This window comes from Tasmannia lanceolata, unplaced genomic scaffold (genome assembly GCF_043159265.1).
Source record: "Tasmannia lanceolata isolate RefF3 unplaced genomic scaffold, GAP_Taslan_0.1 ptg000007l, whole genome shotgun sequence".
Taxonomy (NCBI): domain Eukaryota; kingdom Viridiplantae; phylum Streptophyta; class Magnoliopsida; order Canellales; family Winteraceae; genus Tasmannia; species Tasmannia lanceolata.
The window spans coordinates 22,498,527-22,620,422 of NW_027518684.1; the positions used below are offsets into that span (position 1 = coordinate 22,498,527).

Consider the following 121,896-nt stretch of genomic DNA (forward strand, 5'->3'; position numbering starts at 1 on the left):
AGTGGGGATTCAGAGTATCCTTGTTCAAATGCAGTTGGGTGATGCCAAGGTCATGGGTGTACTCATCGAATTAGGGCTGCACACGGTTCGGTCCGGTTTGGTTTAGGGAGGTTTTTTGAACCGAACTGATACCATTGGTTTGGAGAAAATCCAAACCGTAACCGAACCGATGGGGGTATAACCGAACCGATTTTGACCGGGTCAGTTTGGTTCGGTTCACGGTTTATCCGGTTTTTGGTTCAGCTTTAATACAGATCCAAATCAAGTTGTTAAATAAGTTTACCTATCAAAAAACAAAAGGTTTAGCTCTATCTTTTGCTCGTTCTCTCTCACACTTCAACCCTCTCCTCTCTCTGCAATTTGTAGCTTTCCACCTCTAACCCTAGCTCCCCAAAAAAAAAAAACCCTACCTCAAATGAGGCTTTTATGTTGCATTTATATCTAGGATTGATACCCTTAGGGTGACTACAATGACAGAATTACCCCTAGACTACACAAAATGGCAAAAATGGCCTCTAATAAGAAGACAAAAGAAAGGAGGCGCAATTTTGAGTTGGGGGGGGGGGGGGGGTGGGTAAAAAATCGGTGTCATCTACAGGGGGTGGCCAAAATGGGGTGTCTACTTCCCATCGGTTCGGTTCAGTTCGGTTCATTTTCGGATTAAAACTTAAAAACCGTTAACCAAACCGATGGGATCGGTTTGGTAGAAGTCTTAACCATGACTGAACCAATGCCCAGAAAAACCGAACCAAACCGAAAGGCCCGGTTTGGTTCGGTTTATGGGTTTGGCCGGTTTTTTTTGGTGCAGCCCTGCATCGAATCTTGTGCTACTTGCCTGTGGCCTATTAGAGGTAAGACTTTTTGGAATTTTGCTTATTAGGATTAGAATATTGTGGACCATATGGAAAGAATGTTGTAGCAACAGAAGTTTCAAAGGAGGAAGTGCTATTATAGCTGCAATGATGGCCATTTTCAATAGAGTAGTGGATGGGCTTTATTACTGATGTGATCCTATTATTTGAGGGCTGTTGATAAGCAAACTAGTTGTCTAAAGAGGACCCGCTATAGGTCTCATATAATTGAATTTCGATGGGTTGATTTCGGACAATCTGTGACCAGCAGGTATTGAGGCAGCATTATAGATCACCAATAACTGTTAGGGGTCGTTTTTCTGGACTGATCAAGGAAAAGGACTCTGATGAAGTGAAAGCAATGGCACTTACACAATGGATAAATCTACTCATCACGATTTTTGAGGGTAGACCAACAAAGAAACTCTCGGAGCACCACTAGGCTTCACACAAACCCATTGTTTCTCGGCCTGATATCACTCGAGGCGATCGACAGTGAGCACTCGCCTCTTCTCTCCTTTATTAAGAAAAAACCATGTAGGGTTGGTATTGGGATGGTTGAGGGTGAATGAAAGATGCTGAGGGAAATATGGAGGAGGTTTAAGGGCATTTTTGTAAATTTAATTAATATTTAAAAAATACAATAAAGTAGAGTGTTATTAAAAAATTGGGAGGATATCAACTCTGTATTTATCCCAGGTGGTTGTTTTCTTTTGGTTGATAATTTATAAAGCACATGGAGTTACTGAATTTTGCATTCTCTTTATTTTGATACTTGTGTTTAGGATTACTTGATATTGGCATTTCTCGAGTCTGCAGTATTCTTATAAATCTGCTGGCACATTTATTTGCCACATTCAACACAACTGCAGGGGCATCTAGTGGTATTGGCACCGAGACAGCACGTGTTCTTGCACTGCGTGGTGTTCATGTAGTTATGGGAGTCAGGAATTTGGGTGCTGGTAGGGATGTCAAGGAAGCAATCGTCAAGGAAATTCCATCTGCTAAAGTTGATGTCATGGAGTTAGATCTCAGTTCAATGGCATCAGTAAGGAAGTTTACATCGGAATTCAATGACATGGATCTTCCACTGAACATCCTCATGTAAGAAAATTGAAGGATATGAGTATGATCGCTATTTTAATTGTCTTCTTCGTGTATCCATAAATACGGATTCACACATTTTTTATTTTCTTATCTTCTCCCTATAGACTTCTTGAACCTGCCTAGTTTTAGTAGATTATTAAACAGAGAGGTGATTTCTATTGGCAGTAACAATGCAGGGGTTATGGCATGCCCGTTCATGCTCTCCCATGATGGCATAGAGCTACAGTTTGCAACAAACCACTTAGGTATGAATTACTTGTATTTATATGTTAACTAAGATTTAAATGCTTATGAGCCAAGAAATATATTTGCAGAAGTAAGTTTTTAAATGGATTTAATCAGCGTAAGTTCTTTTAAACTTTAACATTAAGCAATTCACAATCTTGTGATTACTCAACTTATTTCTTCTCTCCGTGTTTGATTCTGCAAAGAGCCTAGAAATGCTCAAGTTTTTAGATGGTTCGTCCACAATATTATTTAAGATGATTTGAGGAATCCTAAACAGAATTTTCTCCCTGTATTGCAAATGGAACATGCATTTTTGTTGTAAGAGTTGTTTTTTTAATGAATTTGGAAGAATTGATTGAATGAATTCATTCTCATTTTGTGTTTTTTTATGTGATGAATTAGAAGTTAAGAACAAATACTACTCTATGCTTTAGGCTTATCACATTCTTTATGGTTACGGCCAATGTGCTGGTCATGCACTGGTGATGATATTGTAATTAATTTCTATCGACATCACTTATTGTCTCAAAATCGATTTAAATTTATCCTCATGTGTATACGGGGAAATGATTTTCATACCCCCTTGTTTTGATAGTGGACTCCTCTATTCTACACTTTCTAAATTGGCTGTTGATAGTTTTTAACAGCCCTTAACAGGTAATTAGGGAAGTGTAAAACAATGACAGTAGTGCCATTATTAAAACAAAGGAGTGAACAAATGTATATATGTATGTCTAAAACTCAACTCCACTACTTTTTACTTCAAATGTTTTTATTGCAAAGTCATAAGCTAGATGACCATTTTTTTATCATGTTTCGCAGGTCATTTTCTTTTGACAGATATTTTGTTGGAGACCATGAAAAATACAGCACTTAAAAGTAACATAGAAGGACGGATTGTTAATGTTTCTTCTGAGGGTCACAAACTAGCATATCGTGAAGGAATTCGCTTTGATAAAATCAATGATGAGTATGGGTAATATTATGCGAATGCCATTCATAGTTGCCTCAATCTGTGATTTGAATATAGCATTTTTGTGATTATGTTCACAGCATAGTAGCCTTGCTCTTTTGTAGTTATTTTCCTTTTCGTTTTATGATAAAAGGTATATTTTTCTGGATGCCCTTCAAGATGACAAAGTCAAATTTCTGTTTCTATTTTCTTTTTTCAAATTTCTCAACTTACAGGTACAATAGTATCTTTGCATATGGCCAATCAAAGCTTGCTAACATATTGCATGCTAACGAGCTTGCCAAATGCCTCAAGGTATTCAATTTATTTCTACATTATAATCAATCAGATGATGCATATGAAGTACCAGGTGAAGCACACTACATATTTTTTTGAAGCACACTTCATATTCATTGCAACCTTTTTCTGATGTAAATTTTTCCAATGATTTTTTGAAGTTTTAAATGTTGGCTTGTGCTCAGAAGCATCTATCTGGCTCCTTTTGGATTCCAAAATATTCATAGCTTTTGTGTAATATGCACCTTTTTGTTCTTGTAAATGAAGTTATATGACTATGCAAGGAACAGATTAGAAAGTCATTGCCCGTGTATAAAATTCTTTCCGCACGACATTTTGTTTTCCAAATGATCCATCGCGAGTATTTATTTATATATTTCCATCAAAACCAACACGAAACGACCGTCTTGTTTCCATTTCCATCCCCACAGAAACGATATCGAAACCGAACGCATACCAAAACCAAAATCGCACGTGCATTTACATAATTATATTTATATGAATTGCTCGTGAAATGTGGCATATGTATTATGTATACATATTTATATGAATTACACGTGAAATGTGGTATGTATTGAATTATCAGACATGCGCGACAATGCATGTCACTAGGTATTAGATGTTATTAAACCATTATGGATAGTTGTCTTACTTATTTGATAATTTCTAAGTGTGTATTTGTCTTTATTGTAGATTTTCCTGAAATTTTATCTTAAAATTCTATCATTTGCATATGTTTCCATATGATTCTGTGATTTTACAGGATTTCCACTGCAATTGCCATATGTTTCTGTGATTTTACAGGATTTCCACTGAAATTTCCAACCAAAACCAAAATTTAAAATCTTGGATACTAGAGGGTCTTACCTTAATCACCATTTTACCTTATACCTGGGATAATAGGTAAATCTTTATTTACATTATTATCTTCCCAACCGACTTGCTTCTTTCTTGGTAAATTTGCTTGTTGCATTCATTCCAAATATGCCACAGCAAAGCATATGGGACTAGTCTCCATAATGTCTTTCCATTCGAATCGAAAGGGCTGTATTCCCATTCTAAAATTATTGACTTGATAGAAATTTGAGAAATCCACATTATGTCAAATTGGAATACAATTGTCCCCAATTTTGAAAAATTAAAGGACAATGAAGTATTAGATGATTTAAGGATTCCTCCACATTCTTGAAAGGGATGCATCAACCTGCAATCTGTATTTCCTTTCTTGAGCCCATCGCAAGTATTTATCATTTTGATCACCACCATCCACACAATGAATCAAGTTCTCTTTCTAGTCTACTTTTTATTACTGGGGGATTGAGAATTCATGTAGTGAGATTTAAGTTTTCAACCTTGAATCCTCTCCGTTATATCTTTTCAAAGATCAAGTAGATCCTTCTTCTACCTTTGATTTGCTAAACTAAATCTCTCCGCTGATCAAGAGTCATAAAAGGAATTAGTCTCGATCTCAATTCATTGCTCTGAAGCGAACTATGCTGATACTGATCTAATTACTTTATCGTATAGATCTAATGACTGATTTTGAACTGGTTAAATCAAAAGCGATTCAATTTCAGATTATAGTTCAACAGTTTTAACATTTTGGGGTTGATCAAACTCAGAACTGATTTTGGAATGTGAAGATTAATTAATTATGACATCGCCACCATAACATCAACACTGCTATTTTACATATACTCTAAATACATATACTCTATCCCTGTCCAATTGCATATTTCTAAACCGGTAAAGATAATTTTATTAAAGCATAATTACACATGGGGCAGAGATTGCCCTGTATACATAGATTCCCCCACTTCGAGGAGTACGAGAAAATGTGATGGATGAATTATTCCAGATGTCAGCTATCTCATTGTTAATTTCAGGAAGTCTGCAATGACTAGAGTATATATTCTTTGCTGAAGCAACCGTATATGAAGAACCCCCCTTCCACTGGTGAGTTCCCATCAAATAGGTGTAAACCGATAGTAGAGCTCTTGCCTCTGCCTTGTTTGAATCCATCCTTCCAAGAGGGCCGGAGAAATCAGGCAAGATATCCACAACCCCCTCTCTCCAAAGCTAAAAACATCTCCAATCCCCACCGAGCTCAGTTACCAACAGCAGCACCATCGACTACATTATTACTTAACATCCACTATGTGCAAAGTATTATTATATATAAACTCCACTATGTGCAAAGTATTATTATATATAAACTCCACGGTGTGCAAAGTATTATTATATACACTTATTGGGACCTCCCAATTCAAATTTATAGTCTGAAATTTATGATGACAAAGCTTGCTTCTCTTTATGTAGCAATTTTATTCATAGGATGTAGAGGTTGGGTATGGAACACAAACAATATCTAAAATTTCATTTCCAATAGAAGGAAAAGGAAAATAAAGGATTCTTTAAGTTCTTACCAAACAGTTTGGTTAGCAATATAATGCTCTATATTAGGTTTTTGAACATGACGTAATCATGCTTTCCAAATTTCCTAAATGAAAAACAAAATTTTGTGGTTGTCTTATTTGGGATGCTTATGTTTTGTACTTTGTTTCATGGAATATGAATACTTTTGGCTGTCTAACACATCTATGAGATATCCAATTTGGCTGCTATAAGTAGCTAATATGAGAACATGTAAGGAATATACAACCATTTAATATTTAAGAAATTGAAGATTTATGGAAAGAACATGAGTAGTAGATATTCTAGAAAATATGATTATTAATGATATATTATCTGTTTGGATAGGATTCCTCTCTTGCAAACATTTTCGTACGATCTGTAGTTCGGATAGTATCGCCTTATCATAAATTTAAGTCTTTTTCATATCCTTCAATTTATAACTTAGTCCACCTATCATCATATATCCAATTTCCTTGATGTTACACTCTAAATATGACTACGATTGTTTCATCTCAAGATATATCATATTGATGATATGTTTATATCATGAGATGCTTGCATTAGCGTGATGGTGTTTGCTTATATTCTTTGTTATAACAGGAAGAAGGGGTGGAGATAACTGCTAATTCACTTCATCCAGGAGCTATTGTCACCAATCTGCTGCGTCATCACAGTTTCTTAAATGGTAAATCATTGACATTCCATTTTGACCTCTCGTGTCTTAAGATACTTATATTAGACATACACAAAGTAGGGAAAACCGGTCATCGACAAAACAAATTTGGAAGGCTCCACTGGAAGGCATGATCAAATTAAATTTCATTGCCTCTAGTTTTGGCAACCCCGTTCCTCCAGGTATTGGTGGAATCTTGAGGGATTCTAATGGTGGAGTCATTTGAGTTTTCTCAGGTGCAATAAGAGACGCCGACGCTAGTGAAGCAGAAGTTAGAGAGGCATATCAAGGAATAAAATACCCAAATCGAGCATTATTGAGTAGTACGAGGGTAGAGGGAGACTCTTTGAATGTGATTCACTGGCTTATAGGGACGGTTGTGCCACCTTAGAGGTTGGCACGCCTCTTTGATGAGATCCAGGATCGGATAGGAGGATCCTCAATCACTTTTAACCATGCCAAAAGATCGGCGAATAGTGAAGCAGACCGATTGGCGCGGGATGGGGTTGGTAGAGTGGAACTAGAGTTGTTTGATTTCTTGCCCCCCTTACTGTTTTTTTCTCGTTGTATTTTTTCTTTTCCTTCTGTTGTTTTGTTTTCTCTCTTTTTTCTCTTTTTGGGTGGACCACCTCAGTCTTCCCGGCATTTAATGAAAATTTTACCATTAAAAAAATTAGACATACACAAAGTATGTCCTTTGATGGCTTCATTTTTAGTTGGAGCGCATAGGATCAGTCTTCAAAAGGTCACCAAGTTGACTTGGTATCATGGCCTTGATTTTGGAAAATGTCTATTTCTTATTTTACATCAAAACTCAATTCCTCAATAAAGAACAGTGGTCATTTTGAAAGCATGAGAGAGAAACCATTAGGAGATATTAGTTGATCCCATGCGGAAAAATGACAAGGGCATTATAGGGGGAAACCAAGAAATAAAAATTTCCATACCTGCTCTTACTTCACATATTGATGCAGTGCCAACATGGTAGCCATGTCATGCCTAGGTGGTTTTGGTGGAGTTCCAAGTTGCAGTCCCTCATTAATGTTGCTGGCCCGTTTTGAACCTGATTTTTGAGCTTCTAAATGGAAGAATTATGGAAAGTGGTAAACTACAAAGTTGTAGGTCTCTTTGAGATCTTTCCAACAAGCATTTGTGCTTGAAAATTGGATAAGAGGGTAGAAAGTTATGGCAGTTTTAGTGGACTGTGTCTGTGGGTTCCCAAAACAGTCAAAAGTTAGTGAGTTCCAATGCAATTAATGTTATGTTAGTCCCTAAGCTAGCTAGTGGAGGATCTTGAACGAATTTGCTTTGGTTTTCTTTTATTTAAAGAGTTAGAAATCATCTTTAGAGGGGATTTTGGATGTTGATAAACTTATGTAATTGATGGAATATCAATTGGGTTGAGCTTTGCTCCCATTTTCTTCTTCTCTAAGTTGTGTTCTTGTGTTCTAATTTTCTTCTTCTTCCCTCTTAAGCACCCGCATTATCTGGTATCAGAGCCAACGTTACTCTCTTGGGCTAGCTTCGATTTGATTTTCATGGCGGCATGAAGAGGTAGAGGAAGGCGTGGTAACCAAATGATGGAAGATTTGAGAGATGAAAGAGATGATGAACTTCAAGCACTTCGAAGACAAGTTAAACAACTTACCATGCGACTTGAACGCCAAGAGGCTCGTAGTGAGCGTGGTAGATCAAGCCATGGAGGTTCTAGTAATGAATCCGATGTAAATCCCTTCGCCAATACTCGTGAAGAAGGTAGGTTGGGAAGGTTCTATCGTGATTTCGACACCGTCAAGATTGACTTGCCGGAGTTCCATGGTCGTCTACAACCCGAAGATTTTCTTGAATGGCTTAGTGCCATTGAGAAGTTCTTTGATTACAAGGAGACACCCAAAAGCCAACGTGTGAAGCTTGTGGCTACAAGGCTTCGTGGCTACGCTTCAACATAGTGGGATAAGGTTCAAGAGATGAGAATCCGCAAAGGAAAGCGTAAGATCTCTTCTTGGGAGAAAATGAAGTCAAGGCTTAAGGAGAAATTTCTTCCGTTGGATTTTTCCCAAATTATCTTTTCTCAATTCAACAACCTACGCCAAGAATCCAAGAGTGTGTTGGACCATACCGAAGAATTCTACAAACTCATGGCTCGTAATGATATTCAAGAGGGTGAAGATCAACTTGTGGCAAGGTATGTTGATGGTTTGAAGTTTTCCATTCGTGATGAGGTGGAAATGCACCGATCATTGAGCGTCAATGATGCTTGTCAACTAGCCTTGAAGGTGGAGGCTAAGCTTTCTCGTCATGGTGCTAAAAAGTATGTGGATGTTCGTAGTCTCTATCCTTATTCTAAAGGTGAATCTTCACATGGTGGAGGAACAAAGTCAAGGTCCGAATATTTCAACAAAAATTCTACAAAATCAGTCCTTACACATCAAGTTGGAAATCAGCCCAATCGTTCCAACGATTCAAATGCTTGTTTCAAGTGTGGTCAAGTTGGCCATCGTTTCAAAGATTGTCCAAAGCGGCAAGTAGTGGCCTTCGGTGATGAAGAAAATGATGATAATTTTGTTGATGATTCAAATCAGCCCATATATGATGAGGAAGATGACATACAACATGAAGAAATCGAACCCGAAGAAGGAGAAAGCTTGGTGATCCAAAGAGCACTTGCTACACCAAAGGTTGAATCCGATGATGATTGGCTCCGTTCCAATATTTTCAAGACTCGATGCAAATCTCATGACAAGGTTTGCACCATTGTGATCGATGGTGGGAGTTGTGAGAACATCGTATCTCATGACATGGTGAACAAGCACAAACTCAAAACCAAACAACATCCAAAGCAGTATCAGATTGCATGGTTCAAGAAAGGATATGAGAGTAACTTTTTTATTTCCAAGAACGAATTTGATCAAGAGACCTTAATAATGGTAAATTCAATGCTCTACTTGTTGAAACTAACGAGGAGTACGAGGAACTTCAACGGCAATTCAATGAATTCATCACCAAAGAAATTGGATCCGATTGCATATTAGGTGAACCGATGGATATTGAAGTGATGGGTGAATGGAAAAATATTACATCGATTTTTTCATCCAATTACATCGATCAATTTTTATTTGATCCTACATTGAAGCTCACAGTTGATGTTTATATATTCAAACATGTTCAAAATCTATACAAGTTATCACTTCTTCATGGAGATTATGAAGCGGAGTTTGATCTTGGGAAGTTTCAATTGATGATCATTCTTCGATACTTCAAGGTTCGAGGGCGAGTTTTCTTGAACCAAGGAAGTTTAGCAAATTTCAAGATCGTGTGGATGCCCCTTTTCAAGTGCTTAAGAAAATTGGGGATAGTGCATTCAAGGTTGAGCTCCCTCCAAATATTAATACTCACCCAACTTCAATGTTAAGACTTGACAACTTATCATGGAGAGCTTGATGAGAACTCGCCCACCCGGAAATAATGATGCAGTGCCAACATGGTAGCCATGTCATGCCTAGGTGGTTTTGGTGGAGTTCCAAGTTGCAGTCCCTCATTAATGTTGCTGGCCCGTTTTGAACCTGATTTTTGAGCTTCTAAATGGAAGAATTATGGAAAGTGGTAAACTACAAAGTTGTAGGTCTCTTTGAGGTCTTTCCAACAAGCATTTGTGCTTGAAAATTGGATAAGTGGGTAGAAAGTTATGGCAGTTTTAGTGGACTGTGTCTGTGGGTTTCCAAAACAGTCAAAGTTAGTGAGTTTCAATGCAATTAATGTTATGTTAGTCCCTAAGCTAGCTAGTGGAGGATCTTGAACGAATTTGCTTTGGTTTTCTTTTATTTAAAGAGTTAGAAACCATCTTTAGAGGGGATTTTGGATGTTGATAAACTTATGTAATTGTTGGAATATCAATTGGGTTGAGCTTTGCTCCCATTTTCTTCTTCTTCTCTAAGTTGTGTTCTTGTGTTCTAATTTTCTTCTTCTTCCCTCTTAAGCACCCGCATTACATATGATGTCAATCTTTGTATAGAATGATAGACAATTTGTCCATTTGAAATGATTGACAATTAGCACATTCAAATGCACATACACACATACTGCTTATTTTCTTTATTTCATGAATCAGATGCAAATTAACCTCTTTTACAATTTGCTTTCGTTGGTGTGATGCAGGCATTGCTACTATGTTGGGAAAATACGTACTTAAAAGCATACCACAGGTGAATTTCATTTCTGAATGAGCCTAATTTAGCAGTTTCTTGCCAAACCAAAAATGTGCGCTTATTGAAACTTAGTATGGGACTGATATCCACGCTACCATGTTTTGATAATGGGACGAATCATCTTGTTACACTTATTTAACCAGCTGTCAAAAGCTATTACATGGTGGTGCAAATATCAGCACAGTTTTAAGAAACTGACATGAAATGACCGAAATATTTCTATTTCCATCCCTATCGAAATGCATATCAAAACGCAAACACATTCCAAAACCAAAACCGTAAGTGTATTATTAGTAGCATACTATATCGGTATGTGTTACATAATAATATTTATATAAATTACATGTGAAATGTGGTGTATATGAATTACATTCAAAATGTACTATGCATTGAATTATTAGACATGCACGACAGTGCTTGTCACTAGGAGTTCAATGTTGTTAAATCATTATACATAATTTTTTTTCTTATTAAGTGATGATTTCTAAGTGTCTATTTGTGCTTATTCTAGTATTTCCTAGTTTCATCCTAAAATTCTATCACTTGCATATGTTTCCGTGATTTTACAGGATTTTCTACGAAATTTCGAAGCGAAACAGAAGCGTTTCCGTTTCTATTTCCGTAGTGATCAAAACCGAAGCTGAAACCAATTACGTGAACAATGACTACTGATTGAAACTCACTAGATAAACATCAACCATGCATCTATCTAACTATCTATCTATCGGGATCCTTTGGCCAAGATCTTTAAAAACCCAAAGATGTACTTCATCTTAGCAATAATTTTAATTATATCAGTGTTTTTGTCTTCAGTTGCTTAGTCTATCTGTTGGGGCATGTAACTACTTGTTGCACTTCACTCAACTGAACTCTGTTGTAGGGCGCTGCAACTACGTGCTACGTGGCATTGCGTCCACAAGTAAAGGGTGTAAGTGGCAAATATTTTAGGGATAGCAATGCGGCCACTCCGAACTCCCAAGCCACAGATTCAGAGCTTGCAAAGAAACTATGGGATTTCAGTGTGAGTTTGATCCATTGATATGGTTGTGCAGATCCTGCTAAAAAAAGAAGACCATCTGGTCAATTTGAATGATTACTGCGGCTTCAGAACCCATTATTTTCTTAATGGGCTACAGAAAAATCATATTTCACTTAAAAAATAAATAAAGAATCGTGGTGGGTTTTTTGTAATCTATACTGCAGATATACAAAGTGGAGATGTCATATGCATAGCAACAAGAAGTCTTCTCAAGAATTTATCAACATTGTTATAAAAACATGTATATGTAATTATTTGTAGTTAATACTAATCAATAATAAGCATGTTAATATAATGAGCAATGATAATTCCACCCCTTTTGCTGACAAGAGGGGTAGAGATATCATTTTCCTAATATAATATATTATAAATTTAGGAATGCTAAATTGAAGGCGCCCTTGCAAAAACCAAGCAGCAGGTCCCATTGGATCCACATCATCTTAGGGGTGTCAATGGATCCAGACGGTCCGATGAACAGTCTGAATCCGAACCTTAATGAACGGGATCTAGGCACACAAGAAGGATCCATGGACATATTATGGATCCTCTTCGTAAGATCCGGAAAATTTCGGATCGTGATCAAGACATGGCAAAAAAATCCGATGGATAGTCACGATCCGAAATCCTTTTACTAAAATACCCTCAAAATATCTCTTATATTAATACTTAAAGGAGGGTTATTTACATAAAAATGAACTAAATGTTACTTAGGTTACAACTTTTCGCTTCTCCTCTTTACCCGGCATCTTTTTCTCTTCCTATCTTCAATCGGTTTTTCTTCTTGTAAACTTGCCACTCACCTTAAACAAGGATTAGTTATTCAAAAGTTTTATCATCGCACACCCCTGAATATTGGAGTTCTTTTCAACAATAAATCATATTCTTCATCAAAATCATGGGTTATTATTAGATATAGTGACTAATTCTTTTCTGAATTGATGAAGTTTTGGGGTTCATTTCAAATGAAGAAGGCTGAGATTTTTTGTTGTTTTGTAAGTAGGACCTACTAGGACACTACGATGGACGGTCCAATTTGAAATGGATCGTGACAGGGGCGCAAGAAGTAGGATCCGAAGAACACTCCGAATCCGATTTGACCGATAAGGGATTTGAATGGATCGTGACTAAGACATAGGTGGATCCGTTGAGACCCCTACAAAAGCATTTGTATCTCCTTTAACAACGAATATGTAAGGCATTCACACTGGAACCATGCAATTAACAGAGCTACTAGAATTAACCAATTAATTAACTATCAGAGTAATCAATGCGGAAACTAAATATCTTTGTCTAACAGACTACATTAATTTAAACCAAATTAAATAACTAGAGGCTCATTCCAAGTAAAGCTACTGTATGAATAACTGAAAATAATAATCCTAAATTGTCGCCCTTGCTCACTCCCAAGCCCGCAAAATCATGCATCCTACTGTCCATCACATGTAAAATAGAATGCGTGGAATGAGCTAATGCCCAGTGAAATAAACATGTCTACACTTAATAAAATAATACCAATTAAATAAACAAAATAATTGGCAAAATATGTAAAATTGTAACTGGCATTGCAATCTAGCTAGCAAGCTGTATAACTGGCATAACCATGCATAGCTGTATCTGTAACTGTAACTGTAACTTTAACTTTAACTTCGCCTGATGTAGTGAGACTAGTACTGCTAGACTACGTAGCCAACGGAACCTGCCTACTAACTCGTAGGAAGCCGAATCCCAATGATCTCGTACGGAATTTCACCCTCCTAATACCTCGAAAAGTGATACTGCGGCTTGATCTGTGACCATTGCTTCGATGGCCCAGAAAAAGTCACATACACTAGTAATCATGCAAAACACTTTGTCTCAACGGACATTAACTGTTGCATCCTTACTTGGACAACACCATGTCCTAATGCAAGAACTGTGACTATAAAATTCTAACTGGCACATACGTGCATATGGTAGATCCGAACTAGGAGTCAATACCACACTATGAATAGTGACCCTCGTGTACACTAACACAACCAATATAAATCAAAACATGCATACTTCCATAAGAAATCATATTCAATATTAGAATAACTGTGGTAGAACAAGTCTACTCACATGTGGTACTTGTCTGATTTGTTTCCCACGAACAAGATCTCTAAACCACGAACAAGATCACCTACACTCCATATGAATCACTAATTAATACCTCGGATTAATATTTATATCCTATGGGGCAGATTTGTGCCCACATAGTTTATTGGAAAATCTACAAAAATCAACCCTTCCTGGTGTGTTCGGGCATCCGAACCGGGCGTCCGTGGACCCCCTTCGGGTTTCCAAGCCACCCCCTCCGGTGCCCCTACAATCTTTCCTCTCTCGGGAACTTTTTGTTATGGGTGTTCGGGCGCTCGGCCCTTTCCCTCAGGCATCCGAAGACCCTTCGGGCGCCTCTTTTGGGCGTTCGAATCTCGCGATTTGGGTTTTTCTCAAAACCCGTGAGAACACTGTTTTTCTTCGGTTTTCTTCCCGAAAACCCTTCCTTAATCTTCTTTTAAACATGTTACATACCTTATCAAGTTATTTATTATTCTCTTCACTTGATTAGAGCATCTAACGAGAAAGAACGCGAAGATCTTCGAGGAAAAACCAATTCTCATCTACTCTAATCGATGGTTCTTCACCCGAAGAACCCAAAACTTGATTTAATCACCATGATTACACTATATTTATTATTCTTAAGAGATCTAAATCTTTGTAGAGAATCGAATAACTAAAATTATATTTACAAACCTCTTGGAAGATAGATTCCCCAACTTTTCTTCGTTCTTCTCTCCCAAAAGCTCCACACAATTCCTCTTTTAGGGTTTAAAGTTCCAAAATCTGTAGCTTTATTGTGTTTTTATAGACTACTGCTTTTAAGAGTCCTAATTTAGCAGGCTTTTGGAAACCCTAACTCTCTCTAACTAGGAAAGCAGTTTATTTCTAATTTTAATTTAATACTTTATATTTTATTATTTTGGGACTTAAATACCCTCTCCCCCAAACCTTTCCACGTTTGGGACGATTGGGTATTTCATTCTCCCATCCTTATAAAAATTTCGTCCCAAAATTTAGCAACTAGATGCATACCTGAGAATAAATGCAGATGCTTCTCTCGCATTTCTTCCTCTAACTCCCATGTTGCCTCTCTTTCTGAATGTTTGCTCCATTTGACCTTGACGTAGTGAATTGTTCGACGCCTCAAAACTTGATCCTTCCAATTCACAATCCTTTCTGGTCTTTCGTCATAGGTCAAATCTTCCCTAAGCTGAAGCGGGACTTGCTGAATAATATGACTCGGGTCTGAGACGTACTTCCGAAGCATCGAAACATGGAATACATTGTGAATACCTGCCAATGCCGGTGGTAAGGAAAGTCGATAGGCAACTGTCCCGATCTTCTCAAGGATATCATATGGTCCCACAAATATCAGACTCAACTTCCCTCAGATCCCAAACCTCATCACTCCTTTGGTAGGAGAGACTTTAAAAAACACATGGTCACCAGGCTGAAACTTTAAATCCCACCTCCTGGTATCAGCATAGCTTTTCTGTCTACTTTGAGCTGTCTTAAGTCGCTCTCTGATTAGACGTATTTTCTTTTCTACTTGCTGTACCAGTTCTGGACCCAAGATTGCTCTTTCTCCAACATCATCCCAGCATATGGGAGACCTGCATTTCCTTCCGTACAACGCTTCATATGGTGCCATCTGAATACTGGCCTCGTAACTGTTGTTGTACGAAAACTCAATCAAAGGTAACTGTTTATCCCAATTACCCTTGAAATCAATTGCACATGCCCTCAACATATCCTCAAGGGTCTGAATATTTCTTTCTGACTGTCCGTCTGTCTGCAGATGGTATGATGTACTAAAATCCAACCTGGTACCCAAAGCTCTATGTAAGCTTTGCCAAAACTGTGATACAAACTTAGGGTCTCTGTCTGACACAATTAACACCGGAACTCCGTGTAACCTCACGATTTCGTCGACATACCATTCTGCCATCTGCTCTAGAGTAATAACTCTCACTCCATAAGGCAAGAAATGGGCCGACTTTGTCAACATGCCAACAATTACCCAAATTGCGTCATTCTTCTATAGCGTCCGAGGTAGCCCTATCACGAAGTCCATCGTGATACACTCCCATTTCCACTCGGGAATAGGGAGTGGTTCTAACTCTCCTGCCGGCCTCTGGTGTTCAGCTTTCACCTGCTAGCATACTAGGCACGGTGCCACATACTGTGCCCCCTCACGCTTCACATTGTTCCACCAGAAATTCTCTTTCAAATCTTTGTACATCTTACTACTCCCAGGATGAATCGAGTATCCTGAATTGTGTGTTTCTTCCAGGATCTCTTTCTTTAAATCTGCATTGTTTGGCACACACACCCTGTTACTAAACCTCAATGATCCGTCCTCATGGACTCTGAAATCTGTCTGTGCTCCATACTCTAGTACTGCTCGGGTCTTCTGAAGCTACTCATCACTTGCCTGGCTAGATTTTATCCTCTCTAGCAAAGTTGGTCGAACTCAAAGGTTTGCCAACTGAGCCCTTGGCTCAAACTGCATCACCATAATTTCTAGCTTTCTCAGATCATTTAAGATTTGTCTCTTATCTGTCATCAAAGCTGACAATTTTCCTTGTGATTTTCTGCTTAAAGCATCGGCAACCACATTTGCCTTTTCTAGGTGATAATTGATCGTCAAGTCATAGTCTTTTAGCAACTCTAGCCATCTTCTCTGGCGCATGTTCAACTCTTTCTGAGTAAAAATGTACTTCAAACTTTTATAATCAGTAAACACCTCACATTGCTCTCCATAGAGATAATGTCTCCAAATCTTGAGTGCAAACACGACTGCAGTCAACTCCAAGTCATGAGTGGGATAGTTTTGCTCGTATGGTCTCAACTGTTTGGATGCATAGGCCACAACTCGGCCATGCTACATCAACACGCATCCCAGGCCACTCCTGGATGCATCACTGTATACGACAAAACCTCCACTCCCTGATGGTATAGTAAGCACTAGAGCTGACACAAGTCGATCCTTCAGTTCCTGAAAACTCTTCTCACACTTCTCTGTCCAGGTAAACTTGGCGCCCTTGCGAGTCAACTGCGTCAACGGAACTGCAATACTTGAAAACCCTTCCACGAATTTCTTGTAGTAACCAGCCAATCCTAGAAAACTTCTTACTTCTGATACATTGGTTGGCCGGTTCCATTCCATTACCGCATGGATTTTCTGAGGGTCTACGGATACTCTGTCTTTGAAAATTACATGCCCAAGGAACGATACTTCTTCGAGCCAAAACTCGCATTTATTTAACTTGGCATACAATTCCCGCTCTCTAATGGTCTGTAGGACAATCCTTCAATGCTCTTCATTTTCTTCCTTCCCCTTGGAGTATATCAATATGTCGTCAATAAACACGACCACAAACTCATCTAAATGAGGTTTAAAGATTCTATTCATTAAATCCATAAAAGCTGCTAGAGCGTTCGTCAACCCGAATGACAATACCAAAAACTCATAGTCGCCATAACGAGTTCTAAACGCACTCTTTTGCACATCCTCTGCCTTAATCTTCAATTGGTGATAACCAGATCGAAGATCAATCTTTGAAAACACTTGTGCCCCCTGGAGCTGATCAAACAGATCATCTATTCTTGGCAACGGATATTTATTTCTAACCGTCACCTTGTTCAATTCCCTGTAGTCTACGCAAAGTCGCATGCTATCATCTTTCTTTTTCACAAATAGAACAGGTGCTCCCCAAGGCGACACACTTGGTCTGATGAACCCTTTGTCTAGCAACTCTAGCAATTGAACACTAAGTTCTTTCAACTCAGCCGGAGCCATTTGATTGGGAGCTTTCGAAATAGGTCCCGTGCCAGGCACTAGGTCAATAGTAAACTCTATCTCCCTATCTAGTGGCAATCCAGGCAAGTCCTCCGGAAAAACATCTGGATACTCCCTCACAACTAGAATGTCCTGTAACTTAGGATCTCCTTGACTGGCATCTTTCACCGAAGCTAAGAACCCTTGACACCCATTCCTCAACAACTTTTTAGCATGTATGGCAGAAATGACTCGAGGAGATACTACTAACATACTTCTTCTAAAAATAAACTCTGGTTGGTTTGGAATGCAAAACCTTACTATCTTCTTGTGACAATCAAGATAAGCATGATTTGCTGCTAACCAATCCATCCCTAGGATGACGTCAAAGTCCTTCATCTCTAGGATCACCAACTCTACAGGTATCTTCCTACCTTCTATTTCAACTATATAAGATCTGCAGACCAGGTCTGCCACTTTAAAAGCTCACATAGGGGTGTCTACCACTAGTTCCACTTCCATAGGCTCAACTTTAAACTTGTTCTTTCTAACGAAACTAGCAGATACAAATGAATGGGACGCGCCCGAATCAAACAGAACATGTGCATATGCATAAGAAATTAATAAGGTACCTGTCACCACAGCATTTGAGGCCAGAGCATCCTGCTCGTTGATGTTATACACCCTTGCCTGCCCTCAAGGCCCTTGATTTACTTGTCGGTTCTGGTTTGTAGGTATTAGCTATGCAGGTGCCGCTCGATTAGGTCCTTGACACTGTCCTTCTTTCTTCTCGGGGCAATCAGCTTTCCTGTGCCCGAGCCGCCCGCAGACAAAACAACCACCCGTCACAAAGGGGCATCCCTTCTCATCAGGATTTCTCTTACGCCTTTGGCACCATGTACCTTTGTTTCCACCCTTCTGACCTCCTTGATTCTGGGATGGACCATCTCTATTTTGATTTGGCTTTTGCTTCTTGTATTGATTTCCCGAACTTTGGCCGCTTTGAGATTCAGAGTTCTTAAACATTTTCTTCTTTTGAAGTTCTCTAGCTTGCTGGGCTCTTACTACGCCCTCTTCAACAGCTAAGGCCTTTCCTACAAATTCAGCATATGTGCGGATTTGGAAATCCTTAACTCTTTGCTTAATAGGTTCTCTAAGACCTTCTTGGAATCGATGGGCTAGGGCTCCGTCATCCCCCATAAGTCCTGAAGGTGCAAATTTCCCCAACTTGCTAAATTTGGCCTCATATTCAGTCACTGTCATGCTCCCTTGCTTCAGACTAAAGAATTCATTCTCTTTCAAAATTTTAATGCCTTCAGGAAAGAACTTATCATTGAAGGCTGTTTGAAACTCCTTCCAAGTACACTGTTTGTCCTTCCACGTGGTACGCCTTTCCATCTTTCACTAAGCATTTGAGTCACCACAGAGCATAAAGGTAGCTGTATCTAGTCTCTCCTGATCTATGAACTCCAAATAATCAAAAATCTTTATTGTGTCATCCAACCACTCCTCAGCCTCAAGTGGATCTGAACTCCCTTTGAAAGGAGTTGCCAGTTTCTAAAATTCTGACTGGCGGCTGGTTTGCTTTGGTTGAGGCTGTGGCTGGGGTTGATTCTGCTTCGCTTGCATAGTCACCACCCCCACTAAGGTCCTCATCATATCCCTCAAGCTCAGAGATCCAAGTTGTTCTCCGTCCTTCCCATTTTGAGTCCCAAACGGAGGATTCGTGGAACTTGCTTGTTGATCATCAATTGGAGCTTCCTTATACTAGTTTTCCTGTGGGTTCACATCTGCTCCAGTTATCGCATCTGTGGCCATGGAACATTTGTCTGATTCCTAGGATTCCTCTTGTACTGTCCCCTGTGGAACAGACAACAGTCTCTTGTTCCTTTTGTACTGTTTAGGAGGCATCCTGACCTATGTCAATAAATAAATGTCCATAACTATATGTTTGGGTTCCTTATATATAAAATTTACACATGAACAAAATTAGATATTAGATACACATATACGTATATACATCTATCTTTTCGATGTGATCCCCACTCTCACGTTGAGTATGTGTTCTAGGTGTTTAAGATCTCTAGGTTTTCAAACCTATGCTCTGATACCACAAAACTGTCACGCCCCAACCCGAGTTTCCAGTCTAGGTACACAACATCGCCACATATTCATAAACCACGAATATGTAAGGCATTCACACTGGAACCATGCAATAAACAGAGCTACTAAAATTAACCAATTAATTAACTATCAGAGTAATCAATGCGGAAACTAAATATCTTTGTCTAACAGACTACATCAATTTAAACTAAATTAAATAACTAGATGTTTATTCCAAGTAAAGCTACCGTATGAATAACTGAAAATAATAAATCATAAACTGTCGTCCTTGCTTACTCCTAAGCCCGCAAAATCATGCATCCTACTGTCCATCACCTATAAAATAGAATGCGTGGAATGAGCTAATGCCCAGTGAAATAAACATGTCTACACTTAATAACATAATACCAATTAAATAAACAGAATAATTGGCAAAATATGTAAAATTGTAACTGGCATAGCAATCTAGCTAGCAAGCTGTATAACTGGCATAACTATGCATAGCTGTATCTGTAACTGTAACTGTAACTTTAACTTTAACTTCGCCTGATGCCTAGTGTAGTGAGACTAGTACTGTTAGACTACGTAGCCAACGGAACCTGCCTACTAACTCGTAGGAAGCCGAATTCCAACGAAATCGTACGGGATTTCACCCTCGTAATACCTAGAAAAGTGATACTGCGGATCTGTGACCATTACTTCAATGGCCCAGAAAAAGTCTCATACACTAGTAATCATGCAAAACACTTTGTCTCAACGGGCATTAACTGTTGCATCCTTACTTGGACAACACCATGTCCTGATGAAAGAACTGTAACTATAAAAGTCTAACTGGCACATACGTGCGTATGGTAGATTCGAACTAGGAGTCAATTCAACACTATGAATATTGACCCTCGTGTACACTAACACAGTCAATATAAATCAAAACATGCATACTTCCATAAGAAATCATATTCAATATTAGAATAACTGTGGTAGAACAAGTCCATATTAATTACTAGGAGTCACCTGTGGTACTTGTCTGATTTGTTTCCCACGAACAAGATCTTTAAATCACTGTGTAGGATCACCTAGAGTCCATATTAATTACTAATTAATACCTTGGATTAATATTTATATCCTATGGGGTAGATTTGTGCCCATATAGTTTATTGGAAAATCTCCAAAAATCAGCCCTTCCTAGTGTGTTCGGGCGTCTGAACCGGGCGTTCAAGCCACCCCCTCGGGCGCCCATACAATTTTTCCTCTCTCGGGAACTTTTTGTTATGGGTGTTCGGGCGCCCGACCCTTTCCCTCGAGCGCCCAAAGACTCTTCGGGCGCCTCCTTCAGGCGTCCGAATCTCTCGCCCAAAACCCGTGAGAACACTGTTTTTCTTCGGTTTTCTTCCCGGAAACCCTTCCTTAATCTTCTTTAAACATGTTACATACCTTAACAAGTTATTTATTATTATCTTCACTTGATCCACGTTTGGGACGATTGGGGTATTTCAATGTGTATCCATTGGGGCACCCTTGCAGGGTTTTTGCAAGGGCACCCTTCAGTTGAGCATTTCTCTTAAAAAAAACTAATAAAAGGGAGTTATCTCCATGCTCCGTCATTTCAATAATTGAACTATCTCCACAATGCCAATAATTGAACTTCTCTCCTTTGTTTACATCTTTAATTGAAGAATGTCATTAGCATAAACAGGACTGCACCTAAACATGCTAGTAAAATAAAACTTTAGTTGAAATTGACAATGTATTGTGATAGAAATGAATGATTGTACGGGGTTATCAATTTCAATAGTGTCTTCCTTTGCATCATATAAGTTTCCTTCTTATATCTCTGTCAAATTGGTTAATGTGGTAAGAAAGTTCACCAGGTACAAAATCTCTTTAAAGTGACCTGTTTTGGATAAAACTCTTTATCTCTCTTCGATTTTGTAACTTTTGGGTTTTAGAATTCTCTTTCATATCCTGCTTTAGGGGGTTAGGATTCTTCCCAACGTTCCAATTCTCTCTACCACAGTTGCTGATTTTTTTTCTCTTATTCTATCCTCCTCTAGCTCTGTAAGGTTGAGCCTTGGTGCAGAAGTAAGGTTGCTCCATTGTGACCTGGTGGTCACGGATTTGAGTCACAGGAACAGCCTCTCTACAAAGTAAGGGTAAGGCTGCGTACATCTAACCCTTTCCAGACCCCGCAATGCCAGGAGCCTCGTGCACTGGCCGCCCCTTTTTTATGTCCTCCTCTTGCTCTCACCATATTCTAATTTTGTCGATCACAGTTTTGCGGAGAGCCTCGCGTTCAAAATGTTTAAAGGTCATGGGTTCAAGTCTCAAAACCAATAACCCTTTTATTGGTAAAAGGCTTTGTTCATTGGTACAAGGCTTTGTTCCTGAACCATAGGGGAGGTTCAATCCTAGCTTACCCACCAAAGCAAAAACACATAGTACATTCCACCTCCACACTTCACTCCACCTCCTCTTCACTTGGATGTCACTTTACTTCACTTGGATGTCACTTGACTTCACTTATATTCCTAACCATTTTCATTCTTAGAAAACATCATGCCCAAAAAGAAAGTCAATTTTACATTTTTACTGTCTTCCTAAACTTCATTTGGCTTACTTTCCAACCAGAATCGTATCATTTCTTTCTAATCATGTTAAGGAAAAACAGCTATCGAGAAAAAAAATTTATGGGTCTTATCTTATTGCATAGGATGCTCTCATTCAAGAAGAGATCCATACCACGTGGGTCCCATCATCATGATATTTTGTTTCTTTGGCCCTGTTTGTTTCAGGTTGCGACAACTGATTGTGGGCCACAGACTCAATTATGTTTAATTCTAACTACAATAATCGGTCTGGACCCACAATGGGTTGTCATCATCTAAAATGAATCGGGCCTTAAGATTATGACAACCGATTGTGAGTGCCAGACCAACTTATTGAACTCATGTTTGGGGCTCTCAATCGGTTATCACAGTGTAAGGACCTAAGATTATGACAACCGATTGTTAGTGCTAAACCAATTGTTGGACTCAAATTTAAACATAATTTTGAGTCCAATAAGCGGCTTGGCGTTCACAATCGGTTGTCAAAACCTTAACTGGGCCTAAATCTAAAACAAACAAGGTCTTCTTAGACATTCTCTATACTATGATACATATGTGGCAGACTTGGGGTTGGTGGGACAAATAGGTGCAATCGAGACCGTTGATCTTGTAGAACATCATGATGAGACCCATGTGGTTTGGCTTCCATTTTGAACGGACATCCCACGGCTGAGATTAAGAACTAAAAAGAATCAACGGTTTAGCTTTTAATAAGGTATTTGCTAGGCAATTTCGCGGAAATCGATTTCACAGTTGACTTTTGCAAGACAGATCAGTCACGAAATGGCTTTCCGTAAAAACAATCAGGATCGTCCATTTGGCAACAACCAGTTTGGTCTAGTGGCAGCCTCTTAGATCAGTGGTCTTGATCATGACACACGTTGGGGTGCTTAGGATCGTCAGATTGTCAGGGCTATTAGATCAATGGTCCTGATCATCAGACAGGAGCAGCAGATTTGTGGGTCCTATAGAACGGCCAGGCCGAAATGCTGAATAAAAATGGGACCCACAAGGTGGAGGAGGCATGATGCCTTCTAGAAGCTTTTGGAGGTGGATCACTTCAAACTAAAATACTAAATTAATATAGTCAATAGATCTCGACCGTCAGATTAGCCGCCACTTTTGACTACGCAAAATAAATGTTCCAGCTGTCTCGTGATTTGATCTAATTTTATATTGACATTCTAGAAGCTTTTTTATGTGGACCCCACACACCTAGAAATTAAATATCTGATTCTTTAGCTTTACACCCAAGCTTCGGTGTATTATTCTGTATTTAATTATTTAATAAATGTGTCACGTTCTTTACATGACTTGCGCTGACATTGGAGAGATAAGGAGATGGGTCCCACCAAGCATTAGCCAGTGTAAACACAATACCAACTATTCTCCGCGACTGGTGCTAGCATTCCTTCTTTTCTCACTCTTAGATTTCTTTGGATGCACGGCTTTTGGAAGGGGTTTTACTTGGGTTCAAGGTTTTAAATTTCGGTTTCAGAATGCGCGTTTCGTTCCTCGCTAAAACTGAAATTTGGGAGGAAATCAAATAAAATAATATTTTATCTAGTATAAATTTCAAAATTTCAGCTGAAATTTCGGGAAAAATTAAATAAAAAATAACATCCAGATTTTTCGGAGATTTTCCTTAAATTAGAGAATGAAATTTCCACCGGGTGAAATTTTGTAAAGTTTCGAGTTTACCCAATTTCGATTTCTGGGTTGATCGAAACCCGAAAATTCAGATTTCGGTCGAAATTTAAAACCTTGATTGGGTTTTGGGTGTCACATCATTAACAACCTCGACATTAGACCAATGACATCCCTGGAGACTATTGGGGATGTCTGGTGATGTGTCATTCATGTCTCCTTCCAATAAAATTCATGCCTCCTTCTAATAAAATTCAAGCGTAAACCTCTTTCTCTCTCCTATCAATGAAACCTATCATTACTCTAGGCGGTTGACAACTTACGGCTATTTTACGAGGTAAGTTCTAGGTAAATTCAAGGCTTCTCTCCTCTCTGTTTACTACTTACACCAGTGCTCTACGAAATAAATACCTGCAACCAAGCAGATCGATGGTTCTGATCAATTTAAATAAGTTGCGATTAGGATCAAGATTAAACGCAGTGTACTCAGTACTCACAATCAATGCCCAAAATCCTTAGTGGGGCCTGGAGAAGGACAAGAAAGGAAAGAATGGAGAGTGTTACTAGCATTCCTCAAGAGGAATTCTCAAATTAAAGAGGGAGTGGATTTCCATTTTATCACGTGACCACGGTCATCTAGAAGACTTCTGGATCAATGGGAAAACAATTTCCGTGAAAGAAAAATTCTTGGAAAATTGAGTTTCCTATTTTTGGCTAACTTGATTTCTTTCTTCAATTCCAAGTATAACAAGAGAACACTTAGAAATGATCACATCCGTTGATTTAGTGGGCCACCACTAGTCCAGCTCACTACCCTCAGCTTTTTATCAACCGTTTAAGATTAAGCTACCTATCAACAGACAGGATCAAAATTCAGGAGGTGGGCCATGCATGCCAGCCTCATTGCTTTATGACAAAATAATGAAAACATTTTGCCTTTAACAAAGGCTACTGATATTGGCACTACCATGTTTTAATATTCGCACGAACTCACCTTGTCTTATCTCATTTAACCAGCTATCAAAAGTTATTACAGTTCTCAAGAAACTGCTAGAAGGAATTGAAAGAATAAAAGACAAGGTAACTCTGTGCAATTATCAAAACATGGTAGTGCTAATATCACTTGATAACAATAAGGAAAAGTCCGAAGAGAAGGAAACTTTTTGACTAAAAAATAACAAAAAAACCAAAGGGCACGACATAATTGACTTGAAGATAACGGGAAAAAAACGCGTACGTGTGAAAACGTGGTAGAGAGGGAGCTAACTATGTGTATATAAAGAGGAGAATTTAAGGGTTGTTCACAAAGTCATAGACTGTTTGAATCTTTGAGAGAGAGAAAAAATACCATTTTGGTAAGTTAGTTTCTGAGTCTTTTAGAATTTTGAGAAAGAAACAAAATGCCTTTCTTTGCATGCAAAGGGCCATCTGGGTTTTCTGCTAATTCAACAGCAGAGGAAGTTACTGTAGGGATTGATGGAAGTGGCCTTACTGCCATTGTTACAGGTGGGTTTGGTTTATAATTTGTGTTTGTTGGTTTTTTTTTTTTGTAGGATTTTTGGTTGTTCATACGTGATTTCTGTTATTTGGGTTGATGAATAAATGGGTTTTTGGGTAATTACTTGGATAGTAAGAGATGGGTTCAGTTTGGAAATTTGAATTTTTTTCATTTTTTGTAGGATTTTTATTTTATTTTTTGTTTTTTATTTGGGTTTTTTCTGTAATTACATAGGCAGTTAGTTATGGGTTCAGTTTGGAATTTTGATTTTCTAGCATTTTTTGTAGGATTTTTTATTTTATTTGTTTTGGAAATCTGATTTTCTTGTATTTTTATGGGACTTTTATTTGTTTTGTTTGGATTTGGGTATTTAGAGATGGGTTCAGTTTTGGGAATTTGATTTTCTATCATTTTTTGTTGGATGTTTATTTATTTATTTGGATTTGGGTTGTTTTTCTGTAATAACTTGGGTTGTTTTTCTAGCATCTTTTGTTGGATTTTTATTTGTTTTGTTTTGGATTTGGGATGTTTTTCTGTAATTACTTGGGTAGTTAGATCTGGGTTAAGTTTGGTATTTTGATTTTCTAGCACTTTTTGTAGGATTTTTATTTGGGTTGTTATTCTGTAAGTATTTGGGTATTTAGAGATGGTTTTGGGTTCAGTTTGGAATTTTGATTTTCTATCAAATTTTTATTTGTTTTTTTTTTTTTGGATTTGGGTTGATGTAGACTTATTGGTTGAAACGGGTTATGAATCTGATAGATAGATGTAGAAAATTATGCTCCTTCTCTACTTATTGTAGTTGGGCCTGGTGCAGAATTATGGAGGAATTTTGATTTTATAGCATATTTTGTAGGATTTTCATTTGCTTAGTTTTGGATTTGGATTGATGTAGACTAATGATAATAAAAGATAAAACGGGTTATGGATCTGATGTCGGGGAACCGGGTAGAACTCACCCTTAAAAGCTAGCCGTTAAGGGCAGGGTGCCAAGTCCAGAGTTACCACACCCTGACTCTCTGATACTGGGGAGTCAAGTAGAACTCACTCTCAAAAGCTAGCCGTTAAGGGGAGAGTGCCCAAATCCTTATAAGCCCTTCCACATCCATTCACTCTTCTTAAATTTGATTCCAATAACCAGTTTTAGACTCCCAATCGATTGTCAAAATCCAAAACAAACAGGGTCTTAGTCATATAATCGTGCTCAATCTTTTCCACTTTTTGTTTTGTTTTCTTATTCTTTTTTTTATAATGGGACCATGAAAACAAAACATTGTGATTTCTTAGTAAGGGTGTCAATTTTGACTCGGGCTCGAAAGCTCGCTCGAGCTCGGCTCGAATCCTTAACGAGCCGAGCCGGCTTGCTAGGCTCGTTAAGCTTAACGAGCCGAGCCCGAATTAGGCCAGGCTCGGCTCGGCTCGTTAAGGCCCGTTAAGAAAAACAGTCATATATAAATATAATATATAAATATAATACGGTAGCAACTGAGGCATAATCATGACTTTTTTCAGTAATCGTCATAACTTACCATTTGGTTTATTTTTTTAGTAATTGTCATAATTTCCTACCCGTATTTGGTAATATTTCATTTAAAACTATATACATTCAGATATTTTACTTTTTCGTAATGATGACTTTTTTTTTATTATTTGGCTTTTGCTACCGACATTTGCTACCCACCTTGGCATTGCGAATCTCGCACCCTTGATAATCCAAACCGTGATAATCCACTGTGATAATCCAAACCGTGATAATCCAAACCGTCCATTTGATACGTATATTCCATAATATAACCCAAGCTCCGATCGGCTCGCGAGCCTAGCCTAGCCGAGCCTGGTTCGAGCCCGAGCCGAGCCTTTGAGCTTAACGAGCCGAGCCAAGCCTGGCCAAGCTCGGCTCGGCTCGGCTCGGCTCGGCTCGGCTCGCTTACACCCTTATTTCTTAGTCATATAATCATGCTCAATCTTTATCTCCTTTTGTTTTGTGGTTCTTTTTTATAATGTGAAATTCCACTGTTACATGCACTTCTAAAACAATACCACCTCTGCTAATTTGACCTAAAACTCTATGGCATTTAGATTGGGATGTGGTCTCTTGTTTGCTCTTGTTGGGTTTATTTTATAACGAAGATTTATGAAACCATGGAAATTACACTATTTTTTATATAATGAAGAGCAGCAATTGGGCCTTTATAATCTTCCACTGATGTAAGAATATTGTTATGATTTCTTTTCCTTTCTTGTGCAAATTTTTTTGTTGATTTAGTTACATGGCAAATTGTTCAGTGCTCTGCTAAGTGTGTTTTGCGTTTGAATTATCCTAACCCCACATTTTCTATATTCTGGTAATTTATGTTTTGGGTTACTTCATTCTACCATGCCATCGATGTCTTCAGTATCCTTGTAACCTTTCTGTCATAAATCTTAATCTATATTAATTGTAATTGCAGGAGCCTCCAATGGCATTGGCACTGAGACAGCACGTGTTCTTGCATTGCGTGGGGTTCATGTAATTATGGCCGTTAGGAATGTTAAATCTGGTGGGGAAGTCAGAGAAAAAATCATCGCCGAAATCCCCAGCGCCAAAGTTGATGTCATGGAGTTAGATCTCAGCTCAAAGGCATCAGTAAGAAAATTCGCATCGGAATTCAAGTCCAGGGGTCTTCCACTGAACATCCTCATGTAAGAAAATAAAAAAAATTGGAGTTACTGTTATCAAACCTCTGCTAAGTGACCTCTAAAGTTTGCTTAATTTCTTTTTATCACTAAACATGATATTGATTTCTTTGTCTTTTTTATTTAAAGTAACAATGCAGGAATTATGGCTACTCCCTACAAGCTTTCAGAGGATGGCATAGAGATGCAGTTTGCAACTAACCACATAGGTAGGTGTTACATACTTACATTGTGTCCTTCATTAATATGTATATATGTATATTTTAGTCAAAAGAACTTGTCCATTGAGAGTTCTTTTGATTGTCTGGTTTAACGATTTTTTTTTTTTTTTTTTTTTTTGTGCAGGTCATTTTCTTTTGACCCATCTTCTTCTAGATACCATGAAAGAAACAGCCAAGAATAGTAAAATAGAAGGGAAGATTATCAATGTTTCATCTGATGGTCACGGGTTTGCAAGTCGTTCGGGAATTCCTTTTGATTTAGAGAAGCTCAATGATAAGCCAGGGTAATGTTACTGGAAAACCACTCGCAATTCATTACTCTCAGCTTTGTAGATTATATTTTTGTCATTAATGATCTCAGCAATAGAAACATAGCTCCTCTCTTTAGTAGTTCTTTTTTCTGTTTTCGCTTGGAAACGTTCTGCAAAAAGCAAAACTCATGACTCTTTTTTTTCTTCTTCCAACTTGTTCTACTTGCAGGTACAATGGTCTCACTGCATATGGCCGATCAAAGCTTGCTAACATATTGCATGCCAATGAACTTGCCAGGCGTCTAAAGGTACTTTATTATTAATGAGTTACATTAAATGAGGTTATGCTTAAGAAGTAAAATAGTAGATGAATCATATTAAACGAAAGTAGAAACCATTTCTGGGTGGATTTGTTACAATGATTATTAAAATTAGAAACTTTTTTTCTGTATTTAAATGGTATGTTACTTCTATGCTAGTGGATTCTTTATGTTGTATAGGTTTTCATACAATTTAGACTTTGGGGTGGTCATTCTTTTCTATACATATAGCATTATTCTTTTTCTTTCCCCTCGTTCTCTTTTTAATAAATTTTTTCACCATTCAAAAAAAGAAACAAACCGCGTTCTTTGATGAACTGTGGGTTTCATCTCATAATGTGTAATAATGGCCACATTTTTTTTTTTGAAATGCTTGGATTGGGCATGAAAACTGTTGCTTACACTCTCTTTTTACAGGAAGAAGGGGTTGATATAACTGCTAATTCACTTCATCCTGGAAGTATCCAAACCACTCTTCTTGCGCACCGCACCATTGTACACGGTAAATCACTTTCTTAAGTTGTTTCTTTGTTGGGTACTTACTGTAAAAACTTAGAAAGAATAGCTGACTGTTCAAAACCCGCCTAGTTAACTTGAATCGGTACTTTGATTTAGAGATTTGATGCATCAACTCAGAAACTAGCCAAAATCTGTAATGGTTACCATAAGATCTTCAGTTTCTTTGCTTAAAAAAGTTATAGCAGAGCAAATACAAGTATTAGTAGCATAGCAAAGCAAAAATGCGTTCCTCGTCATTAATATGTTTTTTCGCAGTAATTGTGGCCTCTCGGGAAAATCGACAACTGCATCTTTGATGCACTGCTAGTACATCATCTGAGAATTTGAAATTGGCTAGTGGTAAATAATTTTAACAAGCCAGTTGACCGTTGATTCGACAAGATTTTGAGGAAAATCAAGTAATCACAAACTTCTAGAATCTGATTTTGGCTTACCATTGAAGCAAAATTGATGAGTGGGTCTGATGGGAAAAGGGTTTTGTAAGAGGCGACCGAATTTTTAATCATAATTTGAAAATTCAATGAAAACTTCATGGAGTAACCTTTTCCCATTAAAAGCATGAAAATTATGAAATATCCCATATTTACATACAATTTATGCATGCAGACCGGTACAAACACATCTCTCTCTCTCTCTCTCTCTATATATATATATATATATATATATATATATATATCTCTCTCTCTCTCTCTCTCTCTCTCTCTCTATATATATATATATATATATATATATATATATATATATATGAGGAAACTGTTGGTGAGCTTAAGCGCACCAAACTTATGGTGCGCTTAAGCTCCCCAATCACATGGGTCCCACTTGTTCTGTGGTGATCCAAACCATTCATTCGCAAGGCCTTATGATAGATAGGGGGTGTACCAAAAATCAGCTCCACAGGATCATCCTAACCCCTCCATTTGTGGATGACATGTAAGGGACTTTCAAATGAATGCTTTGGATCATCCTAACAAAGTGGGCCCCCATGTGATTGGGGAGCTTAAGTGCACCATAAGTTTGGTGCGCTTAAGCTCACCAACAGTTTCCTCATATATATATATATATATAGTTTACTATGAAACAACCAATTACTCCAAAAGCTTAAGCTGTTAGAGTTGGTTTTATTTAGTCACTTTGGAATGCAATGGTCATTTTCTTCTTCTTATCTTGACAATTTTCTTCGTTTGTTTTGATATAGGTATTATCACTTTTCTCGGCAAAGTATTTAAAAGTGTTCCACAGGGGGCGTCAACACAGTGCTACCTTGCATTGAACCCCCAAGTCCAGGGGGTTACTGGCACCTATTTTAGTAACAATAACGTAGCCAAGCCTCAAAAACAAGCTACAGATATGGAATTGGCATCGAAACTGTGGGATTTCAGCCTGACTCTGATTGAGTAATTTGTTTCAACCACAACCCAAGTTACATATATGGAATGTGCAAAGAACGAGGGGGATTTCATGTTGACTTGTGACTATGATTATTATTTTTTTCCTGTTTTTCCTTCTATTCGGATTGTAGCTTGAGTTTTATCCAGTGTTGTGCTTGTATTGTAGCAAAACCTATTTTCTAGATGGGCTATTGGGGACATGAATAATCTTTGTATCCTATATAAAAATGAATTGAGATCCTTTTTTGCAACCAGTGTTTCCAAGTATCAGGGAGGTTCTAATGTTTTAGTTTTCTATTTATTACGTGTTTACTTACCAACTTCTCCAAAAGCTTAATCTGTTGGAGAAGGCATTATTTAATCTTTTATACTTTAACAACCCTTCACGTGTGACCCCTCTTTCTTTGCGTTGGCCTACACATGGCACATGTGGCCCCACTTTTGGGTTTGGCCATTGCATGTAGATTTTGCTATCAAGGAGTTTTGAAACCAGGCATTTGCTCTGATACCATGTATCATGCTAACTTATCAACTTCTCCAAATGCTGACTTATCAACTTCTCCAAAAGCTTAAGTTGTTGGAGAAGGCGTTAGCTAATCTTTTATACTTTAACATTATGCTAAGATAGGAGTCCAAAATTTTGTGGAAAAAATATGGAAAAGAACATTGGATTTCCCCAAGGGTCAGTTTGGTTGCCACTGAGATCGGGAATCCCCTCGGAATGAGGTGAAAAGTGTCAGTTGGTTTTCCTAGGTCTCCCCTCAGGTCTGATGATATAAAAGTAGACGGGAAAGAAGGTTGTTGGATTGATGAAATGTGATAAAATGGTTAGAGGGTAGTTCATCTCTCCCTTGGTGATTTGCTCGTTGGATTGATGAAATATCCAACTGGGTGGTGGGTTCCTCTATCTTATATCAACATGTAAGAAGTTCTGCGAATTAGGGAGGAAAGGTTGTTGTAGGTTGGATTTGGAAGTCTTTGATTTCCTTCCCCCTTGAGGTGTTATTTTTGTTCTTGGTCTTCGTATTGTTTGATCATCTCAATCGCACGGGAAATGAATCCCGACCCATACTCTTATAGTAGAATCAAAAGCACTATAAAAAGGAACAGACCGATGAGGATGAATGGATTGTGACCAAGACATAGGTGGGTTCGATTCAAATTGGATCCCTTGACACCATTGATGCCTACTTAAAATGGATTATATAATGTTTGCGGTGATCGGGTGGATCGCGTGACCCCCTCACTCCTAATAAAAACCTAAAATCGTAAATCAATCTCTCTCTCTCTCTCTCTCTCTCTCTCTCTCTCTCTCTTACAATCTTATATGCAAATGGGTTTGAAGTTAAATATGATTATTTGCAAATAATGATTATAATAATTTTAGAAATCGATGACCCATGTGCGAATAAGATGAAATTAAAATAATCTTATTTGCAAATAAGAACCAAGTTTGGTGGCATCCAAGGATACCCTAAGTCCCTCTTCGATTGCAAGAAAAATATTTCTGATGGAAATTTTTTTTTCTTTCTATGATGTAATGAGAAATAATATGAGTGGCAAAATTAGATGGATATTATCATAAATTGAAGTTTCTGCTCCGTAAAAATTAAATAAGGTTGATTCAAGTAATCTTTTTACGTGTGTACAAAAGTAGGAAATTTAAAGATAATTTTCCTTTCCAAACTTCTCTAGAAACTTCCTGGAATCTAAATAGGGGTTAACAGTTCAGAGAATTTATATGATGGGTGGCCGTGAAAACACGTGAAGTCTTGGAAAACAGGTATGGCCCACTTTTTTTTATGATCCAAACCGTTCATCTGTTTGGGCACAACGTAGATAGGTTGTGCCCCAAAAATCATTTCCATTGGATGATCCTAACCCTCCAATCTGAACTGATCTGAATATGGAGATTTCCAAAAACCATTTATGGAATCTTCTACAGATCGGAGGGTTAAGATCATCCTATGGAAATGATTTTTTGGGCACAACCTATCTATGTTGTGCCCAAACAGATGAACGGTTTGGATCATCAAAAAAAAGTGGGCCATACCTGTTTTCCAAAACTTCACGTGTTTTCACGGCCACCCATCATATAAATTCTCAACAGTTCATTAGGACATTTAATGATGTGGCATTTAAGCCTTAAATAAGGGTATTTTTATCATTATCAACATTATGTTATTTACCTATACTTGGGTGACAATGAAATAATCAAGCGAAAAGATCACAAAACAATTTTCAATTATGAACATACGATTCCATTCCTAGAATCCTTCACCATCCTTGCTTAGACTTAAACCAAGCATAAAAAAAATGAATCAAAATATTTTATGAGTTTTTATAAGACGTAAAGCCTTACAACAACAAGGTAGAGGCACCACCCTTGATATTTGATCCAACAACAGCTCACTTATTGAGAAGCTGCTCTTGGATCAAATATCAAGGCGTACGTAGGGGTGGTAAAATTGGCCGAACCGAACCGGAACCGAGCCGACACCGAACCAAAAATTCAGTTTTGGTTTGGTTAAACCAAACCGATTCAAATTTCGGTTTGGTTTGGTTTGGGGATCAAACCGAACCGAAACCGAATATCTCCAATAATTATGAGTAAGGGGTGGTAAAATTGGCAGAACCGAATCGAAAATTCGATTTTGGTTCGGTTTCGGTTTGGTAAAACCAAACCGATTCAAATTTTGGTTCGGTTCGGTTTGAGGGTCAAACCGAACCGAAACCAAACCATTGCCACCCCTAGGCGTACCTCTACCTTATAAGGCCCTTATTATTGTAAGGCCTAGCACCATATAATTTCTCATATCTTATTAGGCGCCATATAATTTCTCATGTTTTATTAGGCATTTAAAGTTTTAATTTTCTATTTTTTTTTGCTAGGAAAATTCCCTTAATAATAATAGTATTATCATTTTAATTATGTTTTATTTATTTAGGAAAATGATATCAGCACAACCATGTTTTAATAATTTCACAAACTTAGCTTGTCTTCTCTTCTTTAATTGAGACTTGTCAAAGCTTTTTGGGGACTGTAATAAACTAATAACCCTTGACAGCTCTTTCAATAATAAAAGACAAGATGGTTTAGTGCAACTATCAAAACATGGTTGTGCTGATATCATTAACCTTTATTTATCCATTTTATTTAAAAATAATGCATCATGGTCAACAGAAATGATATTCCCACCCCATTTTCAGCATTCACCCTATTTAGTTTGTTTTTCTAAAAACCAACTTCATTTCCACCACTTTTTTGTTGTCTTTTCTTTAAAATAAAGTCATTTTCAGGGCTGGCAATATCATTTTAAATTTTTAGAATTTTATGTTTATATTTAAAATAGTGTTTTTTTGGCACAAAATGATAGAGACTCATTATCACGTCTCAAATTTATCAAATTGACCCATTTATGGCCGACCGATTGTACTGTACTTACAATTACATTAGCCACGTGTACGATCCAGATCAAGTTTGGCTACAAATTGTATTGGTGTGGGGCCCACAAGGTGGACTTTCCACCATCCTCATTATAATGCGTGAGTCACGCTGACATATCCAAGATATAAAAAAAAGCCAAAAAGATGTCTAGGAAATGCTAACATCAATCGCCAATTATCCTTCTCATCCTTCTCTAGAGCTCATTGGTCCACTGTAGCCGGATTTTTTAATCGGGACTGTTCATCTAGTTGGCCACAACGATTCTGTATGTGGGCCCACTAGATCAACGGTCTGAAATTTTTTCAACTCCATTGCAATTGAGTCAATAATTTAGATGATGACGATGACTGTTTTGTCAATTTGGAGCAAACAGCGGCGCCCCAATTGTTTGACTGTAATTGCAATTTTCTCATTGGGAGATGACAATATGCAAAAGGAGTCCTCTACTTTGTTTTATTTGCAATTGGGTCTTCTAGTTTGACAATTTCCAACTATAGTCTAAGAGTTATCCCGTTCGAATGAATTTTGCAAATTAGGTCATGTCATTAATTTGTGACTAAAATATCCATAGTAGATTTTTTTTTTTTTTTACTGAGTCTTTATCTGTGAAAATAGGGTTGGGCCGGGCTTTTCAAAACCCTAGCCCAACCCTGAATCCCATTATCTTAGCCCCGGCTTGCTTTGATCATAAGTGAGTAAGGGCCTAAGAAACCTCAACCCAAGCCCGCCTTGATTGGCCCTAATTGAGCCGGGCCGAGCCGGCCTTGATTAACACGAGTGAATATATATCTATTCACTCAAAGGAAATGTTATCAGCATAACCGAGTTTTTATAACGGCACAAACCGAACTGTCTTTTCTTCTTTAATTGGCTTGTAAGAGCATTTTGGAAAATGTAATAAATTTTTCAAGTACTAAAAGAGAAGATGGGTTGGTGTAAATATCAAAATATGACATATACTGTAAATGGGTTAGGTTGGGCTGGGCTGAGGTATCATCCTTGAGCCTGACCCGGCCCTTGCTTGAGCCTACAAAAGTGAACCCTGATAAATTCTGATATTTCACTAATTCTTGGATGAATTTCTATTGATCATAGCAATTGCTTATATAGAGTACATAAAGATAAACATAGAATGAAATTTAGATAACAATGGAAAGAGATAACTCTAATCTAATTCACTTGCCTAATCTAACCCAACCACTCTATCTAACCCATTCAAATCAAATCTTCCGATCTGATTTTATTCTCTAATATATCTACTTGCCCTATCAACAAACTTGCTTAATCTACGACACAGATAATCCAACAGTGAGATCAACATATTCTAACATGCCCCCTCTAACGGATATGGATTGGAAATCAATATACGTTTGATTACAATAGATAACCCAAAACAATAGAATTCCCAAAATTACAAATGTAATCAAAATCCACCAAATTCAATGCACATTGTCAAAATTCGATGACGAAGATCCCTTGATGATGATGACTGATGTTGCCGATGATGATGACTCATGTTGATTGCCGCTTCATTGGTGTGTCGTAAAGAGGGCTTAAAAGCCAATGGATCATAACAAATCATAGCCTCAATGGGCTAGACAATAATAGTAGGATAGCTCTTGAAAATTTGACGGGCAAGTGAATTAGATTAGAGATAACTCTAATCTAATTCACTTGCCTAATCTAACCCAACTACTCTATCTAACCTATTCAAATCAAATCTTCCGATCTAATTTTATTCTCTAATATATCTACTTGCCCTATCAACAAACTTCCTTAAACTACCACACAGATAATCCAACGGTGAGATCAAAATATTCTAACAAACTCAAGCCCGCCCTCCAGGTTGGAAAATCCAGTCCTTGTTTGGGCTCAAGGCGGACCTCGTAAAAGACCAAAATACCCATGATGCTACAGTTATATGTTCTGATAAGGTGGGTCCCACCCAACTCAATTCAAACCTATGCATGAGTGGGACTCACCGTTTGCCTCATTTTTATGCGTAGCTCTCGCAATCTCCACTCGAGTCAATGTCTATGGTGTGGCCCACAATTTTACACGTCATTTTTTTATGGGACACATTTTTTTTTTTACACCCATGTCGACTCGGCAAAACAGTACCCGTACCTGCAGGTACACCCGGCCCGTAACCAAATCCACGGGTACGGGTACCAATCTCGCAACCCGTGGAATTTGCACCCGTACCCGTGTCCAGCGGGCCGGGCCTGGGTGCCCGATGGTTTACCCGGGCTAACCAAATAATAGAGTATAAATGGACAGTTCCTATTCCTTTTAACAATATTCACCCCCTATTTTTCAAAATAGACTATTCAGCCCACACCATATGATGATCTAAACCGTCCATTTGATGGGTCACAAGGTAAATAGGTTGTGCCCCAAAAATCATTTATGTTGGATGATCCTAGCCCTTCGGTGAACAGTCCAGTTTGAAAATTAGGGGGATGAATATTGAAATAGAAGGGCGTGAATTTATTGTTGGTTTACCCGCTACCCGGCCCAGCCGGGTTGGGTCCTAGTTGATGAAAGCCTACCCGTGGAAATCACGGGTATTTTTTACCCATACCCACCGGACCCGTACCCGTACCCGCATGGGTCTTACCCGTAACCGTGCCGGCTGACTTTTGCATGTGACAGCCAATGGGGGACAAAATTTAGGTGGAATTATCAACAGGACCCATGCTTTTCAGAAATTATTAACGAGGGACAAAAGAGGTCTTGTCATTAAAAGCTGGATGAAAATGCCCTTTTCTTAAGCAACACTTTTTGCTTTTCCACTTTTCCCTCTTCTCTCTTCTTTCCTCTTTTTTTTTTTTTACTTTTTCATTTTCAACTTTGTTTTTTTACCTTACCAGTCATCTTCTTCATCATTTAGCCACCATTGGAGGCGAGAAAACTCGAAAATTTGAAATGTGAGTTCATTCCCATCTATCTCTCAATATCTAGGTTTTGTTTTTCATTTGTTTTAGCGTTTTGCATTTCTCCTTCTCCCTTTCAATGGAGGATGAGGAAGATGAATCGTAGGGTAGAAAGAAAAAAACGTGATATTGAACGAGTGAAAAAAAAAAAGGAAGTAGAAATGTGTTCATAAGGGACTTGATAAGCCCATTCGGAATTTGGTAACCCCATTTTGATACTGGATAACCCCAACCCCAGAGACTTGAAAACCCCCTTCCAAAACTCTACTACCCTTTGGCAATTTTAAGGGACTTGATAAGCCCATTCGTAAATTGGTAACCCCATTTTGATACTAGATAACCCCAATCCCAAATACTTGAAAACCCCTTCCAAAACTCTAGTACCCTCCGCCAATTTTCAAGGACTTGATAAGCCCATTCGAAAATTGGTAACCCCATTTTGATACTTGATAACCCCAATCCTAGAGACTTGAAAACCCCCTTCCAAAACTCCAGTACCCTCGGCCAATTTTCAAGGACTTGATAAGCCCATTCAGAAATTGGTAACCCCATTTTTGATACTAGATAACCCCAATCCCAGAGACTTGAAAACCCCCTTCCAAAACTCTAGTACCCTTGGCCAATTTTCAGGGACTTGATCACCCTATTCGGAAATCAGTAACCCCATTTTTTATACTAGATAACCCCAATCCTAGAGACTTAAAAAACCCCTTCCAAAACTCCAGTACCCTCGGCCAATTTTCAAGCACTTGATAAGCCCATTTGAAAATTAGTAACCCTACTTTTGAGAGTTACTAACCCCCTTTCAGAGAGTTGATAAACCCCTTCTGCTACAAAACTCCTTGCCTATAGCAACTCTTCTAATGGCATTACAATTCTGCTCATGATAGAAATAACAAAAGAAATGGATGTTGTTTTCATTAAATGTGCTTCATGTATTACATCACGATTTGTGTATTACAAAAAAAAAAATTAAGCAAATCAAAAAATGTGTAGCCATCCATTCATGTATTACATCAACTTTTTCTTATACAACCACTTGTCTTCCAAAAAAGTGAGTGAAGCCATCCATGCATTCTCTCCAGAACTCATCCTAAAATACAAATCGCTTAAACCCTAAACAAGATAAATCAGAAATAGAGGAATGAAAAATAGTGCAAAAACCTAAAAAAAAGAAAAAAAAACTTAAATACAAAGAGTAGATGGTAAGAACTCAACATTCAAGTTTTCAAGATTTGCCATCAACAATGGTGGCTGAACAAGGAGGAAGATGACTAGTAGGGTAAAAAATAAAAGGTGATAATGGAAAAGTAAAAGAAGAGGGAAGAAGGAAAAAATAAGGTCAAAACGTGTTGTAAATGCCAAAGGCCATTTTCATCCAGCTTTTACTGACAAGACCCCTTTTGTCCTTCGTTGATAATTTTTGAAAAGCTTGGGTCCTGTTGATAATTTTGCCAAATGTTTGTCCCCCGTGGGTAATTGTTCCTAGATGAATTGAACGAATAAGACAAAATCTGTCAAAATGTCAACTACCTTTGGTCTTATTGAAAACTTATCAGGCAACCACTATCAGGTTATTTTGGTCATTTTGAGTCTTTTCTGTCTTTTCCCGTACATTTTGGTCCTTTTTTCAGTCAAACACAAAAATCTACTATGCGTATTTTGGTCGTAAATCGATGACAAAACGTCAAAACCTGATTTGCAAAATTCCCTCAAAAAAACTGTTTCAGCAAATAAAGCAAAGTAGAATACTTCTTTTGTAAGAACCCGTTTTATTTTTCATATCTACTAGATTCTATTCTTCTGTTTCTTCTTTTATTGCCTTAAAAAAATGACTAAAAAGTATTATTCTTGTGTATAAAACAGGGGTGAAGATCCAACCACTCTTAATTCAGCATCTTTGGGTTGTGAGGAATTGAGCTCTTATTGAAATTCTGGTAAATTCTTATCTGGGTTTTGGAATTTGGAGAAGAAAGGATGCCTTTCTGTAGCAAAAAAGGACCTTCTGGATTTTCAGCTAACTCAACTGCAGAGCAAGTAACAGAAGGGATTGATGGAACTGGCCTCACTGCCATTGTTACTGGTGGGTTTGCTCTTGAATTTCTATTTGATGGTCCTTTTGCTAGGGTGTTGCATACTTACATAGACATAAATTTTGTTTGGGTGAATATGGATGAGTTTTATTTCATTTGAAAGAGGACATTAATATCATCACATATCTTGTTTTAAATTTAAAATGACAAAGTCAAGCATATCTAAAGTTGGACTTTAAAATCTGTCCAAAAATTCTTAATTTACAGTCTTAAGAAAACAAACTTGAACTCACTCATCACAGAGAATATCTCTCTTAGTGAGGTTTGTTTCATTTGAAAGAGGTGTGGAATTCTGTTTAGATTTGTGTAGGATTTTTATTGGTTTGCTTTGGTGTTTAAGTTGATGTAAACTCTGATTATATGAGTTATGGATCTGATAAGTCTAGAAAAGTTTGCTGATTTTTTAGTTATAATGGTTGGGTTTGGTTTGGAATTCCGTTTTACGACCTTTTTGGAGGAATTCTGTCTATGTTTTTCTTTTTTGGTGGATTTGAGTTGATGACAACTATATAAAAGATAATATTTTATCAATATTTTCAAAACTATTTTTTATGTATATTTCTTGGTGTGTTTGCAATATTTTCATGATATTTCTTCTTTTAAAACTATATAAACATGGGACAACAGATGTGTGTGCCTCTTGCAATTCAACTGCGCGCCACAATATGTGGTTTCTCTTTTATTTTCATTTATTTGTATGTTTGCAATATTTTCATGATATTTCTTCCTATAAAGTATATAAACTTGGGATTTTTGTTTCGGTGAAGGTGCAATAGATGTCTGTGCCTCATGCAATTTCAACTGCCAAAATATCTGGTTTCTCTTTTTAACCCTTTCTTTCTGTATAAGAAGATGGAGAACAATAAGGCCCCGTTTCGATTGCAAGCAAACCATTTTTGAGGGGAAAATTTTCTTGGGCAATTTTTTCTTTCCATTATTTAGAGTAAAATGGATATGATTATGGTTAATTTAGAGGAATATCATCATAAATTGAAGGCCCCTCTATACAAAAATGAAAAGTGTTGGTTCAAGTTTATCTTTTTTCCTGTCTAAATAAAAAGTAGAAAATTTTTCTTTTAAACTTTTCTAGAAAATCCCTGCAATCCAAACAGGGCCTAAAGGAGAACTTTGTTATTTCTTATCTAAGCAGGTCCAATCTGTAATTTGAACAATAGTATTAGTGTTCTAGACAATTCGATATCTTTTTGCTTGGATTATTTGAACTCTGCGTTCTCTATATTTTGGTAACTTTTGTTCTGGGTTATCTGATAACTTTGCAGGCATATCTCTTAATCCATTTCCATTATAATTCTTTTTTGATACAAAACGCATATTGATTGTAATTGCAGGAGCATCTAATGGCATTGGCACTGAGACAGCACGTGTTCTTGCATTGCGTGGAGTTCATGTAATCATGGCCGTGAGGAATGTTACCGCTGGGAATAATGTCAAAGAAACAATCGTCAAAGAAATATCCACTGCCAAACTTGATGTCATGCAGTTAGATCTCAGCTCAAAGGCATCAGTTAGGAAATTCGCATCGGAATACAAGTCCAAAGATCTTCCACTCAACATCCTCATGTAAGAAATCAAATAAAATGAGTAGCAATGACCAAAGTTCTTTTACTGTGTTCCCTGTGCATAGTTGTCAAACTCTTAAGACTCGAACAAGTCAACTCCCGAGTCAAGTTGAGTCATTGGGCTTTCGAGGCGAGTCGCATGGGTGAATCACCTCTGTTGAAGACTCGTCCGAGTCGTTTGGTGACTCGAACGAGTCACTGGGTGTCGACTCGAAAAAAAGACTCTTACGAATCGAGTCGAGTTGCTAGGCCTGGGCTTTCTTGTTTTGATGGTTGAAAACTTGGGAGTTGGGACCTAGAACTTAATTTTTTTTGTGCATGCAAGTTACAAGCATATTGTTATTTATATTTTTGGCTTAGTGCTTTATGTATGTGCTATTGGGTCATATTTTTTACATGCTTCATCTTTTGATATATATATTTTTTTCCATCCAAAATTCTGTTCTTGCCAAAAACTCTTACGAGTCACGACTCATAAAATTAAGAAATCGAGTCATGAGTCGAGTCACAGGTTGACAACTATGGGAATCACGGGTTGACAACTATGGCCCTGCGCGCATTCATGCACATATTTTCCGTGATGTGGCTTTCCTGTCTTTGACCAAAAATGACATCATAAACTCGCTTAGTTTCGTGACTTTCTTGTCTTTGACCAAAAATGACATCGTAAACTTGCTTAGTTTCAGTATCCTATTTAATGGGAAGCTGATTTCTCTGCCTTCTTTGTTTGAAGCAACAATGCTGGAATTATGGCGACTCCCTACAAGCTTTCTGAAGATGGTATAGAGATGCAGTTCGCAACAAACCATATCGGTATTTACCACACTCTAGCCACTATTAAATTGTTTGTGTACACCTTAGTTAAAGAAACATGTCCATTGAAGTGGTTGCTTTTTAATGGCCTGAATGAGCATCAACTTCTTTTTTTTATTTTAATCAACAACAAATAGGCAACTATTTTTAATGGTCAATTTTACTGCTTCCCCTGTGTTTGTTTTCCTACCTAGCAGCTTATAATTGCTTTGGATTTTGAGATAGTTCCTCCTTGCTATCAACAAAACAGTGAGGAATCCTAACTAGAATTCCCTTATATGTGTTTCTAACGGAACATTATTTAGTTTAGAAAATATTCATAAGTGACTTTATTATCTCATTTAGGTGGTTTGATGTGGTGAACTAGCCCAAAAGCTTGTCTACTATGTGCATCAGGTTACCAGCTAATCTGTTTTACAGACTTTCTGTCATAAATAATACTTTCCACTGAATGATTTTCAAGTAAGATGAAACTAAGGGAACTCCAACAAGGATTCAAAGTATTTTCAATAACAACTGATTTGATCTTCTGAATTCACACATGGAATAGTTGTCACCTTCACGGCCATGTTCACCATAACAAATGGGCATTCAAACTATTCAAAAAAGAACAAGAAAAAAAGACCAAGTGGGCATTCAATATTGTGAGTAGTTGCTTCGTTGTTAAACTACAATGTTATCGGAACTCCGACAAGGATTCAAAGTATTTTCAGTAATCTTTAGCAAGTCATTTATCATGTAATATGAAAAATAGCTTTTTGATTTGGCACTCTCCTAGATATGTGTATCATAACATGATGTATACCTTATCAACATCTCTGTTGGTGTAAAACACAGCAGTATATATCTTTGTAGCATCAAGGGCATCCATCTGATATTACAACCACCATCAATTGTCTTCATGATTAGTTGATTACGTAGCCCTAAAAAACACAATTTGGTAAAAAAATGCTATGTGGAAATTTTAATTTTAAGATTACTGATTGAAAGGAGATTGGAAGATAGATTTGGAACTTGCATAGGATCAAGACATAGGATTAACATGAAGGTTCTCTTTTTCATTTGTTAATGCAACAGGGCAATTTTAATTTTAAGTAGGATTACTAATTGAAACGAGATTGGAAGATAGATTTGGATCTTGTTGTGCAACAGATTAATACATAGGGTTAACATGAAGGTTCCTTTCTTCATTCGTATTAACAAATGAAACATCAACTGTTTTTTACTCTTTCTCTACCAAGTAACAAGGAGATAGGATCATTACGTCAACTATTTTTTAGTCTCTCTCTCTCTCTCTCTACCAAGTAACAAGGAGATAGTATTCTTACCTGTCACATGACCTAATGGCCCTAAAAAACTGCGATCCAGGACGAGTCCTTTATTTTAATTTTAATTTCTCCACACCTTTCATAAAGGCAAATGACATTCCCACATCCCTTGATTCAATGATGGCACTTTATTCTTTGCTTTACACTTTAGAAATTGGTTGTTGAGAGCATTTTGTATACTATAGCAACCTTTAAAAGAAAATTAGAAAAGTGTAAAGTAAAGGGTATACTGCCATTATTGAATCAAGGATGTGGGAAATGATAATAAAGGGTATACTTCTATCATTGAATCAAGGGTGTGGGAATATCATTCCCCTTTATAAATATGTGTTGAATTTACAATGTTTCTATTTCATGCCTTGAAAATGTTTATTGATCTTATAATTTCCCTTTTTTCCTTCATATTCTTGACGAAATTTTATCACCGTGATGCAGGTCATTTTCTTCTGACACATCTTCTGTTGGATACCATGAAAACTACAGTACATAACAGTAAAATAGAAGGAAGGATTGTCAATGTTTCATCCGATGGGCACGGTTTTGCAAATCGTTCAGGAATTCCTTTTGATCTTGAGAAACTCAACGATAAGTCAAAGTAATTTTATGGAAAAACCATTTACGGTCTCATTAATTTCAGCTTTGTAAATTCCATATTTAGGATTAATGATCTTTGCACATTAAATGTATCCCTGCTCTACTGTGGCTTTTAATTTTTAATTGGAAATGCTTTGCAATAAGCTAAACTCGGAATTGTTTCTAATTTGTCTTCCGACTTCCCCAACATGCAGGTACAGCGGTCTTGTTGCATATGGTCGATCAAAGCTTGCAAATATATTGCATGCTAATGAACTTGCCAAGCGTCTGAAGGTATTTGATTAATGTAGGACTTTCAAACAATTAGGAAACACTTAAGGAGTAAAATATTTGGTGTATCATACTCAATGGAATTGGAAACCTTCTGCTGAGGTACAATTATGAAGTGTTAATTGAAACTTTGGCTTGGCTTGTGCTTGTGCTTGAAACTTATGTCTAACTCTGTCTTGGGAACCCAACAAAATCCAAACCTTTTTACTTGTCCTCCGAAATAAATCTAATTTATATTTGTAATATGGTTTTGGAAGGAGCAAGTAATCAATACTGAATACCAGGGAATGACCATCAGTTATCTATATTTGATCTGTGGTATGGTTTTATTAATCGGAATAAGTTACCTTCCCCGCAAGATGATCATCTTGTTTCTGTTCATATGTATCACTCTTTGTATTTTCCTGTGTCTTTTATGTTTCTGTACGATCTGTTGCTCGAGTAAAATCTGTAAGGTTCCAGAGAAGGTAGTTATCATTGCTAAGCTTAATGGCAACAAGATGAGAGGATATGGAAGGAAGTTGAGGCGAATTTGAGGAAAATGGAACATGAGGGCATTTGATGAAGGATGCTAAAATATTGAGAGAGTTACAGGTTTGCGAAAGTGTGAAACGGGGATTATGGAAGTTTTAGGATGTTGGGATAGGGTTTAGGGCTTTACGAAGGTAGGAAATAAAGAGAAATGTTTTTTTTAAAGGTGGGATGTAGATGGGAAATAGAGTATCAAGGAGAAAGAGGACTGAGGAAAATGCTCAAGGCTCATCTAAATCTCCCTTAAATGGAAATTACTGGTCCAAATTGCCACTTTTCACCATTCCCTCTATCAGTTTTGTTTATATCCCTCAAAAGATTTCTATATTGATTATTTAACTATTTCCAAGATGTCTACTTTCCAATTTTTATATCCTGGTTCATGAATATGTTTGCCTGTTAAACACTGATGCGAAACATCGATACGAGAATGTGTAACATACAGGATGCATGGACTCGAAGCATTGAAAATTAGAACAATTAAAATGCAGGAAATAAATGCCAATTGAACTTATGGAAAATAAATGAATATCAGAACAAAATCACATGCTGACAATTGTCTTACAAATGAGACATGCTCAGTATATAATGATCTATGCACGGTCGATGTTATAAAGTTGTTATTCTAAAACGCAGGGCTTTGAGTAATATCTCACCTGAAATATAATTCACTATCATATATCATGTAGTGTGTAGTTAACTCTAATTATGGACTTTCTCCGTTAATTAGTAACCGATTATGCATCTAGTAATGTGTCACATGATATAGCTTAAGTTTTGTTGTTTCCAGTACAAATTGATATTGGAACAGCGTATATTTATGAAAAAGGATACTGTGTGTTTTACCTCTCAATTCACCAGTTATCCTAATATGGCATCAGTTACTCTAATCTCCACAATATAGGACCTATATATGTCCCTGACCTTCGTTTCATTCCATAATGTATCATAATAACAACTTGATTTTTCTGTTTATATGCTTGCATTTAGCATGCTACTAATTTCTTGTACTCTTTGTTTGTACAGGAGGAAGATGTGGACATAACTGCCAATTCACTTCATCCGGGAAGTATCACCACGAATCTTCTGCGGCATCACGGCATCGTATATGGTAAATTACTGTATTAAGTGCTTGGATGGTTAAACTTGAAGGAGCATTTCATTGCTTAGAAACTCACCAATAGGGGAAAAACTGAAACCCATTTTCAAGGATTTTTGTTACTACACGGCTCTTTGCTTCTCGTTTTGAATTTTGATTTTGGTTTACTTTTTGACACTGGGTTCTTGAAAAAACTGACAATTTTTATAAGGGAGAAACTGAAACCCATTTTTAAGGATTTTTGTGATTACACCTCTGGTGCTTTGCTTCTCGTTTCGTAGCTCCTATCTTCTTCTCTCAAAAACAATGTTGAATCTACCACTAAACAAAATTGATATTAGACAGGCATATATGTTACATTCATGATTCATCTCACATGTATGTGTGCATGCTCTCTCTCTCTCTCTCTCTCTCTCTCTCTCTCTCTCTCTCTCTCTCTCTCTCTCAATTTCGTGTATTTGAATGCCTCTTCCAAGGGTTTGTAGACTGACTATATGCTTATGTTTTTTCGATGCAGGTCTTCTCACCGTTTTCAACAAATTTTTTAAAACTGTTCCACAGGTAAGTTTGAACCTGACTAGGCCCTTTGCAAAGCAAGGGCATGAAAGAACTTACACCCTTTGAAACTTGCTATCGATATTTCATTCATGATGTCTGTTAAAGTATAAAAGATAAATAACGCCTTTCTCCACCAGCTTAAGCTTTTGGAGAAGTTGGTAAGTTAACATGGTATCAGAGCCAAAGGTCTCGAGTTCAAACCTCCTGGATAGCAAAAATCCACATGCGATGGGACCACATGTGCCACGTGTTTGCCAAGTGGTCCACACGTGCGGGGGAGTGTTAAGGTATAAAAGATAAATAACACCTTTCTCCACCAGCTTAAGCTTTTGGAGAAGTTGGTAAGTTAACAATGTCCTCAAATGGACACTTACATAACCCAAAATTATTGGAATCAATTGGGAACTGAAATTGGCACCCTCGACTTCATTTTAAACTTCTCTTGTTGGTTTCCAACAGCTTGTTGGGAACTGTAACTGCCAATGGGAGATCTTTTAATATTAGAATGAGGGAATATCAAAACAAGTGGGTGCGAATATCAGTTCCCTAATCATAACTATAGAATCATAGTGATGTATTCGTTGCTTATTTATTCCTCTGTTCATGCATGTATCATTTGCCTAACTTTGAACTTTTTTTGTAGGGAGCGGCAACGCAGTGCTACGTGGCATTGAATCCGCAAGTCAAGGGGGTTAGCGGAAAGTATTTTAGGGATTCTAACATAGCGAAGCCACAAACCCAAGCTACAGATATGGAATTGGCGAGTAAACTCTGGGAATTCAGCATGAGTTTGATTTAGATAATGTGGTTTTAGCCTCAGCCCCAAGCTATAAATATGGTTGTGTTGAATAAAGTCATAAACTGTTGGATTTCAGCTTCAGTTTGATTCTATGATGTGCATGTAACATAACCCATATATGTTATATATATAAAATGGTCAGTTTGTTTGTTACAATCAGTGTTTGAACTTTGAAATATAAAAATCCAGCAGCAAAATTTTTACAAAAAAAAATAATAATCAAGAACCATAATATGAAAATATGTAGTTTTTCAGCAAAAAGATTGAAAAAAGATCTCAAAACAGGTTTTACAAAGGAAGTATATTCACATTGCTACTTACATAATGATATATCATATCGCATATTGATATATCATTTGGGAGCAGATATCTGCAGTTCTGCACTCCTATATTTTGATATTGGTAGCCTTTTCTACTTTGATTGGCTGGTCATGGCTTGTTGGGAATTACTACAACCAACCAGAAATGCTGACTTGAATTTCAAAGATAAACCTAAAGTAGTACAGGGAATTTACATAAACCTATAACAGAACTGGGAACTTGGCATTATTTTCACGGGAATTGGAGATTGTAAATCAAGGAGTTAGGGCTATGTATGGGGTTAGAATTTGGGTTGAAAACAAGAGATGAAAAGGAAATATTTGATCCAGCACCACCTTGATGATCCAGCAGCAGCAACTTAAAAGGTGTGCTGATGTTGGATCAAATATCAAGGACAGTACAGCTAGTACTGATCTACATGCTCATCCACTGTATAAAATCCAGCAGGGGGGAAGGGTAAGTTGAGGGCTATTGACTTTAGGGTCAATTATAAAATCTGGTGGGGAGGGGAGGTAAGTCAAGGGGTATTGACTTTTGGGTCAATTACTGTTGCATGAGAAAGTGTTGAAAATATAATGTGAAAATGCTGATTGTAGAGAAAACTCCTATAAATGATAATTTATTTTAAAAAAGATGAAATTTATGGACCAATATACCCTTAGTTACTTTTGGCTTTGACTAACAGATTTTGGGTTTGACAAAGCAGATGTCAGGTTCAACTAACAGATTTTGGGTTCAACAAAGCAGAGTTTGGGTTCGACTAACAAAATTTTCACGTTAGAGAACATGTAAGCAATCGGTTCGCCTTTTTTAATGCACTAAGTTTCAATGCTAAGTGTTGAAAGCGCTTTGTGCATGTACAAATAGAGATTTGGGCTTAAGAGGGTTGGATTCCTAGGGTTTGAAACAACCATTCTACTCTCACCCCCTAGACAGTGTTTGGGGCATTGTTTTCCATCATTTTTTTGGGGGTTTAACGGATATAGAGTTTTGTGGTCTTTAAATTCGCTTTTGCATCTCTCCATCTCACAAATCACTTCTTTCACCTGCGTAAAACAGATTCTTCCCCGCAATACATTCGTTTCTCACTTCTGTTCTAAGACCCCAATCTGGTTAGTCGAACCCAAATTTATTTACAAAAACCCAAATATGTTAGTCGAACCCAAAATCTGCTTTGTCAAACCCAAAATCTACCTGAGGGAATTTTGGCCCTTGAATATCATTTTTTTAATAAATTAACATTTATATGACTTTTCTCATCAACTAGCATTTTCACATTATATTTTCAATACTTTGACATGCAACAATAATCTTCCCTTGACTCTAAAATTTTAGCCTTACCTTCTTTTACGTTATTGGTTACAGACATTACCAAGTTGCATTTTGGTTTAATTCAGACCACCCAAAGTATCAGACGGCTATAGCTTGGCGACGAAGCATTTTAGGCTTCGCTGCGACGTAGGTGAAATAGACTCATCCTTGATTTTGCCCTAAAGAAGTATTATATTGAGAGAACGGTTGGTTTCTACACACAAGTGTAGATAAGTTATCTACACACTAGCTTAAAAATACAGTGGAGGGCATATTGTTTGGGTGATCCAAACCATTCATTTGATTGGCCCTCACATAGATAGGCTGTCCACAAATAATCAGCTCCATAGGATCATCCCAACCCTACGATTTGTGGAGGTAAAATGGACGTGTATAAACCTTCACAAATCTGTCCATTTTTTGCCTCCATGGTTTGAAGGGTTAGGATGATCCTATGGAGCTGATTTTTTATGGACACCCTATCTATGTGAGGGCCAATCAAATGAATGGTTTGGATCACCTAAACAATATGGGTCCCCATGGTATTTTAAGCTATTGTGTAGATAACTCATCTACACTTGTGTGTAGAAACCGTTCTCTCTATTATATTTTGCTTTATTTGCAAAAACAGTCTACTAAACCGGGTGTGGCTCGTTGGCTTAAAGTCATGGGTGGGGATACCCTATGTCATCAAAAAAAACAAAAAAAAACAGTTCTAGTTTGACAATTAACAAATAGAGTCATCACATTCGTGTGACTACTGCAAATCAGGTCATTCCATCAATCTGTGACCAAAAATACTTGTGATAGATTTTTTGACTCGGTAAAAACACCAAAATATCCTTATATGTGAAAAGATGAAAATTACCTCGTAAAAAGAACAAAATACCCTCGACGCTCAATGATATATTTTGAATCAAGGATGTGGGAATATCATTTCTATATGCACTAGCATTCTTGGCCCATGCCATCAAAACAAGAGCTGTTAAATCCTGGGCCCCACCCTATGTATAGGCTTGGGTGGAGATCATGGACCTACCCATCAAAACATAAGGTAAAATGGTGGGCGTGGCACGGAGCATGTGTTTGAGCTGAGTTGGTGAGACCTAACCTATAAAAACAAATCAACTAGCGTCAAGGGTATTTTGTTCTTTTTATGGTAGGTAAGCTGGGATTGAACCTACAACCTCAAGGTTGAGATACAATGCCTCAACCATTGAGCTATAGGCCGAACCCTTGGTATTTTGCTCTTTTTACAAGGTATTTTTCTTTGTCTTTTCACATATATAGACATTTGACATTTTACAAGTTAAAAAATCTACGAGGGTTGCTAGCAAAGTGGGATCCCATGCTGAAAAAAAAGAAGAAGAAGAAGAAGAAGCATGGGATCTTCTATCGTGGCACATGTGCATGAAACAAAAAAAAAGTGGGGCGTGTGTCTCCACTAATGCTAGAGATTGCCAGCTCGATGAGCCACACTTACCCGTCTTTATTTTCTAGAAGGGATCCCATTTTAGAAGTGTTTTCTAAACTCTGACATTGGTATTTTGGTCACAAATGACATGACCTGATTTGCAAATTACACTCAAATGTGATGACTCTATTTGTAAAGTTTTTATATGGTGTGGAACTGTGGATGTTCCATTATTTTTCATAGGATGTGCCCCAAAAATCATTTCCATAGAATCATCCTAATCCTCTGATCTAGAGGGAAATGTACTTTATGGAAACCTCTATAGATCTTAGGGTTAGAATCATCCTATGGAAATGATTTTGGGAGGCACAAGCTATTTACGTTGTGGCCCATCAAATGAGCAGTTTGGATCATTCAATGGAGTGGATGGGCCGTACAGTAATACTTGAAAATATTGGACCATATACGGCCACACCGTATAACATCTCTCCTATTTGTAAATTATTGAGATTTTATACGGTGTAGATTTTATACGGTGTAAGCCCTTATAGTCCCTTATTTTTCACTACAGACCACACTATAGGAAGATCCAAACCGTCCATATGATGGGCCTTAACGTAAATAGGTTGTGCCCAAAAGATCATTTCCATAGGATGATCCTAGCCCTACGATCTATAGAGGTTTCCATAACATGCTGTTCATCTATAGATCGGAGGGCTAGGATCATCCTATGGAAATGATCTTTTGGGCACAACCTATTTACGTTATGGCCCATCATATGGACGGTTTGGATCATCCTATAGTGTGGTCCGTACAGTACTTTCTAAAAAATAAGGGACTATAAGGGCTTATACCGTATAAAATCTCGTAAATTATCAAATAGAAAGCTTATATGAAATAGAGTGTATTTTTGTCATTTTATGAAGGGAAATAATATCTGCACAACCACATTTTGTCATTTGCACCGTTTTAGGCTTTTAGCTTGTCTTTTCTTTTTTAAGTGGCACGTGTGAGCTTTTTAAGGAACTGCATTAAACTCTTGACATGTCTTTAAATACTAAAAGACAACATAGGTTTGTGCAAATATCAAAACATGGTTGTGCTGACTCATGGGTTGCCCACATCCGTAGGGATAGTCCCTCCCGTCTGGGGGTATGCCTATGTCTGTATGTCATGAAAAAAAAGTGTCTTTTTAAGGGATATGCCAGCGTCCATCGCAAAAGATAATTCGTGGATGGCCTGTTGCATGTGAGAACAGCCACCTTGTGAATAAAGACAAAATCTGCTGAAAAGTGAGCGTATGTAGCTGCTCTCACATGCAGCAGGGCCATCTGCGAAATGTCTTCTGCCATATACACTAGCAAACCCCTTCTTTTTTAAAAAATAGAAAAAATTGTGTAGCTATCATGGGCTACCTTTATTTAACAAAAACGGATTCCCGTTTTGTTTGTAGCACTTTTTGACAAAGTTGCCTTCGCAAATTGGTAAATGCTTCTCGATTTTTGCATGGGTACTAATATTGGCACTACCATATTTTGATAATTGCACTAACTCATTTTGTCTTTTACTGTTTAAACACTTGTCAAAAGTCATTCCACAACCCAAAAAGCTCTCAGAAGCCGATTAACAAAGAATAGACAAGCTAAGTTCGTGCAACTATCAAAACATGGTAGTGCCAATATCTAGTGCCGTTTTAGCACCGACACCCCCTTAGTTTTGACTAGGGCTGGCAACGGGGCGGGGGCCGGATGTTGCATTCCCCGTCCCTGTCCCCGCGGGGAATACATAATCCCCATCCCCGCCCCACACAAAAATCCTCACCTTAAAAAAACTTTTTAACACCCCAAAAAAAGAGAAAGACAAGCCGTTTTTGTGTACTTATCAAAATACGGTAGTGCCAATATCACTAGCATAAAAAAAAATATTTACTGTTAACTTAAAAAACACTAAAACAATATTAAAATAAGAGGATATTGATAATGGCTTGCATAGTAAAACGGGACGGGGTGGGTCCACCCCCGCCCTGTCCCGCTTCAGGGGGATTTTTAAGTCTCCGTCCCCTTCCCGTTCTGGGCGGGGCGGATCCCCGGTTTCACGGGTGAAATTGCCAGCCCTAGTTTTGACCTTTTCAAAAACACGCATTCGGGTCTTTCGGCGACCGTTGAAAATTGATACTAACCCCATAAATCAATACCATAAATTCGTTCACATCATGGCCTCTGATATTGGAGCACGCCAGTTCTGACTAAATTTGGTCATTTTGATCGATTGCTGGAATTGGGTTTCAATCTCTGATAATTATAAATAAGCCCAAGTTGTTTATTTGGGTTTGTGAGGAGAGCTTTATTTTCTGGGTTTCTGTTGAATCTTTGGTCATTTCATTGTTGAGTTTTTTTAATTTAGAGAAGAGAAGTATGCCTTTCTTGTTGTTTTCAAAAAAGGGACCTTCTGGGTTTTCTGCTTATTCAACAGCAGAGGATGTTACCTTAGGGATCGATGGATCTGGCCTTACTGCCATTGTTACTGGTAAGTTTCATATGGGATATTGATTTGATTCATGGGTTCTTTCTGAAACTACTTTTTAGCTTGTTTATTTGCATATTGTGGATTTGGGTTAGAGAAAAGGGTTTCTGCGCTCGAGCGCAGATAGCTTATCTACGCAACAAGGGTGGGGCCACATTGTTGGGGTGATCCTAAGCATTCATTTGAAAGGCCCCATCATGGATGGGGTGTGTACCAAAAATCAGCTTCATTGGATTATCATAGGGTGTCCATTTGTGGGGGTGAAAATGGACGGATACTGTTTGTCTACTGATCTGCCCATTTTTTTCACCCCACAAATGAACACCCTGGTGCTGATTTTTAGTCTTAACCCTATCCATGAAAGGGCCTTTCAAATGAATGCTTAGGATCATCCCAACAATGTGGCCCCACCCCTGTTTGTGCACTCGAGCGCAGGAACCCTTTTCTCTTTTGGTTATTGGGTATGATGAAGGAAGAGATGTGTTTTGTTATCTTTGCCATGGTGGTATGATGTCTACTATGTGGAATTCTGTTTTTTTTTTGGATCTGGGTTGATGTGAGACTATGATGATATATGAGGTCTGGATGTTATAGAAGTAGAAATTTTTTTTCTTTCAGTAATTATGACAGTTTGGTTTGATTGAGATTCAGGGTTTTGTTTTTTTGTCTTTTTAGCCCTAAATTTATCTAGGGAGGGGCAAGCACCTTAACTTTATTGAAAATGTAAATACATACAAAAGGGGAACGACCCACCTTACCTCAACACCCAAAAATTAATGAGTTTTTGGGAGAATTTTTTTTAGGGATGCAACTTGGGCCTGATCAGGTTGAGCTTTTGCTAAAAAATGAATTGGAATCAACCCAAACCCGACCCAATTTTAAGGTAAAGCTGAACCCGAATTACCAAAAAATTGACCCGAGTTGCACTCATGAATTTTTTTTTTTTGTAGTATTTTTTTTTGCTGGATTTGGATTGGTGAAGATAATGAAAGTATGGGTGTTGGATTTCATGAAATCAGAATTTTTTGTGCTTCCTCCGTTGGTGACTGTTTGTGTTTTGTATGGAATTTTGTGTGGGGGTCTCTTTGTTACAATTTTTTTTTTTTTCATTTACGAAATCAGAATTTTTTGTGCTTCCTCCGTTGGTGACTGTTTGTGTTTTGTATGGAATTTTGTGTGGGGGTCTCTTTGTTACAATTTTTTTTTTTTTCATTTACGAATTTATGCAATTGTAGATTACAAATTTTCAAATATAAATTTGATACTGAAGAAAAATGATATTTTATCCAAATTCATGTAGATTTGATCATTTAAAACTGATAATTACCAGGGGAGAGTATCAGGACTTAAGGCCATGTTTGGCAACCATGAATTTTTTCCATGGAATATTAGTTTATCCAGTGATGAGAGAAAGTAAGGAAAGTTGGACAGGGAGAGATTTGAGAGGGCATGAGTGAGGAGAAGGTGAGAAGTGGCTAAAAATGGGGGGAAATAACTCGTTTTTAGTTGAGTTTCTTCCCCTTTCTCACCCTCTCCTCACTCAGTCCTTCTTAGGTATCTCCCTCTCCCGCCATTCCTCTCCATTGGATAAGCTAATATTCCATGGAAACAAAAAAAAATTCTGGTTGTCAAACATAGCCTAAACATTTTCTCTTTTCCTTTTCGGTGTTAGTATTGCTAATCTGATACAAGTAGCACATGTATACATTAAATAGACTGTTCATCTAGTAGGCCTCATCTTAGATTGGTCATAACGGATAGATCACACTGCCTTAACAATCCTAACCATCTTAGCAGAGGAGTTTTACCGATTTAATTTGGATTGCTATTCAGCTTTTTTAACCATTTGCACTCAATCCCCCCTGATTGTATGGTTAAGAGTTAAGACTACCTGATTAGTTTGCGTGTTAGGCCAGGGCACATTCACAATTATAAAGACCAGGGATTGGGCTTTTGTTGAGTAGTGTGAATGATGTTATAAATAAAGGTTTTAGTGTTTGGATTATCTGAAATCTGTTCAATGAATATTTATTAAAACCATATTCATTATAATTGCAGGAGCATCTAATGGTATTGGCACCGAGACAACACGTGTTCTTGCATTGCGTGGCGTTCATGTTATTATGGCCGTCAGGAATGTTGTTGCTGGTAAGGATGTAAGAGAAAAAATCATCGCCGAAATCCCCACCGCTAAAATTGATGTCATGGAGTTAGATCTCAGCTCAATGGCATCAGTAAGAAAATTTGCATCAGAATTCAAGTCAGCGGATCTTCCATTGAACATCCTCATGTAAGAAATCAAAGACTGAGAGTAGTTTTTTTTTTTTTTTTTATAAATCTGATACTAAATAACCTGCTAAGCCTGCTTAATTTCTGTAGCTTAGTAAAGAGAAAGCTGATTTTTATGTCTTCTCTTTTGAAAGTAACAATGCAGGAATTATGGCAACTCCCTTTAAACTTTCCACAGATGGCATAGAGATGCAGTTTGCAACAAACCACTTAGGTATGTGTTACAAGGTCCACCCTTAATTGTTCTTATGCATGCTTAATTATTCTTTTTCAAACGGAACTTCTTTCAAATTTAACCATCAGCGAATAGATAATGTTTTTAATATTCAACTTAATAGCTCCAATGTGTTTTTGACTTTTGAGTTAGCTCCTCCTGTCTATCTGGGATGTGAGAATTAAAATTTCTTTCTATGTGCTCTTAATGAAACATAATTTTTATTGGAAAATGTTGGTAAATGAATGGATTATTGGTTTTTTTTAGGTGGTGAATTAGACCAAAAGGTTGTCTACTGTGTTTTATGTTTCCAACATTCTTGATAAGTGTTTACAAGCCAATTTGCTTGTCAGGCATTCTTAGATGAATAATATTGTTTACTTGATGCACTTCAAGGGTGATGAATCCACATTTATAGCAAGACGACATATGAAATAAAAGAAATAAAGATAAAAAGACATAAACACGTCATACGAATGACTTTATTTCTCAACAAAATGGCGACCCATTTGCTGCTTATCTCTTTAAAAATTATTTAAATTTCTTTATATATTTATAAATGTCTATTGAATTCACAAAGTTTCTTTTCCGTGTCTTGAAATATTTAGAATGGGTCATAATTTGCTTAATCTTTCTTCAAATGGCCTAACTAGACTTACCACTCTTTGCAGGCCATTTTCTTTTGACACATCTTCTGTTGGATACCATGAAGAAAACAGCAAGAGATAGTAAAATAGAAGGAAGGATTGTTAATGTTTCATCTGCTGGTCACGGTTTCGCAAATAGTGCAGGAATTCCTTTTGACAAAGATGAACTCAATGATGAGAAAGGGTAATGTTATGGCAAAACCATCCATTGTTGTATTAATCTCAGCTTTGTAAATGGCATTCTTTGAATTGGTGACCTCGATACTAGGATATAGCCCTGCTCTTCTGTAGTTCCTTTCTGTTTTCATGTGGGCAAAAGGGAATTTCAGAGCTGTTTCTAATCGGTGTTGAACTTGCTCAACTTGCAGGTACAGCAGTGTTGTTGCATATGGCCGATCAAAGCTTGCAAACATATTGCATGCTAATGAGCTTGCAAGACAGCTAAAGGTATTTGCATGACGTCTAAATGTGAACACATTCACCAAAGTTATTTTCCGTATTGTCATGTGTCACATTTATATCTATACTAAGATACCGTCCCATTATAAAGGTAGTAGCATAGTTGTCAAACTCTTACGACTCGTACGAGTCAGCTCCCGAGTCGATTTGAGTCGTTGGGCTTTCGAGGTGAGTCACATGGGTGACTCGCCTCTGTTGAAAACTCGTCTGAGCCGTTTGGTTGCTCGAACGAGTCGCTGGGAGTCAACCCGAAAAAATAAGACAAGAACGAGTCGAGTCGAGTCAGTGGGCCTGGGCTTTCTTGTTTTGATGGTTTAAAACTTGGAAGTTGGAACTTACAACTTAATTATTTTTTTGCATGCAAGATATAATAAGCATATAGTTATTTATATTTTTGGCTTAGTGCTTTATCTATGTGCTAATGGGTTATATTTTTTACATGCTTCATCTCTGGATATATAATTATATTTTTTTTCAATGAAGTTTCTGTTCATGTCAAAAACTCTTACGAGTCGCGAGTCATAAAATTAAGAAATCGAGTCATGAGTCGAGTCGCGCGTTGACAACTATCGGAAGTAGCTTTGTATTTTAAATGTGAACACATTCTCTGATAGAGTTTGGACTGGTAATACCTGTGTGTACATATACCAATATCTTTCTTCATCCTTCATTCACAGCCTATCTGCCAGACTGCCATCATATACTATAGTCTCCTCATTGTAGGAATTGTGTGCCACTGAACTTGGTTTCATCTCATAATGGTGTTAATGGTGTCATAATCACCTTATATTTTCTCTGTTTAAATCCTTGCATTGAGCATGACAGTGGTTGTTTATATTCATTATTTATACAGGAAGAAGGGGTGGATATTACTGCTAATTCACTTCATCCAGGAAGTATCACTACTAATCTTCTGCAGCATCGGAAAATTGTATACGGTAAATCACCATATTTAATTTAATGAAGCGCTTACAGTTTGCTCAGTTATTTTAAAACTTGCTAACTGTAGCTCAGTGTTAAAAAACTAAGCAAGTTAACTTGAGGGCACTAAATTCAATCTGAGCTTCACTGAGCCAACTCAGAAAATGAGCCAAAATAAGTTTCGATGCTTGAAATAAATTCTTGGTTTTCTTCAAAAATCTCCAAGCTGGCCCTTGTCTCAGTGATTTTTTGAAGTCAATCAAGAAATTGCCAATTTCCTAAATCACTGTTTTTCCTTATTTCCTTGCTAACTGGAAATTCTTGAAAATTTTTGAGAGATTTTAGAGGGGAGCAACTAAAATTTGTTTTGAAGGATTTTCATTAGTACCATATCTCGTTCTTCATTCATATTACTCCTTCTATCATATCTTTTCCTCACAAAAACAATGATGATTCTATGACTAAAGTAAAATTTATACTGGAAAGAGAGTTTTGAGATGCAAAGAAGAATTTTAGGGGGAGATTGAATTCATAAGTTGAAATTCATTTTAACTAATGTGATGTTAGTTTCTATCAACGAAAAATTCATTTAGGGGAGATTGAATTTCTAAAATAAGTTGAAATTCATTTTATTGAATTTCTAAAATAAGTTGCAACTCATTTTACCTCTTATGTGACGGTAGTTTCTTTCAACGAAAAATTCATGCTATCCCTATCACATTACGCTGCTTGTGCATGGAAGTTGAGACACCCCGCATTTTTAATACTCTCTCTCTCTCTCTCTCTCTCTCTCTCTCTCTCTCTCTCTCTCTCTCTCTCTCACACACACACACACACACACACACACACACACACACACGCACGCGCGCGCGCACTTTTGATGTATTAGATACCTCTTTCGATGTCTATGGACTGACAGTTTGCTTCTGTTGTTTTGATGCAGTTCTTCTTCGTGTGTTTAACAAGTTTTTTAAAACCGTTCCACAGGTGAGTTAGAATTCTTCTCTAAGCCCAATGAAAGTTTGAAACTTGCTATCGATATTCCACGCATGGATGTCCATAAACACCTACATATCTAGCCAGTAATATGTGCAATACATAATAGCATATTCCACGGAAGAAAAAATCTGAATGCCAAAAATATCATTACATAGACTATTAGAATGAAATGGGATATGATATTTGCATCCCTCTTTATCTTAAACTTCTCCTGTTGGCTGTTGAAAGCTTTACTGTGAACTGTAACAGTCAATGACAGATCTTTAAAATGGAGTAGTTCCAATATCAAAACAATTGGGTGTTTGAGTATCAGTTTCCTAATCATAAATATCGAATCACATTGATTTCTTCATTGCTTATTTATTCTTCTGTTTTCAGGCATGTGTGTATTTCATGTTCTTACTGTTGAAATTTGTTGCAGGGGGCATCAACAGAGTGCTATATTGCATTGAATCCACAGGTCAAGGGGGTTACGGGCAAATATTTTAGTGACAATAACATAGAGGAGCCGCAGAAACAAGCTACAGATACGGAGTTGGCAAAGAAACTTTGGGATTTCAGCTTGACTTTGATTCAGTAATGTGCTCAGAATCACAACCCCAAACTTAAGATATTGAATTGGCGAAGAAAGATAAGGATTTCAGCTTGTATTTTAGTTTTTTTTTTCTGTCCTTTGCCTTTAGGTTCTTGGTTTTGGTTCAGTAATATGCTTGTTGAAGGGCTATTTGAGGACATGAGTAATTTATATGTAATATGTAGGACGAGAACTTGTCTGTTACAACTATTGTTTGAAGTTTGAAGTTTGAAGTATTAAGGAGGCTCTAATTTTCATCATTTATGTTATCCTTTTATGATAAAATCTTCTGGGGAAAGGAATTAATAACCCATGTGAGAGATTTATTTAGAAAAAATTAGATCATCCTTTTTGAGTACCTGAAAGGGGAAATTCTGGCAAACTCCTTTTTGACTGACTCTTAATAAGAGATGCACTGCACCTATTTTGGCATAAGCAGTTAAGTACAACAAAACCAAATGACAAACCGAAAGAGAAAGGTGGGAGCCACAGTGGTGAAAATCCTGTAGCATCTTCTGTTATGTTTCTTTAGGACAGACCATTTTGATGGAGTAAGGCACGCCACTTTACACCCATGTTTGTTTTGATGGGGTGGATCCCACCATTTTAAACCTCATGTTTGTTTTGATGGAGTGGGGTCACCAGCTCTACCTAAATCTTATTAGGGCCCACTATTTTACACCTCATTTTTTGGGGTGGGGCCACCATTTTACACCTATTTTTTTATAGGTGGCTTCTACAATCTCGTCCTAAACCACCCATCCATGCGGCTGGGTCACTTTATATGGTGCTGATATTCGCACAGCCATTTTGATAATGGGTTCAATTACCTTGTTTAACACTTATTTTAATTAACTGTTTAGTAGAGTGGCAATGGACCAGGCAGGCCGACAACTTTCTGAATCCGAACTTTAAACGGATAGGATGTAGACACATTACTAGGATTTAAGGGCATATTTCAATACCCTAGGGAAATGATAAATGTGCCTCTTTTCATCGCTTGGGACACCCAGCTGCAGTGTATCTATAACTGCAAAGGGGCTGATGTACTTCACATTTAAGGAATGAAGTGACCTGATTGCTACGTACAATGCAGCTGGGTATCCCAAGAGATGAAAAGAGGCGCATTTATCATTTCCCAATCCCTATCATATGGTATCCAAAATTATTTCTGACCAGATCTAAACAACGAACTAAAACCCGTGGAAAATTCCTAAATCTGATTTTATTACACTATTTTATGATGATATTTTCAAAAAATTTATAACTTGATGTATTATTTTAGGAGCATTTAGTAAAACAAGCTATATTTAATTTTCAAACTACTCTTATTTTCAGTATTTTGTAATTTATCTCTCTTAAGTATTGCGCCGCCCATTCTCTTTCTTCTCTAACTATTGACCGTAGGTATTATTTCAGGAGCATTTTAGTGAAGGGAAGTGATATTTACGCCCCTTTTCATCTCCAGGGACACCCGGCCACAGTGTATCAATGACTAGAGGGGCGCTAATGTACTTGACGTCAGAAGAATCCAGTGGGCTTGTTTGCCGCATACACTGGCGCTGGGTATCCCTGGTGATGAAAAGGGGCATAAATATCGCTTCTCTAGATAATCTTGTTACTAATTATGGAATCTTTTCCAAAAGAGAGCGACTCTCATGACGAGAGCGAGCCTTAGTGATGACCATGGTTTTAAATTTTGCTTGAAATCCAAAATTTCAAGTTTTCTTCGAAACCGAAATCAGTTAAACCCTTACGTTACAAAATTTTGACCGAAATTAAGGAATATCACCAAAAAATCTAGATTTTATTCATTATTTAAGATTTTCCTAAAATTTCAGCCAAAATTTCAGTAATTTCGCAAAATTTTGTATGAGATAAAATATTATTTTATTTGATTTCGTAGGATTTGGTCGGAATTTTTGGTTTTGGTGAGGACTGAAAGGCATTCTGAAACCGAAATTTGAAACCATGGTGATGGCAACGTAGTGAGTTGAGGACTTAGGGTCAATAGCTAGAGAAGAAAGAGAAAGGGTGGTGCAATACTTAAAGAGAGATGAATGACAAAGTAGTACTAAAAATAAGAGCAGTTTGAAATGACTCGACCATTGGAAGAAATGGCTGTGTACCATTAAGTAGGCCTTACTAAGACATTCGATAGATCAACTGAGCTCAAACATACGATCATAAGTGGATCTGTGGACAACCCTTGTGAGAGATTTTTGGGAATTGCAGTAACCTTTGACACCTGATTAAACAACACAACAAGACAATAAAAAAAAGCTCTCAAAAGCAGTTCCCAAGAAGCCATCTGTAGCCAATTAAAAAGTGCAAACATCGTGGTCTCTTTCTTATATCACTGTTCAGAAACCATTATCAATGTGGACTGTAGTCCTTTTTTTTTTTTTAGGGTAAGTTGGGGTTAGGCAGACCCCTACTATATGACTTTAGTCTGATTAAATGTTTGACTTCTTCCATAAATATAAAAGAGGGTGTTTCTGTTTGTGGGTTTTGGAAAGAAAGGATGCCATTTTTTAGTAGGAAAGGGCCCTCTGGATTTTCAGCTTCTTCAACTGCAGAGGAAGTCACAGAAGGGATCGATGGAACTGGCCTTACTGCCATTGTTACAGGTGGGTTTGCTCTGGATTTTTCTGTTTGCTGGTCCTTTTGAAGGATTGACTTGTTTGTTTGTTTGCTTTAGTTGTGGATTTGGGTTGATGAATGTATGAGAAATTATATGATTATATGATGTGTGGTCGTACAAACCCGTATTTTCAAAAAGTATGGTACGTCCCACCCCATAGGTGGATCTAAATCGTCCATTTTAAATAGGTTGTGCCCCAAAAATCATTTCCCTAGGAGGATCATACACCCATGGAAATGATTTAGATCTTCGAACAAGGTGGGCCATAATACGGTGTGTGCACCTTATTTATGGTGTACCTCCTCCCTGTAATCTCATACAGTGGATCAAATCTATCCCACGCTTACGATCAAATACGAAACATGGATTGCCTAACAATTCATAAGAGTCTAGTGAGTGGGATCGTCGCAGGGATCAAATGGTCGTTCAACTTCTACAAATGTGAGGGTTAGGATCATCCTATTGAAATCATTTTTTGGGCACAACCTATATACGTTGTGGCCCATCAAATGGATGGTTTGGATCATCCTATGGTGTGGCTCGTACCATACTTATTGAAAAATACAGGTTTGTATGACCACAAATCATATAATTTCTCATGAATGGTATTCTTGGAGATTTTGGACACAACCTATTTGAGTTGTTTCCCATCAAATGGACGGTTGTGATCATCCTATGGTCTAGGCCGTACAGTACTTTAAAAAAAAATACTGTACTATACGGTTTACACCATATAAAATCTCAGATAATACATTCATGTGAAATCAAATGTTTGTGTTTATCTATATGTTCTGTCATAATTGTAGGTGGATCCGATGTGGAATTATGTTTTTCTCATCTTTTTGGATTTTGCTTCTATTTATCTGTTTCCTTTTCGACTTGAGCTTGTGTATGTTAGAATGTATTAGATCATATCTAAAAAGATCTAACCGTTGGATCAATATAGTGGTAGATTAGGAATTTATTTTAGTCATGTATTAATGATCAGAGCTAGTAATACATAACTAAAATAACTTCATAATCTACCACTATAATGATCCAATGGTCAGGTCTTTCTTGATCTAATTTAATACATTCTAACATTTATGGATTGAAGGAAGTAGGGATGCTTGATGTTCGGCCTAAAATCGGTAACAGATACGGCAGTGACGAGAGAGTTGATCTGGTGGGCCCAAGGTACCGAACTGGAGGTGAAAAAACTAAGTCCTGCACAGGAACACACGAGGTCAGAAGACCGACCCGGAGTCGTTGCTCCGGACGGGCCCTTCGACACTCAAGTCAGTATGAGTAGAAGTGCAGAGCCAGATTTTTAGAGTGGTAGTTCCAGAAGTTATTACCGTTTACTTTGAGCCTTGAGAGGCCTTTTATAGAGGGAGGCCTGGGGTGGTTGAATTACCTACCCCAGGATAGGTGTCGGCCCTTCTGTGGGTTTAGGTTTACCTACTCTCAGGTAATTACCGGATTACCCCTGGGCATGTGTCGATTTCGTGGTGGGCCCTTCCGGGGCCACGTGTTGACAATTCATTAGTTGTTGTTTTTCATACCCCATCAGTTGCCCCCCAGTTCTCCAAGTCATTGTAGTGATTTGGGGAAGTGCGATAAGTTATATTCCTGAACGGTAGATTGAGCTGGTGTTCGGGACGGCTCGATGAAATGAAGTGAGAGATCCGGCTGGGACTATCCATGAATTGAGGTGTAAAATCTGTCCGGCCAAGCCGTCTGTCCAGCCTGGGACGGGCAGAAATGAGGAGTATAAAATCTGTCCGGCCAAGCAGTCTGTCCGGCCTGAGACGGCCAGAAGTTGAAGTGTAAAATCTGTCCGGCCAAGCCGCCTGTCCGGCCTGGGACGGGCAGAAGTGAGGTGTAAAATCTGTCCGGCCAAGCAGTCTGTCCGGCCTGAGACGGCCAGAAGTTGAAGTGTAAAATCTGTCTGACCAGGAGTGCGCTCCCGGTCTTTGTGGAGACGAGCCGAGGCGAACCAAGCAGCGAGTACCCAAGTTTTAGTGAACTGGGTTTCCGAGCAGGTTTGGTTTTTCTGCCCAGGCCCGTTCTTGACCAGGAGTGCGCTCCCGGTCTTTGTGGAGACGAGCCGAGGCGAACCAAATAGCGAGTACCCAAGTTTTAGTGAACTGGGTTTCTGAGACGGTTTGATTTTTCTGCGCGGGTCCGTTCTCGACCAGGAGTGCGCTCCCGGTCTTTGTGGAGACGAGCCGGGGCGAACCAAGCAGCGAGTACCCAAGTTTTAGTGAACTGGGTTTCTGAGATGGTTTGGTTTTTCTGCGCGGGTCCGTTCCTGACCAGGAGTGAGATTCCGGTCTTTGTGGAGACGAGCCGGGGCGAACTAAGCAGCAAGTACCCAAGTTTTAGTGAACTGGGTTTCTGAGATGGTTTGGTTTTTCTGCGCGAGCCCGTTCCCGACCAAGAGTGCGCTTTCAGTCTTTGTGGAGACAAGCCGGGGTGAACCAAGCAGCGGCATGATCTGAGGAACTCGGAACTTTGCAAAGAAGCAGTAGCCTTTTTGCATTATCCACACAAGCGTAATTACAATGGCATCCGCTTTTGTGTCGGGCGGCAGGCTATTGATAGTATTTTCTGGGGTCTTCGGCGGGTTCAGTCATGTGGGCTTCGTCTCTCAGATTAAGTAGCACAATCGGCAACGATTCTGATGCATTTTTGCCTTTGAGTGTCATGGCATAGCACTCTCTGGACTGTGGTTGATCTCCTCTGACTTCTCCCACGCTGTTTGGCGTTATAAACTTCATTTTCTGGTGATACGCTGAGGCGATTGCACGGATGAAGTTCTGGCCTCGACGTCCCAAGATAGCGTTATAGACCGAAGTGGCCCTCACTACCAGGAAGTTGACCATTGTGAAAGCTTAACAGGGCGGCTCTCCGACGAGGACTGGGAGTTCAATCTATCCTTCCACTTTCACGACCTCTCCTGAGAAACCGAACAGATCAGAGTTCGCCGGCCTTAGGCGGTCGTTTCCTATCATCATCTGCTCGAATGCATGGTAGTAGATAATGTCGGCCGAACTCCCGTTGTCGACGAGGATCTTCTTCACTTCCCAGTTCGCGACTAGCATGGTTATGACCAGGGCGTCGTCATGGGGGAGTATCAAGTTGTCACGGTCTGCGTCTGAGAAGGAGATCTCGTTCTCTGTCCTCATCTTCTTGCTGCACGTGTGCACGGCGTTGACTCGGCGTGCGTAGGCTTTTCGAGCAGCAGATGATGTACCCTCGGCGGTTGGTCCGCCCATAATTGTGTTGATGACCCCCTTGGGCTGGGATCGGTGTATCTCCGGCTGTGGACTGGACGACGGGGGAGATTGGTTCCGCACAGGAAACGATGGGGGTCGTCGAGGGCTTTGGCCATGAGGGCTTCTCCCCCTGCGCTCTCTTCCATCGCCATTACTTTTAACATACCTTTTTAGGTACCCCCGATTAATCAGCAGCTCGATTTCCTTGAGTTGCCAGCATTCATCTGTGTCGTGCCTGTGGTCTCTATGGAACCTACAATACTTCGACTTGTCTCTCTTGTTTCCTTTTGAGATCATCCTAGTTGGCCATCTTACGAATTCTTCTCCCTCGATTGCGGCCAGTATGCTTCTCCTAGAGGTGTTGAGGGGTGTGTAATTCTCTTCCCTCCTTTGCGGGGATCTTTCTCTTCTCGGGGCTTTATCATCCCTACGCAGCTTCGTAGGGTTCTTTTCTTCAGAGGTCCTCCTCCGGTTTGAATCTAAGGCTGCCAGAGTCTCCTCCACGGCTAGGTACTCCTCGGCTCTAGCCATCAGATCCGCCAGTGAGTGCAGGTTTTGGCGAGCTATTGATCGCCGGAAATCATTAGACTTCGTGCCCGCTAGGAGCGCATTTACTGTGGCTGAGGGGTCCAAGTTTGACACCTGGAGGGCCTCCCTGTTGAAGCGGCTCACGAATGTTTTTAGACGTTCGTTATCCTCCTGCCGCAAAGCCATCAGGGATGCTGTTGTTTTCCTCGGCCTCCGGCTCCTCATAAAATGGCGGACCAGGTCGTCCCCAAAGTCCTCAAAGTTGCTGATGGAGTTTGACTTGATCCTTGTGTACCAGTCCCGAGCCGCACCCGTCAGTGTGGTCGGGAATGCTCTGCAGAGGAATCCGTCAGAGGCGCCGTGGAGGAGCATCATAGTCCTGAACGTTTCCAGGTGGTCCACAGGGTCGGTGGTTCCGTCGTATTGCGGAACCGTCGGCATTTTGAACCCTCTGGGCGCTGGCGCGTTCATAACATTATCTGTGAACGGAGGTCTGCTTGAGTACGTCTTCGCAGCGGGCTGGCCTGCTTGAGTACGTCTTCGCAGCGGGCTGGCCCTGATCTTTTGCAAGCTCTTCTATACGGTGATCTATTTCTTCTATCCTCCGTAACATTGGGTCAGCCCTCCGGTCTGCTCGGTCCAACGACTTGTTTTTATCCACCGATGGGCTCGCAGTAGAGCCAGACTGACTTTCCGGACTCCTTCGATGAGGCCGGGATTTTTCCTGCGGTGCGCGGTCTTCCTGGGCTCGGTGCTTTCGCGCGGAGCGGGACCGTGACCTCCGACGGTGGTGAGGCTTTGTATGGGCATGCCTGGTTCTGGAGTGATGGACTCGCCTTGTGGAGTGGTGGGTCCGGTCTCCACTGGGGCACGCTGGCTCTCCCCTGTGAGGATTCGACCTTTCCTGTACAAGTCGTGGAGCTTCTGGAGGATGTTAGGGAGGCGCTTGGATCAGGTGTTGGTATTGACCGACAAGAGCCGTCATATGTTGAAAAAGGGCTTGAACTTGATCCGGAGTGGGCGTGGGATTGAGGTGTTCCGAATGAGCTGAGCTCTGCTCTGCTGTAGCAGAGGGAGCCACCACCTGCGAGGCGATTCGCTCGCTCTGGGCCCTGCGAGGTACTACGGCTCGGGTAGTTCGGACGGTTGGTACCCGAGCACTCTTCCGCCCTGCCATTTTGTATAGGGGATTCGAACAGCTTTTAGTTCGGAGTCCCACGGATGGCGCCAATCTGTTAGGCCTAAAATCGGTAACAGATACGGCAGTGACGAGAGAGCTGATCTGGTGGGCCCAAGGTACCGAACTGGGGGTGAAAGAACTAAGTCCTGCACAGGAACACACGAGGTCAGAAGACCGACCCGGAGTCGTTGCTCCGGACGGGCCCTTCGACACTCAAGTCAGTATGAGCAGAAGTGCAGAGCCAGATTTTTAGAGTGGTAGTTCCAGAAGTTATTACCGTTTACTTTGAACCTTGAGAGGCCTTTTATAGAGGGAGGCCTGGGGTGGTTGAATTACCTACCCCAGGACAGGTGTCGGCCCTTATGTGGGTTTAGGTTTACCTACTCTCAGGTAATTACCGGATTACCCCTGGGCAGGTGTCGATTTCGTGTTGGGCCCTTCCGGGGCCACATGTCGACAATTCATTAGTTGTTGTTTTTCATACCCCATCACTTGGTATTTCTGTAATCATTAGACTTAGGCCCTATTTAGAGGGGAGTGACATGATTGTGGTTAATTTAGAGGGATATAATCATTAAGTGAATGATCCCTCTTAAGTACAAATTGAATAGGGTTGGTTTAAGTTATCTTTTTAGTGCATAAGAAATAGGAACTTTTAGTAATATTTTTCATTTCAAACCTTTTTAAAAAATTCTTGCAATCCAAATAGGGCCTTAAGGTTGGACTGGTGTTCTGTTCGGTGGTCTTTCTGGAGGATTTTTTTTTTAATTTTTGTGTTTGCTTCTTGGTGCATTTGGGTTTTTGAAAACTATGGAAGTCTCAATTGTTGGGTTTAATGAATGTAAGTTGATTTGTATTCTATACTTACTATCATGTGAGACAACCAATTACTCCAAAAGCTTAAGCTGTTAGGGTTAGTGTTATTTAATCATTTATAGTTTATACTTCAACACTCCCCCCACATGTGGCCCCTGTTTTTTGGGTTCACCGTACACGTGACACATGTGGGCCCTCTTTTGGGTTGGCTGTACACATGGATTTTTAATATCAAGGAGTTGTTGGGGTTTTGAACCCAAGACCTGCCGCAATAGCTCTGATACCATGTGAAACAACCAAGTACTTTAAAAGCTTAAGCTGTTGGACTTGGTGTTATTTAATCAAGTATACTTCAATATTTGCTACTATGTTTTTAGCTGATTTTTTTGTTAGAATAGGCCAGATCTCACAAGATCTGACCATTGGATGTTCACCATTTTATCCCAATATTTTCACTAGGTTTTCCACCTTGGAACTGTAGTATGTAATTTTTGTTGTGGTGAAGATACAAATTCCTGTGCTTTTTTTGCCACTGTCAATGCTACGGCGGATTTTACTTAGATTGTTGTATTTTGTTATTTCTAGTAGGTTCTTTTGATAATGTAAGTCTGGAAACCATGGAAGTAACATTACTTTGATGTAATGAAGAGCAGAGGTCATGCTTATATAGCATGCCAAAGTTTGTGTTTCTGGTTTGTTTTTTGTGGATTTTCATTGCTACTGACGTGGTAAATTTGCAGCCTTGGAAAAGATGTAATGCATAACAATATTATATTGCTGCTACTGCGGTAATTATAGTTGGTTCTACTATGGATTTCCTTTAATAACTTCTGGTGGCTTGTTTTTCATTTTTCTGCTGTTCATTTTGTGAAATTTCTTGGAAATAATTTTGATATGATAAAGAGTAGATGTCGATGTTTTTGTCCCTTATACCATGTTTCATGTCGATTTAGTTTGGATTTCATTTACTTTTTTGTTTCTGCTTTTGTATTTTAAGAACTTGTGTTCTAGATTATTTGATGCTGGCATTCCACTCAACTTTTCAGCGTTCTTATATAACCCCATTGGAATATTTATTGATCTGTACTCATCTAATTTCAGGTGGATCCAATGGTATTGGCACTGAGACGGCACGTGTTCTTGCCTTGCGTGGCGTTCATGTAATTATGGCTGTAAGGAATCCGGCTGCCGGTACGAATGTCAAAGAAGCAATCGTCAAAGAAATTCCGACTGCTAAAGTAGATGTCATGGAGTTAGATCTCAGCTCAATGGCATCAGTAAGAAAATTTGCATCGGAATTCAAATCCATGGAGATTCCACTGAACATCCTCATGTAAGAAAATCGAAGAACAGGAGTTACTATGATCATTGCCTTTTGACTTCGTTTCTGTATTCATTAACATGGATTTCCCATGGTACTGACTTTCTTCTACCAAGTGACCTCTTAAACCTGCTTAAATTCATCCCATTAGTAAACAGAAAGGTGACTTTTCTCTCTTCTTTATTGGAAGTAACAATGCAGGAATTATGGCAACTCCATTCAAGCTTTCCCCTGATGGCATAGAGATGCAGTTTGCAACAAACCACATAGGTGTGTTTCACTGTTAACCATTATTACTTTTGGTTAAAGTGTTCAAACGAACGGGTTCATGTGGTGTCTGCCTTATAATTTCGTGAGTGCAGATTTTCTTCTTTAGTTTTGAGAGACAATAATGGAATCTATTAAAGATGGTTAAAAAAGAGGAAGCAGAGGAGAAAAAGACAAACTATGAAAGGGAAGGAAGAGTAACCAAAATACAATCCACTACAAGATGTTTAAACCAATAATAAGTCAGCCTTAACTCTTTTTTTTTTTTCTTTTTTTTGAATAGCTGCCAATTATTCAAACATACAATTAATCCACCATATTGTTTGCACTTTATGCTTATAGTAAGTATTTAGTTCCCTTTCCAAATGAAAAATCTTAAAGTTCAAAACATAGTTATTGGAAACTTCCTAGTAGGATGGGAAGCTCTCTTCCCCAGAAAATCGCTTCTAAAGCTACGTTCTTCTCGCTTCCCAAATTTAGGGGAAGCATACATCCCATACGCTTCCTACATGTTTTCTCTTAATTAAGAGTATTCTTCCTATTTAGTTGATTATTTCTTCCTAAGTGAATATTTTCTCATCTTGATAACGTTGAAGGAGTGTATTTAAAAAAGAAGATAAACATTGAAGGATCTTCCCTCTAAGAAGATAAGAAATGTAGATCCTAGAGAAGCACCGCTCTCCAATGGATGGCCAGATCAGTAGCCGTCCGCTGGGCCTCTAGTAACTCTCATCTGGTTCGTTTTTTGAAAGAGAAGCGACAAGGGTCTCTCTCTCTCTCTCTCTCTCTCTCTCTCTCTCTCTCTCTCTCTCTCTCTCCCTCCTGCTTTCTCTATAATCTCTCCCCCTTTTGTGCCGTGAACCCTCTCTCTTTCACAGATCTCTCTATTTTGAGATTTCAGAGAGAGAACCGAAGTAGGTTTGCACTGGATTTTATGAGTTCTGAATGGATAAGCTATTTTGTGCTTGAAGGTGGTTTTATGTATTTTTGGTCTGCTCATTCTCTAACCATTATACTTGGATTTGATGCGGACCCATTCATGCATCATGCGCTCTTCCATTTTTATAGGGTTTGCAAGTGTTTTGAGTCAGCATACCATCTGTTTGACGAAATTCTTGAACTGAATGTTGTGGCTTGGACGACTCTCCTTTCTGTGTATGCAGAATTGGGGGCTTTGGGTGTGGCTCGCCAGTTGTTTGATGTTATACCAGAGAGGATTTTGGTTTCTTGGAGTGCCATGATCGCCAGATTTTTGAGGTCGTGGAGGCCGTTGGGAGGCCGATGAAGCCAGATTTGGAAGGCCACCAGTTGGATCTGGAAGGCCGTTGAGGCCGGAACTAGAAGGCCGTTGAGGCCATGGATGCCGTGGAGGTCATGGGAGGCCCGTGGGTTGCCGGATCTGGAGGCCGTGGAGATTGTGGGAGGCTGTAGGTTGCCAGATATAGCAATGGGGTTGCCGGATCTGGAAGACCGCCGATTGAATCTGGAAGGCCATTGAGGCCGTGGAGGTCGTGGGAGGCCTGTAGATTAACGAATCTAGAGGCCGTGAAGATTGTGGGAGGCCGTGGGTTACAGGATATAGCAATGGGGTCGCCGGATCTGGTCATAGGAGGCCGTGGGTTTCTGATTCAAGATCGTGGAAGGTGGCTTGAGGTCAGGGTTTGGTGGCCATCGCTAATGGAGTTTGCCGGATTCAGTGGCGTATGATAGAATAAATGCCTATCGTGCACGGTTAGGGGCGCACAATAGCTAGACTCTAGGTCTTCGGACTGTATTTTTGAAAATTGAAGTCGTTGGCTGGAATGAGGTGGAGAAGTCTGCGTGGCACGGTGGCGCGTATCATGACTTGGTGGGGCCCTCAAATATGACATTTTTTGTTGGATTCAATACAATTTAGGCTATGGGTAATGTAATGGGGAATCGGATAGCATATAACGGATATGTAAGCTAATCCTATTGTATGTGGGGGGTGGTATTGTTGTAGCATGTTAGGAACAACTTGTCCCTTATTTGGCACTTTTTGGAATAATAAATGTCAAATTTTTTTTTTTTTTTAAAAAATGCATTTAAAACTTAAAAACTGATCTTAAGTTTTAAATGAAAAGTATGAGGATGTTCTACCAAAAACTTAATATTAAATATACATGAATAAAACATTTGAAACTATCAAGACCATCTCTTTGCTACCATTCTTTGGGGACATGGTGTGAAGGGGTCAGTTTTTGTGGAGGAATGCAGTGATTGAGCTTCTAGCTCGATGGTCAAGGCTTTGTTCTACAACCTAGAGGTCGGAGGTTCAATCCCAATGCTTACGTACCGAAAAAACATGTGAAACTACAAATTCCTAAAAGTAGTAATTCTAACTAGTCGCGAAGTCTTCATTTCTGCTTGTAATCCTTACGTATATCAACTCTTCCTCCCTAACCTACTAGAATCCTACTCTTTCTATGTGCTTCTTGTTCGCTTCCAATGAGGCTTCTTACATGCTTGATGCTTCACGTTGACTCTCAATGATGCTTTCCAGACATTTTCTCTTTACTTTCTTACAGGACGAACTGGACTGGATCAGAATGGAATTCTGGCCAAAACGTTTTGGCCCATTAATCTGTACGGAAATTGGTACTGGACATTTTGCCCGTTCCGAACGAAACTAAACAGATTTTTTTTTTATAATTAAGGCCGATACCCATTCCTCCCTACACATGACACACATGCTTGCAAGCCTAAGATATTTTTTCTTTTAGATTTCACTAGTGTCTAAACTATTTACCATCGTCGTCCAGCTACAAGCCTCCACATATGAATGGACCTATTCACCCAAATGATATCAAGAGAAGAGTTAGAGTTAGTTCACACGCTGCATAAAAGATAAGTGAAAATAAAGACTTCAATTAAAAGATACCATTTCTATCCCAGACCCTTACTCTCTTATTGTCTTTAAAAGATGATGAAAAGGAATTTTTTAATGTCCTAAGTAGATAAAAGAGACAACTGAACTCATCATTTTTAACTTTTCTCCTAAAATCACATTTGGTAACTACCCTCCCCTCCACTCTCTTGTAGCAATCCTTAATACATTCCCATCCACCGCACACTAACTTGAAAAGACTTAAGAACAAATGACACAAAGGAAACATGTGCCCAATGGTCCTTCCAAAAACCAATCTCTTTCTCCCACCCTAATCCCCATATTAACCTCTATTTGGAATGATGAGTGGATCAACATGCGTAGTAGCTTACACGTCTATGGTGATCCTTTGGATCTCACGAATAACTAACCTCCTTCCTTAGTCCATTCTAAATCTAATCCCCATGCTAATATCTTCTTTGAATAATGAATGGCCCACCATGGATATAATTTGGTAAGACAATAATACCCTGAGTACAGACATAACACTCTAATGACATGAACTATAGAAATAATGATAAAAAGATATTAACACTCTCATGCATGACATAAATCCTCAACAAAGTGACAATCCTTTTGACGGATATCTTTGGACTCCCAAGTGATTAAAGTTTCTCTTTTGAGTTCACAATGTTTCTATTTCTTGTCTTGAAATATTTGGCTCGAGCTCTCCCAATTCATTAATTTTTTCTTACGATGTCTTGACAAGTCTTTGTTTTATCTCTTTTTTCAGGTCATTTTATTTTGACAGATCTTGTGTTGGAGACCATGAAAAACACAGCAAGTAATAGTAAAATGGAGGGAAGGATTGTTAATGTTTCATCAGATGGCCATGGATTTGCAAATCGTTCAGGAATTCCTCTTGATAAAGATAAACTTAATGATGAGTCGGGGTAATGTTTTTAATGCTAAATTGCCATTCAAAAAAATGTTTTTAATGCAAAATCATTCACAACTGCGTTAATCTCAGATTTTTAGGCTGCATGTTTTTGTGATTAATGATAGCATTAAAAATCTAGCCATGCTATTTTGGATTTTTTTTTTCTTTTCTGTTTTCACTTGGAAATGCTCTACAAAAGGCAAAAGTCAAAATTGCTCTTAATTTGTCTCCCAACTTGCAGGTACAATAGTCTTGTTGGATATGGTCGATCAAAGCTTGCAAACATATTGCATGCTAATGAACTTGCCAGACGTCTGAAGGTATTTGCTTAATTTATGAGTTACATTCAATCAGGTGATTGTTCATGAACCATACTCGATGGAATTGGAAACTTTTTTGCTGAGATAAATTCCTTTACAATGGTTATTCGAAGTTTATCTTGGGTTGTGGTTATTGTAAGTTTATCTTGGGTTGTGCTCAAAACCATTTCTGACTCCATTTTTGGGAACCCAACAAATCCAAACCTTTTTATTGTCCTGCATATAACTGTGTAGAATATGATGATAGAAGGGCAAGCAATTCTTAATACTAACGGATGATTATTGACTTATCGTTAATCTTTTTTTGAAATGGAGTATGATTTTCGGTTAATAAGACAATTACCTTCCCATTTTGTTTGTGTTCATTCTGTATATGTTTTGGTTTCTCTTTTTTATCTTGTGTCTCTCTATATTCTTTGTGCCTTGCTGCTCATTGGATCTGGACACATCATAAATCGGAAATCCATTGTTTCCCCCTTGGTTCTCGTCTCCAAAGTTACCGAAAACGCCCCTGGAAGGTGGAAAGTGTGTTTCAGAATTTGGGAAAGTGCATTTTCGAAACATGGGAAGCGCATTTCCCCAATTTAGACTGTTTTATTCATTTTCCTGTAGTTGCCGTGTTTTTTTTTTCTTTCATTCTAAAAATCCCACTGATTGTTTGCTCTTGTCTAATTCTTACTCAAAACACTTTTTTGCTATTCTCTGATTCTTCGTGATCTCTTATCTGATTCATGCTTAAAAGTAGTAGAATGAGGTACACATGCTTCCTCATGAGACAGACAATGTATATGATGGTGTTCACATTGTAAATGTTATAAATTGGATAATCTAAAAAATATGATTTGTATAAACTATAAGACCCAAAATATAATATGATATGTCATGTACTACATGGTTACAAACTGTAAACACCCTAAAACACCCCTCTCTAAATTTCGTTCCCCTTTTTTTGTGCTAAGGGCGTTTTCATCCTTGGGTTAGAATTAGGGTTAGGGCTTTTAATTAAACCTATAAATACTCTTTTTAAGAGGTTGTGCAGAACATTAGTTAACCCTAATCACTCATGCTGGAAGATCAGGGAGAACCGAGCTCGCAATCCATAAATCGTGAAACAAGGTTAGAACTAAAACCCTAATTAGTTTTGTCTACTAAAAAACCTAATAAGTCAAACGTTTTGGTGAGAGAGGTGTTGTTGTGAATCTGCGACGATAGATGAAGCCCTAACGATTGATTTCAAGATTCCTTGGGTTCCCGTTTCGTTCTTGGATACCTAATGAACCCAAAATCATCTGTTTCGGATTTTAGATTGGAATTTTGTGGTTTTCGACCTAAATCTAAATATATTTTTTGATTCCAGTTCGGCAAGATCCGGCTCACGAAATTGGGTTCGGTGGATTCCTCTCATCGCAAGGAGTCCATCAGATCCAACTGCGCGTGAATCGGAGGTCGAACGAGAGAGTTTTGATCCTTTGAAGCTTTTGTGTTTTCGGGTGGAAAATCTGGAACTCGCGGCCTCAGGTGAAAAACCCAGCCCTGTGCCTTCGGACACCCGAATGAGTCTTCGGGTAGAAGGAGGGGGGGGGGGGGTCGGTCGGGCACCCGAACCCGCCGAATTTTGTGAGTTAATTTGGAGATTGTGGACTTTGGATTATTGTTGTGGCCCACTCTTTAGGACCCTTAATTGATGATTATGGTCTGTTTGTACAAGGCAATTGACTCATTAGACGAGATTGAGGGATATACTTTCGACATAAAAGTACGTAATTTCGTACTCCTTTAATGATATGATTCATCATTCAGTGATATGCCTTTTGAATATAACTCCCTAATCTCTTTGAATATATGAAATCTTCGGTAACCTTAGGCTTTGATTGGGGTCTTGCATGCTCACCCCTTTATTGTTTGAAATCGATTGAGAACTTCATGCTTATTAACATCTTATGATACTAGTATTCATGGTTTTAAATTTTGACCGAAGTCCGAAATTTCGGATTTCGGTGAGGAATGAAACGAAATGGTACCGAAATCGAAATTCCTGAAATTTGGTAAATTTCGTTCGAAATTTCGGTAATTTTGTCGAAACTTATAATAAAATAATACTTTTTTTTATTTCGTTAAAGAATTTCAAACGAAATTACCGAAATTTTGTCCTAAAAAACCGGGATTTGCTTCGGCAATACCAAATTTCGCCCGAAATTTCTGGATTTCGGCTGAAATTTCAGACCACCGAAATTTTAGCTGAAACCGAAATTTAAAACCATGCTTGTATTGAATGTGTGCCCCATAAATGAGACTCCTTGTGGAACCTTTGTGATTCTTTTAGATATATGAACCTTTTGATTGTCGTGCCCAACTATACTGAAAATCTTATGACCCCAATGTGAATCACTACCTTTGGACCTTTGTACTTCCTTTTGGACTTTGTGAATATATGTGGACACCTTTTGTGGAGGCTTAGGTATATATGTGAACTATAAGGGCCCGCACCAATGGGGATAGTACGTTGGCTTTTGGGTCCCATCAGTGGGTCGATACGCTAATCCTGTCGACAAGTATGTGGATTAGGAACTAGTTCTGACACTGTGGGCGGTCGGTGTAAGCAATACCATGCCTTTTGGACTAAGCCGATGACCTTGGGGTCGTATCATACCTATTTTGATTGCTTTCAGTGATCTCTCAGGATTTGTGACTTCCTTTCGATTGTGACTCTCTTTGTTGTGACCCTTTTGAGATATATCTTTATGGACTTTGATCCTCCTTTATTGTACTTGTGCTAGTCATTTCATGTGTTTTGTGCCCTCTTGGTTCACCATTTGACTTTCCTTTTTGGTAGCATTCATGACCCCACTTTTGTAGTGCGTTATTATGTACTTGGCTTAGGCTGACTGTGGTTTAATATTTTCAGAGTTTGACCCTCGAGGTGTGCACGAGGGAGTGGAGGCGTGATTACCCGGCTACCATCTCTATTTGATTTCTTTCTAGTTTCATAGATAGTGAGTAATGTTTAGACATCACATCATTGAGACTATGTTATGTTAACCATTATTGGATTTTATTGGGGAGAGTGAGAGTAAGAGTTGAATATTTGATTATTTGGATTATTTATGCACCTTTGAATCTTTATGGATGGTTTTGTTGTCGCTTTGTTAGCCTTGTATGCTTGTAGGGTTCTCCTTGCAGGTTTACGACGTTGTTGTGTTCCTAGGCCTTGTGCCTGTGGTTTGGGGGCGACACAAACTCTAATGCACTGTGCAATATGTTTGTTAATGCCTAAGTTATTTTCCGATTTAGCATCACATTTGGATTCATAATAGAGATCGGCACATGATACGCTACTATTTTTGTCGTCTTCAATTAACATATGATTATTTCTTAGGAAGATGATGGTTTGTGAAGTTCTTTGATTAGTAAATATTTTCCTGCGATGTAGTTGGGATTGATAATGCCTCGTTAATATTATACATTGTCACTCTTTATCCTTCAACTTACAACTTAACCCTTCTGCTTTCTTCTACTTCAAGTTCCCTTCTCTTTGTTTCATTTCATAATCTGTTGTTAATGACCACATGATTCTTCTATTGAAAAGATCCCTTCAGCATGACAGTGGTTGCTTGTAATCTGTTTTCACAGGAAGAAGAGGCAAACATAACAGCTAATTCACTTCATCCAGGATCTATCAACACCAATCTTCTGCGACATCATAGCATCGTATATGGTAAATCACTGTAATAAGTCCTTTGATGGATTCACTTACGTAACAGGGCACATAGAATAGCTCAATGTTTAAAAACTCACTGAGTTGACTGAAAGATTTGCTGAATTAAAATGAGCCAAAGCAAGTTCCATCTTTGAAAAGATGTGATTTTTTGGTTTTCTTAAAAAACTTGCAGAGTTGACCATCGAATTAGCAAGGTTTTGAAAAAAAATCAAGAAGTCCCAACTTTTTGGACACTGATTTAGTGACTGACTGACTTATCAGTGCTGACTCTCAGGTTCTTGAAACAATTGCCTTTTTTGGAGGGCAGGAACTGGACCCCACTTTAAATGATTTTCGTTATGAAGACGCTATGTTTCTTCATTTGTCTTGTTTCTTCTCTCCTATTTTGTCCTCATGAAAACAATGTCATTCGACCATTAAATCTAAATTGATATTGGAGAGGGTTCTGAGATCGAAAAATGGGTGTTTGAGGGGAAGACCACTTTTTTAATAACCTGAAATTTCCTGGTTGTGCTTTCACATTATTCAATTTTTATGTACTGTATTAGGTTAGATTAGACATTATTTGTATTAGTTAGGGGTATTGTAGTCATTGTATGTTGTTGCCCTAGTTTGGGCCTATATATACATCATATTCATGAGGAGCTCCCTAGTGGAGACTCTCCATCCTTCACTCATCTTCTTCTTCATCTCTTCTAACCCTAATCTCATTTCTAACATGGTATCAGAGCCAATGGGCTGATCCTTCAAGAATGAAAGAAGAAGAGTATCTCCCTCCATGCCATCATCCCTTTCTCTCGTATCTCTCTCGTATCTCGTTTTCCTCTCTTTATCTCTCTATAGTTTCTCCCTCAATTCTTCTCATCGCTCGTGTCCTTCCCTCCTCCTCCTCCTCCTCCCACTGCCCCTCTTCCCTTTCCCCTAACCCCTCCATTCCCTGCTACAGTACCGCCTTTGTCTTTCTCATCTCATCTTCAAGGTGCACCCCAAGTGTTTGATGAAATGTCTCAAAGGGATTTTGTGCCTTGAAAGTGTTCTTTTTGTTTCAAGTTGAAGGCCTTTGGCCTCAACTTGAGGGAGAGTGTTGTCTTGTATTGTTTCTTGTTGTTCTCTTGTGCCTGTCTTGTTGTCGTCTTCTTATCATCTCTTTCTTCAAAGCGCGCACCAAGTATTTGATAAAATGTCTAAGAGAGATGTGGTGCCTTGTTTGTCTTCTTTCCTTTGTCTTCTTCTCTACGGCGCACACCAAGTGTTTGATCAAATGTCCAAAAGCGGTGTAATGACTTATTTGTCTTCTTTTCGTTGCAAGTTGAAGGTATTTGACCTTCAACTTGAGGGGGAGTGTTTTCATTTAGTTATTTGTGTCTTTTCTTAGAAGTGTTGTCCACTTTGTTGTCTTTTCTTGAGGGGGAGTGTTGTTAATGTTGTCTTTGTCTTCTTGAGGGAGTGTTGTCTTGTTTTTCATGTCTCTTCGTGTTGTTCGGTTTTTTGCCTTATCCCTTCATGTTATCTTCTTCCTCCTTTTCCGGGCGATGGCTTCCATATCCATCGTTGGTCGGCTCTCTTACAAGCGACTGTCTTTTTCCGTCGACCTCTCCTTTCCGGGCGATGGTTTTCCCATCGTTGGCATGCTCTTTTCAAGCGACGATGTTCATGCCGTCGACCTTGTCTCCAGGCGATGATGTCCCCATCGTTGGTTGGTTATCTTCCTCTTCTTAGGCGACGATGTTCATGTTGTCGACGTTGTCACCAGACGATGGTTTCCCCATCGCTGGTTGGTTATCCTCTTCCTATCTTCTTATCTTTTCAGGTGACGATGTTCATGCCGTCGACCTAGTCTCCAGATGATGGTTTCCCAATCGGTTGTTGGTTATCCTCTTTCTCTCTATCCCTTCTCTCCAGGCTACAATTTCTCCGTCAACCTTGTCTTCGATGGTTTCCCCATCAGTTGCTATCATCTTCACTTGGCGTTCTGCTGCTTCGCCAATGTTCGTTGTGCACACCTTTGGTGTGCCTCTTTTGCTTGCTGAATTGTAGTTGTTCTTGCCATGACGCCTCCATTGCCCTCGATATGCAGATATGTTCGTCGTGCTTTCATTCAGGGAGAGGCCCTATTTGATCGCTCTCGTTGTTGTGCTACTTCAGGGGAGCTACTCTTTTGATGGACATTGATCTCGATGCTGTTCATGGTGGCCTTTGTTTTTTTGTTTATGTTTTTCATTATGTATGTACCACACCAGCTTGAGGATGAGTGTTATACCAAACTAGATGTCCATGAGCTTCTTGTACTTTTTTAGTTGTTGACGTAGTTCTTTGTAGCAAGCTGGAGCTTCATAGTATATACACTCCAGCTTGAGGGGAGTGTTGAATAATGTATTAGGTTAGTTTAGACATTATTTGTATTAGTTAGGGGTATTGTAGTCATTGTATGTTGTTGCCCTAGTTTGGGCCTATATATACATCATATTCATGAGGAGCTCCCTAGTGGAGACTCTCCATCCTTCACTCCTCTTCTTCTTCCTCTCTTCTAACCCTAATCTCATTTCTAACATGTACAAAATGTTCACTGTTTAGATTATTCGTGAAAGTTGAGGAATCCCACAGTGACACACAACATGAAACACATCCTTACACTACCTCACATTCATAACACTACACTCATGCAAACATTATTTCCAAGGTTTTAAATTTCGACTGAAATCCAATTTTGGTTGACAGCGAAACCGAAATTGGGTAAAGTGTTACAAAATTTCAACCGAATTTCGAAGTTTGGATCAAAATTTCATTTCCCCCAAAACTTCTGGGCGAAATTTAAGGAATATCTCTAAAAAATCAGTTTTTTATTCATTATTTAATATTATCCCGAAATTTCAGCTTAAATTACCTAAATTTCGGGGATTTCGTCGAAATTTGGTATGGGATAAAATATTACTTTATTTAATTTCAATCGATTTCGTCTGAAATTTCAGAATTTTGGCTGAAATTTCGGTTTCAATAAGGACCGAAACGCATTCCGAAATCGAAATCTAAAACCTTGATTATTTCATGTATTTGATGAGGACTACACTTTTCAATGGTTTTGGGCTGATAGTTTCCTACTGTTATTTGATGAGAACTACCCCTTTCAATGGTTTTGGGCTGATAGTTTCCTCCTGTTGTTTTGATGCAGGCATTCTTAATGTGTTTGGGAAATTATCTAAAACTGTTCCCCAGGTGAGTTTGAAAGGGGATTGAACCTGCTAGTTCAGATCCCTTGCCAAAGGAAATTCCTCCTTCTGTGAGCACATGATTACATATGTAAATATACAATATACTTGCATTCTTTAAAATAATGGGTCCCACCCCATCAAAACATTAGGTAAAATGGTGGGCCCCACCCTATGCATGGGCTTGGGTGGAGATCATGGGCCCCACCACATCAAAAATGAGCTACAATGTGGGCCCCACCCAATGCATGGGTTTGAGTGGAGTTGGTGGGATCCATCCTATAAAAACACGATGTAAAATGGTGGACCCCATCCTATGCACAGCTTTAGGTGGAGATGATGGGCTCCCTCATGGGTGTAAAATGATGGGGCCCATCCTATGCACAGTTTTAGGTGGAGATGATGGGCCCCACCCTGTGCATGGGCTTGGGTGGAGATCATGGGCCCCACCACATAAAAAATGAGCTACAATGTGGGCCCCACCCAATGCATGGGTTTGAGTGGAGTTGGTGGGATCCATCCTATAAAAACACGATGTAAAATGGTGGACCCCATCCTATGCACAGCTTTAGGTGGAGATGATGGGCTCCCTCATGGGTGTAAAATGATGGGGCCCATCCTATGCACAGTTTTAGGTGGACATGATGGGCTCACTCATGGTTGTAAAATGATGGGCCCCACCCATGCTATAGGTGTAAAATGACAGGCCTCTCATTATCAAAACAGGTGTTGTAAAATGATGGGTCCCACCCATGCTATGGATGAGGTGTAAAAAATGCCACCATAGAAAAAATCCAATAAAAAATTTCCATGGAAAGAAAATGAATGACAAAGGAAAGGAACACACACTGGACCAAGGCCTTATAGCTGTAAGGCCTTATACCATATAATTTCTCATATTATAGATAGATAGACTGGAGCCAAGAAATTTCTGAAAACCACCAACAGTAGATTTGGGAGCTGATATTTGCACCCCTCAATTTTAAACTTCTCCCATTTGCTGTTCACAGCTTGTTGGGAACTGTGACAGCCAATTAGTGAACTTTTAAACAAAGAGAGGTGTATATATCAAAACAAGGGTCCACGAGTTTGATATCTCTTAGCCAATTAGATAACATCCAATCAGTTTCTTAATCATAATTATAACAATACTGATATCTCTTTTGCTTCTTTATTCCTGTCTATTCATGCATATGCATAACAGTTGATTATCCTTGAATTCTGTTCTAGGGTGCAGCAACAACATGCTATGTAGCGTTGCATCCGCAAGTCCAGGGGGTCACCGGCACGTATTTCAGGGATTGTAACATAGCCAAGCCACAGGCCCAAGCTACAGATACGGAATTGGGGAGGAAACTGTGGGAATTCAGTTTGAGTTTGGTTTCAGCTTGAGTTTAATTCTGTGACGTGCTTGTAGTCACTGCCTCAAACTACAGACACAAAATTGACAAAGAAACTACAGGATTTCAGCTTGGGTGTGATCCTCTTTTTTTTCTTTTTCTGTTTGGTGGCAACTTGGGTTGATTCAGTTTGGTGTTTGTAGCATGATCCATCTTCTAGAATGGTGTGCTGCTACACCCATTTTCTGTGGACATGAATAATCTATATAAAGAGAGACTAGATTGTTTGTTGCAATATGTCTCTATGAATGTTATGAAGAAGTTGAAGAATCTAAAATATTGCTCAGTTTGTTGTAGTAAGAATTGAAAATGACTTTATAAAGCTCACCTTATTGTAAACTGTAAGTTTCAATGAGGAATCTTTAAAATAGATAAGTTCCAATGGGTGTGAATATTGATTTCCTAATCATAACTATAGAATCACATTGATATCTTTATTGCATGTGTGTATCATTTAGTTTTGAATTATTGCAGGGGGCATCAACACAGTGCTACATGGCATTGAATCCACAGGTCAAGGGTGTTACTGGCACATATTTTTGTGACAATAACATAGCCATGCCAGAGACTCAAGCTACAGATATGGAATTGGCAAAGAAACTGTGGGATTTCAGCATGAGTTTGATTCAGTGATGTGCTTGGACTCACAACCCCAAATTAGAAATATCAAATTGGCAAAGAAACATATCGATTTCAGCATGGGTTTGACAGTAATGGCTTCCCTGTCTACCGACGGAGGAGGGATGGTCGAAAGGTGATAGTTCGTGGTCGAAAGATAGATAACCGATGGGTTGTGCCATACAACATTGACCTTTTGATTAAATACAATGCACACATCAATGTTGAGCTATGTGCTAAAACAAAAGTAATTAAATATTTGTTCAAGTATATTCATAAAGGACCCGACAGAGCTACTGTTGTTCTTGAGGTTGATTCTAAGACAAACGTTCAACACACTGATAACTTCCGTCAGGAAAATGATGAAGTGAAGCAATACTTAGATTGCAGGTACATATCTGCACCAGAGGCTTGCTGGAGGGTTTTTGAGTTTGATCTGCAAGCACAACATCCGTCTGTTGAGCGGCTTCAGTTTCACTTACCAGAGGAGCAGCATGTCATATTCCGTGACAATGACAACCTCTACGATGTCATCTTGAGGCCCGATATCAATAGGACCATGTTTATAGAATAGATGGAAGCTAATAAGGAATTCGACGATGCACGAGAGTTGAGATACGTTGAGTTCCCAAATTCTTGCGTCTGGAGTAGGGAAGAAAAACGATGGAAACGGCGAAAAGAAGGAAAAGCCATAGGTAGATTGTACTATGCTCACCCATCATATGGGGAGCGATTTTACTTGCGTCTGCTTCTGAATATTGTGCGTGGGCCCTGAGTAATGAAGATATTCGTATTGCTGACAATGTCATCTACCCAAATTTTAAGTCTGCTGCAATGCTTTGGGTTTATTAGAAGACAACAATGAATGCCATGAGGCTCTCGAAGAGGGCATCCGTTTGGGCTTCCGGTCATCAACTGCGTCATTTGTTTGCTTCAATGTTGACCTCATGTGAGGTGACTGACCCCTTAGTATTATGGGATGCACACCGGATGGAGTTATCAGATGACTTGCAGGTTAGAGCCAGGAGGAATGTCCAAGATGTAAATTTAATAATACCTGACGACGTCTTGCGAGATATTGTGCTTGAAGAGGTGGAGAGTATCCTTAATAGTGTTGGGAGGAGTCTTGTAGATTATCCTCCCATGCCAATTCCTACGACAAATAATGCAGACATATATTCGAACAGATTAATCTAGGATGAATCAAAATACGATCGGGTAAAAGCTCGGGCAAACTACGAACGTTTGCATGGTAGCCTAACTTCTAAGCAATTCATACAATCATGCCTCAGCAAGCAAGGTGGCTTCTACTTTGTATATGGTAGTGGTGGCACTGGAAAGACCTACTTATGGAAGACATTGGTAAACAGATTGCGAATGGAAGGGAGATTAGTATTGAGTGTTGCATCATCTGGTATTGCAGCATTGTTACTACCGGGTGGACGTACTGCTCATTCGCGTTCTAAGATTCCACTAAAACTCGACGGTACTTCTACATGTTCGATCGCGTAGAAGACGGATATAGCAAAGCTGATAGAGAAAATTGACTCGATTGTTTGGGATGAAGCGCTGATGGCACATCGACACGCCCTTGAGGCTGTCGACCACACATTTAAGGATTTATTAAAGCATACTTCTATGGAGGCAAGTCATAAGATCTTTGGAGGGAAAACATTTGCTCTTGGTGGCGATTTTAGGCAGGTCCTTCCGGTTATACCAAAGGCGGGTAGAAAGACTGTTTTTAGTGCTTGCTTGCAAAGATCATATTTATGGCGGCATTGCAAAGTATTCCATCTCACAACCAACATGCGCATACTACGACAAGGGTTATCTTCTACACTACGCAATGAGTATTCTTTTGCGCCATGGATACTAGATGTTGGGAATGTAACCTTGCCCGGTATTTCAATTCATGGCCATGGTGAATCCGATTGGGTAAAAATACCAGATGATATGCTCATACATGAGAATGGAGCTGGAGTAACACGGTTAATCACAGATATCTACCCAAACTTTATAACGCAGTTACACGATGATAGTTACCTAGAAGAAAGAGGTATTCTAGCCCCCAAAGAATGATGATGTGGACCACATAAATTCTATAATGATGGAAATGCTGCCAGGTAACAGTACGACGTACTTGAGCGCTGACACTGTAGTCGATGGCAAAGCTCAATCCTGTTTGGATGGATTTCTTGCCACACCAGAATATTTACAGTCATTAAATTTTCCCGGTGTGCCAAAGCATTGTTTAGAACTTAAGATCGGAGCTCCTGTCTTGTTGTCGCGTAACTTAAATGCATCGATTGGTCTTTGCAATGGAACTCGACTGATTGTTCTCAATATGGGGCGGCGTACTATTCAAGCAAGAATAATAACAGGGACAACAGAGGTGATGTGCACTGCATACCAAGGATTGCGATGTCACCATCCCCCGGTGAATGTCCTTTCAAATTCAGGAGGAGACAGTTTCATTTGAAGGTCGCATTTGCTATGACTACCAATAATAAAAGCCAAGGGCAAACTTTGTCAAATGTTGGTATATATTTACCGGAACCTGTTTTCAGTCATGGTCAACCTTATGCTGCTCTATCACGTGTGTTCACGACCCATTCACTCTTCTAACTAGCTACTGTCCTCCAAGCCCCATTCTAGAGTTTATTTCCAGTAACTAAGTGCTAATCTACTGCCTAATCAATTCATTATTGCATATTCATCTTCCATGCCACCACATATGATATTTTGCATCTAAGGAAAATTCAGCAATTTGCGTCATAAAGACTCATAATTTGTGGAAGAGTCAAATGACAGATTCTCTGTTTTACCTCAAATCTTTCTTCTCTCAGCAATGTTGTTAATTAAATAATTAACAACATTGCTGAGATGGATTTTCAGGCAATGGTGATCCTTCTGCCACAAAGGGGTGTCTCAATAGCATCTCAGCTGTCCATCTCTTGGCTGGATCCTTCACCAAACTTCTTGTCAAAAAAATCCTTCCCCTCCTCAGACAACTTAGGCGGAATCTCCGGCAATGCCTCAGTATGAAGAATAGGAGAAAAGATGGTGGTGCTATCACGTGGGCATCTACACGCCGGCCTACCGGCTATCATCTCCGCAACGACGCACCCAAAAGACCATATATGGAAATCATATATTCGCCCCCTTTTCTTCTCCGGGCAAACCCCCTATGTAGTGTAAAAAATAAAAAGAGTAGCCATGGCCCATGAATGCATTAGAGGGGGTGTCATATGGGGGCAAATATATCACTTTACTCTGAGAATTTTTTGCAACAATTATTATATCTCCTCCAAACGAATGCCCTCTTCGCTGGGTTTGGATTTCCAGAATGGAATCCGATTCTCTTAAGAAACTGTGATATTTTTAAGGAATCAAAAGCAATTTGTTTAGCCACAAATAGCTAAGTAATCTTAGGGCTGATTTTTTGCCTAATTTATATGGTAAGGAATCTGATTAGAGATTTTCTAGGGCCAGTTCCTTTCGGTGCCACCTAGGATGTACAATAGACAAGTAATCTTAGGGCTGATTTTTTGCCGAAGATATATGCCTAGGAATCTGATTAGAAATTTTGTAAGGATTTCCATGTTATCTACATTCAGATCGGAGGGTTAGGATCAACCTGGGCACAACCTATTTAGGATGTGGCCCATCTAATGGACAGTTTGGATCATCCTATGGTGGGGGCCATACCGTACTTTTGATAAAGTGAGGAGTGCCCTCATCAAAATACACTAGTGCTGATAACATTTCCCAAATTAAAAGTTATTAATGTACTATGGCTAATTAAGAAAATTTTGGGGGATTATGGAAGATACGTTTTAATCTAGGGGTTGTTGGTAGTTTTCCATTTAAAAAATATGAAACATCTGATCGATCCAACTTTGCCTAATTCAACAATGGAGTGGAATTCAGGAGTTTAGGAGATTGGGTTTGTTAGGAAGTCTCTAGGTGTCACCCTCAAAAGCTAGCCACTAAGGGGAGGGTGCCCAAGTCCTTATAAACCCATCCACATTCCATTAACCTTTCTGGTGTGGGATCTTTGCTTTCACGTGAAACCCGCAACACCCGTATGTCTCTCATAGGCAGATGAACACTTCATTTGATGGATTTGAAACCTATTTCCGATGTTCATAGACTGACAGTTTGCTTCGGTTGTTTCTATGCAGGTCGTCTTCATAGTGTGCTTAACAAATTATTTAAAATGCTTCCACAGGTGAGTTAGAATTCTTCTTTTTTTTGAAAAGGGCAACAGAATATATATATATATATATATATATATATGTAAAAACATAACCGAGGTGGTCCTGAAGGAACAAAGATAATACAAAGATAGCAGTGCAATAATTCAAGGAGGTAGATAGTCAAAGCACTCAAACGCGGCCCGAAAGACTCCTTTCTTGGCAAGGGTGTCTGCTTCCGCATTGGCTGATCTCCTGACATGGCGAAAAACTATTGAGGAGCCCTTAGCTCTGTCCTCAATTTCCTCTAAGAGAGGCAAAAATCGCCAAGGGGGAGAAGCGTTACCCGAAAGCCAGCGAATAACATTTAAGGAATCCCCTTCGACGATAATGTTGTCGCACTCCAGACGAGGCATCGAGAGAAGCCCGCTATGAACGGCTCGGACCTCTGCCTCGTTTGAGTTTGCCACTCCGATAGGCCCCGAGTAGGCCCAGAGGACTTCCCCTTTGTGGTTTCTACATAACCCCCCTACTCCTGCCATTCCTGGATTGCCGATAGACGATCCGTCAAAGTTAAGTTTCAGGGACCCCGGAGGAGGAGGAATCCAGGAGGGGAGGATTTTCACTTTGGTAGCTGATTCCAAGCATATGATTGACCATCCTTCCCAGAGGTCGAAAGCTGAAACAAAACGAAACAGAGGAAGGCTTCGAGCCCAGGATATGACCGCAGCCATCAACTGAATATAAATCCAATAGGGAGATCTAGCCTTCCCTTCAAAGATACGAGCATTCCTCTCTTTCCACAAGAACCACTATGAGGCCAGGAGACACATCTTCCACAACGTTCTGCCTTTCCTTTTCCAAGGAGTCCAGGCCCAACTCTGAATGAATTCAGCCATAGAGTTGGAGGGGACCCAACTGATTCCAAAACGAGAAAAAATAAGACCCCAAATATGACGAGCAACCTTACAGTGTATGAAAAGGTGGTCAATGGATTCCCCAGCGGATAAACATAGAGGACAGTGATCTACCAACCACATTCCTCGCTTCCTCAAAAAATCCATAGTTTGAATGCGGCCCCAGCTAACCGACCACCCAAAGAAAGCAACTCTCGGAGGGCAAGATTGTCTCCAAACCGAGGAGGACACGTGCTCCACTAAAGAAGGGATCAGATGGTTATAAAAAGATTTGACTGAAAATATCCCCGAAGGATTCCAAATCCAAATCCGACGATCTACGCCCGAAGACTTGATGAAGCAAGAATCCAATAAGGAGAGGAGGGCGCTGTAAGAGCTTAACTCCCTAACAAAGAAGTCTCTGCGAAACTTAGGAGACCAATCCACCTTCCCATGTTCCCTTGCAAAACATTCCGATACCCAGGCCTCTTTCTGAGATGAAACGATGAATAAGTCAGGAAACATCACTTGAAGAGGATCATCCGAACACCAAGAATCCTGCCAGAACCGAATCCGATCCCCCCTATATACTCTGAATCGGACGCCAGGAGCAAATAACGACTTCAACTTCAAGATGTCCCTCCAAACCGTGAGACCTTTGAGTTTAAAATTATCAACAGAGTCCCAATGCCCATGATCTGAACCATACTTACTTCCAATGACCCGGACCCACAAAGAGGATTGTTCTTCGCCAAATCTCCACAGCCACTTGCCCATAAGGGCCTGGTTAAAACTCTGAACCCTCCTGATACCCAAACCTCCATTTTTAGTAGGCAAGCAGACCATACTCCATTTAATCAGGGAGACCCCCTTGGAAGACCCTGATCCGCCCCACAGGAAGCGTCTCTGAATTTGTTCGATGCGTTTAGCAACCGAGGCGGGACATTGAAAAAGAGATAGAAAATATATCGGCATATTGGATAGAACGGCCTTTATAAGCACTAATAATGAGTTAGAATTCTTCTCTAAGCTCATTATCACAGGTTCCTCGCCAAAGCAAGGGTATGAAAAACCTACACATACTGAAACTTGCTATTGATATTCCATGCATGGGTGTCCAATAAATAACATACTTAATCAATCATATGTGCAATACTTAATAGCATATTCCATGAAAAATTTCTGAAAGCCAAAAATATCATATACATAGACTATTAGAATCAATATGGGATCTGCTACTTGCACCCCTTTATATTAAACTTCTCTTCTTCACTGTTTTTATTGGAAGGTAACCAAATTTAATTAATAAAAGCAAAAACCATATGATGTCAACCTCTGTCCTTTCTGCTCTTCTTTAGCTAATCTGTCTGCTCGATAGTTGGCAGATTTCTTTGTATGCACGAAGTCGGGATATCTAACATAGGTCTCTAACTTCCGAAATAATGACAGCCAATGGTGACTTTTTACTAGCCCATGCCAAAACATTTGTGGAATCGCCTTTAATTATTAGGGGCCCCAACCTATGATTTGCAAACCACCTTAAACCCCATAAAAGGGCCTTCGCCTCCCCTTCATTAGAACCACACACCTTATTGTAAACTGTAACTTTCAATGAGCAATCTTTTAAACAGATAAGTTCCATTGGGGTGTGGATATCAATTTCCTAATCATAACTATAGAATCTGATATCTTTATTGCATGTGGGTATCATTTACTTTTGAATTATTGCAGGGGCATCAACACAGTGCTACATGGCATTGAATCCACAGGTCAAGGGCGTTACTGGCACATATTTTTGTGACAATAACATAGCCATGCCAGAGACTCAAGCTACAGATACGGAATTGGCAAAGAAACTGTGGGATTTCAGCATGAGTTTGATCCAGTGATGTGCTTGGAGTCCCAACCCCAAACTATAATATCAAATTGGCAAAGAAACATTTCGATTTCAGCTTGCATTTGAGTTTTTGGTTTTTCTTTTTCTTTTGGGAAGCTTGAATTGGGATTAGTGTTGTGCTTCTAGTGTATCCTACTTTGATGGGCTATTGAGGGCATGGATAATCTATATGTAATATATACAAAGAGAACTTGTTTGTTACATATTACAACCAGTGTTTGAACTTTGAAGTATTAGAGGGGCTCTTATTTTCATTATTTATGTTTTCTTTTTAAATAAAGACTTTAAAATAATATTGAAATTATCTGGAAACAGATTGGTTGCTACTCGTATCCTTCGATTCCCTGACTCGACCCTTACTCAATAGGGCAATGAACTAGAACTGACTCAAGATATAAGTTTCGTTTGAAAGTGCAGGAGTAACAGACTGTTATCATAGAAAATTTTTCACTATGATGAGATAATCAATAAGGATTTGGATATGCACAACAATCTAAGATTTCCGCTTGCCACTATACTGTCTGATGGTCTCGATTTCCAGCCTTCTTTTTCAATGATTGCCGGGGACTTCAATGATTGATTGCGCAGCTAGATTCTATTCAAGGTTCAGGAGCACATTGAACTATCCATGAGGCTGAGAGCCCTCACAGCCCAGGCACAATGACGCAATTATCAAGGGCGCGCTCTACCACTGAGCTACTGAGGAGGGCTTAAGGCATTGCGGCATAAAGAATCCATCCGTACGTAGAGAAAGCGACACTTCTGAATAGTTGGACGAGTCTCTGCCAAAGTAACTATGTTAATTTTGTATCCTACAATAAACGAATGCAATTTGTGTATGTGCTCCTGGGAAACATATGAGTACTCTATCACATTCCATTGATCAGGAGTAATCATTCGAGTGGAACTGATCCATAGAGGACAATTGACATAGTAACAGGAAGTGAAAGAAAGGTATGATCCATGCATAATGATATATGGGTTGCATAATAAAATCAAACTTTTATTATTCTTCTATGGTTCATATTCCGGATTAGGGTCATCCTGTCATCTGTATCTAACGTATCAATTCAAAATATTGGGCCTAAAAAGATGAATTCTGGACCATATTCCGAAAGGTTCTGATCTATCAAATTGGGACCACTTTCTCAGAAAGCACAGCTCACTTTCTTTTGCTTCCGGTAATTCTCTTGTTGTTGTTTGAGCTCCGTCCCTTTCCAGCAGAATAGTTCTTCGTTTAGATGGCTATCCTTTAATGCTTTCGAGAGGTCCGGTCTTACTTTTTAGGGTATTAGTGTGTTCTTCCGCGCTAGTAGCTGCTCAGCCTTTCCAAAGATAATTGATTGACTTGGCTGCCCATTGAGCCTCCCCCATACAAAGCAGCACAAGAAACATGATAAAACGGGTTTGTAAAGCGTGTTTAGGTCCATAAAGCACTTCATTTTATTAGATAAGATGAGACTTCTTGATTTTCTCCCACCAACACAAGTCCCTCGTCAACACATTTCTATTCTTTGTAACTTCTAGTGTATATATAATCCTTTGAAACTGATCTTTTGTAAGCTATTAAATAGCCATATGTAATATCTTTAGACATGGAATTTTACTGGAAATATAATTCAGACTCCAATTTATCACATTTACCCAAATATCCAACTTCATTTTTTTCCAGATTTCATTTTTTGAATTGCATTCAGTTTCTATTGCTCATGAGTCATGGCTTTGACCCAATTCACTTTCTCTCAACTTTTTTCCATAGTGGCTAGAAATTCTTAAATCTTGTCAACTTGACACAAGCAAAGCAGATTCCCCGATAGTCTGCCGATCGCCTATCAGATCGATGGCCCATGCCCAGATCATCACACAGGCTTCAGTGTTTGTATGGTGCCATGGTGGTGTGGGGAGTTTGCAGAAATCTTTATTCACACTCTTTAAGCACTTCTCTGTTCACAAAATGGCTCCACCCAACAGAATCCAAGCCTCTTTATGCCACTTTTTCTAGTGCTTGCCAAAAACAGAAAGTCCAGGGAATTGGATGCCTCTGATCTTTTGCATGAAATGGCTTGTATCAGCATGAGCTGCCCACCTCTTTTGAGTTGATCTTTGATTTGAATGTGAATAATAATATTCTAAAAGCATAATGCCTTGATCCCCACCACGTGATTTAAAAAATCTGAAATATCTGATGGATTCAACCTTTGCCTGATTCGACAACTGAGTTAATGAATGGACTGGTCCTCTATTTATGTGCAGAGAACACGGATGCCAATATCAGCTTTCTGTTTGTGTGGATTTGAGTTACTTGTTGAACTCTGTTCATTTCTCTGGGTTTTTTTTTTTAGTTTGTAGAAGGATGCCGTTGTTTGCGTGCAAAGGGCCTTCTGGGTTTTCAGCCAATTCAACAGCAGAGGAAGTTACTAAAGGGATTGTTACAGGTGGGTTTGATCTTGGTTGAAGTATAAATGATTAAATAACACCTACTCTAACACCTTAAGCTTTTGAAGTAATTGTTTGTTTCACAATTCACATGGTATCAGAGCTATTGCCTCATGGCAGGTCTTGGGTTAAAAACCCAACAACTCCTCGTTATTAAAAATCCATGTGTATGGCCAATCCAAAAGAGAGGCCATATGTGCCACGTGTAGGCCAACCCAAAAAAGAGGGGCACGCACGTTAGGGGGAGTATTGAAGCATAAATGATTAAATAACACCAACTCTAGCAGTTTAAGCTTTTGGAGTAATTGGTTATTTCACTCTTGAATTTCTGTCTGATGATCCTTTTACAGGATTTTTGCTTGTGCTTTTGTGGATGGATGTGTTCTTGGATGTGGAAAAACTGGAAATGTTTGTGTTTTCTGTAATTACTACTACAGTTACAAGTGGGATGGAATTCTGATTTTTCTGGACTTTTGTGGAATTTTCTGTTTTCCCTTACAGATTTGGGTTGCTGTAGAACATGATGAATTGGGTTAGGGATGTGATAAACAGTAGAAAATTTGTTCTTTCTTTTGCTATTACAGTTTAGTTTTGTTTGAAATTCTGAGGCCAGTTTTTCTTGCATGATTCGTGTATCATAAAATAGTGATTTTTGTGTAGTGAAATGTTATCAGCAGTAGCACAACCATATTTTGATATTTGCACAAACCCAGCTGTCTTTTCTTGTTTAATTTGCTCCTGAGAGCTTTTTGGGATATGTAATAACCTTTTGAAAGCCCTTTAGCTACTAAAAGACAAGATGGTTTGTGAAAAATATAAAAAACATGGTTGTGCTGATTTCATTTCCCTCTGCGTTACTCAAGCCGACATTCTCGATTCCACTTCGTCTACACATGCTCGTGCAGGAGCTTCCATCTAAGCGGAACGCTCCCCTATTGCACAACCTTATTTTGATATTTGCACAAACCCAGCTGTCTTTTTTTCTTTAGTTGGCTCCCTACTCCTGAGAGCTTTTTGGGATATGTAATAACCTTTTGAAAGCTCTTTAGATACTAAAAGACGAGATGGTTTGTGAAAATATAGAGACATGGTTGTGCTGTTAGAATCCAGGTTTTAGTTTTAAAGCAGTGTAAAATTCTAAATTTTACACTCCATTATCCTAGATTTTAAGTAACAAATCCAGGTTTTAGAAATCTCTTCCCCATTACCCAAAGGCAGGTTCCCCGGGACGGACGACGTGAGTGAGAACCCAGACCTTGAGATTTCTAAAACCTGGAAATATGGGGCGATCTCCTACTCTCTCACTTAACGGAAAGAAGTGCAAGAAATCAGAAAACGATGGACGGTCTCCGTCTATTCTCATCTCTCATCCGGGATTTTGAGGAAATCCAAGATTCTAAAACCTGAGTATCCAAATGGCCCCTTAGGTTCTCAAGAGCCATTCTCGGCAGTAGTTCTTTAATTTTTGTGTTACGGTGAGTGGGCCTGCCTAGGTATGGGACTGGGTAGGGGTATTTGGGTGCTTTTCTTTAGAAATAAGGTATTTTGGTCATTTTTTACGAGATGAGGTTATTTTGCTTATTTTCCATTAGACGGGTATTTTGATCATTTTCTATGAGATAAAGTGTTTTGGTCATTTTTTTATGAAATAGGAGCATTTTGTCATTTTATACGAAATAAGAGTATTTTGGTCATTTTCTATGCAATAAGAGTACTTCGGTGTTTTTATGAAATAGTGATGTTTTATTCATTTTTTATTAAAAAAATAGGGGTTTTTTGGTCATTTTATATGACATAGGGGTATTTTGGTTATTTTGTACAAGTTTGTGATATTTTCGTTAGCTTACAAGAAATAGACATACTTTGGTATTTTTAATAAAATATGGGTGTATTGGTCATTTTCTTATGTAATAGAGATGCTTTGGTCCTTTTCTATTAATATGGATATTTTGGTCCTTTTCTATGGGATTGTGGATTTTGGTTAATTTCTATGAGATATGGGTATTTTGGTCATTTTCTATGAAGTATGGGTTCTTTGGTCATTTTTTATATAATGAGGGCATTTTGGTGTATTTTGCTCATTTTCTATTATCTAATTGATCATTTTCGATGAGATAAGTTCATTTTTCTATTTTGTCTCATGTTTCTTATAAGTTAATTTTTTCCCATTTTTTAAAGAGTTTTTAAAACCCCTAAATCAAAACCTAGAAACCCCCAAAATTTATTAATTACCAATAATATTGTCTTATGCCATAATTAGCTTTTAAGTTTTTCCTCTACCTATTTTACCCTTAATCTTTTTCTCAAATGAAGCCATTTCCCACCCACGATACCCGTACCATTCTCTTCTTTGTTGGTAGCCTCTCTCCTCTCTTAACTGTATACATCATGGTAGCAATCTTTGCCAATGCACGCATGTATGGATGTAGAACAATGGTCCCATATGAAGATGATGGTGGGCCCCACATGAAAATGAGTTTTAAAATTATATTACCATGCATAGCATTCTTGGCCCATGCTATGCATGGATGTAAAATATTGGACCCCACCGATCAAAACATGAGGAAAAATGGTATCCCACGCAACTTATCTTCATATGGGGCCCATTATTTTACACCCATACATGCATGGCATGGGCCAAGAATACTACCATGATGTATTCAATTAAGAGATGAGAGAGAGTTTCCAAAAGAGAAGAGAAACCAAAGGAAGAGAGATATTGTTGGGATTTTTACATTATCTTTTATCAAGTGTAATAAAATTATGAGTAGAATGGGTAGAGAAAAAATTTAAAAGGTATGGCAGAAGACAATATTATTGGTAATTAAGAAAATTTTGGGGGTTTCTAGTATATAGGTTTTGATTTAGGGGGTTTTTAGTAGTTTTCTCTTTTTGAAATTCACTAGATTACTCATTACTCTTCTGGTAAGAGTGACCCATTAATACTCACTATGGGAGCGGCCACCATATAATTTCTCCTCACTATGGTATTGATGTTAAGTCGATTCAAGCGTTTAAAAGTAAATGAAGTGATGGGAGGTCAACCACATTACAAGATAAAAGGAGGTAAGCTTGTGAGTTTGAAACCAGGAGTACTTAAGGTTTACTTAAGGAGTAATGCCTTAGTCCCACTTGACTTTCGCCTTCCACTCTAAAAAACGTGAGTTAGTTGGGGTGGTTCGGAATTTAGCCCAGAAACTCCCTTAATAATTCGTTAAAACGCCCACTTGAAAATCCTTGACAAGCTGGTAGAGCTTTAAAAGTTTTAATTGGCCAATATCATGGAAAATGACCAAAATACCACTATTTCATGGGACGAGAAATAAAAAGAAAAAAGGAAAAATTACATATACACCCCCTGTGGTTGTGGTTTGGCCATTTTCTGCTTTAAACCGTTTGGTTTGGAAGTTACCAACGACACCCCCTCAACTTTCCTTGGGTTTTTTTAACTTGACGGAGTGGACGGAAAGGGGGGAATGATTGTTATGCCCTCGTCTTCCCCAACTAAAATTAGGGTTTTCATACTTTAAAACTGGAAATTAGGGTTTGATTCAAACCCTTGTTTATTTATCAACATGAACCCTCGATTTAAGAGTCCTTTTTGTCTTCATTCACATCATTATCATGATTTGCTCATAAACCCAAATATTTTAGGAGTTTTTTTTTATCAATGTTTTTTTTCTTGAAATGTGGGTTTGATGTAGCCATGGGGTGGGGTTTCATTGTCTGTGGTGGAGGTCGATTTAGGAGTTCTATTTGTCTTCATTCACATCATTATCATGATTTGCTCATAAACCCTAATATTTTAGGATTTTTTTTTTTTATCAATGTTTTTTTTCTTGAAATGTGGGTTTGATGTAGCCATGGGGCGGCGGGGTTTCATTGTCTGCGGTGGAGGTGACGGCGGTGGCCGGAGATGGCGGCGGCGGCGATGGCCGGACGTGGCAGCGGGAAATGGCGTAACCCTAATCCCTTTGCAAATAGCTTAAAACCAGTGATAAAGGGTATTTGTGAATATTAATCATGGTTAGTTTTAGTCATTCCGTCAGGTTAAACTAACGGACTGTCAACGGAGGGGGTCTACTTAAAAATTTCAGGAAGTTGAGGGGGTGTCTTTGTAGGGCTGCAGCTCGGGTCGGGTTTTGAAGAACCCAACCCAACCCGAGAAATATCTAGGATCGGGTCGGGTCGGGTTTTTTTACTTTGACGCAATTTTTTAAGGAAAACTCTTGTTTGGCAAGGCAACTCCACTCATAGAAGTAGAAAAAACTCGAGCATGACAAACTCTTTAGTGCATTAACTAATAACTAGTCCAAAGAGAATAAATTGGTGCATTACCAACTGAAAATGATTATACTCATATGAGATAAACAACAAACTATTTAGTGCATTAACTATTTAGTTGAAACTTGAAACCCTAAAGCTAAAGGGGGGGAACAAACAGAAGATGGAAAGAATCCCTGTGATTGTGTGTATGCGTGAGTTTTACTTTTAAGTTTTCATTTTCAAAGTAACAAAGTTTTAGAAAAAAAATAAATAATGTAACTTAAGTAACTCGGGTCGGGCCCCTTCAAACCTGGCTCGACCCGAGATTAATGCGGGCTTTTGGATCATAAACCCAGCTCGACCCGAAACTCGAGAAACATGAACCCAACCCAAGCTATTTTTGGGTCGGGTCAATGCGGGTCGGGTTTTGCGGGTCGGGTAAAACCCGACCCAAGTTGCAGCCCTATGTCTTTGGTAACTTCCAAACCACAGGGTTTAAAGTGGAAAATGGCCAAACCAGAGGAGGTCTCTCTGTAATTTTCCCAAGAAAAAAATACTATGTAGGAAAAATACTAAAATACACCTATCCTGAAAAATGACCAAAATGCTCTTGGAAAATGAGAGAAAAAAATCTTTAAAAAAATAAAATACCTAAAATACCCTTTGTAGGGAATTTAATGGCGGCAACGTGGGAACCACGAGATACTACACCGGGGTTTCCAAGATCTTCTCCGAGGGACATTCCCGCCCTCAGAGGCAAAACGGGGTTACCACTCCCTGAGCTCTGATACCATACCCTTTTATATGGCGTTCTCAGACGCGTTACAATAAAGGAAAAAAACCCGAATTCATAAAAGTACAAAACTACCCCCAATTCAAAAATACCTCAAAAAATTCAGGTTGGGGCTACCGCCCCAAACCCCCGCCTCAGGACCGCCACAGTCAGGGTAAAGTGTACAGTACTTTCCAGGTTATACTGAGATCATGCTTCACCAATAACAATCTCCCACTTGAAGACTGATATCTACACTTCCACTGAATAGCTTCACTTCTCATGACTTACCGCTCTTGCATCCATCAATCATACATGAAGATCAATCAAAGTTGAGCAAAGGCCAAACTTTTCCCTGTCAATCACCTTTGTCAACATATCTGCAAGATTTTTGCTGCCATCAACCTTGTCAAGCTTCAATTGTCCATCCTCCAAAACTGACCGAATGAAGTGATACATCAACTGAATATGCTTAGTCCTCGAATGAAATTAGGGGTGTTTGTTCGGTTATAACCGAACCGAATAGACCGAAATTTGATAATCGAAATTTCTAAAAACCGAACCGATTAAAACTTCGGTTATTCGGTTAGCAAAATCTCGGTTTGGATCGGAGGACTAGGATCATCCTATCGAAAAGATTTTTTGAGCACAACCTAATTAAGTTGTGATCAATCAAATGGACGGTTTTGATCATCCTACGGAATGCCCATATAGCACTTCTTTTTTTGAAAAAAAATAATGGTTTTTATCATAATTTCGTTTATTTGGTTAACCTAATTTTTTTTTGAGATAACCGAAACCGAAACCGAATAACCGAATTTCCAAAAAAAAAAAATAACCGAACCGAACCAACCAAACCAATTCGGTTCGGTTCGGTTATTCGGTTATAACCGAATAATGAACACACCTAAATGAAATGCTGAGTTCCTTGCTAGATGAATAACACTTTGATTGTCGCTCCACAGTATGCTATTCTCTTGCTTTCTACTCAACTCTTCCATAAATCTCTGAAGCCAAATAATCTCTTTGCTAGCCTCAGTAATAGCAACATATTCTGCTTCTGTTGATGAAAGAGCAACCACCTTCTGTAAATTTGAAATCCAGCTGACTGCTGTTCCACCTATAGTGAAAACATATCCCGTGGTGCTTCTTCCTCTCTCTCTATCACCTGAATGGTCTGAGTCAACATATCCTTGCACATCTGTGTCAGCTCCCCCAAAGCATAAGTAATAACTTGATGTACCTCTGAGAAATCTGAGTATCCACTGAATTGCCTTCCAATGCTCTTTTCCTGGGTTCTGCATATACCTGCTGACAACTCTCACTGCATGTGCGATGTCCATTCTCATGCTTACCATTGCATACATCAAACTTCCAACAGCTGAAGAATATGGCACTTTTGCCATGTACTCTTTTTCTTCCTTTGTTGACGGACACAGATCCTTTGAAAGTTTGAAGTGACCTGCCAATGGAGTAGCTACTGGCTTCGCCTTATCCATGTTGAACCTCTTTAATACTTTGTCAACATAAGCTTCTTGAGATAACCATAGTTTCTTCTGCTTTCGGTCTCTCCTTATCTGCATGCCAAGAATTTGCTTCGCCTCATCCCAATCTTTCATGTCAAAGACTTTGGACAGATTCTTCTTGAGTTCATTAATTCTTTACACATTTGATCCTGCAACAAGCATATCATCTACATACAATGCAAGAATTATGAAATCTCTATTTTCAAACCTTTGAAAATAAACACAGTAATCAGACTGACATCTAGTAAAATTTGAAACTTGTATAAACCTGTCAAATTTAAAATACCACTGCCTTGGAGCTTGTTTGAGGCCATACAAACTCCTACTTAATTTGCAAACTAGATTCTCCTTCCTCTTGACTTCAAAACCTTCAGGTTGATGCATGTAGAAAACTCTTCCAAACTACCATGGAGAAAAGAAGTTTTAACATCTAACTGCTAAAGATGTAAATTTTCTACAGCCACGATACTCAACAAAATACTAATTGAAGTCATTTCAACAATAGGAGAAAATATTTCTTTGAAGTCAATACCTTTCTTTTGTGCAAACCCTTTTACCACAAGCCTTGCTTTGTACCTCTTCGTTCCCCTGATTTCATCTTTCACCCTATATACCCATTTGTTGTACAATGCCTTCTTTCCAGCTGACAGCTTTACCAAATCCCAAGTTTTATTTTGTTTCAATGAGGTCATCTCCTCATTCATGGCTTGCTCGCACTTTATTCTGGATTCATCCTGCATTGCTTCCTGAAAACATTCCGGCTCACCGAATCAGTATACAAAACATAATTTAAAGCAAGAGAATACCTCTCAGAAGGTTTGATCTGTCTTGAAGATCTTTTAAGAACAAGAGTTTCCGATTCCTGCACTTGAAGATTATCATCATAACTGCTTGCAGACTCACCATCTGAATTTCCAAAATCATCATCTGAGTTTTCTGGAATTTCCTGCACACTAGGTATGACCCCACTTGGAATCTCATCGAGTTCTAAAAACTCTGTTTCATCTTTTCTACTTCGATGTTGTCTATCTTTGTACATGCAATTCTCATTGAATATAACATCTCTACTTCTGATGGTTTTGTTATGTTCATAATCCCATAAACGATAACCAAATGCATCACCACCATATCCAACAAATGCACATTTAATAGACTTAGGATCAAGTTTCTTCCTATTTTCTTTATCAACATGGGCATAAGTAATGCAACCAAAAGTTCTTAGAAAATAGTAATTTACCTGTTTTCCTGTCGAAATCTCCTCTAGAATCCCTTCATCTAATGCGCTAGATGGACTCCGATTTATCATAAAAACTGCAGTGTCAACTGTTGCTTCCCAAAACTGTTAAGGTAACCCCAAATGAATCCTCATGCTCCTCGCACGCTCCACGATGGTTCTATTCATTCTCTCGGCAACCCCATTCTGTTTTGGTGTCCTTGGAACTGTTTCCAATCTTCTGATTCCATTGAGTGAACAGTAGCTCTTAAAACTTCCATCATCATACTCTCCGCCATTGTCCGTCTTAAGATACTTGACTTTGTTCCCTGTTCAGTTTCTACAAGAGCTTTCCACTTCTTGAAAACATCAAACACATCATATTTATTTTTAATTGCAAAAACCCATGTTTTTCTACTTGCATCATCTATAAACAAAACAAAGTAAGATTTTCCACCGAAAGAATTTACCTGAGCTGGTCCCCAAACATCTGAATGTACCAGTTCCAACCTTTCTGTTTTCTTCTTGCTCCCTCCTTTCAGAAAGCTAACTCCCTTCTGCTTCCCATACACACAATCTTCACCAAGCTCAAAATCTACCCCTTTCAGACCAGATAGCAGATTTCTTGAGTGTAGGTTCTTCATGCCAGTCTCACTCAAATGCTCAATCCTGTGATGCCAAAGTATAGTATTCTCATCCATAGAAGCTACTGAAATAGTATAGTCATTAGTGCCAGTAAACATGTACAAGGTACCAACTAGATTACCCTTGGCCACTACCAAAGACGCTTTTGTAATCTTCCATTGACTATTACCGAAACCAACAAAATACCCTTCACTGTCCAGTTTGCTTGTTGAGATGAGATTCTTCTTTAAGTCGGGAACATGGCGTGCCCCTTCCAACTTCAAGTAGCCACCATTAGACAATTTTAACAAAATTGTACCTTTTCCTATAATCTTACATTTTTTTCCGTTTCCCACAGTTACATGTCCATAATCACCATGAACATAATCATGAAAATAATGCTTATGAGAAGTGCAATGAAAAGAAGCAGTAGAATCTATGAACCAAACTTCAGATTTAACATCTACAGATGCAGATTAACACAAATCACCATATACCTCATCATTCGTAGACACCATGTTGGCTTCATCATCATTATTCTGCTGACCATTTTCATCTTTGTTCTTCTCTTTCCAGCAATCTTCCCTCATGTGTCTAGTCTTGCCGCAATTCCAACATTTTTCTTTAATTTTTCCTTTAGTCTTTCATTTTCCACTTAACTTTGATCTGCCTCTGGATTGTGACTTTCTGCCCTTCGAAGTACTTCCTCTCTGTTGTTGCCTGCCCCTTGTTTCAACCGACAGAACAGTGCCAGATGAGACCTCTAAACTTTTTCTGCGCATCTCATCACTCAGTATACAGCTGACAACATCGTTGAATACCAAGTTTCTTGTGATTGTATTACTTACAGCCATAACCAAGTTATTCCAAATTTTTGGCAAAGAACACAAGAACAACAGAGCCATAACTTCATGATCAAAAGTCAAATCAACAGATTGTAATTGACCAATAATCATATTAAACTCATTTAAATGATCGGCTGCAGAAACGTTATCAGACATCGTCATATTAAATAACTTTTTCATGAGGAAAATTTTATTTGACGCAGAGGGTTTTTCATATAACATAGCTAGGGTTTCCATGACTCCAGCGGTTGTGGTTTCTTTGGAGATATTGAAGGCCACCTGCGACGTGAGATATAACCTCACCGTAGCCAACACCTTTTTGTCCAATTCCAATCTTCAACCTTCATCGCTTCCGGCTTCTTGCCCAACGGAAGATATAGATCTTTCTGATAAAGACAGTCCTAGATCTGCATCTTCCACCACTTAAAGTTCTGCCCGTTAAATTTCTCAACTTTCGATTTTCCATCTTCTGCCATCGCTCCCACTCAAGCGAAAAATCCTGTCAGATTCGCTTTTCAACCCAGCTCTGATACCAGTGGTGCCCATTCCCTTATAACCCATCCACATCCATTTCACATGTCCGATGTGGAACTATTGCTTTTGCGTGGAACCCCAACACCCTTGACATGAACAATGATTAAAATGCCTTTATCTCATGAAAAATGATTAAAATGCCCTTAGTATGTAGTTATTACGTAGTTGTGGGTATGCGTTTTAAAGTTATGGGTGTTAGTTATTGCTTATGTGTCATGTAAGTGAGTTAATAGCGTAGTGATGTGGCAATCCTTTGTGCCTGTATTTATGAAGTTATATATCTTAATGAAAAGGAGGAGAATTTGAAACAAAAACAGAAACTTTTGTTTCAGGAGAGCCATGGTTTCTCTCGATTTGAACCGTTAGGAGGTCTGGTTGCCTAGAATCAACCTCTCACTCCCATCTTTTCTATCATTTTCTTTGTTTATTTGTCTTACAGCCAATTAGGGACGTATCATTATTAGACTTCATGAAATCTGAATGTTTTTATGTTTTCTATACGTCCTCGATTTGTGACTGATAATGTTTCTTATGGAATTTGTTTTAGGGTCTCTTTGGAGCACCTATTTCATTTACTCATTTATGTAGTTGTGCACTTCAAATTTTCAAATATAAAAATTGGTGTTGAAGAAAATGATATTTTCTCCAAATTTATGTAGACTTGATAGTTTAAACAGATACTTTCCAGAGAAGTATCAGGTGTAAAACTTTTGTTTTTTCTTTTCCTTTTTGGTGTTGGTGTCACTAAGCTGGTACAAGTAGCACAATTATACATGGTAGGCTGTTCATCTAGTAGGCGTCCTCATAGATTGGTTATAACCGAAACATCACAATGCCCTGTTACGTCCTAACCAGGTCCGCACTAGTGGAATAAAATAGTTTGGATTTAAAATATATCAGATCTTAGAAGATCTGATCATTGGATTACTTGGATGGTCGATTAGGCATGCTGGGTAGATTAAGAACCTGGGATTGATTTGGATACTAGTTGTGAAACGACCTATTCCTCCAAAAGCTTAAGCTGTTGGAGTTGGAGCTATTTAATCATTTTTACTTCAACACTCCCCCTCATGTTTGGCCTCTCTTTTTTTTGGGTTGGCCTTACACGTGGACTATTAATATCTAGGGAGTTGTGAGTTCTGAACCCAGAACATGTTGCTCTGATACCATCTGAAACAACCAATTCCTCCAAAAGCTTAAGCTGTTGGAGTTTGTGCTATCTAATCATTTATATTTCAACACTAGTCAAGATTAGGTTAGTCTTTATTTAGTTATCTCCATTCTTATTATAAGAGCTTTCTATGTTTATTTCTTGAGTGTTTTATATAAATACTCGTTAGTTTCTCTGTAATATAATGAAGAATTTTATCCCATAAGTTGTGTTTTTGCACACAAAGAGCACTGGCCCTTCCCTTGAAGCGGGTCAAGAGGCTGATCTTCCCTCTAAGAAGATCATTTCCATTGCGAACCGATTCAGGATCGTAACATGACCCAGCATCCCTAACTATCTAGCAGAGGATTTTTATCAATTGAACTTGGATTGTTGTTCAACTTTTCTTTACCTTCCATTTGCACTCCTCAATCCCACTGATTGGACAGTTAAGACTGCTTGATTAGTTAGTCTTTTGGGCAATGCCAAATCCACAATGGGCACACCAAAATAAGAGTCTAGATTGTGTCTGTATGTGCCACATGTATCAGATTAAATACACTTTTTACATAGTAAAGACCAGGGATTGGGTTTCTAGTAGTTTGTTTTTCTGGTTTCTTTTCTTTCTTTTGGTGTACTTTTTGTTGATTCAAATTACAGTGAAAATTCTTTAGTACTCTGAAAGATGTAATAAATAACTAATTCAGTGTTTTATTATGTTTGGATTATCTGAAATCTGTTCTCTGTGTGTGCATCTAGTGGTATTGGAACTGAGACAGCACGTGTTCTTGCACTGCGTGGCGTTCATGTAATTATGGCTGTCAGGAATGTTAAGGCTGGTAGGGATGTCAGAGAAAAAGTCATCAAAGAAATTCCGACTGCTAAAGTTGATGTCTTGGAGTTAGATCTCAGCTCAATGGCATCAGTAAGAAAATTCGCATCGGAATTCAAGTCCAGGGGTCTTCCTCTTAACATTCTCATGTAAGAAAACAAAAACTGGGAGTTACTCTTACCACTGCACTCTAACTGTGTTTTCCATATGAAGTCTAGGACATAGAATTCTAGAGAATAGAAAACCTTCTTAATTTCAGTAATTTAGTAAACAGAAATCTGATTTTTCCATCTTCTCTTTTGAAAGTAACAATGCAGGAATTATGGCAACTCCCTTCAAGCTTTCAACAGATGGCATAGAGATGCAATTTGCAACAAACCACTTAGGTATGTGTTACACACTCCATCCTTAATTATTCTTTTTTTTTTTCTTTTTTCGAATCTTCCCATCCTTAATTATTCTTACACACGCTTTAGTCAAAGAAACTTGCCCATCGATAGTAGTCGCTTTTGGCCTGAACAAACATCAACATTTTTCCTTTTCTTTTTCTCTTTGAACAGTATCGCTTTCAATTTGAAACATTGAGGACTAGCGACATGTTTTTAACATTCAACTTAATGCCTCTAATGTGTTTGCTTTTTCCCACCAAGGAGCACACAAATGCTAGAGTTTTGAGATAGTTCCAGAATTCTAAGTTAGAATATCTTTCTATTTGCTCCTAATGAAGCATATTTTTTATTTGAAAATATAGGTAAATGAATGATTATCTACTTTTATGTTTGTAGTCTGTGAATTTGACCGAAAGGTTGTCTACTGTGTTTTATGTTTCTGACATTCTTGACAAGTTCTTACAAGCCAATTTACCTGTCAGGCATTCCTCGATGAATAATATTGTTTATTTGATGCATTTCAAGTGAGATGAAGGGGAAAAGTAGAATGCAATATGATTTTTTTGGTAGAAAAGACAGTAATTTGTTTACCCACATCTCTATTAACCTTTATTAATGAACATTTAATCCACCTTTATATGTGTATTGAATTCAAAAATTTTCTTTTTCTTGTCTTGAAATATATAGAGTGGTGCTCTCATAATTTGCTAAATCTTTCTTCAAATGGCCTAACTAGACTAAACTTTTTTTGCAGGTCATTTTCTTTTGACACATCTTCTGTTGGATACAATGAAAAAACATCGAGGGGTAGTAAAATAGAAGGAAGGATTGTTAATGTTTCATCTGCTGGTCACGGGTTTGCAAATCGTGCAGGAATTCCTTTTGACAAAGATAAACTGAATGATGAGAAAGGGTAATGTTATGGCAAAAGCATTCATGGTTGCATTAATCTCAGCTTTGTAAATGTCATTATTTTGATTACTGAACTCAATACTAGGAATATAGCCCTGTTCTTTTGTAGTTACTTTCTGTTTTCACTTGGAAATGTCCCGCTAAAGAGAAAGTCAGAATCTTGCTCAACTTGCAGGTACAGCAGTCTTGTTGCATATGGCCAATCAAAGCTTGCGAACATATTACATGCAAATGAGCTTGCGAGACGACTAAAGGTTTTTCATGATGTGTGAATATGAACACATTCTCTGTTAGTACCAAAGCTATTTTCCTAGATCATCCTATGGGGAAGATTTACGGGTTACAGCCTATTTACATTATGGCCCAACAAATAAGTGGTTTGGATCATCCTATGAAGTGGTCCCCGCAGTACTTTTTGAAAAATACTGGAATTTCACGTGCACTCATCATATAAAATGTCGGTATATACCTGCCATCATCTGCTAAAATCTCCTCAATATAGGAATTGTGTATGTCACTAAACTTGGTTTTATCTCATAATGGTGTCTTTGAGACATTGTGCATGAAAGAGTTTGCTAATCCTCCTTAATTTGTACAGGAAGAAGGGGTGGATATGACTGCAAATTCACTTCATCCAGGAAGTATCACTACGAATCTTCTGCAGCATCGAACCATTGTATACGGTAAACCACCATACTTTTTACTCCTTTGATGTGTTCAAATTAACTTAATGGAGTACTCAGAAACTCACAGTAGCTCACACAAACAATGCTGAATCTATCATTAAAGTAAAATTTATACTGGTGACAACTTTGAGATGCAAAGATGAATTTTGGGTCTGAGACATTTGCCAGTTCTTATTGTTTTCCTTGAGCTACTTCATTCTTTCCGCTGTAGATTCTCTCCTCGATTGCTGTTAATAAAAAGGAAAAAAGATGATGAAGACCATAGCATTTTTTTTTATTTACGTTTTTGGGTTAAGCATTTGGCTTCTTTTTTGTACCAAAGGAAGTGGCGAGCATATGTCTCTGATTTTTGTAAGTCCCCTCAGTGTTCTTCCCTCACTATGTTAATGGATCCTACATTTGATAGATCCAAACTGTCTGTCTATTTCATAGGCCTTGCAGCTATTTTCCCATTGATTCATCTGTCTGGTTACATCATTCAGAGTTAAAAATTAAGAGAATAATGATTGAAACATTTTAGCAATTAATGTGGGGTGATGATAAATTCACACCCCCTGTAGGATAATTCGCACCCCTTTTAACGTGAATTGTGGCAAATTTTAACGCCTTTTGATGTTTAAAAGGGGTACGAATTATCTTACATGGGTGTGAATTTATCATCATTCTTAATGTGCACCGTTACAGGTCCTTCTCATTCCGCTGAGACGGCCCTCTTTTTGGTTTTGTTCGTTCACCTCGGCACGAAAGAATGAAGAAGCTGGAATAACTCAGAAAGAGAGTGGCGCCTAGCCGTTGAGAGCGTCTGTTGTCTTTGTAGAGGCTTAAAGAAACAAAAATTCATTCTTGAACGTGAGTTTGCCCAACGCGATAGCATTCAAAAAAATGCATTCTGATTCTTGAATCTAGAATGACAATCAAGAGAATGGTCACCGAACGCAGCCTGAATTTCTAACATAAGGTTAACTCTTACACGATGGTAGTTTTTATCAACGAGAAATTCATGGAATATGACATTACGCTACTTATTCATGAAAGTTAAGAACTCCCACATTTTTATGCATGCATTCACAGAGGCATTCATATATGCTACATCCATCTCTCTCTCTCTCTCTCTCTCTCTCTCTCTCTCTCTCTCTCTCGGGCAGATGAACAATTCATTTGATGGATTTGAAACCGATTTTGGTGTTCATAGGCTGACAGTTTGCTTTGGTTGTTTTGATGCAGGTCTTCTATGTGCGTTTAACAAATTATTTAAAACTGTTCCACAGGTGAGTTAGAATTCTGCTCTAATCCCATTGGAGTAGGTTCCTTGCCAAAGCAAGGACATGAAAAACCTACACATACTGAAACTTGCTATTGAGATTCCATGTATGGGTGTCCCATAAACACTTACATACTTAACCAGTCATACATACTTAATATAGCACATTCCACAAAGAAACTCTGAAATCCAAACATATCATTACATAGACTATTAGATATTTGCATCCATCTATAACTTAAACTTCTCTTGTTGACTGTTTTTATTAGAAGGTAACCAAAATTTATTAATAAAAGCAAAAACCATAACAGATGCAAGGGCCCTGTGACTTTTTACTAGCCCATGTCAAAACATTTGTGGAATCGCCTTCAATTATTAGGGGCCCAACCTATGATTTGCAAACAACCTTAAATCCCACAAGGGCCTTCGCCTCCCCTTCATTAAAACCAAACACCTTATTGTGAACTGTAACTGTCGAGCAATCTTTAAAATAGATTAGTACCAATATCAATACAGTGGTGTGAATATCAATCTCCTATTCATAACCATAGAATCACATTGATATCTTCATTGCTTATTTATTCTTCTATTCTCAGGCATGTGTGTATGATTTACTTTTGAATTTATTTTCAGGGGGCATCAACAACGTGCTACGTGGCATTGCATCCACAGGTCCTGGGTGTTAGTGGCATGTATTTTTGTGACAATAACATAGCCAAGCCAGAGACTGAAGCTACAGATATGGAATTAGCAAAGAAACTATGGGATTTTAGCATGACTTTGATTAAGTGATGTGATGAGAGTCACAACTCCAGACTACTGATTTCAAATTGGCAAAGAAAGATAGGGATTTCAGCTTGTATTTGAGTTCTTGTTTTTTCTTTGCCTTTTTGGAGCTCGAGTTTGGTTCAATGGTGTGCTTGTAATGTATCTCAGTTTGAAGGGCTATTGAGGACATGAATAATCTATATGTATCATGTGTGATAAGAACTTCTTGTTTGTTACAACCAGTGTTTGAAGTTTGAACTTTGAAGTACTAAAGAGGCTCTAATTTTCATCATTTATGTTTTCTTTCTAAAATGAAGATTTGAAAAATAACATGGAAATTAGCTGGAAACAAAATCTTGTAGGAGGAATTAGTAATCCAAACTAGAGATTTATTTAGAAAAAATTAGATCACCCCTTGCTGAGTGCCTTCAAAGGGAAATTTTGGCAAACTCCCATAATTTGATTAGTACCCCCATTCAATGTTTAAAACTCCTTGAGTCAATCGTCCACTCACATGAGTCGACTCCCTTTTAGCTCGACTAAGCCCTTGTCCAGGTTTGTGTTTTGTCCTAAAAAGTCCATCAGGAGTTAAAACTCCTTTTACTCGCCCGAGTTCCATCATTAACTCACCCGAGCCAACTTCCTTTTACCTTGGCTAGTTGTCACCCGAGTCCGAATTTTGACAGTCATCTCCCAAAAACAGTGATAATAACAGTTGTTTTCAACGAATTGAAATTTGAAATTTACAAGGAGATGACTACATCCAGATATGTATTGAACCAATCAACTCTATGTCTTAGTTTACTTTTTACCTTAGTTTTCAGTTATCTTAAGTTTGTAATTCTACCGGATACAAATTCTTAAAAATTTAATCATCTTCGCTGGTGAGCATTCTAGAACATGGGCCCTCCATTTTGATTTAGAGACATATAGAGATCTGATCAGAAGCATTGGATGGTACTACGAGACTGATAGAACATGTGTATGGTGACCGTCTAATTTCATAATGTACGGTTCCCATTGCTAAGATTGCCCAATGCATCATTTGAAAATCTTATAAGCCATCAAATCGACCCACAGCTAACTGAAGTTCTTTTGTGGGCCAATGCACGCTAGATCATATTCATGACCCAGCCAAGAAGGAAGAAATATTCAAGGACAAATGGATTGGCTTGGATAAAACAAGCCCATGGAAGCTTCAAGTTGAACATCGACATTGGCAAACAAAGGGTGCCCTTCACAATTAAACCAGATATACCTATGCTGGGATGTTATGCCGTCCTGAATCTTCACCATGGCCCCTGTATCCAATGGGTTCTCCCTACGGCTTCTACGCCCATGCTTTTGCTTGTCTACTCCTTGTAGAGGTACCCCATCCTTTTTCTTGTTTACTCATTGTAGAGGCAGGGTATAGCAGAGTTCAGGAGATGGTTTTCATGGAAATATAGCAAACAGAGGACACTTGACAAATCTTACCTCCTTGAAAATCCACTGCAGAAACGGAGAAAAAAATCGCATACCATATGTAAGGACATATTAGCAATTACATAGCTAATGAATTGCAAGAAATCTGAAGCAACAGGAGAAATTTTCTAATTCATTTTATAATTTTCAAATTAGCTATTGGTTGTATTTTTTGGGAACCCAATTCTAAACTACAAATAGGAAAACAGATAGATGAAGAAATGAAAAACCATAGTGTCTACATCCCCAAAAGTCAAATGTCAAACAAATTGATTCCCTTGAGTCCTCATCTTCTTTAACTCCCCCAAATTAAACTACTGATGAATTATCCTTCACTTTCTGAAAAAGGTCAATAACACAATAATCAAGAAACTGAATAATCTGTAATTCTCAAATGAATTGCATGGAAGGTGCATTGAATTCTTATTTGCTTACCTTCTAATCCTTATAATCAAATATTAAACACGAGTGATTCGGGACCTGTCCAATTTGATATTCAACAGTTTTTTGGATCTTGCCTTGAACCTAATAAAAAAACCAAATTATGAAACATGAAATCCCTAAAATTAATTAATGTGAAATAAATATGATTAGAGGCCCGAAAATCGCATGAATGTTATATCTGACTTACCAATGCGGACAAGGCCTACTTAGCACCAAACAGTTCATTTGAAATGGACCTTCCCTGTATAAATAGTAAAAAAATCATCTTGCAATGTCATCTAATGACAGTATATTATTGCCTGGAATAGTCAATGACGAGTTAAGCACCATCAAACAATATCACCGAAAATGAAAACAATAGAATAAAACCGAGGGAAGAAATGTTTAACTTTTCAAAAGAGAGAACCCACTAGCAAAATAATTTTTCAAACTAGAATATTCCGTATATTCGTCTTTCTATAAATTACAATAACAAAATAAGTAAAGCAAAAGCCAACTGTGAAATTATTGATCAAATTTCTTAGACTGACTGCATCGTAGACCACTTCAGAATGTCACTGAACACCTGCATAGGAAACCGATTAACTTACATAAATTAGTCCTCATGAAAGTAGTGTTGTAAGACAAAAATTAGCACTCGCTCTCAGGTGCATAGTGAAGTACCTAAAATGTAAGAATCTCATAAGTTGTGTTGAATGTTAGGGTGGCAGTAACTTTGGGGTGACTGTGTGCTCCTTAAAGAGGGAAGACAAATGAAGAGAAAAGGATATATGAGAACTGAGGGTATTTGGATTAGAAGAGAAGTAAACATGAATCAGAATAAGGATAAATGATAAGAAGAGTACACAAACATACCTTGATCCCTTTAATTGGGGGCATGTACCTGCATTGTGATCATGTCCTCGACAAACAGTACAACTCTTCTTTGATCGCTTCTCCAAATGCCCCTCAATTCTTGAGCCAGAGGACCGAGAATGGCCTTTTGCATTCACTATTAGAGGATTTGGGATATCCCGAGCAGTCACCCCTGTTTGGCTTCCCAAATTTTCATTATCACCTTGAATGCTTCCACTAGATGGTGTGCTAATAAGTTTCCCTTCTACAATTGATTTTTTTGCAGCCACAATTTCTTCAAAACACCTCTTCATACAAGAGCAAGCAGCATCATAGATGTCAATGGGGGCCGTCGCTTCCTCCGCACATTGACGAGCTCTCTGAAACAGGTCATTGTATCTCAAAGTCTCTGATTTTCTCCAATCAGCTTTTAGAGGGATGGCACCAGAGTCATACACCACTTTGGTCCTCATATCCAAAATCCACCTCTCCAAGATGTATTGAGAAGGGATGGACATGACATTGTTCATAACCATCACCCTCAAGGCATGCCTGCATAGAATGCCTTCAGACTCAAATTTAAGACATGAACAACTTGCTTCTGCATCAGATGCAGTGAACTTAACGAAGTGCCACTGATTGCTTTCTTTTTTAAAGTTCTTTACCCTATAAAGTTTTTCTAACCCATCAACCTCAACCTCTTCCATAATATACTCAAACAGTTTCTCTATTTCCTTTTCAAAAAGCAAATAGTTTGCTCTTGTATAGAGGGGTGCAACTTGGTGTAGCATGGGCGAGCTCATTTTTACCATTGGTTTGCTGATAAGATTTTTGGAATCAGCCTCACTCTCTTGGTGGTACCTATGCTCAAGTGCTTCATCAAAAGAACGAACAAATTCTTGTAATGTCATTCTCCTCCTCAAATAACTACCAAAAAATGCAGTCATGCTTTCACTCCTCTGCGCTGTAGACATTCCACCAGTGAACAACCGTTGTGTGTAGGCAGGAATCCATTTATGTCGAATCTCATATAAAGATTTGAGCCATTCATTCTGTTGAAGATCATATTTGTTGATGAGAGCCAACCAGTGCGTTTCAAACTCATCAATCATTTTACTGTCCCTATAACATTTCTCAAATTCACCTTCAAAATTAACATGCTCTTTACATACATGGCCCAATTTCTCTGGAAAATTTTTTAGGGCGTGCCACCTGCATAGATGATGCACACTTGTTGGGAGAACACAAGCAATTGCTTTAGCCATTGCATCATCTTGATCTGTTAGGATGACATTTGGAGGCTTTCCAGACATTGCTCGAAGCCATGTCCTAAATAACCAAGACAACGAAGTTTCTGTCTCGTCGCAAAGCAACGCAGCACCGAACAAAATAGTCTGTCGGTGGTGGTTCACTCCTGTGAATATAGCGAAGGGCATATCATCAACATTCGTCCTATATGTTGTATCAAAGGATACAATGTCTCCAAATTTTTTATATGCCATTATCGACAGAGCATCAACCCAAAAGAAATGACTAATACAACCTTTACTATCTACATCAATGGAGTGGAAAAGGTTACAATTTTTGCTTTGCATGTCATTACAATATCGAACCACAGCTTGAGCATCTTGTGCTCCTAGGGCACTTGATCGAGAAGCACCAATATTATTATGCATGTCTCTTTGATTAGAAGGAACATTTTTTACCCCATCAAACCCATGTGCAATGTCATGATAAATTTGACTTTTAGGGGCAGGCACAACCTGCATGCTATCAATGGCTCTTTGATTAAAAGGAACATTTTGTACCCCATCAAACCCATGCGCAATGTCACGACAAATTTGACTTTTAGGGACAGGAACAACTTGCATGCTATCAATGACAGTTGCAGACACTTTATTCGAACTTCTATGTGAACGAAGAGTACTTGTTTTTCCAGGACTTAGTAATTCATGATTGTGATTCTCTTCAAATCTATCAACCACCCAGAATTCCTTTTCGCCTTCCCTCCTCCTCTTGACCATAAGGTGTGCCTTACAACCTACCCTTGTTTCATCATGCTCTCGAACTCGGTCCTCTCTTTCTGAGTATTTTTTGCTACGAACACCTTCTTTGCAACATAGAAACTTTTTAGAGATAACTGAATTATCAATTCGTGATCGCTCTGAATTACCCTTACGAGTACCAAAACCCTTACGCCTAGCATATTCGTTATAAAATTGGCAGGCTTCTTCATGAGAATTAAATCTCATACCCAAATAGGGCTCTTGCGTAGAATATTCTCCAGGCACTGGAGATCTATCAAACCTTCTATGTGAACGAAGATTACTTGTTTCTACTGGACTTAGAAATTCATGGCTGTGATTCTCTTCAAATCTATCAAGCACCCAGAACAACTTTTCGCCTTCCCTCCTCCTCTTGACTATAATGTGTGCCTTACAGCCTACCCTTGTTTCTTCTTTCTCTCTCTGAACTCGGTCCTCTCTTTCTGGGTATTTTTGGTTACGACCAGCTTTGCAACATAGAATCTTTCTAGAGATAACTGAATTATCGACTCGTGATCGTTCTGAATTGCCCTTACGAGTGCCAAAACCCTTACGCCTAGCATATTCATTATAAAAATGATAGGCATCTTCGTAAGAATTAAATGTCATACCCAGGCAGGGGTCTTGCGTAAAATATTCCCCGGACCCTAGAAATTTAATCCCTCCAGTGTCACATTGTCCACCCATAGAAGTTTCCAAGCTGCTAGACCCATCCTCTGTCCTCATGACGTTAGGTTGCCTTGAGCTAGACCCTATCATTTCCTAATGAGTTCCTGAATAAGGAGATATAAGTTAAACAATATGAAATCATCAAATCGAATAAACCAACTATATGAGAATATGAGATAATTCCATCAAATCTTGAGTTTTAATGTTTGATGCAGTCAATTCAAGTAAACACACATTTTAGTGCTTCTATCATACAATATATAGATATTTATCCAAGCCAACATCTCCCAACAATTCTTTGCATGAACAAATGTCTTTCTTGACTTCTTGTGGTGTTCTACACTTCTTAAATTTAAAAACTAAAGAACGACACTGTCAACGAAAACATGTATATCCAAAGAAGAAAATGAGAGATCCACAAGACAATATATATATATATATATATATATATATATATATATATATATATATATAGAGAGAGAGAGAGAGAGAGAGAGAGAGAGAGAAACGAAGCACTTAAAACAACTTGTATACTTTAAGTATCTGTAAGACAAGTCAAGACATTACATATGAATTTTCAATTCTCAAACATATACATGACCTATGATTAGTGGACACGGACACGAGTGTCGCATGTCGACACTGACAGGGAGTGTCGGACACGGCAAACCCCCAAAATTTAGAAACGGGGACTCGGCTAAAATAGAAAGTATGGATACGTGTGTCGAGTTTCAACACGGATACGAGTTGTCTGACATGGCAACATCTAATAATCTAGAAATGGTGACACGTACATACACATAAAATTATTGATTATTACACAAATGTGTGTTCACACACCCACATTAACTCTAACACTCCTAGTAATACATTTAAAAGTGTCCAAAAGAGTGTCGACATGTGTGGACACGCGTGTCGTGTCGGACATGGCAGGACACGTGTATCATCAATAAATTCAAAGTGTCAGCTAAATCATAGTACATGACCTTAATTGTTTAGAAATGTCTAGCAATTAAAGCTTTACTATCAAAATATAAAGCTTCTTTAAAATTTATTAAAATCACCGCACAAGAATTGATACTCATTAATACAGTCCCATAACGGACTATGTCTTCATGTGTAAATTGATTGACAATAGTAGAAAATAAATTCCAAACAAACTGAGTGACAATGTGGGTTTTTCCTTCCAATCTTAAAGATTTATTTGCAGGCTGGTCCTGTAATCCTTGGAGGAAAAAAGGAAAGGTTTTATGGGCGCTCTCATTGGTTGCCACAATGTGGGTTCTGTGGATCGAAAGGAATAATTGAGTTTTTGAGGGTAAAGCTAAATCTTCTTATTTTATGTTTATCAAGGCCATTGCTTTAACTATCTCTTGGGCTAGGGCTCTTCCGCTTTTCCAATTTGTTTCGGCTTTCGAACTTTAGGAGGGTTGGAGAGTAGTTTGTAATAGTAAAGAAAATGTTGATGTTATTATTCAGGCCTGGCGTCCTCCCCCTGATGGACTCTTAAAGTTAAATTTCGATGGTTCTAGTTTGGGTAATCCTGGCCCCGCCGGGATAGGGGGTGTCCTAAGAGACTGCGCCGGCGAGGTCATTAAGGCTTATTCAGGTCCGATTGGGACAGTCGATTCGAGTGAAGCTGAGGTAAGAGTAGTTCATCAAGGCTTTTTGAGTGTAGAAAGGAATAGGTTGAGCAGTTGTATTGTAGAGGGTGATTCGCTTAATGTTATAAGGTGGCTCAGGGGCTCTTCGGTTCCGCCGTGGAGATTTCTTCGTTTCTTTGATGAGATAAAAGACATATCGGAAGGGCTTTCGATCTTTATATCAGCATGCGAGAAGATCTGCTAATACTATTGCAGATAAGTTGGCAAAAGATGGAGTTTCTAAGCAGGTTTTAGAGCTTTTTGATTTTTTACCACCCTAATTGTATAATTGTAGGGTTGCAGGGTTGTCTCTGTTTTCTTGGTTTGTATCTGTGTATTTGTACTTGAGGGGGGGATCCTCTCAATCTTCTTTTTAATGAATTATGTTACCATTCAAAAACAAAAAAACAAAACAAACAAACTCAGTGACAATCAACAATATGAATTTGATATAAAGAGTACCAATAATAATAATAAAATTATTATTATTATTATTATTATTATTATTATTAATAAAGGGATATGAGTGAACAGTTAATAATGTAATTAAAGACAAATGAAGGATGCTAAGATGGAAACTACCACAACTCCCACATAATTACATAAACAATCCTTCTAATCATGAAATTAGAAAAGTACAAAAAACAATAGATGATTCTTGTTAAAAACAAGTCTTCGTTTGCAAACTTTATCAAAAAAGAGAGAGAAAAGTCTTCATTAGCAAGAAATAAGATGTATGCATACATTTAGCAACACCTGATAAAATGACCATTCAAAAGAATAGTTCAAAATGAAACCAACTATGTGAGACAACTCCCCTCATATCTTAGAGTTTTAATATTTGATGTTGCCTATCCAAGTAAGCAAAGATGTTTTAGTGCTACAAAGAACACTTCGAAAGAACATTTCAAACTTAAACCATGTGAGAAGATTCTCGTCAAATCTTAAAGATTGGTATTGCTCATTCAAGTAAACAGAGATGTAGTCACTTCCCACACTTCTTTGAAATTATAAATATTTTTCTTGAATTTTTGCGATGTTCGATACTCTTTAAAATTAAAAAGTAAAGAAATTGTCAACAAAAACATGTACATCCAAAGAAGAAAATGGAAGATCCACCAGAGAAATTGAATAATTATATACACATTTATGTGTGTGTGTGTGTGTGTGTATGTGTGTGTGTGTGCGCGAAAGCACTTAATATACTTGAATGGTCTATACGACAATTCAAGACTGATATAAGATCGCAGTTCCCAAACATTTTTTTTGGAAAATGACAAATTATATTTATACCATGAAGATTACATTTGGGACCTCTTGCATTTACATAGTATTATGGCAAGGAGCATGCTCCTGAACCATCAAAAGAAATAAGTAAAAAGTAATCATAAATACATCAAGATAGAGTAGCTCATCCAACCTGTCAATTCATACTGCTCCTTACAAAAATACAAACCCCATGGCAACCCCAACCAGAAGCTATTTCCATACCTTCTCCCCAATTAATCAAAAAGAATGCTTCATCTCTCCGAATCGTTGAGAGACGAATACATGTAGAAAGGGGTATCTTCCAAAAAAACTAGAGTCTCTCAAGCTAAGGTGAGCCAGATTCCATACAACGACTACACTGGTTCGGAGTAGTGCCTAGGATAACTATGCCTAAAAAATTGAAGCTTGAGTGAAGATCTTCATCATTTCATACGCTTACTTCCTCTAAAAAACTCATCGAGACAAACTTTGAACAAAGGAGAATGACTTCTGAAGAGGGGGACCCAAAAACTCTCTCAAACCTAACCTAGATCTTCCATGCTAAACTTCCTCCTACGGCCTCTTCCGAGAATTTTAAACAGGCTTCTTTAAACTACCAAATAATCAACACCAAAGTTTTCCTTCCTTTAATCCCCCTCCCCAGTCTTCTTTTCAGACTCTCTTGCTCTCACCTCTCTTTCTTCCTTGTCACTTTCCGCCATTGCTAGAAACATGTTTTTGGTGGCCCCTAATTCTTCATCATACTCAATTCCAAAAACGCCCCCCATTGTTAGCAAATCATTGAATTCTTCCAAAAACGATCCACGACTTCCTGACTCTTCTGAGCTATCATCTATCTGCTTATCCTTACCTTTAGAGTCCCCACTAGGTCGTGGTAATTCCCCGTCTCGCTGACCAACTTTCTGCCCCAACATTTCCAAGGGGTTAGGAGCCTCAATAGTCGGGCAATCTCAACTATTCTCCAGATCCCTAATTATGACCATTTTCTCCTCCTCCTAAAGGCGTTGACAAGTTCGTCTCTCCTTTTCTAAAACTTTACTGAACATTAGGAGATCGAGGAGAGGCATATGCAATTCTCTATCACTTGTGGTCTCAGAGGAGTTGGAATCGATGCGGGGATTGCTAGAGGATTCTTTCCTAAGGTGAGCCCATCGCTTCTTTATCGGGCTAAGGGAAACCTCGCATGGGGTTGGAGATTCCTTCCTTACCAATTTTTTATTATAGCGAAGGTCTTTCAGGAGTTCAAGATCACCAGCCTCGAAGGAAAATTCCTGATTGTTGCCACCCTGAATAGCTTCCTTCTCTGGCATAGCTTGGTCAGTGAAGTTGTCAAAATTTCGAAGGAGCTTTTGAGAGTCAGGGACAAGTCTCCTCTTTCTGTGATCTTCTTTTCTAAAAATACCTTTGAGTTTTCTTGTAAAAACAGAGAGACCACCTCAGGTAGCTAACACCCGAGCTTCCAGATTAGAATTTCTACGGGTTACAATACCTTTCCCTATACGTAGGCGTATGTCCGTAGGGTTTTTGACTTCCTTATTAAATCTGGTTTTTATTTTTATGGCCCTTTTCTCCTTTTCTGAGATCAAAATGCAGTTGTCAACAATGTCTTTGCGAAGGGCCTTTATTTCCTCACCATGTGTCACCGTAATTAATGATTTCTGAGCCGATCCATCTCCAGTCTGACATGACCTTCCCAACATAGCAGCAACTCTGCTTTCTGACAATCTAGGTGAGTTGTCGGCTCTGGGCCGGGCGAAGCAGTGGATTTTTCAAAATTCAAACAGGGGCCCTCCAACGGCTCCCTAACGTTTTTGCGACTCTCGGGATTAACAATTGTCACCTTTTCAAGCGGGCCAGCCATCGTCGGCGATTGAATATCTGATATCTGCAAATTGGGACCCTCATAAACAGCCAAATTGTCTTTACTACTGGATTCCCCCATTACCGAGGTCAACATACTATTAATACTATCCTTAGATATCACCTTGACTCCTATAGAGTAATGTTGGAGTCTACTCTCAGATTGATAGATGAGGGAATAGATTTCCAAAGAGAAGTTATGACCAGAGCCGAGGCAACAGTCATACAGTGGTCATGGTTACCATAAAGCTGAGTCTGAACAACCTGACCCAGGTGATGTCCGAGTATCTCCACGGTTGACGTAGACCAGGCATGGAGAGGAATATCGTAGAATCTGATTCTAATGGTTCTAGCTCCCATGTTATAAGCCGGGAACCAAGGCTGAAGGGAGGAAAGGTATCCCCCCAGAGCATCAACTCCATGCCTGAGAATAACAGTCGCCTGAGATTCCGACTCAAAGCAAAATAATATGCCCACTAAATTGATGGAATAAGGTTTTTGCAACTCAGATAGGCCCCAACATCTTTTAGCCCATTCCCATAAATCTTCCAGCAGCCAAGAACTAGATTTCAAACTTCCGATAAGGCAGTTCTTTAGACTTTTCTTTCTTTCCTCCACCAAGCCAGCTGGATCTCAAGGGCCAAGGGATCGTCATGTACGTCAACAAGAGAGGGGCCAACTTTAGGCCTCCAAACCATGGCTGGGGCCAATTTAGTCTCAGGCTCCGAGCAGGTCCCACATACATTACGTGAGCCAAAGTTTCTATAATGGCATTTCAAGCACAACCAATCGCTACCATTAGTGGGCATGCGACAGTTAAACTCAGATGTTGTACGACCCGGGTTTCTTCTAGACCCAAAGTCCAAACGCCTCGCTCTGGTGTCCCAATCCTCAATACTTGCCAACGACCCCGAATGGGGTCTGGGGGGAGCCCACCGAGACCTGACCAGATGATCGCCTTGCCCGAACAAACTTAATGTCCTCAGGCAGCAAATGTTAAGGACCCCCAAGGATTCAAACACTTCCAGAGCATGATACCCTGATTCGATAAAATTTAAGAAGTGTTCCACTATATGATCAAGGTTAGAGCCACACGAACTAATAAGGGAGTCCACCAGATAGCCAGAAACAGCAGCCACCGGAGGAAGAGTTTGTTGGCTTCTGAAAACATCCCTAATAGTCATTTTTAGTTTCCTCCTCTGTCTCCTCCTGTTTCTCACCAGATATTCTCTCACCTGAGAAAGTTCACCGGAGAAAGATTCTACAAGCTGAAATTTCAAGATATTGACAGCTACAAAATAGTTTTCTCAAGATACTTGGCAAGAGAAAACTAGTTAACTTGCCTCTCTCAAAATACGGAACATCGACATTATTTTCATTAATCCACTATTTGTTGTTTACTTATATGGCTCTTTCCTTAAGCAGTGTAATTTTCTTAGACAAGAGAAGATTGTTCCCAAACATTATATGACTTTAGTTCTTGAGAATGCATTGGCAAGTGATCATAAAAAATAATGCTTCTTACAACAATTAATGTCATCAATACACAAGAATTGATACCCGTATATAGTCTTAAATGTGTAATTTATTCATGTGCAAAGCGATTAGCAACAATGTTTAAAAGCATGGACACATGCCAAAACGCAACCAAAACAAATCCTATTGACTCGGCATGGCACGACCAATTTTATTCATCAAAGAATCCAGAAGGGAGAGATATGTACAGTTTTCACTCATTCCATGGATCAACTGGCTAATATGTTTACAAAATCTTTAAGCAAAGCTAAGTTGAGTGATATTTGTAACAAGCTAGGAATGTATAATATATAGTATCTGTGTCGGTTTCGACCACCACCGAAATGAAATTATTTCAGTTTTGATGGAAATTTTGGTGAAATAATATAAAATTCGGTTAAAATTTTGGGAATTTTTTAAATTTCCATGGAACTGCCTAAAAGTTCGGTGAAAATTTTGGCAATTTTGGTGGAAATCTTTAAAATTTAGATGGAAATCTTTAAATTTCGGGGGAAATCTTTAATATTTCAGGGAAAATTTTGTAAATAAGGGTTAAAACAAAAACAAAATTGCGAAAATTCAGCAAAATCTTGTAAAAAATGGTTCATGGTGAATTTTGTTCCGACCTTAGATGCAACCGAAATATTTCGCCTAAAACGACATGTTTCGGCCAAAATTTTAAATTATGCACATGTTTCTTGTCAAACACGACACGACACGTGTGTCAGCAATCAATGCAAAGCATCGGCTAAATCATAGTAAAATGTTTGGGTTTTTTTTTAAATAGAAGAGAAGGAAATAGCATTGTCTTGCTCTTACCACAGTGAGAAGTTGGCAATTGTTTTTGAAGTTATCAAGTTAGGCCATGGGACACCCATTACAATTGTAAAGACCGTTAGTAGAGAGTCTAGAGACTGTTACACTCACACCAGGCTAGTCTGAAAGATCCATCAGAGAGAAATAGTAGCAAGTGATTGAAATTCCACCCATCGATTTAGAGAAGGATTCTGTTGTAGAATGGATTACTTGTGAAAGGTGGGTTAATGTTCTTGAGAGATCGGTTATGTATCCTCATATGGATTTATGCGTCTCATTGCGGATTTATAGACTCTTCTATGAGAATTGATCTGTTGTCTTTGATCTGTTGTAAACATGGATTACCAAAAGGCAAAATTATTATATGATTAATTAATCCCAGTAAGCCTTCATGTTAGGTACCTACCAATATGGAAAAAGCTCCACAGCTGATGGAACGTGCTAGGCTAGGCCCCTTAAACCTGTCTCAAACCAGACTGGGTCCCACCTAGTCACATACCTAAGAAGGCCCCCACTTAGGACTGTAACATTCCACCACATTTCCGCATCCACGGTCCTTAGCCGGCCACTCTATGATGGCTTTCACTTTGGCCTTTTTTCCAGGTAGCCCTTTCCACAGATCACCCATTTGACGGTGGCCCACTCTGTGATAACTTCACTCTAAGAGCTTTCACTCCCAGGTAGTCTTCTCCACAAGTCGCCCCTTCCGCTACTTAAGCACGGGACGTAGTAGCTGCTCTAATATCAAATGTCAGATACCTAACCAATATGCCAAAAGCTCCAGAGCTAATGGAACGCATTGTTAGACTAGGCCCTTTAAACTTGTCCCATAACAGGCTGGCTCCCACCTAGTCTCATACCTAAGCAGGCCCCGAGCCCCCCACTCATGAACCTAACACTGCAATCTTTTCTCTCTTCTATTTTTTTCTGTTTTTTAGAAGCCATGTTAGGGCTAGAAATTGAATGATTCAAATTTCCAGAACAGTATGATTTTCGCAAGATAACCTATCCAAAGTGGGGCTTAAGATTAAATCAATAGTCTAATTAACAATCCAAAATCTCTTAATTCAGCACTATTTGCTTTGTTTATGAATCTATTAACTAAGAGTTAAGACTACTAAAGTTTAAAGAAATGTAAGCACATCATAATATCTGTAAGAACAAAATGAAATCCAGTGCAACAATCACCATAAACAACATAGAGAGAGCATCTAAAAAAAACCTTTGAAACAATTGCCGAAACCCTAGAGACAGCAAAGAAGCAAATGGGAGTAGATTCTTACATGCGTAAAGCGATATAGAGAGGAATCGAGATCCGCAACTTAATTGCCGTTGAGAGAGAGAGAGAGAGAGAGAGAGAGTTAGGGTTTCAGATAGAGCAGAGAGGAGAAAGAGCGAGAGTCGAGAGTGAGAGAAATGCAGATACTTTACTCTGCTGTTTGAGGGTACGGAAGTTTGGCATTAAATGCTTCTCGCTCTTTGGATCCGTCATATAAATACCGAGCATTTTACGACAATGGAAATGATATATTCGCCCCCTTGAACTCCCCTGACCAGTCACCACCCCCAAAAATTGTAGTCATAGACTCATAATTAATAATGGGAAATGTTATCAGCACTACTGTATTTTGATGAGGGCACTCTCACTTTATTAAAAGTAAGGTATGGCCCGCCCCATAAGATTATCCAAGCCATCCATTAGATGGGCCACAGCCTAAATAGATTGTGCCCGAAAAATTATTTTCATAAGTTGATCCTAACCCTTCGCTCTATAGAGAGTAGGATATATGGCCCGCCCCATAAGATGATCCTAACCGTCCATTAGATGGGCCACAGCCTAAATAGGTTGTGCGCCAAAAATTCCATAGGTTGATCCTAACCCTATGGAAATGATTTTTGAGGCACAACCTATTTAGGCTGTGGCCCATCTAATGGACGGTTTGGATAATCTTATAGGGCGGGCCATACCTTACTTTTAATAAAGTGAGGAGTGCCCTCATCAGAATACAGAATACAGTAGTGCTGATAACATTTCCCTTAATAATTTAATACATACCACAAGAGGGAGAAGGTGGCCCGAGGAACAAAAGTGGGCGAATACATCACTTCCCTTAACATTAATTATGTCTCTATATATATATATAGACAGCAGAAGATAGTCCATTTGGATAATCTAATTATCTAGACCATCTATTTGTTGACAAATATATAGGAGGCCAACAAATGAATGGTTTAGATCATCCATATAGGTGCTCGTCAATTGCTCGAGTTCAAGCAAACTTAAATCGAGGCTGAGAAGGGCAACAAGAAGGGCAAGACTAGGAAAGGAGGCACAGAGCTTATGAAAACAACAAGAAGGTCATTGTATACTTCTTTACAAAGAAAATCTAAACTTGAGGTCAGAGGCTCAATCCCAGCTTACCTACCAAAAAGAAAAAAAGTCAAGAGTGATGAAAGAAAATTTGTTCAACCCCTTGGTAAAAGCGTAAAAGAC

General features: G+C 38.6%; 8 protein-coding genes and 1 pseudogene across 14 annotated transcripts in view; 8 read left to right on the plus strand and 1 right to left on the minus strand.

Annotated features, from left to right (window-relative positions):
- LOC143882289 (short-chain dehydrogenase TIC 32, chloroplastic-like) overlaps window positions 1-12,018 on the plus strand; it is a 17,441-nt gene extending 5,423 nt beyond the window's left edge. The window contains exons 2-8 of one of the 2 annotated variants that reach the window (XM_077385806.1): window positions 1,724-1,955; window positions 2,124-2,203; window positions 3,009-3,162; window positions 3,375-3,453; window positions 6,451-6,535; window positions 10,679-10,725; window positions 11,609-12,018. In XM_077385806.1, the coding sequence (XP_077241921.1) occupies window positions 1,724-1,955; window positions 2,124-2,203; window positions 3,009-3,162; window positions 3,375-3,453; window positions 6,451-6,535; window positions 10,679-10,725; window positions 11,609-11,767 (836 nt within the window). In that variant the 3' untranslated portion in view covers window positions 11,768-12,018. The remainder of the gene's footprint in view (window positions 1-1,723; window positions 1,956-2,123; window positions 2,204-3,008; window positions 3,163-3,374; window positions 3,454-6,450; window positions 6,536-10,678; window positions 10,726-11,608) is intronic. The other variant, XM_077385807.1, reaches the window with a different exon arrangement.
- Window positions 12,019-25,261: 13,243 nt separating this feature from the next.
- LOC143882293 (short-chain dehydrogenase TIC 32, chloroplastic-like) lies at window positions 25,262-31,104 on the plus strand. Its single transcript, XM_077385814.1, has 7 exons — window positions 25,262-25,486; window positions 27,929-28,160; window positions 28,284-28,363; window positions 28,500-28,659; window positions 28,856-28,934; window positions 29,364-29,448; window positions 30,661-31,104. The coding sequence occupies exons 1-7, from the start codon at window positions 25,381-25,383 to the stop codon at window positions 30,861-30,863; spliced, it is 945 nt and encodes a 314-aa protein (XP_077241929.1). The 5' UTR covers window positions 25,262-25,380; the 3' UTR covers window positions 30,864-31,104.
- A 7,776-nt stretch (window positions 31,105-38,880) lies between these two features.
- On the plus strand, window positions 38,881-47,058 carry LOC143882294 (short-chain dehydrogenase TIC 32, chloroplastic-like). Its single transcript, XM_077385815.1, has 9 exons — window positions 38,881-38,996; window positions 39,104-39,320; window positions 40,680-40,911; window positions 41,644-41,723; window positions 43,487-43,646; window positions 43,840-43,918; window positions 45,473-45,557; window positions 46,063-46,106; window positions 46,747-47,058. The coding sequence occupies exons 2-9, from the start codon at window positions 39,215-39,217 to the stop codon at window positions 46,900-46,902; spliced, it is 942 nt and encodes a 313-aa protein (XP_077241930.1). The 5' UTR covers window positions 38,881-38,996; window positions 39,104-39,214; the 3' UTR covers window positions 46,903-47,058.
- A 5,070-nt stretch (window positions 47,059-52,128) lies between these two features.
- Window positions 52,129-58,815, plus strand: LOC143882290 (short-chain dehydrogenase TIC 32, chloroplastic-like). Of its 4 annotated transcripts, none has more exons than XM_077385809.1 (8): window positions 52,129-52,474; window positions 54,530-54,761; window positions 54,895-54,974; window positions 55,646-55,805; window positions 55,990-56,068; window positions 56,934-57,018; window positions 57,945-57,988; window positions 58,422-58,815. In XM_077385809.1, exons 1-8 carry the CDS (start codon window positions 52,363-52,365, stop codon window positions 58,578-58,580), a joined length of 951 nt encoding a protein of 316 aa, XP_077241924.1. In that variant the 5' UTR covers window positions 52,129-52,362; the 3' UTR covers window positions 58,581-58,815. The 4 variants fall into 4 exon arrangements, with proteins under 4 accessions (XP_077241924.1, XP_077241923.1, XP_077241926.1 ...); XM_077385808.1 differs by lacking the exon at window positions 52,129-52,474 and adding an exon at window positions 52,826-52,976; XM_077385811.1 differs by lacking the exon at window positions 52,129-52,474 and adding an exon at window positions 52,903-53,050.
- A 2,202-nt stretch (window positions 58,816-61,017) lies between these two features.
- Window positions 61,018-81,414, plus strand: LOC143882292 (short-chain dehydrogenase TIC 32, chloroplastic-like). Its single transcript, XM_077385812.1, has 8 exons — window positions 61,018-61,204; window positions 68,104-68,335; window positions 68,514-68,593; window positions 72,232-72,391; window positions 72,620-72,698; window positions 76,329-76,413; window positions 79,586-79,629; window positions 80,853-81,414. The coding sequence occupies exons 1-8, from the start codon at window positions 61,099-61,101 to the stop codon at window positions 81,012-81,014; spliced, it is 948 nt and encodes a 315-aa protein (XP_077241927.1). The 5' UTR covers window positions 61,018-61,098; the 3' UTR covers window positions 81,015-81,414.
- Window positions 81,415-81,517: 103 nt separating this feature from the next.
- LOC143880671 (uncharacterized) lies at window positions 81,518-82,214 on the plus strand. Its single transcript, XM_077383642.1, has 2 exons — window positions 81,518-81,651; window positions 81,734-82,214. The coding sequence occupies exons 1-2, from the start codon at window positions 81,518-81,520 to the stop codon at window positions 82,212-82,214; spliced, it is 615 nt and encodes a 204-aa protein (XP_077239757.1).
- A 998-nt stretch (window positions 82,215-83,212) lies between these two features.
- LOC143880672 (uncharacterized) lies at window positions 83,213-91,525 on the plus strand. Its single transcript, XM_077383643.1, has 5 exons — window positions 83,213-83,696; window positions 83,764-83,874; window positions 88,464-88,607; window positions 90,972-91,064; window positions 91,416-91,525. The coding sequence occupies exons 1-5, from the start codon at window positions 83,213-83,215 to the stop codon at window positions 91,523-91,525; spliced, it is 942 nt and encodes a 313-aa protein (XP_077239758.1).
- Window positions 91,526-102,761: 11,236 nt separating this feature from the next.
- On the plus strand, window positions 102,762-107,137 carry LOC143882295 (short-chain dehydrogenase TIC 32, chloroplastic-like; annotated as a pseudogene). The gene is made up of 7 exons (XR_013252165.1): window positions 102,762-102,976; window positions 103,134-103,213; window positions 103,971-104,129; window positions 104,304-104,382; window positions 104,727-104,811; window positions 106,039-106,082; window positions 106,709-107,137. The product of XR_013252165.1 is annotated as a short-chain dehydrogenase TIC 32, chloroplastic-like (transcript).
- A 1,277-nt stretch (window positions 107,138-108,414) lies between these two features.
- On the minus strand, window positions 108,415-120,970 carry LOC143882296 (protein FAR1-RELATED SEQUENCE 5-like). 2 transcript variants are annotated; one of them, XM_077385817.1, is made up of 7 exons: window positions 120,686-120,970; window positions 109,607-112,403; window positions 109,415-109,485; window positions 109,249-109,316; window positions 108,939-108,992; window positions 108,743-108,832; window positions 108,415-108,646 (listed from the first exon to the last, which is right to left on the minus strand). In XM_077385817.1, exons 2-3 carry the CDS (start codon window positions 112,387-112,389, stop codon window positions 109,431-109,433), a joined length of 2,838 nt encoding a protein of 945 aa, XP_077241932.1. In that variant the 5' UTR covers window positions 112,390-112,403; window positions 120,686-120,970; the 3' UTR covers window positions 108,415-108,646; window positions 108,743-108,832; window positions 108,939-108,992; window positions 109,249-109,316; window positions 109,415-109,430. The 2 variants fall into 2 exon arrangements, with proteins under 2 accessions (XP_077241932.1, XP_077241931.1); XM_077385816.1 differs by having other exon boundaries at window positions 108,939-109,316.
- Window positions 120,971-121,896: the final 926 nt, after the last annotated feature.

Bases quoted from the DNA above. Each gene is read 5' to 3' on its own strand.
- LOC143882293 (XM_077385814.1), top strand. From the start codon at position 25,381: ATGCCTTTCTTTGCATGCAAAGGGCCATCTGGGTTTTCTGCTAATTCA. The intron at 28,364-28,499 runs GTAGGTGTTACA...TTTTTTGTGCAG, and splicing joins GTTTGCAACTAACCACATAG to GTCATTTTCTTTTGACCCAT. The intron at 29,449-30,660 runs GTAAATCACTTT...GTTTTGATATAG, and splicing joins GCACCGCACCATTGTACACG to GTATTATCACTTTTCTCGGC.
- LOC143882294 (XM_077385815.1), top strand. From the start codon at position 39,215: ATGCCTTTCTGTAGCAAAAAAGGACCTTCTGGATTTTCAGCTAACTCA. The intron at 40,912-41,643 runs GTAAGAAATCAA...CTTTGTTTGAAG, and splicing joins CTTCCACTCAACATCCTCAT to CAACAATGCTGGAATTATGG. The intron at 41,724-43,486 runs GTATTTACCACA...ACCGTGATGCAG, and splicing joins GTTCGCAACAAACCATATCG to GTCATTTTCTTCTGACACAT.
- LOC143882290 (XM_077385808.1), top strand. From the start codon at position 52,850: ATGCTTAGGATCATCCCAACAATGTGGCCCCACCCCTGTTTGTGCACT. The intron at 52,977-54,529 runs GTATGATGTCTA...TTATAATTGCAG, and splicing joins TTGTTATCTTTGCCATGGTG to GAGCATCTAATGGTATTGGC. The intron at 54,975-55,645 runs GTATGTGTTACA...CACTCTTTGCAG, and splicing joins GTTTGCAACAAACCACTTAG to GCCATTTTCTTTTGACACAT.
- LOC143882292 (XM_077385812.1), top strand. From the start codon at position 61,099: ATGCCATTTTTTAGTAGGAAAGGGCCCTCTGGATTTTCAGCTTCTTCA. The intron at 72,392-72,619 runs GTAATGTTTTTA...CCCAACTTGCAG, and splicing joins AAACTTAATGATGAGTCGGG to GTACAATAGTCTTGTTGGAT. The intron at 72,699-76,328 runs GTATTTGCTTAA...CTGTTTTCACAG, and splicing joins AACTTGCCAGACGTCTGAAG to GAAGAAGAGGCAAACATAAC.
- LOC143880671 (XM_077383642.1), top strand. From the start codon at position 81,518: ATGGCATTGAATCCACAGGTCAAGGGTGTTACTGGCACATATTTTTGT. The intron at 81,652-81,733 runs GTGATGTGCTTG...TGGGTTTGACAG, and splicing joins TTCAGCATGAGTTTGATTCA to TAATGGCTTCCCTGTCTACC.
- LOC143880672 (XM_077383643.1), top strand. From the start codon at position 83,213: ATGGCACATCGACACGCCCTTGAGGCTGTCGACCACACATTTAAGGAT. The intron at 88,608-90,971 runs GTTTGATCCAGT...TTTTTTTTTTAG, and splicing joins ACTGTGGGATTTCAGCATGA to TTTGTAGAAGGATGCCGTTG. The intron at 91,065-91,415 runs GTGGGTTTGATC...ATCCTTTTACAG, and splicing joins TACTAAAGGGATTGTTACAG to GATTTTTGCTTGTGCTTTTG.
- LOC143882296 (XM_077385817.1), bottom strand. From the start codon at position 112,389: ATGATAGGGTCTAGCTCAAGGCAACCTAACGTCATGAGGACAGAGGAT. The intron at 109,486-109,606 runs GTATGTTTGTGT...TCCCTCTTTAAG, and splicing joins CCCCAATTAAAGGGATCAAG to GAGCACACAGTCACCCCAAA.